Source organism: Dipteris shenzhenensis, chromosome 30, assembly GCF_047967505.1.
Source record: "Dipteris shenzhenensis isolate YYH24624 ecotype China chromosome 30, Dip_SZ_1.0, whole genome shotgun sequence".
NCBI classification, from domain to species: Eukaryota; Viridiplantae; Streptophyta; class Polypodiopsida; order Gleicheniales; family Dipteridaceae; genus Dipteris; species Dipteris shenzhenensis.
Window position 1 is genome coordinate 11,036,209 of NC_141625.1, and position 144,179 is coordinate 11,180,387.

Consider the following 144,179-nt stretch of genomic DNA (forward strand, 5'->3'; position numbering starts at 1 on the left):
CCTAGTGACTTCATAATACAGGTCCTCGGGCAGGAAAGGAGTGTTGAGATATCAAGCTCTATCCCCGACATATCTCCTGGATGACTATCATTTATGTCACCGCCTATGTTAGTTGTACTCGTGGTGTAGTTAGACTACCACGTATGTTTTTGGTTTGGGTTCACATATGAACCACGTATTCTAGGTTTTGACATATAGGGTATTTCCCTCTTCTATTGTATTGTTGTTGTGTGCAAAAGTGAAGAAAGGCTTCACCCTCCAACCTTGTGTCCTCTCTCTTTTGTGTGTTGTGAAGAAAGCTGAACTTGAGTCTCCTATCTCTCTCCCTTGTTCTTTACATGGTATCAGAGCCTTGTTCGTGGTAAGGAGCTCAAGAAAGCTAGCCAAGTTTGTGGTGTCCTGGTAAGAGGACCAGTGTAGCTTTCCTATTTCGAGTTTGGGAGCAAATCTCTGCAGGTAGCACAGCCAGAAGTGCAGGAGTGCACTGCTTCAGATTGAGAGGCCCTTCGCGGTGCGGCGAGAGCGCAGTATATGAGGCCGTTTCGGGGCCCGTTTTGAAGGCGGAAGTTCTTCGCAGGCACTCAGAAAAAGGCCCTGTTTTTGCTGTGCGACCACCGCGCGGCTAGTCGGTGGAAAGGTGCCACAGAAATTGCATCGTATGCCTATGTGCAGAGATATTGGGAGTTGCAGATTCATGCCTGTTGCCTGTTGATGCAAAATCGTCACGAGGAAGTGACTATGTGGTGAAATACCACTTTCGTCAGTGTTGCAGATCTGCCCCTGTGAGGCTCTTTGCAGAAGTTTTGCTATTTGCCCTTCTGAGGCATTTGCTGTGTTTACAGGTTGCTGTTGCAATTCGTGATTTGTAAAATGTCTGAGAATCTGTCTACCATTGTCAGTGAGAAGCTTGACAAGAACAACTTCCAAGCATGGAAGTTCAGGATGACAAACTTCTTTATGGGAAAGGGAGTTTGGGATTACATCAGTGGTGAAACTGCAGAACCAGTTTTGGGTGCTGCTCCCACTCCTGCTGAATTGAAGGCCTTTAAAGAATGGCATGAAAAAGCCAGAAAATGCCTGTATTGGCTGTCCGTTAGCATTTCAGATTCTATGATTGTGCATATACAGGATCTAGAGACGCCTAAGGAGGCATGGGATACATTGGTGAAGCTGTATAGCACAAATACCAAAGCACGAAAGATGCAGCTAAAGCAGGAGTTGCACAATGTGCAAAGGAAAAATATGAATATAAATGAGTATTCCTTGAAGGTGAAAGGCCTTGCAGATTCTCTTGCCTCCATTGGAGCACCTGTTGATGATGAGGACTTAGTGTCCGTGACCTTGAATGGTCTTGGGAAAGATTATGCACAATTTTGGACATCCATTGGAGTCCGTGAAACATTTCCTGATTTTCAGGAACTTATTGCTCTCTTGCTGAGTGAAGAGCAAAGGAATGGTGGTTCAGCCACCTCAACTTCTCAAGAGACTGCTTTCTACTCGAATACAGGTAGAGGCAGGGGTAGAGGAAGAGGCCGTTCTGGTGGCCGTGCAGGAAATCAGAACCAACAGCAACAACAGGAAAATCAGTCCTATGGAGGAGGACGTGGTAGTTCTAGAGGCAGGGGGAGCCAAAGAGGCCGTGGTTCATGGCAAAGGAACCAGCAAGTAAATAGCAGCACAGAATGCTATTATTGTGGAAAGCCTGGACACAAGGAGAATACATGCTATAAAAAGCAGAATGACATCAAAAGTGGGAAGTTGCAGCAAAGCAACTATGCATCATCAAGTGGGCATGGTGAGGACAGAAATGAGCACCTTTTTGTGATGCAGCATATGGTTAACTCCATGTCAGGAGATGCTGCAGCTTGCAATGATGTTTGGTATGTTGACTCAGGTGCCTCTAACCACATGACCAGTCATGGTGAGTGGTTTCATGATGTCAGAAATTTGGATAAGCCAGGTTATGTTGAAACAGGTGATGATATTGCGCACCCAGTTACGCAGGTTGGTAAAGTGCCATTGGCTATGTAGGATGGCAAAACGAAGTACTTGGCAGATGTACTTCATGTTCCAAAAATCACTAAGAACCTGGTTTCAGTTGGCCAGATGGTTGAGCAAGGTCTGCAGGTTAGATTCAATCCTGATGGATGCTTTGTTGAGGACTTGAAAAATAAATGCCGCTTGGTTGCGAAAGGCAACAAAAATGGAAGAATGTTCACCTTGGATGTTGATATGCCTGAGGTGAAAGCTGCTATGTTTGCGCATGGGAGAGGTGTCATTGCAGATATTGAGATATGGCACAAGCGCATTGGGCACGTGAATATACAAAGGCTGAAATCTATGCAAACGAAAAACATTGTTGCAGGTTTGCCTAAATTCAGAGTTGAGGGAATGCAAAAGGTATGTGAAGCATGCCAAATGGGTAAGCAGGCCAGACATGCATTTCCCAAAAATGCTAAGGTGAGCAGAAGACCTTTGGAAGTGATCCATTCAGATGTTTGGACAACCAAAGCTGCTTCTATTGGTGGATGCCATTATTATGTGACGTTTATTGATGACTACACTAGGAAGGTGTGGATTTATTTTATGAAGCACAAAAGTGAAGTGTTCAGCCATTTCAAGGCTTTTAAGGCCATGGTTGAAAAAGAGAAAGGTGTGCATATTAAAGTGCTAAGATCTGATGGAGGGGGAGAGTACTTTTCAGAAGAATTTTGTGAATATCTGAAAGAACAGGGAATTCAAAGGAAGTACTCATGCAGGTCTACCCCTCAGCAGAATGGGGTTGCAGAAAGGAAGAACAGGCATATTGCAGAAGTAGGACGGGCGATCCTAAATGAGAAAAACATGCCTGATTATTTTTGGGCTGAAGCAGTAGCAACTGCTGTTTATATTATGAACAGAACCCCCACTGCAGCTGTCCATGGCATGACACCTGAAGAAATGTATACAGGCCAAAAACCAGATATTTCTCACTTGAAGGTATTTGGTTGCATAGCTTATGTTCATGTTCCTGATGAGAAGAGAACAAAGCTGGATCCAAAGGCAGAAAAATGCATCTTTATTGGATATGCTCAGCACCAGAAAGGGTATCGCTGTTATAACCCTTCCACCCGCAAAATGCAAATGAGCAGAGATGTTGTTTTTGATGAAATGAGCAGCTGGTATGCACCAACTGTTATGGTAGGAGATGCAGATGCAGGAAATGGGAATGCTGCAATAAATGCAGAGCAGCAATCTCAAGCCTTGAGTGGACCCAGAGAGTCCTCTACTAGTGGATCTAATGCATGGACAGGGAGATTGAGATCTAGTGAATCGTCACATGGCAGTCCTGATAGTGTTGTGCATGTATCACATAAGGGAAAAGAAAAAGTGGACCATGCTCCAGTATTTGATGTGTCTGCTGGTAGCTCTCATGTTGATGGAGAGTCAAGCGGCTCTGAAATGAGCCTTGATGAGGAACTTGGGATTCCTTCTGTTGTTACACCTGGTGCAAGGAAAAGCAGGCATGATTTAAAGACGCCTGCAACTGATCCAGTTGTACGGAGGTCCACTCGTATTAAGTATCCAGTTGACAGGCTGAGATATGATGGGTATACAGCACATCACTATGCTTATATGGTCAAGGTTCTAGAGGAGCCAGAGCCCACATGTTTTGAGGATGCAGCAGGGCATAAAAATTGGGAAGCAGCTATGGATGAAGAGATGGCTGCCTTGGATGCAAACCACACTTGGGATTTGATGCCTTTGCCTCATGATAAGAAGGCTATTGGCTGCAAGTGGGTTTACAAAGTAAAGCACAATGCTGATGGGTCTGTTAGCAGGTACAAGGCAAGATTGGTTGCCAAAGGTTTTGCACAGACATATGGAATTGACTATGAGGAAACTTTCAGCCCAGTTGCAAGGATGGCAACCGTGAGAGCAGTAATTGCTATGGCTGCTGCAAAGGGATGGTCTTTGCATCAGATGGATGTGAAAAATGCCTTCTTGCATGGTGACTTGCAGGAAGAGGTTTATATGATGCAGCCAGAAGGTTATGAGGATAAAGCACACCCCGATTTTGTATGCAGGTTGCGCAAAGCCTTGTATGGCTTAAAACAGGCGCCGAGGGCATGGTCAGACAAGATAGGGCAATATCTTGTCACTATTGGATTTCAGATTTCCAATTCAGATTTTTCACTTTATGCGAAAAGGACAAACAGAGGGATTGTGCTTATAGTCATCTATGTTGATGACTTGATTATTACAGGTGATAGTGATGCAGACATTAATGAAGTGAAGCTGCTGTTGAAGCAGAAATTTGAGATGAAGGATTTGGGAGAGCTGCGTTACTTCTTGGGCATTGAGGTTATTAGATCCCCGAGTGGGATATGGCTGTTGCAAAGGCAATACGGTTTGGACATGCTGTCCAAATATGGGATGACAGGCTGTAAGCCTATTTCTGTTCCATTGGAGCAGAATGTGAAGCTCAATGCAGAGACAGGTGAGCTTCTTGAAGATATTACTATGTACAGGCGCATAGTAGGTAGCTTGATTTACATGACTATAACCAGACCAGATTTGAGCTATGCTGTGGGGCTGGTGAGTCAGTTTATGCAAACACCAAGGAAGCCACATTTGGATGCGGCTAGGCGCATACTGCGGTATGTGAAGTCCACATTGCATTATGGACTGTTTTATGAAGCTGGGTGTGCATTACAGGTACATGGATACACAGATGCTGACTGGGCTGGTAGTGTCTCAGACAGGAGATCTACTAGTGGTTTTATGTTTTCCCTTGGGAGTGGTGCCATCAGTTGGAGCAGCAAGAAGCAGCCAACAGTTGCCTTGTCGAGCACAGAGGCTGAGTACAGGGGTGCAGCAATGGCTGCATGTGAGGTAGCTTGGTTACGGAAGCTACTTGCAGATATGGGACAGTCAGTTCATGCAGCAGTTGTCATTCATTGTGACAACATTAGCAGCATCATGCTTGCTAATAACCCAGTTTATCATGCTAGAACGAAGCACATTGAGGTGCATTATCACTTTGTGAGAGAGAAGGTTCTAGCTGGTGAGATTGATCTTGTCTATGTCAGCACTGAGGAGCAGGTGGCTGATATCTTTACGAAGGCATTGGGTACCGAGAAGCTTCGCAGATTTAGGAGCTTGCTTGGTGTACGTGAGATGGATTTGAGCTTGAGGGGGAGTGTTGAGATATCAAGCTCTATCCCCGACATATCTCCTGGATGACTATCATTTATGTCACCGCCTATGTTAGTTGTACTCGTGGTGTAGTTAGACTACCACGTATGTTTTTGGTTTGGGTTCACATATGAACCACGTATTCTAGGTTTTGACATATAGGGTATTTCCCTCTTCTATTGTATTGTTGTTGTGTGCAAAAGTGAAGAAAGGCTTCACCCTCCAACCTTGTGTCCTCTCTCTTTTGTGTGTTGTGAAGAAAGCTGAACTTGAGTCTCCTATCTCTCTCCCTTGTTCTTTACAAGGAGGAGTCATGGGAGTGGAAGTAGCAGAGCTAGAGCAAGGGGTGGTACTGCGAGCGCTTACGGAGCAAGGAGTAGCAGAAGGAGTGGGAGTGGGAGAGGGCAAGGGACTTGACTGGTACTGGGTCTCATGACCAAGTGGAGACCTGTAGGGATGTGAGCGTGCTAACTCGTCTACATCCCCCCAGTCACCACAGCAACCTCGACCCTTCCTACTCTTCCTTCCCTTATGATGGGTATGCCTAGGTGATGACCCCTCGATCAAAGGGACTAGAGGGGATGCCCTGATCTACCCCCGAGGGGTATAGGAGAGGGAATAGCTGAGTCCTCTGCGATAGCAAAGAGAAGAATCTCGTTGCCTCCACATCGCTCATCTGTGCGACAACTCATCGGGACTCTCAACGAAGCCATGGGCTGCTAGCAAAGGATTTCCCTATGATATGTTTGCAGAACAACATCTCCACCAATGAACACCTTCACAAGGTGGGCAATGCAATTCTTAAGACACAACATTTATGTGCACAACAAGCAACGTATTTGTGTTGTCATTTCCACTTACAAGGAGCACTCGTGAATTCATGTATATTAACACCAGTTTGGCAAAGCATGAACATTGCTATTGAAACAATGTGCACAACTCAAGAAAATGGATCCACTAAGCAATTATGTTTTCTTCCTCGACATCATTGGAAAATACATAAGGAGAACACCAAACCTTCTTCATGTTTGCTTGGCTTCCTATGCTAGGTCTTACAGTATCTCAAAACAAGTGTCTAAGGAATGCAAATGGTTAAGGATAATATGTTTCAATAATTATAGCAAGTCAACACACCCTGGAAATCACTACAGAGAGCTTTGCTTATTGTTCTTAGCTTTCAGAGGCTAGGAACATCACTTGCCCAACATGGCATGACTTCTACACTCACGAGAAAGAAAAAATGAAAATGGACAAAGCCCACATCAGCACATTCACTCTATCAAGTGCACATGCCTTCAACAAGAGCACTAGCTCACTTTCATCTTCCACACAAGCACAAGAGACTCCTGAGGACCATGAGTTTGACCTTAAAAAAGAATTGGGTCCACCTAACAAGGAGTCTATTTTCCATTGGCCAAAATATTTTACCTATAGAATCATGCCAAACAATGGCTACCACTCGTCCCTCCATATGTAGAACATGAAACAATGACTACTCATTGAGGGCATGCTACTTAAAGAATGCCTCGACCCACAAACACCTTTGTGTTTGTTCTTATCACGCTATGCTGGCATTAGAAAACCCTTTGCATTCTTGCTTTTGTTTCAAGAACTTTTATACCATCACTCGCACAAGAACACTTCAAATGTCGAGTTACGAAAAGTGTATTTGCTCGCATATATAGGCAAGGAAGCTTACAACATTAGTGGCACTACAATACACTATATGCTCTCCATTTGCCTAATGTGTCATCAGCCTATAAGAGTTTAACAGCTGAAAAGCTTGAAACACTTTCACTATTGTACAAAGATCTTCAAATGGTCATGTTCAAGGAGGTCTTATTAATAGGGCAAAACACATTCAGTGTAGTAGACATGCACATGTGAGAAATAAAGCACAACCATTTCGAGCCATTTGGTGGCATTGACATTGTTTTGTGTGGCCACACTCGTAAGCAAACAAAGGGCTAGGCCTAGCCGTGTACTACAAAGAATACAACACCATCTAGTAATGTACATGCTTCACCAGAGAAGCCGTGGAGTGCTTGCTTGCAACCTTCAAGTCTTCCTTTTTAGCAGACTTCGTAGTAATGAATGTTACAAATCACCTAAGGTGCACACCAACATGCTTCTTCATGCACTTGAGCTCTTGATTGAACAAATTGCACCACGATTTTCAATTTACTTCAACATTTGCAAAAACAAATCCACTCCAAGCTTAGCAAAAGTCTAGCAATTCATGAACGATCACAACATGGACCAACTAATTAAAATACCAACAACAATTCATAAGTCCACACTTGACCACATTTGGGTACAAAAAAATCCATAACACAAGGGGTACATGGAACAAACTATGTCAACTAGTTAGATCACTCGCTCGTGTACACACTATACTTAGATGAACAAAGACCCTAAGGACACATGGTCATCACAAATTCATGTTATTTGGGCATGCCAAATGAATATAATTCATCTTGTTGGTACAAGTGCCTGCCCGAATCTATTTTATAAGAACCTTACCAAGATCTAGTCGACTTAAGACCCATGGAGTAGAACCTTAGCAAGACATTTTACTGAACGGCAGCTGCCCACTGAGTAGCCTTAGCATCAATTTGTTTTATGCAAAGCAAAAATTCCCAATTTTTGGCATGCCCTCTGGGTAGCTTTAGCAACGTTCAAATTTGGCAGAGCAGAAATTAGGCATTTTTAGAATTTTTGGAAGTGCATTTTTCCTATTGGACAATATGTTGACTCTTCTTCATTGGACTTGAATGCACACTTTAAAGTGGTTGACTAAGGACTCTCTCTCCCTCCTTCCTTCTTTATCTCCTCAAGTCTTCTTGCACACCATCTCCACCTTTTCTCCCTCCCCCCCTCCCAACCCCCCCCCCTTTCTCTCTCCCTCTCTCTCTCCCCTTTATCTCTTGAGTCTTCCTACACACCATTTCCTTTTTGTTTGCTTTTTTGATCCTGGGCAAGCCTTATGAATGATTAAATATCATTCACCTTGTTTAAATACAAAAAATTTGCTTTTTTTATTATTGGTGAAGTACTACTATTGTCAACCCTTTTAGCAGCTCTGACTACCTCCCACAGGGCACCGCCGTCAAAGCTCCACCTACCACCATCACTTCATCACCTTCCTTCAATCTCTTACTCTGCGTCCCATCACCTCCCCTCTGTGTTTCTCAAATTTTCTCTACGTCCCATCACCTCCCCTCTTCGTGCCTTTTTCTGCCCGTCGCCTTCTTAGCTCTGTACCCATTTCTTTGGGCAGGCCCTTTGGATATCATTCACCCTGTTTCCTAGCTCTCATGTGGTTGGTGAAGAAGGCTGAGTCTTGTCACTTTTGTGTTCAAGCTCGTGGGAAGAGGCTGTAGAGATCCCTTTAATGCGAAATCTACAGAAGTGAGCGTGAACATATCCAAGATTTTTTTTATTTTTTTTATTTTGAAATAACATATCCAAGATTTTGCAGTTGGATCAGCTCCAAATTTTATAGTCTAGATGCTCGTTGACGAACTCATTCACGCGTTCCGCTAGAATCAGAGTCCGCTTGAACCAGTCTTCGAGTCGCGGAATGGCAATCAATGTGGCCGCGCCAGACTATTGGAGGGATCTGGGAGCCTGTCTGGACTCTCTGCAGTCTAGACCGCCAAAAGGCCACAATGGACACATCTCAGATTCCACTTTGCGTTTACCGTAGCCCATGTCAGCCCATTGTCTAATAATACTTGATGAGATCAAGGGCCTGGGACGGGAGTCACGGGATCGAGACAGATTTTTGCAGCGGAAATCGCGGACCTCCTTCACGCCCGTTTATTACACTAAAAAAAAGTCGAAAATATTAACGTCTTGAACCGCCGTCCAATTGGCACATCAAAATGGATGGTGGCATTGTTGGGTCTGGACGCTGGAAATGTGGATCACATTCTACAGTCGTCGTCACAGTTGAGAGTTGGACTCGAGAATCGAGACTCGAGAACGCGACCCTCGGGTTCGGATAAATAATAAGACTATACGAGAATTGGAGGAGTTACGAGTAGGATTCTGGAAGATTTGAGAAATTGAAGCGCTGCTGCCGGCCAGGAAACAAGACAATGTCTCGCACGGCGCCATGGAGTTCACGAGCGTCATCACAGTCTCGAACGAGGCAACGAGTGGTGCTCGCTGAGTCGCTGCTCATGGTTGTTTGAACTTTGCATATAGTCTGAATGCAGGGATTCGCTCCTCTTAAGCGCAGCCTGCAGGCTTTAATGCCTTGATGCCATAAACTAGGGTGCGGTAGGCCACCTAAGCCTTAAGGTGAAAGAGAGCAGAGAGCAATCAACTATAATCCTCTTTCGCCATTAATTTAAATGTAGGTGTCGTGCATCTATTGTAAAAAAGCAAGTATGGAATTATTTTATGTGTTCTATAAATAATCTAACATTAATCAAGAACAAACTTGAAGTAGAGAGTTTGTTCTTTATGAAATGTGCATAACTATTAAATATTTCCTTTGTTGTAAAGTATGCTTTTTTTTGGGGAAATTTAGAATATGCAAAAGCACCCAAAAAAAAACATCAAATGAAAAAAAATATTATATATATATATATATATATATAATTTATATAATTTATATAACCACACTTAGCGTGGGTGGGGAGGCGGTGCGCTTCCTTTCCCAAAAAGTTATAATCCAAGGGAACGGGCCCTTCCCTGTGCATTGAGATTAGAATTGTCGAGAATGTTAGCGTCGAGATTGAGTATCGTGACTATGTAAGGAGACTAATATATTACCCAAATCTCAATGGGCGTATCTATATTCCAAGTTAAGTGTCATCCAAGCTCTTGTACGGACCAAGCATATGTGTCTACAATACATTCGAAATAGAAACAATGTCAAAATACGGTATCATTGAATAATAAATTATTAGTGTAGCTTGTAACGATATGAAAATTGTAACGAGATTTCATAGATGAATCGCTACCCGTAGTCTTAGAATGTAAAACGGCATTTTAGAGAAAACATCTATATATTGGTACATGATGAGCAAAACCTTACGGAAATACTCCAAGGCACAAAGTTGACAGCAAGTGTTAAAACATTATCTTTGAAATCATGCATCTATACTCTTTTCTTTTTGGGTTTCAAGTAAATAGTTAATATTTCTTAAAAGCAGCAATGCTTTACATTATTTACCATGCCACGATATGTAACAAGCAGAAAAGTTTACACACTCTCTCTCTCTCTATATATATATTATTTATTTATTTATACTTATATTTATATTTATATATATCTTTCTCTCTCTTGAAATTATCAGAGACATTCATATTCTACCAAAGTCCGTAAGCTATGAGATACATTACCAATCAAGGAAAGGAAGCAAAGGCAGGGTTTTTTTTTTTTAAATAAAGGAAAGGAAGTAAAGACTCTCTAACTAAACCTGTTTCTTGGATTTTGACATTTTTAAGTGCCCAGTGTTGGCACTACATAAATATGCAAAGCTAGGAGAATGCACGACGTAGCCTGATGCAACCTTCAATTTGACATTATCAAGAGGACCATTTGTAGCTTGAAGCGAAGCATGTGTCAACGATCATCAGGTGGAGCGAGGAATCTCTTTCGTTTGGAGAGATATCTCTTGTGTTTTCGGTAGAAATCTTTCCTTTACAAACACTAGATTGGCATAGAGGAGGTGGAAAGGCATGGAAGAATAATAAATTTCTTTACTTTCAGTCGCAATCTATTGTGTTTTCCCCCATTGTTTTGGTGTTAGGAATCCTCGACAAGCACCAGAGGGGCGCGGAGGCAAGAGATTTCTAGCAAAAAACGAAAGAGGTTTCTGTTGCATTGCGTGAAATTAGTGTCATTTCGGTGGGATGCCCATTCAAATTCATGTATGAGAGAGTGTGCAAAAACGAGAAACTAGTGATGTGAAGTGATTGAAGCTGGTTTTTTTAGGAGAGGTTCACATGGGCAAACGTGCAGTAGGGATCAACAGCTCTTGTCTTCTTCAATAGTCGCTCTACTGCAACCAGTGCTACACAGATGAAGCATATCGAGTATGCCAATTGTTGAACTATGATGCCTGCTCCTAAGCCTCGCAATGTAGTTTGGGGGAACTTGTCTATGTCGGGAATCGAATTCTCGTCCACATCATTTTGAGATAGTCTACAGTCATGAATCCTTTTTCGCCAGAAAAATCAACTCCGCCTATTTTCAATTTATAACGTGACTGTGGATGTATATCTAGGCACCGTTTGAAAGCACAGTTCATCCAAGCACCGCGTTCAGTATCAACTCATTTTTCGATTAACTCTAACCACTTCAATGTGCTTTGAAAGCAATATAGTATGAGATGCACATGTGATAGTATTCGGAGTCTCTGATATAAGCCATGGATTTGATGGAGGTCATGAGTATTGCTCACCAATTCTCGCATCAAATAGCATCATTACAGTGAATTGACACAAATTCACACAATCGAGAGAGTCGTTATCTTTTCTCGAAATCCTTCTTATGATCTCTAATGTTTTTGCAAATACCGTGTATTAGAGCCAAATTTTTCAGCTTCAACACGAGAAGATCCCTTTCCTTTTGACTTCGAAGAACCTCTTAGTTTGATTGGTGATGTTTTGGTATCTTCTTCATAACCCTCCTCTGTATGCTCGTCATAATCACTATTGGAAGTTGATACCTCCATCTCCTTGATTATTTCATCAACCTCCACAATTTGATTTGTCAAGTGATAAATAAGATCCTGGACACACAAAACAAAATTGAATCTCTCATAATATTCAAAAGAAATTACATAAACATAGAAAATTAGAAATTATTTATGGATAGTAACTAACCTTCCCTTCCTCTTTGATTTGTTTTAATTGTTTCGCTATAGCGGGCGGAGTAACAGCTTTCAAAGAGAACTCCTTTTCCATAACAATACAAACAATAGGTTTCTTATTGTTATCAATCCCAAGCATTTCAAAACATTCCTCGTTGGACTCACTCCTTGTGATATCTTTAATCTTTATTATTGGCTTAAAAACAGTGGGAAGTGTCTTTGGAAGCAACAAGGTCATCTCTTCCATATCAGTGTCAACTTTGATGGTCCATTTTGAATCAATGTTATTCTGTACTTCTTCTATGTCCCATAATTTTCAAATTTGCAATGAACCTTCATCAAATGGAGCAGGAACATCATAAATCTATTGAAGCTGTTGCACCTCAAGACTTGGATCCTTGGCACTTTTCTTTGGTTCCTTGGTGCCTTTCTTTTTAACCCTTATCTTTTGGATCCTAGTGGAAGCATCCTCTGAAGTGGGCTTTCCAAAGACACAGATTTCTCCAAAAGTTTGTTTGTTCGACATGATACCTACAAAAGACATAAACAATGTCAAAATATTATGATATCATGGAGAGAATATCTCAAGTTGAAAAAAACAAAAGCTAGTACAACAAGCTTGATGGTTTCTAAAAAGACATTGAGCTTCTAACATCTACATTCTTCAGGGAAAAAGACGTAGACATGCTTATTACTGGAACATGATTTTGGACTAGAGAATAAAAAACAAAAAAGCATGAAAAGTAACAACATTACAATGCAAAAACGACAAAATCATGGCCAATACGCCTCTCTCTCTCTCTCTCTCTCTCTCTCTCTCTCTCTCAAATTTAATTTAAAAACACAAAACAACTCCATAATTCGAAGAGAAAATTCTACTTTTCAATACAAATCGACCAAAAAATAAACAAAATTTACAAAAAAACCCTCTTCCTCTTTCCAACTATCCCTCTCTCCCTATCCCTAATTCTCTCTCTCTCTCTCTCTCTCTCTCTCTCTCTCTCTCTCTCTCTCTCTCTCTCTCTCTCCCTCCCTCCCTCTCCATCTCTCTCTCACTCCTTCAAACCCTCTCTCTCTCTCTCTCCCCTCTTGCTATCTCTCTCTCTCTCTCTCTCTCCCTCTCTTTCTCTTTCTCCCTATTTCTCTCTATCTCTCTCTCTCTCCGACAGGCTACAAGCCCGTCGATGATATCATCGATCGAGCGAACAGCCCATCGATGATATCATCGATCGAGTTGTGGGCATGCGCTCAAGGTGAGGTGAATCAAAGGGCTGCATGCATGCACTCAAGGCGAGGCTCAAGGAGTGGGGAGCACGGAAAAAAAGAGGTCGGGGAGGAGAATCGAAGGGCGAATCAGCGAGGAAGCTAGGGGAAGAAGAAGATGGCAGGGAAGCAGAAGAAGAAGATGGCGGGGAAACACTTAACCATAAGAAAATTGCACATACCTGGTGATTTTTTGAACTCTTGGGCATATTTGGAAATAATGAGAAACAAATGTGGGAATCTCATGTCTATAGAGAAAATTTTTTATATTTAGAAATTTCTCTATGCTCAAAACCCTAAACCTAACCTTGACTTTCATGGTCAAGCATATAATTTCCACCTTTCTTTGTTGCATGGCACTTTTGGGGCATCCCCTTTGAAGCTTTCCAAAGTTCTACATGGGAGGTTTGTTCGACACTACGTCTATCTCAATTTCTTCTTCTCATAGTTCCAAGGGTGCTTCCTTTGCTACATTGGATGTATCTTGTACTAGTGGTGGAACCTCTTTTGCTACCTTGGATGTGTCTCCTACTCTTTCACCTAAGCATGATGGTGGACATAGAAGCCCAGGTACTCAAATCCATGGACCTGATATTCCCATTGAAGAGAATGAAGTAATAGATGTCGAAGCAAGCATAAGATGTCAACAAGTGTTATCAGGTATGTGGTCCATGTCTAAGTTCATTCAATGGCTCTCTTTGTTTCGTTTTTGGAGCTAGAAATTATTTCTTACAGGGACATCTAATCTGGATGGATATCAATGACTATCTCAGCTATCACAAAAGGGGAAGTGGAATTTAATCTCATCTATTGAGGAGAGACTGAAGGGAAGACCAATGAATGTGGACCTCAAAAAGTCTAGCTATACAAGAGGGAGAGCTTGTATAATGCTAGACACCGCACATCTAAAAGAGACCTGCAATACTCTTTGTTGTAGCAGAATGTGCCTAGTCACTTTTGGGGTTGCAAAATTAAGGGTGCTATGGTAAAATTATGTTGAAATGAATAAAGATGATCAAAATTTTTATTTAGCATGGTTTGTAAGACCTGAGTATTCATTCAGTTCAAGGATTGTTTGTCGCAAAGCATATAGACTTGCACATTGTCTTGGCAACAAAAGGCTAAAAAGATTACAGGCCCACCTCTATAAAGACCCTTGCGTTTGTACAATAGGACAAATGAGAGTGCTTGGACTACATGGCAATATGGTATGCTCGTGGTTGCAAGACTTTGTGCAAAAACATGCCGAGGCTCTTCCAAATAGTGACTAATTGCACTTATCAGATAATTTCTCCAAGCATGAGATCCATTCCATGTACAAGGATGCCATGGTTACTGCAGGTGATGAGTACATGACATACCAGCATTTTTGTAGGATTTGGAAGAATGAATTCAACAACGTGAAGATACCAAAGCTTTGTCGCTTTGGTGTGTGTGCCACATGCATAGACCTGAAGGCCTTGCATAATAGAAGTCAAGGACAAGAGAGAGGTGTGTGTAATGATGCCGTGAAATTTTGCTCCGTTTTGACAAAAATTGTTTGCTTGCAACATCTAATCATTTTCTATATTTGCAGAAGAAGCAATCGCAGAGTTGCAAATGCATCGAGAAATGCAAGCTCTAGAAAGGAAGAAGTTAGCAAAGCATCGCAAGAAGAGCTACCAATAGCCTGATAAGTACATAACCATCATCATTGATGGGATGGATCAAAAGAAGACCAATCTTCCACACTTCAAACAAGTGCCCAAGGATTTGAAAGAGGAGAACTTCATCACATATCATGTGGTTGGATGCATGATCTACCATGGTGAATTAATCCCCAAGGTTTATGTAAAGATACCAAATGTAAGAAATGATCCTAATCTCACAGTTTCCGTTCTTAATGATGCATTGAGGAATCTTACACAACCTCTTCCAAAAGTGTCGTATGTCCAACTTGATAACACATCGAGAGAGAACAAGAATCAAGTTGTGTTGGCATATCTTTGCATGCTTGTGGAGAAAGGCATATTTTTTAAAGTGAAATTAGGATTCCTTATGGTGGGTCACACACACGACCATATTGATCAAATGTTTAGCCGTGGTTCTCAGTAAAGCTGAGAAGGAAAGAAGCATGGGATGGGGGTGCAATGATCCGCATTTTACAAGATGCAGATGTGCCAAAACCGATAATTGCAAACATGTAAAAAACAACAAATTTTAGACACTTTGTGTTTGGTGACAACGAGCGAATTGATCGATGTATTGAGAAGCTTAATGAGTTAAGCTTTCAACACCAATTTCAAATGAAGAAAGATCAAGAAGGCACGACATTGTTGTGGGGGAAGTTCTATTCCACATCATTGACTTGGGTTAGGATTGAAGTTCTTGAAGTGTATTCCAGAGTGTGAGTTGTATGTGGCACCCTTACAACCTTTACGATCAATGAGGGAGTTGCAATGAGCCATGAAGGAGGGGAGAGATGTAAACCCTATAAGTTCAATCAATGAGATTAGAGAAACAATCCAACATGCTGCAACGTATTTTGAAGATGTGTGGACATGGTGGAATCCATTCTTTGCATCCCAAAAACTTATCGATCACCTACTAGATGACCCCCAAGATGTGTCAGATTTAAGTTGGCCACAATGCATTGAACAAGATTTTGTAAATGTGCATATGAATGCTTCTTCAAGTGTGCATTTACATGCACCTTGAAAGAAGAACTATCATCGAGGACTTAGCAGTGGGTATGATGATTGTTGTGTTAGCAACAGATGATCCTAGTGGATTTCCTTTTTGGATTGCTAAAGTTGTGAAAGTTGAAAAGGAAGGTTTAAATACTAAGTCAATAGAGGTGCATTGGTTTTTCACCAAGTCCATGGATGCCTTCACGGGTCGATATAACCCAAAGGTGGTGGTAACAAGCAAGCGTGGCCAAAAAGAGAAGAGGGTGACAAAGAATTGTCCAAGAATTCATACTCTACAATTGGATGAGGTAGATATTTTGGTATATGCATTTCAATTAACACAAGCCAGGCATTTGCCAAAGGAGACACAATACATAATGTCCCGAAAAATTCCAAAGACATTAATCGGATGCAGTGAACAAATGGAAGCCAAGACACACCATGCAAAAAAGAGGGTGGCAGCTAAACTTGCCTAGGTTGACTCGGAGAATGTTCTAGTGGACAGCCTAGAGGAGGAAGGATCTTCAACTTCTACCGCACAAAGCTTAGGCTCTAGTGCATTTGAAGGTGTAGGATTAGAGGATGAGTACTGTTCTTTGTAAGATCAGTAGCATGTATGTTTGCGCAACAATGTGATTTGTACCTTTTTAGGATTTTGAAATGTGTTATGCCATGGTCCTTTTATGTGCATTGGATGCATAGGCCCTTATTGTATTGGTTTAAAAAAATTAATGTATTTTTTGCAATTTTGGTATTCCAAGTGTAGGTGTTTGTGCCCGTTTTCCAAAAAAACTTTGTTAGCAAAATTTCATAAAAGCATGGTTTTTATGTATTTTTTCAAAAACCGTCGCGCAAAAAGGCCATCTTTTTCAAATAAATGTAAAATTCACATGAAAAAGAGAGAATCTTTCAAAGATTCCCCTAGAGTTCTCTTTTGGAAGTTACAGTTCTCAAATTAGATGTTACATTGTTTCTCGCCTTTGGTATAGTAATGCACAGATTCGGACTACTCTCCTTCCAAGACCTCATCGAAACATAGAAGTCTGATGTGGTGCAAGCTCCTACTCATAAGTGAGCCTTGTTCTCCCAATCCTCTTCCCCATGAGTAGGACCATAGTGACTTGGAACATGACCAGGCACATCAGTAGCCTCAGTAGCACCTCAATAGCTAATACTCGCCTAGGAGTTGCAGATGGTGATGCTAGGATGGGCAATGGAGTTTCTTTTGATGCAAGAGTATATGTTTTTAGCAGTAGAAGTTAGTCATCATCACCAGGTCATGTTAGAAAGAGATCTGAATGTGTGTTCCCCCACAGTAGGCTTCTAAGCAAAGGGGTAGCAGATGTTTCACAAGTAGTGGTAGTGGATGTTCATGATCAGGGAGAGAGAGCTGCTGATCATGGAATGGCACTCTAGATGGGCATTCGTTCAGGTGGCTCCAAGATATGCATCTTACATGTCTGCGCTCCAGTTTGTAGGCAACAGTGGCTTGCTTTTTGGAGGTAGCTGACAGAGAGCCTACTAAATATAGATGTTGGGGCAACTTCAACAACTTAGAGTTTTGTGTGGACAACTAGGGCAGAGCATTCTTCTTGCAGATGCCCAAATCAGAGAGAAGCACATGGAGAGCACATGGGAAAAGTTTATTTTCATGATCTATAGCAAAGAGCCCTAGCAAAGGTAGATTTTTCCAAACTTCTAGGTAGCCTTCATTTTTCTTTTGGTCAACACCGGAATGATGGACTCCTAGAGAGGTTAGATAGATTTTTTTTTGGGGTAGGGGTGATGCACAAGGGAGGAGCTTAGTGGCATTCCAGCAAGCACCACGATGTTCAACCAATTCACATTTATTTTGGACCTAGAGCAACCCCTTTAACGGCTTCCCCATATGGAGATATGCATTCCTAATTCCAAATTATAGGATCTTAGGAGGTAAAAGAGGCAGTGGCAGATATCTAGAATTAGCCAGTTGATGGCCCATCAGATGGAGGTGGTACCTTGTGGGAAATACAAATCAAGAATCCTATCTTACTTCAACATTCTTGATATACTCTCTCATTGCTAATAAACTACTTGGTGCATGCGATCTAGTGGAGTAGTGAGGAGCTATCCCAAGCTTTGCATCACCATGACCTGCTCCTAGTACATGAGAGAACTTTGAGACACGGACCTAGCCTCCATCGAGCATCTCAGAGAGCATGACCTAGGGTTGCAAGGCTTGCAAATAGACATGAGTGCACATGGCTTGACCTCGAGGACTCAAAGACCCATCGTGTAGCGTTCTCCTACTATCTTCCCGAGCATGTTGGGTGTAGTAGGGTGATAAGATGATGAGGTAGTTCCTTCAAGACACAATACGCATGTGAGCGAGGATCAACTACAAAGACTGAGAGATATGGATGATCATGTTCACTTAGACTCCCAAGAGATTCTTGAGATGACCATGGAGTTCTATAAGAGTTTGTTTTAGGGTTGCGGAGGATTCCCCCCCAATTCTTATAACTAGGAAGGTTTTTTGGCCCACGTCCCACTCAGAGCATGAGCAGATAGCTAGAGATGCCTTTTACAAATGACAAGCACTTAAAGGCCCTCCCATCATGGGAGTGCCCCTAAGAGGAGAGTTTAACACCGGTGCTTTTGGGAGCACATTTTCACCCTCTTTGACTAGATTTTCTAGAGATTTTGGCACAAGCTGTCTACCACAGCCTTTGAGTTGAGGATGGATATGTTTGGTCCTAAACTTATGACAGCGAAGACTGGTCAATCTATTGGACACTGCATATAAGATCTTGGCCAAGGTCTTGATTCTACAAGTGGGGCCATCTAGTTCACATCATCCATTACATGTAGACAGGGTTTGTTTAGGAACGTAGTATATTGGACAACATCTTCACCTTTTGGGAGGCTCTAGGTTGGGCACAGGAGGAGACATAGCCTCTTGCTATCCTTCTCATGGACTTTGAGAAGGCACATACAAAAGTGTAGAGTGGTCTTTCCTAGAGGGCACCATGTAGCATTTAGGCTTTATAGACAATGGACCAGACGGCGGGTCTCGGACTTGTATGCTAGGAGATCAGATCAAATTCTTATTTGTTGGCCATATGGGCGAGGCTTTATCTCTGTCCCTCACTTAGTTCAATAGGAGTGATTGCTTGCTCCCTTTCTCTTTCTTTGCAGGGCTATTTCTTATGCTCTTAGGTCAAGGGCTTACAGGTTGAGGCTCTTGATCCAATAGGAGGAGGAGTCGGTGGACTCAAAGTTTGGAGGGGATGCAACATTTTACGTGGAGGGTTTTGTATTGAGCCTTGAGGAAATCAGGGAGGCTCTGGCCACCTACTATGGGCATCTGGGGCCATGATTAATTGGTCCAAATCAGTTGGTTTTCTTACATCAATTGAGGAGGTCTAGGAGGTTCGAGATTGGGAGAGAGATTTGGGTTTCAAATGGTTGAAGATAAGCTCTCTTGGGTTGTGGTATGTGGTCTCTGAGCCCTAGAATCTCTTGCAAGGGCTTATCAAGAACACCCTCCACACAGGTAGACAATAGGTACAAGCCCATACATGGATTTTCTTGGAGTTTTCAAAGTTTGGAAGTGCCTATCTACTGCTGCTGCAAAACTTATTTGGGCCAGGCCCAAATGCTGCGAGGAGTTTAATTGGTAATCAATCATATAGCATCCCAGGTCTAGTATCCAAAGGGATGTATGCTCCAACAACAGACACATATTGGCTAGGCACGATGGGATAGTATCCCCATGAGGCCTTTTAGGACTTGGCGATCTCTTTGGAAGAGGAGGACTAGGAGTAGTCACTGTCACACCTAAGGGGGGCAGCACACGAGTCAACAAAGATAGATGAAACAATTTTGGACTCTTGGTGGGAGGGACTGAGCAATACCACCCCACATATTTAATCTAGTCAATTCTCAAGGAGGACTGAAGTGCCTCTCAGGGTGCAGTTCCTCTAGTAGTCAAGGGGCTTCTGCTGGATACTACATTTGGGGATGGGAGGCCTCTTGATGGCCAAGGAAAGAGAGCCCGTTGGAATGAGGAGGTTTTGGATGGGCTGGTTTGGCAGTAGATCAGGATAATGGGCCACTTGGGCAAAGCTTGGACTTTTTTCCAGGACTTGGTCCTTTCATACTAGGAGGAAGCATGATGGAGACACTGGTTATGGAAGGCTCAACCTCTCTAGGACATTCATTGGGATCTAAGGAAGTGGTTTTGGCCCACACAAGTAGGGCACTCAAACAGATTGCAGGAGTTGCCCTTTTTATCCTATACGACACATATTGGCCTACACTTGTACGTATGCCTTGACCCCCTCAAGGGAGCACCACTAGGTTGAGCATGAGGTCCCCTGTGTGGTTATCTCTTTCTAGTTGCATCTCTAAACTAGCCTAAGACCATGGAAGGTCTCATACTTCTTCTAGATGGTAGCTCATGGAGGCCTACCCATCATCCAATAGATAGAGCAGATGCAGGATGCCATTACTATATGGACAGAGTGATAGAGATTATACCTCATTACCTCTGCAGATGCCCAGTAGCATAGAGTAGTTGGTCAATAGCTTTGAGGATAGTAGCTAGCACCCAACAGATGTAGTGAGATTTTAATTGGGAGATGGTTGCATGGCTCATAGAGGGGGGGCACGCTTTCTCAACACATCTTGCCACTCCAGCCTCCTAGATTAGGGGCCAACATGTGGCTAAGATCAAGGCATATGAGGTGACCAGCATAGTGTTTGGGATATAGTATGCAGAATCAGTGCCTGCAGGAACATCTAGGTCACCGATTATTGCAACTTGGTGATGGGAAGCTAGAAGATCCCTCTGACATCCTCTCTTGTCACCATTTGGTAGGAAAATCATTTACACCATGTGCACCATTTGGAAGAACATGACTTTGTATTTTAAAAAGACCGTCAAAAGTAAGGCCAATGTTTGCTTAGGTGTAGCCATTTTTGGGGAGGCTCAATAGAATTCGACAAACTTTGTCTTCGAGTTGTTGTACGCATTCTAATATTGAACATGAGACCAAAAAATTATAAAATAAAGATTTGAAATGAGACCATTAAAGCATTACAAGTCCTATGTTGCATGTGAAGCATGCATCTTGAAAAGTATAGGATATAACAACTTATTCAAAGACATAAAAAATTTGTTCTATACATACATGCAACTAAGTAATCATTCAAAAGTACACTACGTGAGCTTCTCCTCCATCAAAGGACACACATAATTGAGAACATTAGATGTGGTTTAAGGGGGCTCAATGTTGTGCTAAAATTATGCACACCCATTCAAGGGCACACTCCATAACTTTTTGTTGTTTTGTTGAAAACCAAAACCAATTGAAAAAATAGAAGCCAAACTAGTGTGACTATTGCATGGTGGTCTTAAAGCATTGATAGTTGGTGATAGTGGTAGGGTATTTATATCAAGGTTCACCCTAGGATGGAAGAATTTGAAAATGTGCAATTTGTGCATGTGCAAAGATCTTTTAATAAATCCAAAACTATTTACAATTTTATATTGGTCCTCTTTCCATGCAATTCCTTACTATATGGCTCATAAGCATGTCAAAGGTCATTGCATTTCATAATATATATGGCATTAAACCCAATAGTGTGCCCTTTGGCCTATTTGTATTTTGAAGCAATTTGGGCCACATTACATTTGCTTGAGGGCAACCGGTATATTTTATTTTTCAGATACTTTGGGAATTCTCAAATGAGAAAAATCCCGTTAACTTTGGGAATTTTGTTAATATGGAACTAGCCATGAGATAGTATGTTTTCTAGAATTACAAATGCTATTACCAAGGGGGAGCCACTATGTACAAACCCCATATAGCACATGCAATCAAAGGGTATTAAAAAAAACCCCTACCTACAGATTTTTATACTATATACACCCCTTCTATAAATTTTGAGATGATTAAAGACTCCCTTAGGTATGAATATTTTCACTTTTTGAATTGAAAACCCCCTTACATATGTATATTTTCTGTAACTCCATAAAAATATACATTTTTTGTAACTCCATAAAAATGTAAAACCCCTTCCATCGATTGCATGTGAGCTACCTTACATATTTCTTAGTCACCCCCCAAGTGCTATTAATCCTAGCAATATGCATCCACATGGTACAGGATTGAAAATACTCATATTGGTGGTGTTTATAGAACGTCATTTATAAATAATCAAAATGGTGGTGTTCTTAAACACCACTTATAAGGCTTGAATATCCTTGTTACATCACAAATATGCCTCTCCAAAGGACAACCATAGATTTTGTTGGGCCTTTACTGCATTTTTAATGGTTTCTTTATTTTTTTTGGAAGTTTAGTACTCGTATGCACCCATGCAAATACAACACTATCTATAGTCTCCCAACATTGAGGATATTTTGTGTTGTACATCCAATATTTTTCCAAAATCCCTGAATACAGTTCTTCATTTGTAGCATTTTGGTGAATGCAAAAGGGTGCCCAACATTGTGTACAAGTATATTTTTGTAATTCTCTTACGCCATGTTTACATCTACATCACTTTGTGCAACACCTAGCTATATTGGGTAGATTGCATCTAGTGGTCAAATTAAGCACAAAATCACCATTCTTGACATCCATAATGCATCTTTGGGTGTTCTTCATGAAGGCCACAATAGTGGTCATTGAGTTCTTCCAGAGTTTCTTCCAACTCTTCAAAGTCATCCTTGTCATCCATTGCAACAAATGTTCCTACACTATGTGTCCTTGGCAAAAAATCTTTGAACACTTCCTCTTCTTGCATCTAGAGCATCCACTATATTTTTCCAATACTCAATCACAGGTTCTTTGTACTTCGTTGAACTGAGCATCTGGACCTTGTGATGTTGACCATTTTGTTGTAATTCCCCAAGGAGAGATTTAGAAATCCTCACAAATATTTGACCTATTGGCCAAATCTGTGCAAGTTTGTGGCCAAAACTTTATTTTGATAGAAATAAATTCCTAATGAGTAATTTCCCTTGAAATTTTTAGCCACAGGGTTAGAACTCTATCACATCCTTGATTCCAAAGGATGGGAGTACAAAGTTCCTGCCTTGTGGAAAAAAATTTGTTGTAATTACTAAAGGATGGGTTGTAGAAATTCTCACAAAGTTTTCACCTTGTGGCCAAATCTGTGTGAGTTTTTGGCAAAACCTTATTTTGATAGAAATAGAATCCTAATGAGTATATTTCCCTCAAACGTTTTGGCCATAAGGTCAAATCTTTGTCATATCCTGTTTCCAAATGATGGGGATACAAGGTTTCCACATTTTGGGGCAAAAACTTTATTTGATGTGCATAAACAAGGACCTGAAGAAGGTTTGAACATATGGCCAAACTTTGGCCTTTCCAATTCATGAGGTAATTCCTCAAGGATGGGTTTAGAAACCCTTACAAAGAGCCCAGCAAATGCAGCATATGTAAGCAATGCGATATGACTCGATCCTTAAAGAAGGAAGAGGTGCAATCCCACAATCTAGATATATACATCTACTGGATTATATCGGGATTCCATTCTATCACAGCTACAAAGCTGCATATCAAGGGGACATCTGCACATTTTCGTAAAACAATGCACTTGTATGCATTTAGAAATTCAAAAGTTCTTGTTGATTACCCTGAGAATGACATTAAGAAAGTATGTGTGATTATGACTACGGATGCTTTACTAAGCAATGTGATTATGGATCAAGCAATTTCTTCATGTTCATATCTACCAAGATATCCATGAATCCTCCGTGATCTTCCATGATTGCTCATTCCATATACATGTCTCATGCTTCCTAAAATCCAAGGAAGAAGCACACCAATGGAAAAGCTACCATATCTAGATGCTCATCTAGAACTTGAGGTAGTTTCAACGTGCAAGAGCATGATAGTTGCATGAAAATGTAAGGAAAATTCTTTAATATTTATAAAAGACTTTATCATAGTTTTCCTACCTCTAAAAAGAAAGGAAAAGTTCTCAATGTTAAGAAATTGCAAGGGAAATCATTCCTTCAACAAGGTCCTTATCACAACACTCAATATAGAGTAAAGAATAAAGGAAACTACACAACAATCCCTTTTATCCTAGTGAAGATGCCATCCAAGAGTTGTGTTCATGTTTTTGTTGTGCTTGAGGCATGGAAACGGTGGAGCAAGAGGCTATGAAGGGGATAAAATTTAAGGATTGAGCTTTCCTCCACTTCTTGGCACTTTCCAAGCTCGCAAAGGCCTTCAATACGAAGTCTCATGCTGAAAGAATAGGCCGCCCATAAAAAAGAGATTGTGGGGGACCTATGTGTTTGTGGAAACCCAAAAGAATGTGATAAAAAGAGGTGCTTATAAGCATAACAAAAGGGCTAATTCACATGTTCTTTTTTGGAAGCATGTGGGTTCAATGGCATGGGTGGTGTGCCTTCCAAGTCAATGTATTTGCCATCTCTTATACGTGAAATTTTATTTGAAACTATTTAGTTCCTTGGTTTGTCCACAAGTTGGTGGCACATGTTCTCTGAGCCCACGGTTTAGGAATGCACATTTGTAAAGCCATGGTTTTGGGGTATCCAAACTAACTTGGTTACATCCTAACTTGCAGTTAACCTTATTCATCTCCATCCCAACTAGTAGTTAGACTTATATGATGGGATGACTTATTGACCAGCACAACAATTTGCCTAACTAGCTACTTTATCTTAACTAGTTAGTGCACAAGTTGATAGCCCACAATTTGGTAGTCAAATCACTATCTCCCATGGTTTTATTGGAAAAGGTCATGGTTTTGGGCTCATGGTTTGCTAAGCCATGGTTTTGGCTCTTAGTTTGGTGAGCCATGGTTTAGGTATATTAGATTAGCAATCCTCATCCTAGTGGATTAAATATGTGTGATCCAATTTGCACTATAGTAACCCTGTCCATGGTCAAGGTTTACATATGAATTCCACGTGAAAGGGTAACTTTTTGCAAGCCCTTGATGCTCACAAAAGGTCCACAATAAATTCCACATGAAAGGGTAGCTTTAGCACTTACTAAGGGGTAAAGGTATGGTTATGGAACCACACAGGTAACCCGGCTACATTAGAACAACCTTATAGGTCGAAATTTAGCCTCCCAATCTTTTTGCAGGCCCTTGATGCTCACAAAAGGTCCACAATAAAAAATCTCCCCCCCATAAAAAAGAATCCTTCACTAATATCTAATAGCATGGCAGCCCTAAGTCCAAAATCCATTCACATCCTTAGATCCAAGGACTCTTCAATGACATAAAATGTTCCCACTTTGGCCATCATTTAAAGGACCACAACTTCACCATTACGAGATTAAATTGGACCTTAATTGAACCGAAGTTTCAAGCACATCATTGACATAATATTAGCATAATTCTCAAGTTTATTTGCACATTTTACAACATAGTTACAAAGCCTAGTAATTGTACCAATTGTTAGCATTAGTTTTTTATTCATTTACAAATCATACTAGATAGTATAGACCTATTTTTGGTACTATCTTCACTAGTATCATTTTAAAAGGCTCAAAGTTCATTATTCAATGCTTATTCAACCATCATGGCAAATAATCATGATGAGTTCTGAAGTAATTATCTTGGAATAAACTTGAGCTAATTGCAATTGAAAATTTAAGATTGTAAACATATTTTAACTAAAATAACATGAACGGGTTGGCCTATATCTAGCTTTAATCAAGTTTAATATAAAAAACATCATGACTGCAAGTATCATGAACATCACAAACAAGCCAATAGTTGTTCAACATCATTTGAAAATAATGTTGGACATGCTTATGCTAGAGAAAATGAGGGTACCAATTTAGATTCCAAGAGTGATGAACATGCATTTTCCACTTTAGGAAGAAGCTACCAAAGAGGCAAAGATAGAAACTAGTATGACAAAGACAAAAGTAGCTTTTAAGCCAAAGTTACTTATTCATAAGGTCTTTGTAGAGATTCGAGCACATATCAATATTCATCTTCATCAGATTATCTTTCACAACAATCCAATCACTGCGGGACATGGAATCTTAAAGGTTAAGGCATTTTAAATAGAAGAAGTAAAGAGATATTACAAACAATTAATACAATAATCAAAATCAAAATCACACCTTGTGTGGATGAAGAGAATGAAAATAATTCTTAAGAGAACAAAATTCAGCATAAAATGCTCATTTTACTCAATAAAAACAAGATGCAAGCCAAGAGCATAATTATGATAGTTTGTTTAGTTGAAATCATATACTATTAAGAAAAAAACATGATGAACAAGAAAATTAAACCCTTCTCAACATTTTAACAAAATTGGTTTTTAATGCAAAGGAAAGCCGAGCCATAAGGTCATGACAAGATATAATAGAATTACCAACCACTAAGCTTTCAGAGATAATGCTACATATAAGAAAATTATATGAAAATTTGACAATTAAACTACCAGTTGCCAATAGGACTTGACACTGATGGTAGTCTACACCCACCCTCTCTTGAGCCTCGCATGTCCAATGGGTTAGGCCTCGCATGTCCAAGGGGTTAGCCTTTTGCAAAGACACACACGTTCTCCATGTTCAAGGAAGTAATGTAGAGACTAGCTCAATCTCTAGATTCTCTATCCTCAATTGTGTATAAGATTCCCCCAATCCATTTTCATGGACATATATTGTGGCTTGTTGACAAGCCACTTGATGTAATCCTTTGCACTTCTCCACTAGGATCCCAAGTAATTGAGCAAGTTAATTACAATCATTCTATGTCTCAGTCAGCAAATGGGTTGTCACTTGTGTTCAACCATTCATGCAGAATGTCTTGTACCTCATTATGCTTTCCACTTTGAAAATTATACTCACCTATGCATTGTGTCCACAACCTACTATTTCTTATCAAGAGGGCTAGCTTGGAGTGCAAGGATTTGTAGTTGAGATTTCCACAAGTGCCATCCATGATGGTTTGGTCTGATACATTCGAACTGTCAACTCATAAGAAAGAGTGTTCTACGCACCAAAGAGCTTTTAGGCTCCCTTGACTTGTTAGTTCTTGACTGAACTTGTAAGGCGAGTATATTCTCCATATTGCATGTTGCCAAAGTATTTTGGGAAGCTTCATTTAAATAAAAAGAGAGGTAGGCCCATCCTCCATCCCATTGGATGCCAACAATGCAAGCACAAACTAAAGGCAAGTTTTTAAGGTTCTTTAAAATTAAGTGTACAAATTTCAATACTGTCCACAATTCCACAAAAATTGAAATAAATATGACAACTATAATCCATCCATTTGCCCACAATTACAAGTTCAATTTATCCATTATTGTGAAATGCAAATACAAGTATGATTCCCATCGACCCATATTGCGTAGCATATTGAGCTCTTTGTCCAAAATAGGATGTAAAGAGAGCAATTAATTAATGGGTTCTAGGAATTTGGGAACTTACAATAAGCTAAGGCATGTTAACACATAAATGGTCACGTTACTATTGGTTGCTATTTATGGCCTTCTACATCTAAGCCATATGGTTGCATGCTTATCCATTTATGCTGCATTATTTGCACCCAGCTTTGAACGAAAGTGTAGTTTAAGTCTTATAAAGTAAAATCTCCTTTTTGGTATTTTAACAATGCAACATCATAACATTGGATTGTCTTTACAAGGCATTTTACATATCTAGCCTTTTTGAAGTGTCCACAATACTAATTGTTTCTAGGAGCACTCATAGTACCTAATAAATTTTGAAGCATATATATTTGCACTTATCAAAATAGTGCTTTTCCTACTAAAGCATCAAGGGGGGAAATGGTTTGCTTGTAAAAGAAATGCTAGTGCATAGAGAACATGTCTTTATTACAACACATGAAATTCGTGCTTCATGATGAATCTCAAACGGGCGCACCTTTTTGTATTATAATGCAGACACATCAACACTTCAAATGATTACAATTCCTTTGTATTCAATGAATGTTCATGACGAGTCAAGTAAATCTTATAGGCTGTGAAAAAAAATTCTTATAGTTTTTTTAAAAAGGAGTAAAGCAATGGAGACAAGAGCATTCCTTTGTGTGTGACGAATCCCCCACTTGAACGTGGAATACGAGTAGCATTTATATTCAAGTGTGATGTTGAAGATGAAATGAGTGCTTTTAGGGTGTACGCCATCATCAAATGAGATTTTGTTTTGACCTTTGTGTTTTGAGTTTTATTGGAAGAGCTCACATTTCAAGACTAGAAAGAATCAACCCTTATCTATAAACTTGATTGTTCGTACTATAACCATTCGATTTTTTTTGTATGCAATATGGTTATTCATTCCAATGGAATGTGTTCAAATTAGAAGTTTTAGGTGTATTGATTACGTCTAGAAATGTGGTTCAAACATGTGATAGTAAGAGGTTTGATATCGAAAATTGCCTTGCATTTGCAAGGAAGTTTTATGGGCTCTATATAAGGGAAAGATTGTTTAAAGGCATACTTCGAATGTCTTGAATGGACGTATTAGTAGCAAATTGATTTTCATAAACCTCTTAATAGAGGCTGGAAAAGATAAGGAAGAAAGCTTGGCCTATTTTTTAAATCTCCAAAACATAATAGAGGTGATTGAATTTTGGAATGGTCTCACATGTCTAACCAAATCTCTGTGGCAAAACATTTTTAAACCCTTTTACATTACTTAGCAATTATATTTTAAGTCCCTCTTAAAAAACACATTTACTTACCTCATGGCGCGTAGCAATTTTAAACACAATCCCTTGATTTTACTTCTTTCATGTTGTGCACATCCAACATATGCATGAATACATAGTCTAGCAAATCCAATAATGCACATGCACGAGTATTTGTATACATACATAAACATAAATAGACAAGTACATGCATAGAAAGAGATCATACACATGTGCATGCTTTCACACACATGCATATACGCATGCGTGTGTGTCTGTGTGTGTGCATGAATAGATGGCATGCAAGTGTGCGTACGAGAGAGAGAGAGAGAGAGAGAGAGAGAGAGATGTGACAATCTAGCTTTCTTATTCTTTTACGTCCTTCCTCCCACTTTTTTTTGAACACGTGATGACATTAGGAATAAAAAAATTCAAATGTAATAACTTGGTATTTGATACACTTGCTTTAATATTAAGGTTAAATATGCATGAGAGTCCATGCCATCATAGCTCCTCCATACATCGAAAACCAAAAGCTAATAATGTCCTTCACTCCTTTCTTCCAAAGTATCATAATTTCTATATATGTTTATTCATACAAATTGTCTTAGTGCTCAACATGTTATTTGGCTTAGAGAGGCTATGCTCTTATCATGGTTCAATATTTTGGCAAAACTAGTGTTTACAAGTGATCTACAAACCTCTAGAAACTCTATGGCACACACAACAATTCAAAAGGCTATCTAAAAGGAATTGTCTCACTTAAAATGCAATTGGCACGAGGCACTAATAGCCTAATAGATTATTTTGATGTGCTCAAATAGTGGCGATGAGGAATTCTTGGATTGAGTACTTACAAGTTTGGGACAGCTTTGCTATTAGTAGTAGTGGACAACGCAATGTGTTTGTTGTCTATTCTCTAAAGACAATTTGTACAAGGCATAGATGTGATATCTTGGTGGACTTAAAGATGGAAATCTCAAGCCAACATATGAACTTGGAAAACGTCCTTGCTAGTTTGTCTTGGCACAATGATACGTATGATAAGAGACAACAAGTGGAGAAAGTGGTGGTGAGGATGGGTCCAAGGAAATTGATGGAAAGGTCAGAATTGAAGGAGGAGAAACCACAAGTGAAGGGAGGTGGTTAAGGGGTGCATTGCAAACTCTCAACAATCTAAGGTCCATTGCACCCCTAGGAGGTAGGATGTCTCGACACTCCAGGTGGGCACCATGTTTACAACTAATGAGATAGTGTTAAAGCCAAAGGGGGAGGCTTGTTTAAGTTAAGGTTTTGCACTTTAGATATGAAGCTTTACTTACTAAGGAAGTGGTGATTAGCAATATAAATGCTACACTGTGGACAAGATTCAATAGGTAATGCCATAAAGGATATCTAGTGGACCCTATAGGTAATGGTGGTGAGGTTGACATTGCCATGGATGCGCTTAATCTTGCATGTAGTGAAAGCATGTGGCTTGTTAAATTTTGTCATCTTTGGGGTAAGTAATGATGGAGATGTTGTTGTCGCTAACCCTTGCATTGAACTCAAGATGGTGACCTTAGTGATGTGTACCACTCCATTCATGAGAGCTTGTTGTGTTCTACGCAAAGTTGGGTTGTGGATCTAGGGAACCAGAGTTAGGTCAAGTGGGGTCAACATATGCATTTTGACTGGAAGATTCATGGGTGACGAACACGGGAAGGGGGGGGAAGGACTTTCGAGGTGCCAATCTGTTGTTTCTCCATGTCTCTAGGCTCTTTTGCCCCAAAAAGGCCTCATGTGTATTTGCATAGGGGACAACTTTATGTAATTTCCCAAAGGAAGAGAGAGAGAGAGAGAGAGAGAGAGAGAGAGAGAGAGAGAGAGAGAGAGAGAGAGTTACATTGCATCACTAAAGCACTCACCTAGTAGAGGATCATGTGAAGGATTGAACACACGCACACATGATGCGGAGCCTCAATCACCAAGACTCATTCGGGTTTTAGTGGGGAAGGATGGGGGCGTGTTTGTGTTTGTGTACGTGTGAGAGAGAGAGAGAGAGAGAGAGAGAGAGAGAGAGAGCTAGAGTATTGAGTATTACTCTCCGGGGAGAGAGAAAATTCCTGTGTGAGAGAGAGAGAGAGAGAGAGAGAGAGAGAGAGAGAGAGAGAGAATTCCTAAGAGGGTGTGTGTGTGAGAGAGAGAGAGGAGGTCACGTCTTATGGGGGGGTGTGTGAGAGAGAGAGAGAGAGAGAGACACTGAAAAGTTCGTCTCGTGGGAGAGAAGAGAACATCATCATCCCCTATGAATAAAATTTGCAAGGGGACAGGCCCCGTGTCTGTAGACCCTGAAAACTTTATAAAAAGCAACCCCTCCAAACATATCGCTCTTCTCTCACTCACTCTCCCTCTCTCTCTCTTTCTCTGTGTGTGTGTGTGTGTCTCTCTGTGTCTCAAAATGTTTTTCTGTGTGCGCTCATCCTCTCATAGCTCCCCTTGTTTTCACTGCAGGTTGGGGGTGGCTCGAAGACCCTGCTGCTACTTCTCTGAAGTCTCCTTCTATGTCTTCTATGTATGTGTGTGTGAGTGAATCTCTCTTTCTCTCACTCTCATCCTCAACCCCATCCCTATCACATCCCCATCTCGCTCTTGGCTCTCTTTCTCTTTCTGAGTGAGAGAGAAAAGACTGCCTTGACTTTGAGCAGCACGAGCCCCAGGAAACCCTTCTGCTCTGCTCTGCTCTCTGTGTGTGTGTGTGTGTGTGTGTTTTTGTGTGCGTTTGTGAGTCTGTTTACCTTCTGACCTCTTTGCCTTATCGTCTTCATCTCTGCTGACTGACTGACTTTGCTTCCCCCTTCCATCTTCCCACCTTTTTGCCCTCCTCTCCCTCTGCATTCTTCCTTCTTTTTGGGGTTTTTCCGCATCTCCATGCCCCTGTTTGCCCCTCTTTCCCGCTTGCCTTCCCTCGTGGTTTCTGCCCCCTCTTTGGGCTTTTGAGTCCCCGCTTGCCTCCTGCTTCTGCTCCTCTTTTGCACCATCGTTTCTGCTTCTCATTCGCCCCTCCCATTCCCTCCCTTCTCTACAGAACTCAGCCAACCCTGCCCTGTTTCTTGCCCATCTCATTTTTGCGGCAAGAAGACCCTGTTTCTTGCTCCCCTGCTCGTTGGCGCCGTTGCCGTTGCCGTTGCCGTTGCCGTTGCCGTTGCCCTTGCTCCAAAGCTGCGGATTGGGTCTTCTTCCCTTTTCCATTTGACCTCCTATGCTCCATTTCGCTCTCACTCGGCCTTGTCCCCCCGATATGCTCAGCGTATTGCTCTTGCTTTCCCCTCGTTGATCGGACTATAACTGGCGTAATTGAAGGAGGCATGTCCATAAGGGAATCCAAGAGAGAGAGGTTCGATGATCGAGCGGATGTCGTTGGTCTCCCTCAAGTACTTGGGGAGAGTGGATCTTCGGACGAGCTGCGAGGAATGGCGGAGCCCTCTTCGTCAAAGACGTTAACTTGGGAGTCGGGGTCCTCACCAGTATCGCAGAGTCTGCCGCAAGAGCATTTTATCGGCCAAGCTGACCCAGTACTCAATGAGTGTATAGATGCAAGCGGCGGGCTGAGTAAGATCTCTCACAGACCAGGCTCACGCTTCGTTCCAGGACAACGGGCAGGCGACCAAGCAGTGGGCGAACTCGCGATGTCTCGAATTGATCTGGTGAGCGGTAGCCTTGTTGAAGGGGGAATCGAGAGTACTCAATTTGAGGATCAACGCCTTGACGGAAGTTCAAATCTAGGCTCGCAGGCTGGTTTAAATGATATAGATTGCTCGTCTAAAAGGGCGGGCCTTGATACGCAAGGCGCCACGAGATTTGAGAAAGGCTCACTGCCTGTTGAAGACCCCCGAGAATTAATCGAACCCTCCCCAGACAGCAGTAGGTTCAACTTGGAAACGGACATGCATGCGCCTGAATTCCTTCTGCAGCATTTGGAAGGATCTAACGTGACAAATTACAAGCGGCCGAAAGTCTTGAACTTCTCCACGTAAGTGTGGCAACTCAAGCAACAAATGATCGAAACACTTTGCACCAATTTAGTTGACGTATTTGAGTCGCAATCGTTCCTGGCGTTGTAAAATAGGCTGCCTGTAGACTTAAGTATGATATCTCTCTTTCATCTTGGCGATATGTGTGCTCCAGAAATATTCTGCATTGAGTGGGGTCTTGCACGAATCCTTTCAAGGATCCAGGGATCAGGTGATCCATGCCATGAAGAAAGGGGTTGGGGTAGAAGCACAGAGAGAGAGAGAGGATGCACATGAGAGAGAGAGAGGATGCACATCTCTTGGGTCAATCAGAAGCATCCTGTAGTAGCACCGCCTGTTTTGCTTGTTTTTGAGGTGGATCTTGGAGCAGGGGTGGGAGCAGATCATGGTCTTTTAATGACCTTTGACTTTTGATAACGAGAGCATCATTGCAAAGACTCCAATATTTTTTTACTCGCATGTAACACGCATTAGGATTCTGTGTCACTGGTTTGCCGGTAGATCAAAGGCCCAGCTTTAGTAAGTTGTGCTTTCATGTTATGAAGGGATTTGGGAGAGATGAGGTTACATAGGACCACAAAAGATGGTTCATCCCATGAGGGAGAAAGCTACCATTATTGCATGCGTGTTATAGAATTCCATGCCGTCCAAGTAACTTTTTTTCCATCTGGGAAATGAGAAGTTAACCCTACAGCAAAGAGGTATGCTGGTTGATACTTTTTAACAGAAGCCTTCCTTATCTTTGTGTAGCTTGGGAGTTATATAAAACCCTAAGCAACCTAAATTTATTGTAACTGCATACGCAACTTGTCTGATAGAAGTTTTATAAAAACCCTAAGCAACCTAAATTTATTGTAACTGCATACACAACTTGTCTGATAGATGGTGAACGTGGTTGAGTTATTGATTAAAGGTCATGTTTGTCCATGAGTGAGCGAGTCTACTTCAGTTGATTCTGAATGGTCTGGTGGGAGTTATACCAGTCCTAAAGTGTAGAAGAGAAGTGTACTCCGGTCTTGCTTGAAACTTTTAACTTTACTACACTCCATACTAAGATGACTTTGCAATTAATAAATCAAACGTTTTTACATAGAGTCTTCTGTTCCCCTGTGGTCCGAAAGGGGAGAAAAAGATACAAAAAACATTTGGATGCCCACTATGTTAACTAGGCTGCCATGCCCCAAGTGAAGTCCCGCTGCATCCTTTGAATCTGAGCCATGATTCAGAGGTCCCCCTAAGCTCTCACCACCCAGCCAGAGATCGAGTACGGAGGATCTTCCTCTGAGCATGAGGTTAGCCAGTATCCTTCCATGTCCATGACTACAATATATCATGAGAGTCTACCAATCTATGTGTTTGTTGTAGGTGTTCAAGGTGTTGTCCCTAGGGATCCCTCTCTCTCTACATACATACATACATACGTACATACATATATATATATAGAGAGAGAGAGAGAGAGATCCCTAGGGACGGATCTCTTTGTCTCTTTATATATATATATATATAGAGAGAGAGAGAGAGAGAGCTCTCACCACCCAGCCAGAGATCGAGTACGGAGGATCTTCCTCTGAGCATGAGGTTAGCCAGTATCCTTCCATGTCCATGACTACAATATATCATGAGAGTCTACCAATCTATGTGTTTGTTGTAGGTGTTCAAGGTGTTGTCCCTAGGGATCCCTCTCTCTCTACATACATACATACATACGTACATACATATATATATATAGAGAGAGAGAGAGAGAGATCCCTAGGGACGGATCTCTTTGTCTCTTTATATATATATATATATAGAGAGAGAGAGAGAGAGAGCACGTACATCAAGAAGTTATATATTGTGTGTGGAGAGAGAGAGAGAGAGAGAGAGAGAGAGAGAGAGAGAGAGAGAGAGAGAGTTACCCAATGGTGTCCTTCTCTTAAGGGGCACACATACACCAATAAGTTTTGGGCTAGGAAGTTTGGACACTCTCCCAAGATTTGTCATCGCTAGAAGTGTCCTTCCATTTGATAAGAAATTCGGGGATCATCCTATTTTTGAGAGGTCTTTTTATATAATTCAAAATTGCCTTTGGTTCATGAGGAATGTAAATCAACAAATCTTGTAATTAGACTAGCTCGTTTGCTGAAACTAAGTTATCAGCCTTGCCTAAGTTCTTCTTTAGGAGACTTACATGGAAAATCGAACGTGCCTCCACATCAGGCAATAATCTAGATACCTCTGAAAGGTTCACAATAGCGAGCTAACAACTTATAAACTTCATGTGTTCGTTAAGCTCTAGAATCTTTGGGGATTTTTAGATGAACAAATCAGCCCTTTACAAAAACTTGAGGTGAGCGCTTTTGATTGGATAGAGTTGAGCTCTATCTTGAGATGTGCAAAGGTTTTCCTTTACAAATTGCAAATATGTCTTTTTGCAATTGTAGAAGAATAGCAGCCGTGCCTACATTTATGTTTTGTAGGCAGGCATCCGCGGAGCTTTAGGTTGGAATCGATACATAAAGACAAATGCACTTATCTTAGTGACCATATGCTTGGCTTGTTACATGCAACCTCAATAGATAGTGGGAAGATACTTTCCCCAATCAGATTGCGTCCGAGAGACAAACCCACAAAGCATATCCTAAAGCATATGTTTAACTCGCTTTACCTGCTCGTCTAACTCTATAGATGAATTCATGCTTAGCTTAGTGTCCAACTTCTTGAATGCTTCTCACAATCACATACAATCTCAATCGGAAGCCCACAGAGACTAAACAAGTTTCTCCACAAACACTGATGCTAGTTTTGGAGAAGTCATTCTCTTGGTTGGAATGAACCTTGTTATCTTGATCAGTCTATCCATCAACCACCCATATGGTGTCATGTCCATGTTTAGTTAGTGAAACAACGATAAAATCCATGGAAACATTTTTCCATTCTGCTTTATTGACTTGGCATGTTGACAGTCTTGAACATATTACTCGCTATAATTCCGAACGTTGGTCAATAAAATGTATGCTTGACCAAAGCCAACACTCGTTGGATACCATGATCTCTTGCACAAGGAGTGTCATGACACTAGAAGATGTTTGTCTTCCTTGTGTCTTGGACTTTTTGGCATGTAGACGTTATCCTTTCGGAAGAAAAGACCATTTTGAATGGAATATCGATCTTGAAGTTCTCTCCCTCTTAAACTTGAACCATTTGGTTTGTCTGGGCATTCCCTTAACCTGGGCCTGTTGTCAAATACGGCTGAAATAACGATCATGCTCATACATCCCTTTAAGGGATAGAAACACATTAGTCCAGATCTCACGGAAACTCATAAATTTCAGCACTACAGAAGTACTCAAGTGATCAAACTTTGAGATGCTAGTTTTGGAGGAGAAGTCATTCGCTTGGTTGGAATGAACCTTGTTATCTTGATTAGTCTATCCATCAACCACCCATATGGCGTCATGTCCATGTTTAGTTAGTGAAACAATGATAAAATCCATGGAAACATTTTTCCATTTTGCTTTATTGACTTGGCATGTTGACAGTCTCGAACATATTACTCGATATCATTCTGCATGTTGGTCAATAAAGTGTATGCTTGACCAAAGCCAATGCTCCTTGGATGCCATGATCTCTTGCACAAGGAGTGTCATGACACTTGAAGATGTTTTTCTTCCTTGTATCTTGGACTTTTTGGCATGTAGATGTTATCCTTTTGGAACAAAAGACCATTTGGAATGGAATACCAATCTTGAATTTCTCTCCCTCTTAAACTTGAACCATTTGGTTCGTCTTGGCATTCCCTTGACTTGGACCTGTTGTCAAATACGGCTGAAATAATGATCACGCTCATACATCCCTTATAGAAACACATTAGTCCAGATCTCAGTGAAACTCATAAAGTTCAACACTATAGAAGTACTTAAGTGATCAAACTTTGAGCCATATAAATAATGCTTCCAATTCTTCAATGCATGAACTATATATAACAAATAGCTCGGTTTCATGCGTAGGATATTTGACCTATGTTGGAGTGAACTTTTGACTATAAAAAACCATAGGTTGAACATCTTGGAACAACACTTTGCCAATAGCATAGTCGTAAGATCCACTGTATGTGATGGGGGTATAGTAGTCATTGCATGCTAAAATTGCTCAAAGAAAGCATGCATTCAGAGCATCCATCCAAACAAGAGGTCTGTGCATAATATGCACATACTCTTAAATGATGGTTTACAAGAAAAGGATCTCACTTTTGTAAGAGAGTATGTAAAAGCTAGCAACTCGTTGACTACCTAAAACTTTTCATTGTAAATATCGATACCATCATTAGAAACAATGTGGCCAAAGGTATAATAGATCTCTTTCAAAGGATCATCATTGTAAATACGGCTACCATCATTAGGAACAATGTGGCCGAGTTATAATAGATCTCTTTCAAAGAACACACTTGGTCATCTTCGCATGTAGAACTTCTCTTCGAAGGATAGTTAGAACGATCTTCAGATGTTCTATATGGCTGGATAAACTACGGCTGTACACAAGTATGCCATCAAGAAAATACGACGACAAACTTTTCTAGATATGGATGAAATATATTGATCATCATCTGTTGGAAAGCAATAGTTGCATTTGTGAGTGTAATTGGTAAAAGCAAGGACTCATAATGCGTGTTGTGTCCAAAACCCCATCTTACTGACGTCCTCCTCCGTAATCGGCATTTGATGGTATCCCATACATAGCTCCAGCTTGGTGAAATATGCAGCACCATGTAAGCGAATTAATGAGGTCATCCATCTTGGGTAAAGGATCCTTCTCCGTAATAGGCATTTGATGGTACCCCGTACATAGATCCAGCTTGGTGAAATATGCAGTACCATGTAAGTGATTTATGAGGTCCTCCATCTTGGGTAAAGGATATTTATTTTTCACGTCACCTTATTTGAGACCTTTATAGTCCCACGCACATGTGCATGGTAGACTGGAATGGGTGTCAGCTAGGACTGTACATATTCATCCTTTTTCTCCTTCTCCTCCTTAGCACAAGGATCATGAGAAAATGGGGAATGCCCGTGTCACAGCAGTTGTGGGTGCTGTTGCTGCAAGCAGGTAAGTAGCTATCTGGCTAATATAGTTCGGCTGAGACATGGATGGCTCATGTAGAGGTGGCTGAGGAGGGGGTGACTCATCATGCTGCACACCTTCCATAGGCACCTGGAAGACGAAGCCAGAGGGCTAGCACAAGAGAATTGTTGGCTGGAATAACTGTGAGAAGTGCAGCGGAAGTGAATGGAAGAGAGAGAGAGAGAGAGAGAGCATGCCTCACACACACACACACACACACACACACACTGAGAAGGAGAGAGAGGAGAGAGAAAGGCACAAGAGCACTGCAAATGATCTCTGGAGAAAACCCTGCTACAACTGGGGGAAAACCTCAGAACCAACAGGCTGCTTGAGAGCTCAGACAAACAGCTCAACAACCACGAGAAAATGAGGCACCGAGAGTGGAAGAACTCCTCACCTCTGCCCTAGAACTGCTCCTGAGGTGTCCCCCCAGCCTCCTAGTTAGCTAGCATAGGGCAGGTCCGACCGGCCTGCTGATGTGGGCCGGCCCATAGCCCTAGGGGCCGACCCCTACAGCCCTACAAAAGGGGCTGTCCAGGCCCTAAAGAAAGGGCTGTAGCCTCTGCCCTCCAGCCGACCAGGATGGGGCCTATGGCTGACCCCTCCTGCCCTATAAACAGGGCTGAACCTCCAGCCTATGGTAGGGGCACACACAAGCCAAGGTGGTGGACCTGCAGGTCAGCCCACCCTCTGCTCTCCAGCCCTCTGCTAGGGCGCCTATAAGGGCAGCACCACAGGGCATACCTGCCCACACACCTCCGTACCCCGCCAGGGAACCTCCATGGCCTACGTGGCATCACATGGACCAGCACGAGGCACTGGAAAGCCACACTAACCTACTCTCACGGGGGCGGGCACACCCACAAGCAAGGCCCTCTCTCTCTAGGTGACATCAGGAGATGTCCTCCTCCAACACCCCCTCTCAGCTCCTGGATGGAACAGAGACGCCAGGGAGCTGGGTGTGCCGCTAGAACAACTGGAGGAATTTGTCGTGTGATACTCCACTGTTGAAGACCGCCACAGGTACTGTCAAAGAAGCCCCTCGTGGCACGAATTGCCTCAGCACGATCATTGAAAACTTGGAACTGTTGCTTCCAGGCCACTGGTGCTAGGTACACTCCTTTGGTCTCGTAATGGTACACTAGGTCATTTGGTACAACAATCCAATTGGTGGTATGGGTACATGACTCCAACAGAGGATCCTGGAACAATAATCCAACTGATACTGCATGCGGTGCAAGGTTTGCTTCCCTGCATGGGCACCTGAATCGTAGCCCTCTGAAGCCCCCTCTCAAGTCCTAACTGGTGCGCTGTCACCAGATTGATGAACTTCAGTGCTCCAGTGGGAACGGGCATATAATAGCTCACAAGGATCAATCAACTATGTCTGGGTTCTTGCACTAGCAATCTACTGACCCATCTGGATCTCCAGCAGCATTAGACAATAGCTGCAATAGAACACTAGGAGACCCCCTTTGGATCTGCTAGGTTATAACGTCCAAACAAAATAGAAACTGTTAACATACTGCCACCTGATTCAGTGGGAACAACTCCTCGTGGCTCGAGGTCTTCCTGAAAGCCTTTCCTCGATAAATGACTCCCTGCTTGGTACACCTAATCGGCAGGTCTAGCTGCCACAAACAAGCAAGCAATCCTCCATCTAGAGCCGGAAAGCTAGTTGGCAGCTCTTGCCAAGTGCTACTAACAGGCTGGAGTAATCGTGGTCGCAGCAGTGAGTCACACTATTGGCTACCTGGTTACTGGACCCCTCTGCGTTCCTTTGGGACACTAACGCCAATAATGACCTTTTTGACCACATTGGTTACACTTACAGGATGCCTTGAGAGCTTCTCGTTCCTCAGCTGTCAACTGCTTTCTTCCTCTTTGATCAGCTGTCAAAGCCTCAGGCTGACTGTCATAGGTACGATCGACGAAGTGCTCCTCCTGGTCAAGCACCATGGGGACCAATTTCTCCTAGGTCAACTCATTCATCCTACCAGTGGAGATCAAGGGTGAATAGAAGGCCCCATACTGAGAGGATAACCGGGACAGAAGAGTTATGGCCATGTCCTGATGAACTCTGCTTCCCTGCTTGGAGGGATCACCTGCTGAAGTTCCTGTAACTTGTTGATGTGTTCCCGCATCGATGAAGATTTCTTGGGATCCAACAACCTCATATGGACCTCCAATGAAACCCTCTTGATGAGAGAGGTTCGGTTATACATGAATGCCAAATGCTCCCATATACTTTTGGCCACAGTCATGTGCTTTACATGATTAATCACCTGAGGAGTACAGTTAAGAAAGATAAATGATCTTACCTTGGCATTAACACGGTCCCACAGCTGGGACAAAGTCTCGGCCTCCTTCTAAGCCAGAATGCCAAGGTCCTCTGCTAGGGGATCTAGTCGGGCAACACATGTCAAGTTGAAATCTGCCATGTCGTATGATTGGAACACAGATTCCATCATCACCCGCCAAACGTCGTAATTGAGCCCATCCAACTACCGATCAACTGGGAATGTGGGCAACATTGGAATTCTAGTCTTGTTGTCTGCCATCTCGGACAAAGTCGCCTGTAGGAGTGAAGAGGATGATGAACTGAAAGAGAAGATGGATGGGATAGAAAGGAATTGAGGGTTGAAGAAAGGAGACGGCGGAAGAAGAGGATGAAGGGGCTGACAGCCCAATGTACCTTCATACGTCGTTTTCCTTCCCTTGGAAACACCTCCTCTCTGATCTGAAAACACCCTTCAAAGTCACCCCTTTGCTGGTCACACGAACAGTCCACTCCTCCAATACGCTCCTCCTCAAAGACACCTCCGAACAGCACCCTAATCCTCCTCTGTGTGTGTTGGGCTCAACACTCCCTCCACTCCTCGGGTCTCAAGCCAACCGCGGCTCTGATACCATGTGATAAGTGCAGCGGAAATGAACGGAAGAGAGAGAGAGATAGCACGCCTCTCAGACACACAAAAGGAGAGAGAAAGACACAAGAGAAGTGCAAGTGATCTCTGGAAAAAACCTTGCTACAACTGGGGGAAAACCTCGGAACCCCTGCAAGCGACTTTGTTCTAGAATTGAAGATGATTATGTTCTCATTATTCCTGAACGTATTCTGGACCATCGATAGTGAGAGACTCGACATCAACTCATCACGGAATTCCTTGTACTTTGGCGTGATCTAGATGACTCCGACGCTACTTGGCATTCTGACGAAGATGTACAGAAGTATCTTGACATACTATAGTAATATTTTCAGAATTACCATGATATTTTGTACACCGTTCATTTTCTCCACCATGGTCTCATTTGAGTGTGAGGGGACGCCACGATGTGTGACGTATTTCTTTTTTTCCACCAGGGTTTCATTTTGAGTGGGAGGGGATGTCACGATCTGTGATGTATTTCCTTTCCTTATACATTAGATCTATGGATGGTGGGATGAATGGACACTTGTATAAGGGTATCTCCTTTTGACATGACACTTCCCTTGAGGCACAACCCTTCACAAGAGAGAGATTCATGTGAAGAGGACTTCTCATCAAGGGTCACACCCTTCACAATGGGTACACACCTCTTCATGCACATACCTTTTACCTTTTCATGTGTGGCTGTTCACTCTCCATATAAGAGAGGCCCAATTGTATGGATGACACACTTCTGACACTCAAGCAATACAACAATTCCTTGTTCTTTGCTATTTTTAGTGTGCCTTTTTGCTCCTTAGCACATTTCTAATAATAGTAAATCTATGATTTCTTACATAAAGCTTTACTAAAAGTAAAATCCAAATTTAGTACTTTTAGTAGACTAACTTGGACATGCACTATGTGGTGTTTTTAGAGGATGAGTTTGGGAATGTTCCTGGATTCATCTAGGTATATGCTTCTGCCGTATTAGCGGACATGCAAATTTCACCTTGTGAAGTTTTCGTCCAAGTTGCGGCTTGCTGGTATTGCGATAATTCTTTTTAACTTAAATGGTGCATTGCCCTATCAACTAGATTAAGATTTTGATGCTCATTTGGGAGAGACTAAAATGAAATCGTTTAGACTTCACAAGCAGTTGTAGCTTGAATGAAGAGATTTGGACTACTTTTTGATTAGCCTTCTCCTTTAGTGCTAGCCTTCGTCATGGCTGAGTTGCCCTTCAACTCCGGAGTGCCGATAGAAACTCAGTACGAAGACTTTGTATAAATGGATGCTCAAGTATGTGTGGGTGTGTGGATTTGTATGTGTGAGAGCATACTTTTATACTATGGTCTACACCCACTGATGACGTCAGTGGGGACGTCATAGTAGCTAGTCCCTGCTATGCGTGATGTAGTTTATGGTTTTCAATCTTATGAGTGACTCTCGTGAGATTGAAACTGCACTATGTTGTGTTTTTAGAGGATGAGTTTGGGAATGTTCATGGATTCATCTAGGTATATAACTTGGACATGCACCCCACATGTGCTCATGCATACTTTAGGAAATGTTGCACACAGATTGAAGAGTCACATGCACACCCACCTTTTCATATGCATAGGTCATGCATGAGCATGCAAGATGAATATGCAGGCGTAAGCATGAGTCCATGATACTATATGTACACACACATGGAGAGCGTTTCAAGTGCTGATGCCCTTGCATGCATTGTCAGGAAAACATGCACGCTTGTTTGCCTAGATAGCTCATCCGTCCAATTGATGGCTTGCTTAAGTTGACGAAACAACCCCAATCAACATCTATGCACACGAATTAAAAGAAATTCAGTTCGGTTTGCTTCACAAACATGCTCATAACGAGAATTCTGTTTCTAGAGGCAAGGGAATCTTTGACTTTAGAATAAGAGGAAGATTAGTGCACGCATTCATCAAATCCACTCATCCACCAACTTAGGATTCCCATGATCTTGCTACATCTGCAAGAAGAATTCTCAATAAGGTGAGCACCTAAACATAGAGAGTCAAGTCTTGCAAACAAGGACAAATGCTTAAATTTTGGCAATAGAGTGGCCTTGATACAACTGAAACAGGCATTCCATGACGAGGGTTAGCTAGGCCCAAGCCTAGGTGTAATTCAAGTTCTATTCTTATGCCAAGACTTGTAAAACAACCATAAATTAGGGAGATCAGATAGGGGAGCTGGCAAGCTCACCACCCAGCCATATATCCAATATAAGGGATCACCCTTTGAACTTGAGGTTAGTAAAGCAACCATGGGAGTCCATCAATCTAGGTATTTGGCTAGACTAGGCATATGCTTGCTCAAAGTCTCGATATCCCAAGTAGTCCATCTCAGGAGATCCTTGTAACAGACCCCAGAGCGCACATATATATTTTTTTACCCAAGGGTATCCTTATCTTAATGGTACCTGTACACGAGGTATACTTATTGACCCCTTTTAAAGGGTCCAACCTTGGAGCTACCCATCCTTAATGCTATGACCTTCGAGTCATAAGTTAAGGCATTATGGCCATGCCTCTTAGTGTGAGGGAGTGTTCTAGTACATAGCTTTTGCAAAACGATGCTTCATGTAGGCAGCCTAGATGCTAGCCTACTTGCAGCCCTATGGCTGCACCAATAGAACACTAAAAGTGTGGACGAGCTCCTATGATTGCTTGCCTTCCCTCACCGCGGCATAAAAATAAACATTAAAATAACTAAATGAAATGAAAATAAATAAATAAATTAAAAACTTAAATAAAAATCACATATACGCGCACACGCGTCTAACATGGCATCGTATTAATTGTTGATACATGCTCAGATATTCTAACAAAACCTTTAGCAAAACAAGAGCAAAGCCGATTGCCTTGAACCTCAATTAGTGAGAAGAAAATAAAAAATTTGCCTTCTAAAACAATAAAAAGGATCATAAATATGTTCATATCGATGCATCTTTTCAAACTAGCACGCATCACATTTATCACAATTATAAGGAATGATGTCTTTCTCTATGCCTTTGTGTTGATCTGTATAATTATCGTGGCAGTTGCACAGATTGATTAAGATGACCCTTCTGTTAATGTTGCCAACATCTCTGCCATGACATCCTCGTTTCTTGGTTGATTTAAATCACAAACATTGTTGAACTGAAAAAAATGACTAAAAGAATCAAGGAAGCTAGATGAGTTATTGTTAGATTTAAAATTTAAAACTCACCAATGATGTTTAAACCTTTGAACTATCCTTTTTTTCACATTTGTAGATTGTTTGCTTTATGGATATTGTAATTGCATATTTATACATTAAATATCTATCTATACGATATATTTTTGTATTGAAAAATTATGTTTCTAAGTTAGTCTTTTTAGACTCGAATCTAAAGCATGTCTAATGTGTCATGTTTTATGTGCCTGAACTGCCATAGTTGCAATTGCGAGTGTACACTTTATAGCTTTTGTAAGAAGTATAGAATCTGACTTAAGCTAAGGTATCTAGTTCCCCTATAAATTGGTGCAATAATGTTTTGAACCGTCTAGATGGCACTATGCTATATAAGACTTGATCTTAGTGTTGGGTTTCTTGTGATACTCATTGTTCCTTCTTTTAAAAGTGTGTGCATTCTATTTCAGATCTCTTAAGCTGTCTTCCATGATGTGTGTCCTCTGTGCTGTAACAAAATGTTTGCATGATATCTCTGTCAAAAAAGGGGGAAAATAGCATTCTTTCTCTTTCATACTATGTTCTAGTAGTAAGAAATCAATGTGATGATTTTCTTGGTGTTTCCACGTATACTATTTATTTGTAATCCTTTTTTTTACAGATCGAATTAAGATATATAGAGTCATTAATTTTGTGCTCTTCATGATGAGAATGTGCGATGGGTTTGGATTGCTTTAGAGAGGCTCACACATGTTGGAATCAACTTTTATTCCACCATTGCCAATGTGTTTGGCAAGATAAATGTGGCTATATATAGACAGCTTGGTTAGGCATGAAAAGCCATGGAAAAAGGCATGTTGCAAAGGTCTTATTGTGGTAGTCTTGATATTTCAGGCATAGCTATTTATCATGTCAAGGCAATTCGCACGGGACTTCGTCATCAGCTCCTTCCAATGTGGGACAGTCTAACTCCCCTCATGAAGAAGATGAGCAGGCTGAATTATTAGAACTCTCTTGGTCGCAACCTTGTGGTCATGATCCCATGGATATTGGTACTGATGAGGATGAGGAAGGTAATGGTAGCAATGGGAATGGTGAAGATGCTGGGTCAGGAGATGGGATGGAACATGATATGGCCTCAATGGACCTCACTGATGACCTTCTTCATACAGTAAGTGTCTTATGCTGGTGATCTATGAGACATACATGCCGATGAAGACAACATGGATCTAACATTTGGCATTTTTGAAATAAATATTGCAGGTATTTTCTTTCCTCGACCAGAGAAGTTTATGTTGTGCAGCCATGGTCTGCCGTCAGTGGCGTACTGCTAGTGGACATGAAGATTTCTGGAAGTCGTTGAATTTTGAAGGGGCAAATGTCACCCAAGAGAAAGGCATGCTTTATCCACATGTGCACTTACCTTAATCGTGGACTTATGTTTTCAGTCTGTATGAGGAACTTGACAAGTGCTCTTTTGTATACAACATATATGTTCTGATGCATTCTTTTTTTTGGGGGGTTTTGGCCAGTTGGCTGGTTATGTCGCAGATACCCTAGAGCAGTGGAGTTAAGTTTGAGGGGTGTCCCTTCTGTTGATGAAGTAGCAAGGGAAGCAATGTTTTCTCTGCGGTGAGCATCGTAGTAGCAACTTATGCTACTTTTTGAATTATTGCTGGGCTCATTCAACCAGCCACCTTCTCTTAAGTCTTTTTATCAGGATCATAGTGCTAACACTTTTTCTTTATTGGCATTATGGAGAAGGGAATTTAACTGCGTCTGATGACCTTAGTATTTTGTGGTGGCGCTTAATCATGGGAGAGTCTGTAGAAACCTGAATGTTGATGATGTGTCACTGTATCAATACAAGGCAGACTTCTGTATGATGGAAGAGCTATTGATAGAAAACCTGAATGTTGTTGACGTGTACAATATAAAAGCAGACATACCTCTGTAGGCATGCTGCATTTACTGTTTGAACATATGCTCATGTAAGTAGTTTTGGATATAGTCTTCTCCTTTAGTGCTAGCCATTGTCATGGCCGAGTCTGACCTTCACCTTTCAGTAGTGGCAGAGCTCAATATGAAGACCATTGTATAAATGGATGCTCAAGTGTGTGTGGGTGCGTGGATTTGTATGTATGAGAGCATATGTTTATATTGTGGTCTACACCAACTGTTAGGCACAGATGTTGCGGGTGACTGTCTGCTCTGTTTTTAGAAAATAGGTTATTCCTGGATGAGTTTGGGAATGTTCCTGGATTCATCTAGGTATATTGGATACATTCCTGAATTGTTCTGCACATGTTTTTACTTTTTTGATTTGTTATATCTGATAGAAACCAGTGATCTCTGGACAACCTTATGAAAAGAAAATGGTTATACTTCTGTGAGCTCGCTGCATCTACTTTCGGGCATATGCTCATGTACATAGTCTCTGAAATAGCTATATGGATGGTTCTGCATGTACTTTTTGGGATCTGATAACGTCTAGTGCATCCGTATTTGAAGCTTTTTGAATTGGTGTTTGTGAAGTCTTTCTTTGGTGAGTGAATTTGACCAGGGAAAGGTGCATGTCTGGCATCTTTGTTGATAACTGGTAACATAGCTACGTTGAAGCTTTAAAGGATATCTTCTACTAGTTCCCCTTTTCTATCCCTTACATTTTCCTAATGTACTCACTCCTGTAGGGTTCATTCTGTCGTACACGTTGGTTGACTCCTTTTCCATGGTATCAGTTTTATCTGCTCGCTATTTTTGGGAATAAATTACAGGGATGATGAGTAGGCTGGTATTGTGATAATTCGTTCTATCTTAAGTGGTGCGTTCTCTATCAGCTAGATTTAGATGCTCGTCTGGGAGAGACTAAAATGATTTTTTAAAGTCTTCTAAGAAGTTGTAGCTTGAATGAAGAGATTTTGGACTACTTTTTGATAGCCTTCTCCTTTAGTGCTAGCCTTCGTTATGGCTGAGTCTGCCCTTCACCTCCGGACTGCCGACAGAAACTCAGTATGAAGACTTTGTATAAATGGATGCTCAAGTATGTGTGGGTTTATATGTGTGAGAGCATATGTTTATCCTTATGGTCTACACCCACTCTTGGGCGCCGATGACGTCAGTGGGGATGTCATAGTAGCTAGGAGTTTATGGTTTTTAGATATATATGATGAGCAGCCTGGCTGCTTTGAGATTGGGCAGTGTTACCACTTTCAAGTTGGCCTGGGGCTTCTAAAAAACTACAAGTCATATTTTTGCAGCTTAGAGTCTTTCAAACAAAGCGTCTTCTCATTTCCCCGTTGTTTTCATACTATTTTATGTCAGAGAAATCGAGTTTGCTTGCCTTAACCAAATGCTTGCAGTGGAATGTACCCACGGATCACACTACCCTTAGATCATACGTAAGCTTGTGCAGGCAAGTAGATGTAGAAATACACACCAGTGTGGATAATACACAGGAAGTGACATCCAAAATCACGTATTTATTGCTCCAAGAGTGGACTGATCTGAATACAAAAGTGACCGTCAATGTGCTCCGGTCTAATGCCCAAAAGGGGACTATTTGCTACTACACGTTGCACTCCTCTTGTCGTGTCCCTCAAAGAAAGGGCTTCTGTGACTGCACTAGAATGGTCCGAGGGGATGTAGATATAGGTGGAGGTGGATCCTCTTCCTCTCTCTTGATCTGACATGCTGGCCTACAAGGCAAGCTGATGAGCCCTAGAATAGGGCGTCCTGTCAGCCATGGCCGACCGCAGATATGGGCGGGACCCCTGCTGAGAATGACTGCAACCTGTCCTATTTCAGTCAACCAGCTGAGACCCTGGCCTGTCCAGTTACTAAACCCCCTCCCATCTCAAGCTGTGAAAACTGCTCTATCTTGTCCATGAAACAACCGCGCCATTCTGGATCACAAGCGGATGAAATTACTTTTCAACCAGTTGAAGAAGCAAGGCCTGTTTGAAGTCTCCGATGGAGCCACTGGATGGCCCTTGACTCCAACAAGAAACCTTCTCCCTGTATTTGACCGCTCCCGGTGAGCTTCTCTCAGGAGGATTATACATCGAGTCTACCAAGATAACCGCTGTTCTCTCTACTTCTTATGGCTTTCGCCAAGAGGGCCTTGTCATCTTCTTTGTTGAACTGCTTCTCCCGAGCCTCTCCTGCAGCAATAAGGGTCCAAGCTCTTTGAACGTAAGAGGCTTGGTCCTCTATCTTGCCGTAATAGTGGTTGCAAAACCCTTGAAGCTCTGTGGGAGCATCCCAGGTGTGAGCAATGCTAGCTGGCTTGAGTCACTTGTGACCAACCATGGCAAGTTGATCTCGCACCACCTTGACTTTCGTCAAATGGTCATGTACGTATCTCCCGCATCCATGCTCATGTTGAAGAGCTTATGATTGAGGGCGATAATACATGATGTGTTATTTGTTTCGTACAGATCCTTCAGAGTAGTCCATGCCTCTACAAACGTCTTTGCCATCTGAATGCTCGAGTATGTGTGGGTGTGTGGATTTGTATGTATGAGAGCATACTTTTATACTATGGTCTACACCCACTGTTGGGCGCTGATGACGTCAGTGGGGATGTCATAGTAGCTAGTCCCTGCTATGCGTGATGGAGTTTATGGTTTTCAATCTGATGAGTGACTCTCGTGAAATTGAAACTGCACTATGTTGTGTTTTTAGAGGATGAGTTTGGGAATGTTCCTGGATTCATCTAGGTATAAGTCTGCTATTGTCTCGATGATCATTGCAAGGGCCTGGGCATCTTTGTCCTCCCACGCTTCAAGCTCATCTGCATCCACAGGAATAGTGATCTTCCTTATCTTATCCTTGACATCCAACCCCCTCGGCTCCGGATCTTCACTTTCCAGATGGGATAATTAGTCCCATCCAATGTACCGGACTCGGAAGTTAGGGATGAAAGGAGGCGTAGTAGAAAGGAGGAGGAAGGGAGAGCAGTGGTTGTAGAGGATGCCATCTCCTCTACACACTGCAATATACTCTGCAAATTTGCAAGTAATCACTTGCTGTAGATATTAGAAAACTCTGCTCAAACCTGAGTTGAATCAGGGTCACCTTGTTTGGAGGGACTTCTTCCTTTGATGTAGAAAACCTAGAGCTGGAAACCTTGCTCTGTACCATGTTGGAAATGGAGGAAAGAATCACTCAATCCTCACTCGTGCTGTGTATAATCTTCAGCTCCAAGTAACCACTCTCACTCGATCACAACGATGCTAACCTCTCTTAGAAAACACAGCACATAGGATGGCAAAGGGAAAGGAGAGAACTCAGAATATTTTCATTCACCAATCAGTGGGTAAGACAGGCTCAGTGGTGAGCACTACAAACCATCCAGCAAGGGCTGGGATAAACCTTGACTGAGTCCTCTCTGCGAACTGCAACTCTCCTCCCCTGTTCGCACTGCCTGAGGTGAAGGCTACAGTAAAACTGGATGAAACAAGTGGGGGAGTAGGGGGCTGGCTGCCCCCTGAAGTAGACCAACCAGCAGATCGGTTTTCTGTGTCTGGGCCGACCAGCTGGTTGGCTGGACCGACCCCCTTGGGCAGGCCTATAACTAGGGCATCTCATAGGGCTGGTCCTTTGTTGCTGCTGCGCATCTGGCAGTCCACACATCACCGCCCCCCCTGCCCCCCCTTTCTTGCAAAAGCACCCTCCCCCTCACAGTCTAATTCCCCCTTGTCCTCCTCATATGGGGGCCCACAGGTGGGGACATTGACCTCCAACAATGCCCTCCATCACAGTTACCCCTCTTAGCAATAAAGTGGCACCGATCCATAACCATCTTGGACTCTTCACCTTCACACCAGTGGCCACCTTCCAAATGTTACTCATCATCAAATGGCTCATGGCTTTCATCTTCCATAACATGTAATGGATCCTGTTCAACTTGCCTTCCTTCCAGAAGTTGGAATATGCGTGACAGCGTGGAGCTGAAGAAATTGAAAGCGACAAAAAGAAAGAAACATACATACCTGCTTTTAAACTTGAAAAATGACATAGTTTTCTGAATTGGAGTTGCTTGCCCTAGCCTTGTCCTCAGTAAATCCTTCTGGTTTTGATGCCATGTCAGAAAAGTAGGACTTGATTGCTGAAGCACTCCCACAACGGAGTGTTGTGCTGACAGATCACATTACCCTTAGATCACACTCAAACGGTGCACACAAAAGTAGATCTAGTCACACACAAGTCTGGAGAATACACAGCCAAGTGGACAGATGAAATCATGTATATATTATACTTCCAAAATGGACTGATCTCAATACAAAAAGGACCTTCAATGTACTCCACACCCTCAGCTCAGATCTATTGCCAAAAAGGGGGCCTATCCTCTTGGGCATTTCTCCTCTCGCCCCATGTCCTAAGGAAGGGGCTTCAGTGGGTATCAGGACAGCACTACAACTATCCCAAGGGGCCCTATATATAGGTGGAGGTGGTCTTGGCGCCCCCCTCCACCCACCTCCCCTTTTCAAAAAACGGGGGGGGGGGGAGGGAAGTCTGATGGAAAAGGGTCAGTCAATTGTCTAATGAGGCCGACCTGGCTAGTTACCCTTTTGCCCTCCAAATGACCTCCTTGAATGCTCTACTGCACAGCCGTCCAGTTTATGTGGCTGGTTCTTCCACACTGCTGCCCGTGTGGCAGCCATGTCTGTTCGGATCTACTGCCCAATAGCAGCAAGGTTGCTGCTTTTGTGGCAGCCCGTGGCAGTTGCTTCTTGGCCTTAGATGACCACCTTTCTGGTGTACCATTCCTTTATATTTTGCAGGTGTTACTCCCCCTCGTCCTCCTCATATGGGTATTCACATGTGGGGAGTTGACCCTTATTTTCTGACATTTTAGAAATGGTTTCATTTGATTTGTCATTAAGCATTGGTTTGCACGTTGTCAATGTCACAAATGTTATCCGTACTGATTAATTGTGGACCGCTTGATTACATGTAGAAAATCTGTAGTGGACGCGGGTGTACGTTGTCAATGTCACAAATGTTATCGTACTGATTAACTGTGGACCGCTTGATTACATGTAGAAAATCTGTAGTGGACGTGGGTGCAGTTCATACACTATAGATTAGTTGGATTTTGTATTTGAGTCGTCCTTGTCAAGTTAACTTTTCTTATGTCTGGGTTCTTGTGCAATTCAATGAACAGGAGTTTGGAGAGATTGAATTTGTATAAGGGGAATTTGACTGAATCCTTTTTCAATGAATTAGCGACTGGCTGTCTGGCCCTACAACAACTGATCATTACAGATGCAGTATTGGGCAGTGGGGGTTCTCAAGAAATTCCAGTACGTCATGAAACCCTTCGCCAACTGGAGGTTACAAAATGTCGTGTGATGCGCATAGCAATCAGGTTTGTTTTCTGACCATCATGCTGTGAGTTATGCACAGAAGCAACCATTGGAAGTCCCTGAATTGAGTGTTGCATTAGAAGTGTGTGACATGCTCGCATGATATGCACGTTGGTGTGAGTCTAAATGTATGTTTGTATGTTTATATGTGTAAGTGTGCATAGATATATATATTTGTGCAAGTTGTGTCTCTGTTTTTTGCGCCTTTTTGGTTGTGTGTGGTGTTCTCCTCTTGATCTTTGATATTTCCTTTACAGGTGTCCAGTTTTGGATAAGCTTTCTTTGAGGAGGACAAGTATGGCCTCTGCAACATTGAACTGTCCTAGGCTTCTTAGCCTTGATGTGTCTTCATGCCATAAACTTTCAGATGCTGGTGTTCGTGCAGCAGCAACCGCCTGCCCTTCGCTTGTAGAGCTAGATATTTCACAGTGTTCTTATGTTAGTGATGAAACACTGCGGGAAATTTCTGTTGTATGCTCCAATCTTAATGTACTTGATGCATCCTACTGTCCTAACATTTCTTTGGAGGTAAGTCAAAATTGAGTCCATTATGGTAACCAGGGCCTCATGAATTTTATCTTGCACATTTAGTTCTGTTTGCTGATGACAAGGATTGGCATCGTGAAGGGTGTTTCCTTGCCAATGTTGAGGGAGTTAAGGTTGCACAATTGTGAAGGCATCAATTCGTCATCAATGGCAGCTCTTTCACAGTGTTACATGCTTGAGGTAGGCAAGGATCTATGATAATGGTTCCGTGTTCTTTTGAAAGCAAGTAAATTTTCTGGGCCAAGAAGCTAGGACGAATAGAAAGCTGGCTTTTTGATGAAGATGCAGTCTCTGTTCTGATTGCAGACAATTGAGCTGGATCTCTGTGCGTTGTTGACTGCTGTAGTATTGGACTTGCAACGACTACAGAACATAAGTCTGATCAACTGCTGCAAGTATGCAGAAACCATCTTATTGTTCAGAAACCAGTTGATTTTTTGAGAATCTTAACTTTATTAACACACTTATAGTTAGTGTAGGACTAGTCATTACAGGTATCAACTTGTGCATGCATTGACAACCTAACTCAAGTGGGGCTTGTGCAGATTTGTGGATTTGACTTTACGCTGTCCTGCTTTGGTTAACATCAATGTAGCGAAATGCCCTGTCTTGAATCGAGTGGAGATTTCATCAATTGCTCTGAGGGTGTGTAGACTGACCGATTTCATTCTGCGGTTGTTGGTTCTATCTCCAATTGTTTTCTGCTGTTGTGGTTTCTATGTCCAATGGGGAGATGGGTGGATTTGACGAGGATGGTAGATACATCATGAGATCGCAGTAGGTATGGCTGATGGATTGATGGGCTAACTTTTGCAGAGACTTGTTCTTCAGAAACAGCAGAGTCTTACAACAATGTCCCTGCAGTGTCCTCATCTATGTATGGTCGATCTTACGGAGTGCGACTCATTAACTAACTCAATATGTGAAGTTTTTAGTGAGGGAGGTGGCTGCCCGAGACTCAATTCCCTCACTCTAGACAGTTGTGAGGTAAGAATTTTTTAGCCTTCTGCTTTACAGCAGAGCTAAGGACCTACAAGGTTTGAAGTTTTGCAATTTGTGTAGTACTCAAGTTGATGTCTCTATCAAAAGAAACATAATCAACGAAGTCAAAATGGAGTGCCTTAGTTTTCTAGGAAACTTTTCTCCCAACATACTGATGAGCAATTGATAGAACCATGATATTTGAGTTATGGAGTTGAAGAAAAGTGCCTTTAACGTTGATCAAAGAGACAGCTTCACAACAGCAGCACACATCGCATCACCTTCAATGTGGGCATAGTTAGTTGGATTAAGAATCTTTTCAGGAGGGAGGAGCTGGCTATCCACTTTATTTATTTTTTGGAAGTGGACGAGGCAGCCAAATTGTTTATCATGCCCAAGCATGCAGGCGATTTGAATGACCTGTGGACTAGCCAGCAAGCCACATTGCCAGAAAGTAATTGGATGGGCTAAGTATTTAAAGTGATATTGGAGGGGAAGTGGGCAGGCACAGTCCTTTGCCCAAGTAGGAGATCGTAGGGGGTGGCTCCACTCAGCTTCTCCCCTTCTCCTCATTGATATCCCTCCTTTGATGGTACCTTCTCGTAATCTCTTCTAACCCTTTGCCTAGGTAGGAGAACATAGGGGGTGTCTCCACTCAGCTTCTCCTCTTCTCCTCATTGATATCCCTCCTTTGACCGCACCTTCTAGTAATCTCTTCTAACCCTTTGCCCAGGTAGGAGATCATAGGGGGTGGCTCCACGCAGCCTCTCTGCTTCTCCTCATTGATATCCCTCCTTTGACCGCACCTTCTAGTAATCTCTTCTAACCCCCCTCCCCTATACTCTTCCCTCTTCCTTGGCATCCCTCATGTCAATTGCTCATCTAATGTTCTAATTAGATTTGCATATTTTTTGATTGGGGGGATGTACCATATTAGGTTTTAAAAATTGATACCTAAAGGTAGATCAAGCAAAAATATTCTATGTGGTTGGTCCTATGTACTGCCTTAACATTCATAATGTCTGGGCAAATGATCCCAAGATTGACACCCAAGATTACGAATAACCATGGAAGGGGAAAGCAATTTGATAATGCGAGGAGATTTCAGTTGAGCAGTAGGGGTTGGATTCCCTCTAGAGTCCCCCATTGGGACAACAGCTTCATCACCGCAAATTTGCGTAGGAACTTTTGGAGGAGGCTTTGGAAATCCCTCATAAATAGAAAGATCACTCTTTTCTTTGGCTTTCTATTCATGGAGGGATTGTAGTGAACCTGTGGAGATCACGATTTGGGATGTGCAACCATGACATTAGATATTCTGGTATTTTGAGCCATGTCTAGGATACTTCAGCCCATACCATGGAGGGGGGTTATAGGCCATTCTATGGGCTATCCATAGGTGCCACTCATTCCTTGGTATGTGCCTTGTAGGCCTAGCTACAGTGAGTCAGCTCAGTTGGTATAGTTAGTACATGTACTACTTAGGACAGTTAGGACACTTAGTCGAGTTAGGGCATTTAGCCCTAGGGTTTTGTTATGTTGGCTCTCTCTTGAGTCTCCACTCTCGGTTTTGCAGCAATTCATTACAACATCTCGTTTTTTGTCTTCTCACTTCTATTTTTGAGCTTCCATTGCTTGCCATGGCCTACATGATGGATGGAGATCGCAGACAACGATCTATCATGGGCTTCTTGCCTACATTACCTAGTCCATTATTAGGTGTATCTTGATGTTTGATCAGACTGCATCTTCTATGGGGATGATGATGCCAGGGATGTTTTATGACTAGGGTGACATGTATGATTGTATCATACAGTTTTCTCTAGCATGGGTTAGGATGCTCACTAAGTAGCTCCACCCTTTTTGCTCATTGTATCAGGTTTTCTATCAATCTCATAGACCCATTGGTCTTTAGCATACTTTAATAAACTTTCTTTCTTTCTTTCTCTCCTTCTGAGAAAGTTGCAGGGAACAATGCAAGAAAGAGAAATCTAAGAGAGAGGAGTGAGAAAGAAAAAATGAGTGGGAATCTGCCAGAACCAGCCTTCAAGACAAAATACAGGCATTGGAGATCGAATTACAACCTCCAGTGAGGCCCACTATTACAATATGTAGAGGTGTGCTACATGCCTTCCCCCCCCACGTGGGGGTTAGGTGCACGATGCATTTCAAATCTTGGTGTCATGGGACTTTTTGGCCTCTCACAGTTGTTAATCTCTCTCTCTCTCTCTCTCTCTCTCTCTCTCTCTCCCTTTGTCCCTTTGTCTCCCTGTCTCTCTCTATGGGAAAGTTGCATGGAAGAATGGAAGAAAGAGAAATCTAAGAGAGATGAGTGGGAGAAAGAAAAAATGGAGTGGGAATCTGCCAGAGCCAGCCTTCAAGACAAAATACAAGCATTGGAGATCGAATTACAGCACGTCAAAGAAATGAATCGGACTCAGGATGGGACAGGAAAAATGGTGGAAGAGCTCAAAACTGAGAATGCCAATCTCAGGAAAGATATTGCAGCCATGGACACCACAACGCGGGGGAAGCATGCTGAACCTAAACAGCAAATCAGCAAGGGGGAAGCCAAAATAATGGAGTGGAAGGATGTGGTTAAGAAAGGTATATTAGTTTCTTAAAAAGAGATCATATCGGATGCCCTTGAAGATGATAAGAGACGAGACAACAAATCCTTGAATGTGGCCTACTGGTAAGGGATACCCTAGTGGCGGACGCCAAAATCTTGTTCACCAAGATGGGGGTCAACCTAACTTGTGAGGCAGCCTGGCGAGTGGATAGAGTGGACGCACGAGCAAGGCCATTAATGGTGAGATTCCGGACCAAAGAAGACAAATCTATTCTAATGAGCATGAGGCATGAGGGCAATACTGAAGGACACTAGGACCTTCTCAGATGATGATGTCACCCTCCTACAACAGCAACTCTCACAGGGAGGGAATGGTGAAAGTTATGGCAGCAAGACAGGGGAAAATGGGCTGCATATAGAGACAGAAAGTGATCATTCGCGAGAGAGCAGATACGATAGAAAGAGAAGAGGAGGAAGGTGAAATAGTCAGCATTTGACAGTGTCGGGGTCTAGAGACGAAAATCCAAAGGAGAATACAAATGGTTGTAGAATTGCACTTGAACCCTTCGGTTTGATCCAAGGGGTTTCTTAGAGACATACACGAAGAGAGATGTGATCTTTGACATAGAGACTCGTTAGAGTCTAGAGAGGGGATTGCCTATAGTAATAGAATATATATGGAAAACGGTGTACATGAAGGAGATAAGGAGAGACAACGCATATGAGGACCATGAGGAGACTGGAGTAGCAGTCCTTTTTAGGTCATATATGAGACCCTACATATCTGTGATGAGGAAGGAGGAGGATGCACGCCACATGTGGATATACAAATTTAGTCCCTTGGCACACACGTCCGGTTTAGTTGCGGTATGCTACTTTTTCCTGAATACATCATTATACGCATATGAGGTCACCGCAGAGGGTCATAACCCGTACAAGACGATATTTGATGATATCTCAGAATTCTCCGGACAGGAAGAGATCCTACTTTTGGTGACTGCAATGCGCATATGGGGAACAGACAAGTGGGCTTACTTGATTTCGAGATCGATCCCCTTAGAGTACTGGAGATAGATCCGACAGAGCTTAGGATAGCAAGATGCTCAGAGGATTCACCATACATCACTGGATATGGGAGCAATTTATAATTTAATCGTATACAATTCCTTGATGGCTATTGTTGGGAGGGCTCACTTGCTTCCCACATGGAGGGGGATCGAGTACAATAGATTACCTTTTGGTATCTCTGGCTTTTGTATGACATGTACACGATCTAATCGTCCCTCCCTCCCCCTCCTCCTTGGCGTTGACCACTTCTATGCGACATTCAATGTCTCAGTCTCCTTGCCGGCCAGAGGATAGGGTCCACGTGTCTCCACTCGGGTCCAGGTGGACTTTGATCAAGCCCTTGATACAGTATACATGATCACCTATCGCGTGAGCTACTATACAGATCTGGCCCATGCTTCAGACACTTTAGTATCAGCTTCCAGGCACATTGTTAGGATCCCTGGACGGAGGGGTGGCTCTTTGATACATGGAAAGCCATGGAGGGATGTGACCTACTGACTGCCGAGTGGCAGAGATTCGAGAGGCTACAAGTTATCATGGGTTCTAGGATGATTAGGAGTAAGCCTCATCAATTCATACAGGCTGAGTTCACTATGACACCGCTGCAAATTGATGCCATTTTTCAGACACTGACTATCTCCACAAGCTATGAGCCTTACCTAGATGGAGACTACCTAGGTTGGCACTTGAGTTGTCTCGACAAGTAGCTGAGCGTGGGGATAGCAAAGCTTGGTATGCGCGCATCTCCAAATGGTTTTTGTCTCAGGGTGTTAAGATGGATCGCCTCCCTCCCCTTTAGTATAGTTGGACTCCCCATCTCTTTAGATCCCACGCAATGAGCTCATCCATATCATACGGTTGGACTTGCTCTAGTTATGTACATCATGGACTTGCGGAGGGGACCAAGAGTTTCCTATCACGATCCAATTTTGCAGGGGGCACTTCTTTAGAGTATTAGAAGATGACCTGATCATTAGGCCCCAGTATTTGGAGGACATACATGTTACCCATGCGCTGAGGATTGCTATAGGACAAATGCAAGTTTTGTCTCACCAGTTGAGGATCGAGGCAGGGAGTGCTCTAGGTACACGTAGAGCGCAGCGGACTTGTAGACTATGTACACTGGCAGCAGTGGAGATAGAGGAGCACTTACTTTGTGTTTGCCTTGCTTATTATGAGATCCGAGGACGCTATCACTGCTTCTTTCAGGAGGACACGAATTCGGTCCTCTCGCATCTAAATCCACTTCTATGACCAGGTGTGTGTTGACCATCTTTTTGATGGAGATGTGGCGACACAGGGAGACTCTGTTACATCTGATCATGTTGTAGGAGGGGATTGTTAGAAAATACCCAACAGAGGGTACACACAGCGGAAGACTTATAATAATGCCCAGGAGCTCACACACAGTGTGGTGTGGGGTGTGGAATCACAAACTTCTTAACTTATGTGCATAAAATAGGTGTGCAGACTCATCAATAGACAATGAACCAGCCAGATAGAGAAACCGCCAAAATAATATATTTCCGTCCAAAACTATGGACACAATACAAAAGAGATAGATCCAGAGTCCCACCAATGGTGTGGTCCTCTGATCTAACCACAAGGTCCTTCTCCTATCTGCTGGCTATCTCTAGACTCGAGCCTGCGTGCTCCACCTCGAGTGTCTGTAGACTTTCCGTCCAGTGTGTTCTTCTCCACCTCACTGCCTATGAATCAGCCTAGGTGGGCAGCCCCTGCCAAGCTTTGTCTGCAGCACACAGGTCCCCTTGGTCCTCCTGAATGTAGGCTCCAAGATAACTGTTCCACTGCTCCAACCTGCTTGTGAATGGCTGCTCCAGAAGATGATGATCTCAGCACCTTGCTGTCCTAGAAGACAGCCAAGGTCCAGCCTCTTCCTGGCTAAGTCTGCAGCACTTGTTGCACTCTCTCACCTCTTGTAGATAGGCCCAGAGAGTAGGCTCCCTAGGCCCCAAGGGCCCCTTGAAGTAACCGACCAGCCAGCCCTAAATGGGCCGACTGGCTGGTCTGTTTGGGCCGACCAGTCTGCCCCAAAACCAGCCCTTTAAGGGCTCCAAAACTAGGGCCCTTTGGCCCACACTTCTAGGGCTATGGGCCCTCCAATCTAGGCAAGGGCCCAGCCTATTTAAGGCATGCCTCTGATTGTTATGCCTTTGAGTCAGCCTTGGGGCACATCGGAGTAAAGGATGAGGAGATAGCTGACATGAGGGCAGCATGGATCAGCAGCCAGAGTAGGCACCACAGAGGATGGATAGAGCACATATGATATAGGTCTAGCCCATCACTGCTCTATTCATAGGAGACCGACCGACCCGAGGTGTCACACTTGATGTCGCTCACTGCATACAAAGATCGTGGAGACCACGCCCCCTGCCATGGTGAGACAGCTCGGCCTACACATACGCGACATCTTTGCGGCCTATCGGAGGGATACCACGACTCCCGGATATGTCCTTGGAGCTTTTGCACTGCCTAGCTTAGCTTAGCACTCAGCAAGTATTCTGCTGATTGTACTTTGTCTCATAGGTCCATCTGCTGTACTGTCAAATGTTGTGGGTGGTGACCTTGCACACACTGTTGGCACATCATTTCTGGTCATATTTATTTAGTAAATGTCTTTGCTTCTGTAAGTAAATCTGTCTACTCCTGCTCTCACCTCAAAGTCCATCTTTTATTCCAAAAGATGACTGTCCCTTGCAATATCGAATTGCTTAAGAAACAGCAGCAGATAACTAAAGCATGAAAGATATTGTTTTTGTTTTCGGGGGCAGGGGTGGGTGAAGGGTATTTGAAGGAATTTTTTCTTCATGGGATGAGACTGAGCTTCATACCGCTGAAAGATGGCGTCTTATTTTTGGAGATGCCACTTCAAATTGCATCATAGCCAGGACAATGCTGCAAGTTGTAGCACTGTCTAATAGACCAGGCTGCCCTGTTGACAGAGACTATAAGTCAGTTAAAAAAATAAAGTTTTGGAAGCCAAATTTTGCTGATAGAGCAATGACTCTGCTGATAACTTCTTGCTGCATATTGGAGTTCACTTCAAGGCGCATTCTGGATGAATTTTGTGACAACATTCTCTTGAATATTTAATGCCAATGTTCAGCTTATGGCTTTCATGAGCTGTGCTCCTCTGCAAACATGGAATAGTTTTGTAGGTGGGAGGACTTAATCGAGTGGTTTGGAAATCCTTCTTATGTGTTCTCTGGCTTGAACAACTTTAAAGATGCTGTTTTGCCATGGAATTTGTACTTGCCAAGTATGGAGCTGTGTGTTTTCCAGGTTGTAGTTTGAGCACTCTGGGAGAAGTCATTTTAGTACATTTCTTGAACTGACCATACTGAATATTTTAATTGTTTTGTAGAGCTTGACCAGAATAAATCTTTCCAGTACATCTTTGAAGTTTTTATCGCTTGCCGGATGCCGTAAGGTGTGTTCTATCGAACTTGCGTGTGCAAATCTGCAGAAGCTGTATTTGGATGGATGTGACCATTTAACTACTGCAGTTTTTGCTCCTGTAAGTGATCTGTCTTTTCCTGCTTCTTCATGGAAATGTTTTCTGAGGCGTTCATCTAACAGACCTGTTAGGTCTCTGTTTATGGAGTCTTCACTATTGTTTTTGACTGTCTTGTTTCCTTAGCTTCACAAGATTGTGGTTTTAGCTATGCACTACTGATGTCTGTGGGTATCATATGGCCACGATATATGGTGTGATGGTGTCTCAAATTACTTTTGATAAAATGAGAATTTTGAAAGTTTCACAAAAAATGAATGAGGCCTTCATTTTAAAGAGTGCATACTCTGTTTAGGCTTTCAGCAATTGCTGAACTCCTGTTGGGCTGCATACAGTTATGTGTAAATGTTTGGTAATGGTGATGAGGACTCACAGCTATGTTCCCTGGGCTGTGGCATGATACATGTGGGCAATTAGTCACATATAATTCAGGGAAACGGATGCATGGCATGCAGATACATATGTGCATGCACGGATTTTAAAGCTTGTTTATTGGCATGGCAGGTTGGGCTTGTGTCCTTAAACCTTGGGATTTGTCCTCGTGTGACAAAGCTGAGGATTGAAGCTTCCTACATGACTCTCCTAGATTTGAAGGGGTGCGGAGCCTTATGTGAAGCCAGTATCTATTGCCCTCAACTCTTATCATTGGATGCTTTCTACTGCAGGTGGTTAGCATGCTTGTAAAAACAGAGCTTTTTTAAAGGGACTGAATGATGCAAGAGGAAGAGGATTTCGATTTAGAGATTAAACAAAAATTAAAGTATGTGTATTGTGGACTAAATGGCTTGAAATAATAGATATGATTTTTATAAGCATTTTCTTTTCTTGCAGCCGATTGGAGGATCAATGCCTTGAAGCTACAACAACAGCTTGTCCTTTGATACAGTCTTTGATTTTGGCTTCGTGTCCATCTGTAGGACCAGCTGGTTTATCAGCTTTGAAAAAGCTTGCCAATTTGACCACACTCGATCTATCTTACACTTTTCTCACAGATTTGACTCCCATCTTTGAGACTTGTCCTCGGTTGAAGGTAGAACTCATACTCTTTTTCAAGAACGTGGTATGATGAGAATTTTTAGGAATGAGGCATGGTTATTGGCACTTTCGTGCGAGAGGAGATTAATAGTAGAGCTTGCAACCAGGCTGCTTTCTGTTGAGACCTTATAATGCAAGTGAGCAAACAAGTTAAAAGTGTTCAACTTTCAATAATGAAAGAATCATTTCTAAAATCTCAACTAACAAGTTTGGATTTTATACTTGACATTATGGGCAGGTTCTGAGATTGCTAGCATGTAAATATCTGGTGGATACCGCACTTGATTCATTGCATGGGAAGAAGACCCTTCCAGAACTTCGTGAATTGGACTTATCGTATGGAAGCCTTGGTCAAGCTGCACTTGAAGGGCTTTTAAGTCGATGTCCTCATTTAACACATGTGAGTCTTAATGGCTGTGTCAATCTTTATGATCTTGTCTGGGAAAGCAGACCAGGCACCTCCAGATTTTGTGTGGAAGAAGAGCAGCCCCTAAGGATCACAGGCACTGAAGACCCTAATTCACTGCAAGGAATAGTTTCTTGTAAACAAGATTTTGAGTCACAAGATGACAGCCTTGCCAGCGTTACACTACCAGACAGTGGTTCAGCAACAAGCTCCAAGCTTCGGTGTGACATTCGAGGCAACCTGAAGAATTCACAGAACTTTTTCAGCTCAATAAATGATTATGCAGATTCTTTTTTCACATTGGAAGAGGAAGGAATTGTAAAGCTGGTTAATGGAGTACAGGAAGAAGTTATCTCAGCACACGCTTTAAAAAATTTGAACTGTGTGGGTTGTCCCAACATCAAAAAAGTAGTTATATCCTACGACGCTGGTTTTCATGATCTGTCTTCCTTAAATCTTTCCCTCTCTAGTAATATCAAGGAGGTTCGGCTAGAATGCTCATACCTCATGTCTCTAAATCTGAGGTCAGTTCTTACTAAACTTGTGAGAAAGTTCTCTGCATGCTTGAATCTTTTTTGTTTCTTTTTTCGTGTCTTTTATACATCTAACAACGTATTGGTAATGCTTTTGCTGCAGCAATTGCACTGCTTTGGAGGCGCTGGATATGAAGTGCCCTCGACTTGTTAGCCTTTCACTTCAGGTGTGCTCAGGCCCTAGAAACTTGCAGAGGAATTGAGAATGTGTCTCTTTTACCATGCAAAGACTTTTAGCTTCATGCTTTTGTTGAACCAAACAAAATAAACTGGCCCCCCCCCCCCCCCTGCTTTCCCTTTTTCTCCAACACACACCAACCCCCACCCCTGCGGTATTCCCCCAAATTTCATATGATCCCTAAAACATCTCCTTTACACTTGTCGCATATGCTCCCTCGGTTGGTAGCTCCAATTTTGCTATTTCTATAGCTTTGGTCAGTGGGGATGTCACAGTAGCTAGTCCCTGCAATGCGTGATGGAGTTTATGGTTTTCAATCTTATGAGTGACTATCGTGAGATTGAAACTGCACTATGTTGTGTTTTTAGAGGATGAGTTTGGGAATGTTCCTGGATTCATCTAACCGTATTGGCGGACATGCAAATTTCACATTGTGAAGTTTTTGTCCAAGTTGCGGCCTGTTGGTATTGCGATAATCTTTCTATCTTAAATGGTGCGTTGCCCTATCAGCTAGATTTAGATGCTCGTTTGGGAGAGGCTAAAATGAAATCGTTTAGACTTCACAAGCAGTTGTAGCTTGAATGAAGAGATTTTGGACTACTTTTTGATTGGCCTTCTCCTTTAGTGCTAGCCTTCATCATGGCTTAGTGCTAGCCTTCGTCACTGGCTGAGTCTGCTCTTCACCTCCGGAGTGCTGATAGAAACTTAGTACGAAGACTTTGCAGAAATGGATGCTCAAGTATGTGTGGGTGTGTGAATTTGTATGTGAGCATATTTTTATACTATGGTCTCCACCCAATGTTGGGCGCTGATGGCATCGGTGGGGATGTCATAGTAGCTAGTCCTTGCTATGCGTTATGGAGTTTATGGTTTTCAATCTTATGAGTGACTATCATGAGATTGAAACTGCACTATGTTGTGTTTTTAGAGGATGAGTTTGGGAATGTTCCTGGATTCATCTAAGTATATGGTCCTTATGTGTACACTGAGAGTTTGGACCGCATCATTAGTGTTTACATGCATAATTGGGCTCGGAGAGGTGTGTGTGTACAACACACACGCACACACGCACACACACATGTATATGTATGCATATATGTATTTACAGCTTCATATGGTGGTGTGAAAGATGTTGAAGGTAACTAGTAGTATAGAGAAGCAGCCACATGATTTAGAAATTGGTAACCCACAAATCCAAAGCCCTCTTATATAGGGGCTGGAAAGTCCTGTTTTGGCCGACCCAACCAGCCCGAACTGGCCGACCAGCCGGTCGCTGGTTGGCTGGGCTGGTCGGCCTGTTTGCTCAGCCCTAGGGGTTGACCTAGAGGGGGTTGAGGCTGCCTATAAAAGGTGCCTCTCCCAACCCACTTACTGTGCGTTTTGCTTCCCTTTTGAGGCCCCAAATTGTGTCAAATATGCTGCGTAGGCATCTGCAATTGGCGGACAAGGCAGCCAGTTGTCACTGCAACTTGGGCTCAACTTTGGTGCATGTGATAGTACAAGATGAGGAACTCACATGAGTGCTTATACAATGAGGATTGAGGAAGTTGACTTGATGCATGAAGGGGAAAAGCTAGATGGTACCAACTAATTGTGGAGGAAGGTTAAAAATAAGGAGCCATATGGTGGTTTGGATTTTTTTTGGGAAATTACCATTCGTATAGAGAAGAAGCCACTTGATGTAGTAATTGGTAGAGAAGGGACACTTGGAATCCCAAAGTTGTGGAAAAGTGGAAGGACAAGGATGGAAAGGCCTTTTCAGTTATCATTAGGTTAATGCCAAAGTTCCAATCTGAGGAATACCAGTGAGTTGCAGAAAGCATGCTTCCAAGCACATGCCGGCAATGGCTTAAGACATCGCAACCAACATAGCAATTGGCAAGCTTTGGGATTTACTAAAAGAAGTGTAGTCTCAAATACATTTTCCATTTTCTAGGATAAGTGGAAGATTGTTTCCTTGCAATGAGACTACACACGCATTCCACTTGTAGTTGTCGGTAAATTCCAGCCCTAGATATTTATATGAGTTGACTAATTCCAAAGGCTCCCCTTGGAGAGAGAGAGAGAGAGAGAGAGAGAGAGAGAGAGAGAGATATGATATGATATTATATGATTGCATTAAAGTCCTTTTGAGACCCTCAAGATCTATGGGACTGGTGACCACTATTAAATTAAATAGTGGTCCATTACAACTATTGAAATAAAAGTCTCCCAAATCTTTCTACATTGTGAGTATTTGTTGGACTATTATCTGTGCTAGTCCGAGAATTTTGCTGCGATGTTCCAAGATTTCTTTTAAGTAGCTTCCAAACTTTGGGGCTGGCTGTTCCAATAGATTCTTCAGGTTACAACTATTGTTGCCATGGTTCTCCCTTATGTGCGCGTATGCTCGACATTTTAGGAGAGTGTGCTACTCGTCTTCTACCTCCCGTGTAGGGCAGATTTTGCATATCCTCTCTTCCCTTGGGATCTTGGGTCGTATCACCCTTCTCCACTTCTAGATCATGTGAGCTGGTCCTTATTTTGCATATTAAGTTCCTTTTGATTATTGATATGTCCTCCCCAAGATATTTCTGCATTGCATAGGTGTCCATCAGGTTGATTACCCGTTGGTAGAACTGCATTTTTGTACTTAGAACGTGCCATATTTTCTGTAGTCCTTCATTTCACACGATTCTTCAAGTATATCAGCCGCCTTCATCCCTCATCGTTCCATCCACTCCTCCCCATCTTTGTACCAGCCTGTGGTCTTAGTGGCTTCCATTGCTTTATGTGGTATCCAGTGTGCATCCATCTTCTTAACCTAGTTGAGGTATCCTAGACAATGGCATAGTGCTTCACCTTCCAGTGGTATCATACCCGTTTCAGCTAACAGTATGGGATACGATGTCTGCGTTTTGACTCCCAAATCGTCTACAACGAAGCGTTTATGCACTGTTTCTATCCTTTTCCAATGAGAGAGAGAGAGAGAGAGAGAGAGAGAGAGAGAGAGAGAGTCTATTAATGTCCACGGGAGACCAATAGATCTATGGGACGGCAGAAAAGCAACTAGTACATCACCTTTTAGGGAGGGTACATGATAGCAACCGCATTATTTAGAGTACCTACATATAATTGAAAAAACATAATCGATCATACATCAGGTTAAGATTGAGAGTTTTTTGGTTTGGATTTAAAATCCTTGATGATTGCTACACCTGCATGGTATATTGCCCATTTTCCATCCTTTCTATCAGCCTTAGCCTTCGCTAATTCTGTCGCCTTATGCTTCAACTGATCTCGAGTGAGTTCCTCAACTATCCATATCTTGATTCCTTTCAGCTTGTAAGATTGTCGGAGAAGCTTGACCCGTAAATCTCGTGGATTGAGCGTAATGATAGCATGTCCACTAGAGTGTCAGATTTTAGTTTCTCCATCATCATCACCATCCTCATCATCAACTGTCCATTCAATGCTAGGCAAGGCTGCTTTGACATGTGCTAAAGTCTCACTGAAAGAGTCCTCCTCTTTGTACCAGCCTTCAGGGAGCCCCCCTCCTCTAATCTCCAATGCATTTTCACGTCTAGCCTCGCGTTCTTTGACCTCTTTCTAGATATCAACTTTACGTGCCTTTGTATCAACCTCCACAATCACTTGTTTCTTAAATGTTTGCACTTTAGTATGAACCAAATCTTTGGCTGTAGAGACTAGTTGGGGAGAAGCCTTACAAGACCTCACCACTTCATCCCGCTTGCTTGCCAGGCCCCTCAAGAACTTGAAGTCTAGCTGTTACTTTTGCCAATTGCACTTTAAACTCTCTCTCCTGTTGCTGTAAATAAAAAATCTATTCATGGTACCCAATGATGGGTCGATTCAGACCTCCTTGTAGTTATGTGTGTGTTAGAATTATAGATATAATTCAGCAGTGACCAATGTAATTTAACAAGCTAGTTAGGGGCACTTTCCCCTCTTTAAGAGGTTTTTCCCCTTAACCGCAGTTAGTCCACTAACTATGGTTAGTGACTACTAAGGTTTTGTCACTAGGACAAAACCTTATCTCACTCCTTCAGTTGTATCACTCTCACTCTCATCTATTTGCAACTAAGCTTTCAGCTCTCTCTCTCCCATTCTCACATTTGGTATCAGAGCCTCGTTGAGCTCTTGCCTCCAGCCCAATCTCGAAGCAGCCCATACAGCTTGCCGTATCGTCCATGCAGATCTGTACGGACTGATTCCGTACAGTCCGTACAGTACCTGCGACGCCTTGCCATTTGTCATCGTCATTGTACAGCTCCTGCACTGATTCCGAACAGCAAGGCCTGCTTCATCGTACGGCCGTACAGGTTGTCGCCTTACAACCTGCAACCCGTACTGTACTTGCGTTGCCTTCCGTACAGCTCCATCGCTATCTTCGCCGTACAGATCGTATGGCTCTTGCACCAGATTCGGTACATCGTCGCCAACCTTCTTCAGTACTACTCGCACGTGTGGCGCCTCGTAGTTCGTGCAATCTGTCAGGTCGTACAACTACAGCTAGTACGTACGTTCGTCGTACATCTGTGCTAGCTTGCCGTACATATCCGTACAGCCGTACGGATTCTGACAGTACAGGTTGAGTTGCACAGCTCCGTACAAACTGCCGTACTGTTTGCAGGTGGGCTTGGAAATTTACAGTTTTGCATTTGAGCAGGGTTCTACTTGCAAGGTTCTTTGGTAGGCGCATTCTTTGCATATAGCCATTGTTTGGCTCAGTTTTGTGGGAGCACAGTTGGATTTTTTGGGCAAACATTGCAGTAAATCTGCAAGTGTTGAAGAAATTTGGGGCTTTTGCAGATCTAATCTGAAATTTGGGGCTTTTGTTCAGAAATTGCAGATTTGGGGCTTTTAGTAAATTTGCCCCTTTCTGGTTGCAATTTCAAGCCACAAATTGGGGCGTTTGTGTTGGGAGAGCAATTTTGGAGATTTCAGTTCATACTGCCTTTCTGTGAGTGCTTTGAAGCGCTTTTGGCAGGTTTTGGGAGAGATTGGATGCTCTGGCAGATTTTTGACAGAGACATTACAGAGATTTGAGTTGCATTTTTAGCCAGTGTTTGGCTGTGTTTTTGGGGATTTGTGTACTCCATTCCCAGCAAGGGAATTCGGATTTGCATTTGCTGTATTTTCTTTCTCAGACATGGCCGAGCAAAATCAGAATGATTTCCAGTTCGGTGGTCTTTCACAGGAAGACAAGTTGGATGGTACCAACTACTCCCTCTGGAGTTTTTATGGTACGCAATATTCTGATTTCTCGTAATTTGTGGGATTATGTGAATGGGGATGAGATCCGACTAGCAGGTATGGCACCTAATACCCCTCCCCAGCAAGGAGGTGGAAGAGGTCGTGCACAGGGTGCAGTTGCAGGACAGGTTGGTGCAGCTGTAGCCACCACTCCAGAACAAAAGAGATGGGATTCATGGGATGCCTTAGCTTTGTCATGCATCTCTCTTTCAGTGAAAAGATTTATCATTCCGCATATCCGGTCGTGTAAGACCTCGAAGGTAGCGTGGGATATCGTAGAAAGCATGTATGCAGCCCGGAATGATGCAAGGGTATCTTTGAAAAGAGAGTTAAGTAATACACATATGGAAGAGGGTGACTCCATATCAGTCCACCTCACAAAGCTACAGGATCTCAGAGAGAAATTATTGAACATTGATGAGATTATTCCTGATTCAGAGATGATTACCACCACTCTGAATTCTCTTCCTGAGACTTATCTTAGCTTTCATACCTCGCTGAACTTATCATTGAGGGGGGGTGCAAATCCTCTCACTTTTCATGAGTTGATAGGACTTCTGCTTCAGGAAGAGCAGACGAGGAAAAACTTGGCTTCACGTGTTGATATGGCCACATGCATTACAACAGCTTGACGACACTTCAGAAGCACTCTATGGTTGATGCATTGCCACCTCTTGAGATACCTCCTCCACATGCCTGTGAAGAGTGCATTTTAGGCAAGATGCAGAGATTCCCCTTCAAAAAGGATGGTTCAGTTAAAGCTGTCCGAAAATTACAGCTTATACACAGTGATGTCTGTGGTCCCATGAGGACTCCATCATTGGGTGGTCATCTCTACTTTGTTGCTTTTATTGATGATTACTCCAATTTCACTTGGGTCTTTGGGCTGAAGCGCAAATCAGAAGTGTTCATGGTGTTTAAACACTTTTCAGCCATGGTTGAAAATGAATCTGGACTCAAGATACAGACATTGCGCACAGATAGAGGTGGGGAATACTTGTCTGCAGATTTTGATGCTTTTCTGAAAGGCAAGGGTATTGTGTATCAGCTCATAGTGAGGCTGACCCCTCAGCAAAATGGCAAAGCTGAGAGGAAAAATAGAACTCTTATGGAGATGGACAGATGTATGCTGAAAAGCAAACACATGCCTCACAAATTCTGGCTTGAAGGTCTAATGCGTGCCAACTACATCTTAAATCGGTCTCCCACTGGGGCTTTGAAAACAAAAACTCCCTATGAAGTCTGGAATGGGAGAAAGCCTTCAGTGGATCATTTCCGCGTCTTTGGATGCCTTGCATATGCTCATGTGCCAGTTGAATTTCGGCATAAGTTGTTAGATAAGGGAATTAAGTGCATATTTGTTGGGTACAGTGCAGAAAGCAAGGGGTACCGTCTCTACAATCTTGCTACACGCAAGATCATTGTCAGTAGAGATGTGATATTTGCAGAAAATTCAGCTCACACTCAGGCTGAATTTCATATGCCTTCTTCTTCAGAGGATGTTTTTGAGGGGTTACTAGCCATAGGATGTCTTGCCACCTCCACAGGCAGTAGAACAGGTGGCTCAGCAAGAAATTGCAGACATACACGCAGCAAAAACAGTCTCAAACTGGCTGTTACAGACTCTCAAGGAGAGTAAGATTGATGCTCCATTACTTGGCAGGACTCGCAGTGCAGTAAGGCACATGGAAGATGCTAATTTAGTGGAATCAGCATATGCAGGTACTCTTCTTGATGAGGAGGAGCCTGCAACATTCGAAGAAGCAAAGGACAATGTGCATTGGATGAATGCCATGCACGATGAATTGCAGTCCATTCAGAAAAATCAGACTTGGGATGTCGTAGACTTGCCACCAGGTAAGCATGCCATTGGTACACGATGGGTTTTCAAGGTGAAACGGAAGCCAGATGGCTCCATTGATAGATTCAAGGCAAGGCTGGTTGCCAAAGGCTATGCTAAAAAAAAGGGCATAGATTATGAGGAGACTTTTGCTCCTACATCTCGGATGACCACCATCCAATCTGTTATTGCAATGGCTGCACATTTTGAGTGGAATGTTCATCAGTTGGACATTAAAACAGCCTTTCTAAATGGAGACTTGTTGAAAGAGGTTTATGTCAAACAACCTCCAGGCTTTGAAATTTCAAGAAATGCACTTTAGGTATGCAAGCTAAATAAAGCTTTGTATGGGCTGAAACAGGTCCCTCGTGCATGGTATGCCAAGATTCATGCCTTTTTGACCAGCAAGGGGCTGCACAGTAGTCCTACTGAGAGCACCCTCTACATCAAGAAGGATGGGGGGAAAATTTTAGTCATCATTCTTTATGTCGATGACTTACTGCTCACAGGGTCCAATGAAGATAATATTGCAGATTTCAAAGCTGATTTGCAGACCAACTTTGACATGTCAGATTTGGGGCTGCTTCACTTTTAATTGGGGATCCAGTCTCTCAAGAGAGACGTGGCACTGTTATGTCTCAGTCCAAGTATGTGCAGAAACTCTTGGACAGATTTAACATGCATGATTGTAAGCCCATAGCCACTCCCATGGAGCCGGGGCTGAAACTCACAATGCATGATGCAGGAGAATCAGTTGATGCCACATTTTACAGTCAGGCTGTTGGATGCCTCATTTATCTCTGCAACACTAGACCTGATATTCAGTTTGCAGTATCTCAGGTGAGCAGGTATATGCACAGTCCAAAAACTATGCATTGGCAGGCAGTTAAGCGCATATTCCGTTATTTGCAGGGTAGAAGTCTTTTGGCTTGTTATTTCCCAGGGGGGGTGACTTGCAGATGCATGCCTACAGTGATTCAGATTGGGCTGGTGATTATGACACTAGGCAGTCCACTAGTGGCAATTGTTTCTTTTTGGGTAAAGCTTGCATTTCCTGGTTGAGCAAGAAACAATCTACAGTGGCTACCTCATCATGTGAAGCTGAGTACAGGGCAGCTTTCATAGCAACAGTTGAATGTGTCTGGCTGCGTCGTCTATTTGCTGATCTTCATCTGTCATTGGAGGGTTCTTCTCCAATTCTCACTGATAGTCAGAGTGCCATTGCAGTGGCAAAGAATCCAGTGTTTCATGCTCGCACGAAGCACATTGAGGTTCACTATCACTATGTCAGAGAGAAGTTGCATGCAGGAGAGATCAGTATGATCTTTGTGTCCACACATGACAATGTTGCAGATATTTTCACCAAAGCACTTCCATGTGAAAAGTTTGAGGCATTTCGCAGTGCCCTGAACTTATATCCATTTGGTGATTAATCATCCTTGTACATGACATTGGCACTGCAGGGGGGTGTTAGAATTAAAGATATAATTCAGCAGTGACCAATGTAATTTAATAACCTAGTTAGGGGCACTTTTTCCTCTTTAAGAGTTTTTTCCCCCTAAACGTAGTTAGTCCGCTAACTATGGTTAGTGACTACTAAGGTTTTGTCACTAGGACAAAACCTTATCTCACTCCTTCAGTTGTATCACTCTCACTCTCATCTATTTGCAACTAAGCTTTCAACTCTGTCTCTCTCTCTCCCATTCTCACAGTGTGCATATGGAGAGGGTGTCCTAGTTTTAACTATAGCATATTTGGTGGTGGTGGTTGAAGGTGCTGGGGTCGAGGGAGATTTTGAAGAAATGGTTCGGCCATTCCATGCTGGCCATATCTGTAGGTACCCCGTGGTTGAACCTAACACCCTGGGCTTGGCTGGGGGTGCAACCTACCTCAAGGTTAGGGGCTGAAAAGATGACCTGGGCTGTGTGACTTGAGGGCGAAGGTGGTGGCAAGGCTGAGCAAAGGTGTTAGCGAGGCTTTGTAGAGGGCTGATCGGAGTGCTTGCAAGGCTGACCGGAGATGTTGGCGAAGCGGAGCGAAGGGCTAATGGAGGGTCTCGTGAGGCTAAGTGGAGAAATAATAGAGGGTCTGGCGAGGCTAAATAGAGAGCTAATGGAGTTGCTGTGGAGGTTTAGTGGAAGGTCTAGTGAGGTTGAGTGGAGGGATAACGGGGGGTCTGGCAAGGCTGAGCAGAGCGTAATGGAGGTGTTGGCGAGGTTGAGTGGAAGGTGTGGCGAGGTTGAGTTAGAGCGACAGAGGGTCTGGCGAGACTGAGCGGAGGGATAACGCGGGGGGGAAGAGAGAGAGAGAGAGAGAGAGAGTTTTTCCTACAGGGTATATTTTGTTGAAATTTACTAAGACTCTAGTAAACTCTTTGCAGGCATCTGGCATTGAAGGACTTGCATTGGAGGATGCGTTGCAAGGATGTAGTGCATTAGAGACTTTGGATATTCGAAATTGTACAAAGGTATTCATCTCTTCCCATACAAGAGTAGTAGCTGTAAATTTTGTATCGTCTTATTGAAGATAGTGTTACAAGGACTTGAATGAAGGAAAAATTGAATGAGAGAGAGATGATGGTGACAATGATTTTTTAATGTTAATATTCGAGGAAGACCAAACACTCACATGGGAACAAAGATAACATTCTTCAGCAGGTATTCCTTCCGTAAATAATTTTAGGTAGGAGATTCAAGCATCTAGTTACAATCTATTTCTGTTCCGGTTATACAGTAGAAGATGAAACTAGCTCAAATGTGTTGAAATTTGAAATTTCCATGTTAACTTGTGGGGTGGAGACAATTCCTTCTTCTTGTGTTTGAACTTTGAAAAATTTGCATGAATGGAGTTGATTCCTCGGCCCCCTTTAGCAGGGGAATAACGTGATTTTGGGTATGTGGGAGTATGCCGAACATTCCACAAATTCATGCCATTTTGGCTACCACTTTTTCATCACATTAGGTGAGTACGTTGGTTCCTAGAGATATTCCATCTTATCTCTTGTCCCACTCTGAGGTGCCGAGATTGGGCCTGACTCCTTAATGTGTCAGGAAATCTTTCGTAGATGTAAATTGTGCCCTCATATCTTTCTCAGCAAGGAGTTTTTGCTTGTAGTTTGGGTTGCTTTGCTTTCAGTGGTGGTTCATCTTTGCCCATGATTGTGTATCCTTATTCTCTGTACGCTCCTTCTTCAAATATGTATTCATTACAACTGCATCTTGCCTGGAAGCTGTTTTACCCTCATGCTGCATGTGGCTCATCCTTATCTTTGAGATTGTACTCTTGATTGTTTTCTTTAGTTGAGAGCTGGCTCAATTTTGGACATAGTTAACAAAAATGTATTTCTTTTAAACTGAAACGGTTTGTGTCAAAGAAACACAGCCAAAAGTTCCAGGGCTGCTAAACAGGTCGTTGCTAGTCACTCCTAGTTGGTTTCATACCTAGTCATTATTGGGAGCCTTGCTTCCATCGTGTCTAGAAATAAGTGAGTTTTTATATATTTTAAGGTTTAGACTTCATCCTATAAGCTTGATATTCAAAAATGGAAAGTCAAACTTGTTTACACTTCATTGATTGAAGTGTGAGCTGAGAAACTAGAGCAGTTACTAGGGAGCAGCGTCCCCCATCTAAAATGGGGGACCATGAATTTTGGGAAGTCCAGGTCTCCCAAAACCTTAAGGATGTTCCCGTTCACCTTGTCCCAGCTCCAGGGAATGCTGTTCCTGGCGCTCTTGGGTAATCCAGACCACTATTCTTTTGATCAGCTTGTTACTTTGCTTTTGCAAGAAGAGCAAAGTAGAGCTAATAAACAAGCCATTATTCCTGATCATGCATTTGCTTCACGGCAGACAGGAAGAGGCAAGGCTTCCAAGCCTATGGGCAAGCCAAAATCTGCACATAGCAGCTGCAATTCCTCTCATGCATCTAAAAATACAGCAGATAAGTCAAAGAAGAAAAGATGCAACTATTGTCGCAAGCGTGGACATGACATTTCAGAATGCACGAAGCGCATTGCTTCGGAGAAAAAGAAAGCAGGATTGACAGTTAATGCCTCACATGCTATTTAATCCCATGAGTCAATAGATGCTTCTCATGCACATGCTCTTCAGGATGATTGGGCATGGGCTGTCCATTGCTCGTTTGACCCCTCCAAAGCTAAAGCACCCTTTACTGCTAATGATGCTCAGTCCTGGTACTTTGATAGTGGTGCTTCCAAGCATGTCACATCTTGCACACAGTTGTTTCACTCTTTAGCTGATGCACCTCGAGGGGGGGCTGTCACATGTGCTATAATGCTTCATATGCTGTAAAAGGAATAAGAGATGTGCAGCTCACATCTATTTCAAGTCATCCTGTCACTTTGACAAATGTTCTCTTTGTGCCTGGAATTGAAGTCAACCTGATCTCAATTTCAACAATTGCTACTTCAGGTTTCAGAGCGATTTTTGATGGGTACAGATGCCTAGTTTATGATCTTCATGACGACAATGCCATAGTTCTCACTGGACTCTGCAAAAGGGGCTTTATCACCTTGATCATCCCTCAGCTGCACTTTCTATTGAAGCATTTGCAATTTCAGATTCACAGCTTGCTAGAACTCATCTTTGGCATGAGAGAATGGGTCATCTCAATAATAGAGCTCTTGCAAAGCTACATTCACAGCAGATGGCAAATGATGTACCTCAAACTCACACAGTTTCCAAACATGTGTGTGAGGGTTGTCTTTTGGGTAAGATGCATCGGTTTCCTTTTCAAAAGAATTGTCCAAAACTCTCACAAAGGAAATTGCAGCTAGTACACAGGGATGTCTGTGGCCCAATGAGGACAAATGCCATTGGGGGGTATAAATATTTCATGACTCTCATTGATGATTTCACAAGATATATCCTTTAAAAGCCAAATCTGAAGTTTTCTTATGCTTTCAGAGGTGGCTGAATATGGTTGAGAATGAATCAGGATGCAAGCCTGTCACCCTCAACATAGATAGGGGAGGAGAGTATATGTCAAAGGAGTTTGATGCATTTCTGTCTTCACGGGACATTATTCACTCATGCACTCCTTACACTCCTCAGCAGAATCCTGTTTCTAAAAGGAAAAATAGGTCCACAATGGAGATGGCCAGATGCATGCTTAAGGCCAAGTCTTTGCCCAATAAATTTTGGCTTGATGCAATGATGTGTGCCAACTATGTGCTGAATAGATCACCTACATGGGCATTGAAGACTGTTACACCTTATGAAGCATGGAAAGGCAGGAAGCCTTCACTTTCACACATAAGAGTTTTTGGGTCTCTTGCATATGTTCATGTACCATCTCAGCTGAGACATAAGCTTGATGATAAGGCAATCAAATGCATATTTATTGGTTATAGCCACGAGAGCAGAGGGTATCGGTTATATCAACCAAGTACTGGGAAGATTATTGTCAGTAGAGATGTAATCGTTGCTAAACATTCAGCTTCTCCTCTCGTGGACTGCAAAGCTAAGCCAGATGTTGACATGTTTGATGCCTTTGAATCTTGGCTACCTCTGCCATCCTCAGAAGAGGACTTTGACTAGCAACATGAGCCTCCTGCAGGCCCTCCACCAAGCAATAATCAGCCACTACCCCATGCTTATTTGCAGGTTAGCACAAAATGATCCCACTATTCATGATGCAGTCATTGAAGAAAGAGCTGTCAATAGACAGCAAAGGCAAGTTCCAGATGGCTTCTTGATACATTGAGGGACAACAAACAAGATCAGCCTTTTGTTGCCCGGACAAGATCAGGGAATAGACAGCATGGTCACTTTCTTGACTTTGCACTCCTTGCTACAGCTTGCAATGAAGAGCCTCTGTGCCATAAAGATTCTTTTGACAGCAAAGAGTGGATGGATGCAATGAGGGCTGAGTTGAATTCCATTGCTAGAAATGACACATTGGAATTAGTAGATCTCCCTCCCGGCAAGCATGCCATTGGAACCCGGTGGGTCTACAAATTAAAAAGAAAATCTGATGGCAGCATAGATTGATACAAAGCCCGTCTTGTTGCAAAAGGGTATGCCCAACAACACGGCATTGACTTTGAGGAGACATTTGCTCCCACATCCAAGATTACTACCATTAGATGTATCATTGCCATTGTAGCCCATCATCATCGGCAAATGCACCAACTTGACATCAAGACTGCTTTTCTTCATGGGGATCTGCAGGAAGAAGTCTATGTCACACAACCTCCTGGCTTTGAGGTTGTTAATTCTGAAAATAAGGTATGCCAGCTTAGAAAAGCCCTTTATGGTTTGAAGCAGGCACCCAAGGCATGGTATGCCAAAATTCATGCACACTTACTATCCCTTGGTTTTCAGAATAGTCCCACACATCAAGACTGCTTTTCTTCATGGGGATCTGCAGGAAGAAGTTTATGTCACACAACCTCCTGGCTTTGAGGTTGTTAATTCTGAAAATAAGGTATGCCAGCTTAGAAAAGCCCTTTATGGTTTGAAGCAAGCACCCAAGGCATGGTATGCCAAAATTCATGCACACTTACTATCCCTTGGTTTTCACAATAGTCCCATAGAACCCACTCTTTTTGTCCGTGGGAGTGGATCTGATTTTTTAGTGCTGATTTTATGCGTGGATGATATGCTCATCACGGGCCCAGATACTCAGCAAATTGCAGCTTTCAAGGCTGATTTGCAGCAGATTTTTGACATGTCAGAGATGGGACAGCTCCATTATTATTTGGGCATTCAGTTTGCTCATGTTGAGGGGAGTATCATGATGTCTCAGTCCAAGTATATTGGACAGCTCCTTGATCGTTTTCAGTTTGAGGATTGCAAGCCAATCTCTACTCCAGTAGACCCTGGCTTTAAATTCTCAGCTCATGATGGGAGCCCACCATGTGATATCACTCTTTATTAGCAGGCTGTTGGATGCCTTATTTATTTATGTCACACTAGACCTGACTTGCAGTATGCAGTATCTCAGCTCAACAGATTCATGCACATGCCCAGTTCACAGCATTGGCAGGCAATGAAGAGAGTCTTCTAATATCTCAAAGGCACTCAGGATTTAGCCCTCTTCTATGGTGATCACGGTTCACTTGCTATGCATGCTAACACGGATAGTGATTGGGCAGGATGTTCCGACACTAGAATGTCACATACTGGCAATTGTTTTTTGCTTGGCAATTCATGTATCTCTTGGCTCAGCAAGAAGCAACCAACAGTTGCCACAACTAGCTGTGAGGCTGAGTACAAGGCAGCTTTCACTGCTACAGTAGAGTGTGTTTGGCTTCGACAGTTACTTACAGATCTTGGTATTCGCTAGACATCCTCCACTATTGTCTACACTGACAACCAGAGTGCTTTGTGTTGGAACACTGAAAGGAAAGAGTAGAGTGGACACAAAATCAGAATACTTGCTTATAGAATGAAGAAGAGTGAGGTCCTTAAGTAGGCACCTCATACAAGCTCACTGACATCACTGATGACCTCAGAGCTCCACAATCATCTCCTCAATCTGCTCCTAGATTCTCTCAATCATCCTATGTGGCTCTTCCACCACCTAACTGTGCTTGTGGGCACCTAACTGTGCCTCTAGCACTCACACATAGAAACATAAGGTGTGCCTGAGGCATACACCTTGAGATATCCCAACAAACCCCCCCTCAAGGAAATGCCTCAGGCTATGTCAAGGATACATCTAGTCTCATAGTTTCTCATGCCATCTCATGGTGGTCAAGGATAAATCTATGGCTAGGTTCTCATGCTAGCAAGGGTTCCCTTGGGTGTAAGGTAAACAAAAAGGGATACAAACAGACCTTCCAATGGTTATCTCCCCTGCATGTACATGCACACAATGTCTGCAGGAGGTACCATGGAACAAAACATACACATGGCCTACATCATAAGGTGACCAGAGGTGTTTACAAAACACACAAAACACAATAGTTTATTTTCATTCATTTTGGAGGACTATCCAGGTTGAGTACCTTGACATAAAAAGAGAGATCTGGAGCATACATAGAGATGTGTTTAAAATGCATAATCTTCAAAGGATGCCTCATCTTGTGGAGGCTCATTAATTGTAAGTAGATTTGCATTTTCTGTCTTTGCTTTGGCTCTGCAAAACTTCTCATTATGGTTGTTCTTGCCACAGTGCTTGCATGGATTAACTTTGAAGCAGTCCTTTGAAAGGTGATTTGTCTTTCCACAGTGATTGCAAGGAGTATACTTGCCCTTCTTGAATTTCATAACATAAGCAGTGTCATTGCCTTTTCTTAGCTCCATATGCCTTTCTTCTTCTTGGAGAGCAGAGATAATGCCTTCAAGGTTAGGATTGGGAAGATTCTTCAAAGTGCTAACAATGTGATCAAAACTTTCAGGCATACTCTTAAGTAACACTGCCATAGCATCATCAGGAGTGATAGGAGAGTTGATAGAAGCTAATTGAGTCATAAGACTCCGCACATAGTTGACATGAGCTGCTAAAGTAGTATCACTTGCCATCTTTAATTCAAAGAAAGAGATTTTAAGTGATAGTTTAGAGATGTGAGAGCTTGCACCAAAAATCATGTCTAGCTTCTGCCAAGCTTCCGAAGGAGACTCCAAGTCAGAGATATGGTGTATATAATCATCACCCAAAGCAAGAGCGATGATACCATATGCCTTTTCTTCTCTTGCTGGATCCCTTGCCGGTCGTGTCGGTGTTGAAGATTCTCCAGCATTGGAGGCTGTAGAAGAAGCGGTAGGAGTAGGTTTGACAAGTCCCCATAAGTTCTCCCGCATCAATGCAAATTTCACCTTCATTTGCCATGTATGGAAGCCCTTTCCATTGAACTTCTCAAGATTAAATATGGTAGCCATGAGAGGGTCTAACCCAGATATTGGGCAGTGTCTATCTCTCTTACAAGGCAAAAATAACTGAAAGAATTCCAAAATATGAGCACTTGATGTAGCAAATAGTAGTGACTAGATTTCAAACAATGATGCTTCTTTTTACATGCTTCATAGAAGTGGGTGAAATAAACACTTTCCAATCAAAACCAGGTCTAGCAAGTCAAAGCAAAACTGAAGCAACACTTGTACTGAAGTTATTGAAAACTTCAAAAGACCAGAAATGCTAGAGTAGCATTTTATGTAGCATCATTTTCAAAAGCTTGTCAAAACTGTCAAAACTAGAGAGCTGAACTTGGAGGGCTTATAGCACACTCTTCAAAGCAAAAGAAAGGGGGCTTTCTGAGGCAAAAGAAAGCTGGTATACCACAGTAGAACCTCTGGGAAGAAGTGGCGAAAAAACGCGTCAGGTCGCCTTCTCCTTCTTCAACAAAGTCGACTGGTTTTTCTCTGTTTTCTCCTTCAATATGCAGCCATTGCTGCTCAGATTTCAGCACAAGGTAGCTCTAGCTATGGAGAAGCTTGCCCTGAAAGGAATTAGAGAAAGAAGGAGCAGGCGCAGAGAAAACGCAGCAAGAAGAATCGACGAAATTCGTACAATGGCGACCAGCAGAGCTTGAAATTCTTCAATTCCTTGCAGCCCGAAATTCGCCCCAACAAGAGGGATCTCCAGCTGGAAGGGCGTGGGAAATGGGTGAGAATCGGAGAAGAACAAGCTCAAGCAAATTTTTGGAAGAAGAGGGAGAGATGGTGAAGAAGAAGAAGAGGAAGAAGATGATGATGTGGCAGAATTGGGCTCAAGGGGGATCAAATGGCTCTGATACCATGTTGGAACACTGAAAGGAAAGAGTAGAGTGGACACAAAATCAGAATACTTGCTTATAGAATGAAGAAGAGTGAGGTCCTTAAGTAGGCACCTCATACAAGCTCACTGACATCACTGATGACCTCAGAGCTCCACAATCATCTCCTCAATCTGCTCCTAGATTCTCTCAATCATCCTATGTGGCTCTTCCACCACCTAACTGTGCTTGTGGGCACCTAACTGTGCCTTGACCTCAGAGCTCCACAATCATCTCCTCAATCTGCTCCTAGATTCTCTCAATCATCCTATGTGGCTCTTCCACCACCTAACTGTGCTTGTGGGCACCTAACTGTGCCTCTAGCACTCACACATAGAAACATAAGGTGTGCCTGAGGCATACACCTTGAGATATCCCAACACTTTGGCCATTGCGCGTAACCCAGTGTTTCATGCGCGTACCAAGCATATTGAAGTTCATTATCATTATGTTCGGAAGCGAATGTCAGCGGGAGACATAGAGTTGTCCTATCTTCCCACAGAGGACAACATAGCAGATATGTTTACAAAGGCACTTCCTCGTCCCAAGTTCAAAGTCTTTCGACAGGCTTTACACTTGGTTCCCTTTGTTACATGATCTGACATCCCTTGTACATTCATAGGTAGCTCTATCCTTTTGGATAAACATGTGCCACCATGACCAGAAACTACCACGTATTCTGAGACGTTTCCAGAGTACTTCAGCACATCCCATGGAAGGCCATCTGCTGGTGGTTCTAGTGATGCCCTATAGGCCATGGTATGTGCCTTGTAGGCATAAATATAGGCACTTGTAGTGTTAGTGCCTTTTAGGCCACATAGGACACTTAGTCCTATGTGACACCTAGGACACTTAGTCCTAGGTCTACGTACTTGTACCTTGTACTCCTTTGTTTTTTATTATCCATGTTTGACGTGACAACTAAGACTTGCGCGAGATTCAAGGCAATAACAAAATAAACGAGGCATTTACTCCTACAAGGACAAACGACAACGACAAGTGTGAGGAGTAATATGTCGACGAGCCAAGATCTGTACGAATGGAAGAACCCACAAGCAAAACTCTCGAGACAAAAAATTGGTGCCAAAGGGAAGTGTAATATGTCGACGAGCCAAGATCTGTCCGAATGGAAGAACCCACAAGCAGAACTCTCGAGACAAAAAATTGGTGCCAAAGGGAAGTTTGCAAGCCCAGATTTTCTGCAACCTTTTTTTGCCAAAAGTACCTGTCATAGACTAAATGCGATTTGCAGGAAGAGAAACCTGAGAAGGAGGTAGTAAAACCTTATACAACAATGCACCAGTGACATCAGCTAACAGTACCAAACGACAAGAAGGATGTTTGAGACGGTCTAGAATCTCAAGACGAGGCATTGGCTGAAAGTCCTAGAGCATCTATGACAACAAGTACCATAGCGGCCTATAATGCTGTCCCAAAACAACTTGTTTGACTGCTGCAAGGAAAAGAAAGCACCATGCCAGCATCATCAAGCAAACTCCCACAAGGCAAATTCCTTTGAACCAGATAAAATAAGAGCAGCAGGGATCCTGTAATGCCAACAAAAGATTTAACACCTTTGACCAATGAAGACTCTCAGCACACAAAGAGTTTCCAGCAAGAGTACCCCTACTATTCCATGTAAAATGAGAGAGAGTGTGCTTCCAATCACAAAGCGAGTGACAAAAGGACATCCCTTGACCCTACCGTCAATGTGACCCAAGAGAAAATCCTACATGGTAGGTTGCCAACGACCAAAGGCTGCAGAATGTTCAAACCCTCATGCATTTTTGGTGATTAAAGGTGATCCACCGAAAGCAGTCTGAGGGCTTTACGTCCGATGACATGACTGCCAGCAAAGCTCCACGGATATTAGACAAGATATCATGTCTCCCAAACATCATGAGGGGTAAATAAAACTGGATGAGGGCAGCCAGAATTGATTGTAATAGCCATGTGGCCAACTTTCAGTATTCCAATTTCTTCCTTGGCTACCTAGTTCATTTGCTAGCGATGAGTAACTATCCACTCCGAAAGGTAACCAAGATGGTACACAAGCTGCCTGGGATAAAATCTTTCACATGCAAAGGAAAATTGACTTGTGAATCCAGCTACCAAAACCTATAAAGATAATACACTCATAAGGCATGAAAGATCCCTTTTAGTGTTATGGGGCATGAAGAAGGAAATATCAGCATACGCTTGCACAATCAGCTGCCTTCTTCCAAGTATCTCCAGTCCATGCAAAGCACATAAAGCTATTAAATGATCCATGTATCGTAGCATAAGTTGAGTACCTCTTGCATAAAACGAGGCACTAAGAGGGCATCCTTGACGTACTGAACAAGAAGGAGGCCATTCATTCGTAATGTCACCTATCAGAATGCCTAAATCCCAAAGATCTCATAGTCTACGAGATGAAAGTCCATTGTGTAGTATCATAAGCTTTAGCAATATCCACTCGCAATAAGAGAACATTCTAATTGGTGTACTTTGCATATTCAATCCCCACATAACCACTGGCAATATTATTTGTAATATGTCTGCAAGGAATGAACCCATACTCGGCAAGGTGTAAACCCTCATGCAAAAAGCCTTTGATATGATTCATTATCATCTTAGCAACCAATTTATAGATGACATGCATGAGTGTAATGGACCGCTAATCTGCAAAAGACTCACACATGTTTCTTGGGAAATAATCTAATCAACCCTTTCTTCCCGCTAGGTGGCATTTCCCAACCATTTTTTTTTTTTTGGGCCGAAAAAACAGTGCTAATTATATTACTTCGAGAACAAGATACAAGAGGTCAGCTTATAGCTGACGGCTGCGTTCACAAATCGGACGCAGCCCTAACAGGTAGCAAAATAAACCATCCTCTCACGGAGGGATAAGACGAGTATGAATGAACAGCCATCGGGGTGGTGAGTAATGCCACCGAAGGCCCTGCGTAGTCTGTGCGAAGAAGAGGCCCTGTGTGTCCCAAGCCCGGAGGAAGCGTCTCCGCTTCTTCTGACCGGCCCGGGAGTCTCCCTGAATCTGGTCCCACTGGCCTCTGAGAGTATGAATAATCTCACTCCAAATCTCCGCCATGATCTGGGCAGTAGATAAGGAGGTGCCACCTAGGATCTGCGCGCAGCGCGAGGTCCAGATGTGCCACCCTGTGATGCTGCTAATAATCTCCCAGACTGGCTGCCTCTCCCGGACTCCTGTATCAGCCTCTGCTAGGTGCTGTGGGATGCCCTCGAGCGGTCCCCACGTCCCCTGTGTAATAAGGAAAGTGGGGTCCCGTTGGCATGCCTCGAATAGGTGATGAAGACCAGGTGCGGTGCTGCACCAACAGAACGCGCCCCAAGTGATCAATCCTAGCTCTGGTGCTGCGCGAGTAAGAATCCCAAAAGTCCACCTCCACACTTCTTGGGCGCGCGTGCAGCTCCACAGGCAGTGTTTTGGTGTCTCCTCATCCGCATGGCAAATCTGGCAGCAACCATCCTAGCCTATCTGCCTCAACCAGCTCCCCACTGGAAGACCTTTGTGGGCCAGAAGCCACAGGAAGTATGAGATCTTCCGCGGCCGCCAGCTCTCCCACAAGGCCTTCCAGAATGCCTGCAAAAAGAACCTGGAAATACCCTGTGCATACCAGCTGGGTCGTTGAGTGGGGGGGCGGCACTGCATCCTCCCGAGAACTCGCCTGCCCAGAGTCGTATTGTAGGCGAAGAAGGAGGTTGGTCCCTGTCCTGTCACAATCTCTGGCCACCACCACTCTCCTGGGTCCCACTCAAGCTCTGCCAAGGCCCGCCCCTCCCAAAGCCAAAGGCGCCAAAGCTGCACCTGGTCCTGCTCGATGCTAGGGTCGGTATGCCAGACCTTCCCCAAGAGGCCTACGACCCGAACCCTCTGCCACGGGAGTAGGGGGTCGATGAGCGCACCCTCTCTCCTGAGTCTGCCATCCCCAGAGGCCGCGAAGAAGGAGATAGAAGAGTCATCCAAGCGTCCTGCGATCACCAGTGGAATGCCGCGGGGGGTGAACTGTCCCAGCCAACGGGTATCACCAGGCATGAGAATCTGATGCTCCGGTGGAACCAACCAAGAAGCTGGGATCGCACCGTCGATCTCCGTACGTCTCGCCTGGGCTCCTCGTACACCTCCAGCTGCGTCTGCAAGATCTGTCATCTCCAGATGTCTGTACGTATCCCTCCAAACACGAAGGGATCGGGCTGGCCCCCTCATCCAGCCGTCCCACCTGATATGTGATCTCTCCTCCAACTGAAGACCCTCGGCATCTCTGACCTGACCGTTCCAGATAAGCGACTGTCGATCGATCTCCTCCTGACAGCTGGGAGGGGACTGAATGAGACTGAGACGGAGCCGCCTCCAAACCATGAGGAGGCTACGAACGAGTGGGGAGCGGGGCTGAGTGAGCGGGGCGGAAGTGAAGATCCACCTGAGGGACGGTAGCCACTCTCCACCTCGGCGCGGGACACAAGAGCCGACTCCCTGCTGAAGTAACATCTTCCACGTCTGTCCCCCTGGGGTCAAACCGCGAATGATAAGCTTGCCTAACAAGGCCTGACTCTGAAGCTCTGGATCAATGACCCCCAGACCACCCTCAGCCTGTGGAAGAATGACTGTCTGCCAAGCAACCCTGGCTCTGGTATCTCTATGCCCATCCTCCCCAGACCAAAGGAAGTTCCGAACCAACCTCCTGAGCTGTGCCACGCTGGATCTCGAGAAGCACCAGCAGGAAGCCACATACCAAGCCGTGGCTAGAAGGACCTGGTTAACTACCAAGGCACGACCTGCAAGGGAAAGCTTAGCAGTGCTCCAGAAAGCCAGCTTCCGTCGGATGGAATCTAGCACCGGGAGAAACTGTTGAGCTGGCGTGATGTCTAGGCCAACCTGGAAGCCAAGGTATCTAGCTGTCTGTCCACGTGGAATCCATCTGAAGCCCAGAAATCGCCCCCACTGAGAACACGCCCCCGGGTCTGTGAGAAAACCAACTGATTTGTTCCAGTTGATTTTCGCACCAGCGGCCGAGCAGAAAACCTCCAGGGCCATCCGCACCCTCTCTAGCATCCTCTCATCGTCCTGGACATAAAGGGCTGTATCATCTGCGTACTCCGAGTCCAGAAGCTCCGTGTCCTCCCGGAGTGGAAGGCGAACACCCCTGAGCCCTGTGGACCTCGCCCGAAGGTAGTAAGTCATGGCCTCGGCGAAGAAGAGAAACAGGTAAGGAGCCAGGGGACAGCCCTGACGTACTGATCTCTCCAAGCTAAAGCGCTCACCCATCCTGCCTCCAATGATGACTCTGCTAGACGCTGTCCTGTACAAAGCTGAGATACCCTGAATCCAACCTGCCGGGAAACCTAGCCGCTCCAGAGTCCCCTCCAAAAAGGACCAGTCCACGCGATCGTAGGCCTTCTCGAAGTCGAGAAGTAAAATGGCAAGGTGTGATCCGCTGTATTGAGCCCACTCCGTCGCCTCTGAAAAGGTGAAGACATTATCCAGGATACTGCGATCCTGGACAAAGCCTGTCTGAGTGTCATGGACGAGGTCTGGAAGTAGAGGCCGAACTCTGGCACTGATCATCTTGGCGAGGATTTTGTAGGCAGTGGTAAGGAGAGTGATCGGACGCCACTGGTGGATCTCCTGTCTATCTCCTCCCTTCGGAATGAGGCAAATCAGTCCTGAGGAAAGGCACTTTGGCATCTGACCGCTGCTGAAAATCCCCTGCAGAGCTGCAAGGAGGGGCTGATGGATCTGGTCCCAGAAGGAGGTGAAAAATGCTCGGGATAGCCCATCCTCACCTGGGCATTTTTGTCCGTCAATAGCCATCAAGGCCTCCAACATCTCATCCGAGGTGAACGGCGCCAACAACGTCGCCTGCATGCTAGGTTGGACCAGGGATGGAATGTGCCTCCACACCTCCTCACGGGCACGACTAGCACGAGGGGCAAGCGGCTCCTGCTGGAAGAGGGTCTTGTAGAAGTCAGTGGCCAACCCCAGGACCTCCCCCGGATCCGTAACGATGTGACCATCCGCTGTCCTGAGACTCCGAAGCTGATCACCTGCAGCTCTCTGGCCGTGCGTCCTGAAGAACTCCCTGCACATCCGGTCACCCTTTCGGGCCCAGAAGGAGAGAGAGGCGTGATAGGAGAACTCGGAGCGACGCTGGAGGGTCTCCTCCAAGAGGGCTCTGGCTCGAAGGGCCTGGATCCGAAGCTCCTCCGAGCCCGGGGAAGACTGCTGAAGTCGCTGAATGGAGGCGAGGTCCCTCCAAAGAGCTCTCTCTCTGTCCCACCAATCCTGTCGAACCTGTAGGGCTGCGAGCTGGCAGATCTGACTGGACTCCTGCAGAGCCTGCGCGACCGAGTCTACCAGATCCACTCCCTCCCCCCAGTCTCTGTCCCAAAGACTGCAAATGCTGCTGCGCACGTCCACCCTCGAGAAGATGGAGTCGGGAATCCTGCATGATCGGGGGGGGAGAGTCTGGGCTGCCGAATCTAATGATAGGAGCACAGGCGCATGGTCGGAGAGTGTCGTCCCTGGAACTATACCCGCCTGGCCGCCTCTGCTGATGGCCCAATCACTGACATAAAACCTATCAAGCCTCTCCAGGAGTCTGCCTCCTTCCCTGCGGAAGCCCCAAGAGAAGTCCAGGCTCCCGTGCCAACGCCGGAAGGACGGGTCTCTCCAACTGTCCCTCCCTCCTGTCGCGAAGATAAAAGAGTCCCAAGCTGACTGCTCTGCCTGAGCCATACCTGTGAACTCCGGATCTCTACCCTGCTGGTCCTCCAAGGTCTCCAGGTTGTTGAAGTCTCCTCCAACAATCCAGGAATCCATGTCTGGAAGAATCCCTGTAAGTGTCCTCCAGAAGGTGGCTCTGCATCGGAGGTCTGTGGGAGCATAAATGTTGAGGATTCCTATTTTGGATCCCTCCAAATTCAGGCCTACCCAAAGGGCTCGGCTTGGGATCAACGTGCCGTGACCGAAAACTACCTGGGCTAACTGCTCGCACACGGAGGTACAGACACCCCCGCTCCTCCCCTGTGCGCCGATCGAAGGCTCCCAATAAGTGTAGGAGCGTCCAGGGAGAACCTTCCCGCAGCTACGGGAATGAGCCGCAGAAAGCTTGTGCTCCTGGAGCAGCAGTACATCCAATCGACCAATCACTGCAGGCTGAAGTTCCTGTCGCAAAATGAGCTTCCTGGGACCACGGGTGCCCGAAGAGTGAAACCCGTTCACATTCCAGGATACGAGGTGTAGGCTCATGGAGAGGGATGGGGGGCTGCGAACAGCTGTCTGCTCGCGGTCGAAGTCGAAGAAGAATCAGACATATCGGAATGGAGGCGCTGCCGCTTATGAGAAGGTTTGGAGGGGGAGACGGGGTCGTCCTGCCCGTTCTTCAACACCTTCAGCAATGGCGAGAGGCCTCTGGTGCCATGAGCAAATGCTTTCTCGAGCCAGCTCGAGATCTCTGAAGTGGTCATCCCGTAGAAGGTTCGGAGTTTCTGTTGGGACCAAGCTCTGACATCCTGGGGAAGAGGCCATGACAGGGGGGGTCTGAGGATCACAATCAGTCGGAAGCGTTTGGCAGCGCAACGCCACCGCAAGCGCACATCGCCCTCGGACCACTGAGTCTCGAGGAGCTGCCCACCGGACGGGCCTATCCAGGAGCAAATCTGGGCGTGTGTCTGCTCTCTGAGAGCCTCCCATACCGAGTCGTTTGTCCAGGTCTCGGTGCCATCGCTGAGGAACGTGAAGGCGAAGCTAGGGCCATCCCTGGGAGCCAAGGCAGCAATCTTCCCGTCGGCCCCTTTGCGGAGCAGGAAGATACTAATGTCGAGACAAGCCGGGAAGGTCCCAAGGTCGGCCACATCCAGGTAGTCCCAGGGGCCAGATCTGTAAAAGTCTCGAGGAAGCTCTCTCTCCTGGAGCTGAGACCCAGCTGAGTCTGCCACTGAGGGGCTAGCGGGAAGGGAAGCCTGCTCCACTGGTGGTATAGACTCCGGGTGTCCTGCCATCGGGGGGGGAGGGGGAGGAGGCTGCGGGATAGGCGACTCGGGCTCCACGGAGGCGACTGGCGGAGAAGGTGGAGGAGGTGGAGCGGGGGCTGCACTCGGCTGGAAAGCCGACGGTGCAACTAACTCTGTAGGAGAGGCGAGGGGGACAGGGGGGAGGGGGATGGGGATGCATCTGGAACTGGGGCTGAGGGGGAGGGGGAGGGGGAGGAGACTGGGGAAGAGGAGGCGGGGGCTGAAACTGCGGGTCGGGCGAAGGGGGGGAAACTGGGGAGCAGGCGGGGGGGTGGGAGAGAGGAGGATCTGAGGCTGAGGGGGGCGGGCTGCCGTCGAAGAAGAAGCTCTCCCAGGTCCCTGGGGCATCTGCCTGCCAGGTCTCTGGAGTGCTGCTGCAGGAAGGGTAACCTCTGCCTCCTTGCCTTTATCCGAAATCTTCTTGTTCTTTCCTCTTTTCCTTCGAACCTCGGTCCAACCGCCCACTACCTCTGGCCCAGGCTCCGACTGCCTCGGCTCCTCCTGACGTGGCTGTCCGGGGGGGGTGGGGGCGGAGGGGGCGGGGGCGGGGAGGGTCGAGACGAGCTGGCGAAGCGTGGACAAGTAGCCGCCAAGTGCCCAAAGCCGTGGCACCGCAGGCACTGACCTGGCTGTCCGGTGACTATCATGCTCTGGGTGATACTGTCGGCACCTGTCACAATCTCGATCACTGCAGGGAGAGTCGCAGGATCCGCCACAGCCACACGGACTCGGGGAGCTCCTGCCGTGGTCACCGCGTCGGCAAAGGTGTCGTGCATGACCCAGCCAAAATGGGAGCCCAAGTCCCTGACAATCGGCCGCAGCTCAGTAGCAAGCCCTGGAAAAACTAGTGTCACTGGGTGGCGAGGTATACGGAACCGAACATCGAAGTCCGCTGCGCTGAAACCACGGTACCACGGGACTATCATGATGATCTTCCCCTCCACCGATGTGGGGGAACCGGCAATCAGGTTGCTCGCAGCTTTCTCACTGGAGAGTTTGAGCCAGAAGATGCCCCTTCCCATAAGGGCCACCTCCTCTATATGGCCATCCTCTAGCAGGAGAGTGGACTGGAGCCAGTCCCTGATGGTAGACCTGGAGGGGGAGTGTCCAATGACTCTACCGTAAACAGAGGTACGAGCAAAGTCAATGGCTACCTCCTGAACACGGGATGATTGTTGCTCTGTCAGGATAACGCGGTAGGCATCTGAAGAGGGAGGGTCCGACTGGGCCTCCGGATCCGGGCAGGGGGCCGCCATACCGCCAAGACTAACTGCAAGCTTCCGATGAGGAAAAACAGGCTGCCACCCAAGAAGGGGATGAAGCGGGAGGTGGAGCCTGGGGGTGAGGCGGGCGAGGCGAAGTGAGGGGACGGGGGGTCGAAGCGGAGGGCGGGGTGAAGGCTGCGGGGTGCGGGGAGTACAGAAGGGCGCGGGAGGGCCGGGGGGGGGCGAGGTTGGAATGGCGGGGTGAAGCGGGGGGCGGGGAGAGCGGAATGAGGCGGGGGCCGGTGAAGCGAGGGGGTGAAAGAGCAGCGAGGGGGCGGGTTGGAGCGGGGTGGATGGCGAGGGAGCAGCGAGGGGCGGGCTGGAGCGGAGGCGAGGCGAGGGCGAGGCGGGCTGGAGCGAAGGGGGCGGGTTGGAGCGGAGGCGAGGGGGTGGGTTGGAGCGGAGGCGAGGCGAGGGCGAGGCGGGTTGGAGCGGAGGTGGCGGGTTGGAGCGGCGGCGAGGGCGGGTTGGAGCGGGGGCGAGGGGCGGGCTGGAGTGGCGGCGAGTGGGCGGGTAGGAGCGAGGGGGCGGGTAGGAGCGAGGGGGCGGGGTGGAGCGGAGGCAAGGGGGCGGGTTGGAGCGAGGGGCGGGTTGGAGCGGAGGTGAGGCGAGGGGAGCGAGGTGGCCGGCGGGGGGGGGGGGAGGGGGAAGGGGGTCGAGGGCGGAGGGGAGGGGTGGAGGTGGTCGCGGCGAGGGGGAGGTAGGGGCTAACGGCGAGGGGGGAGGGGAAGCTCGCAGGAGCACAACAGACGGCATTTCCCAACCATAGACAATAGTGCAAGTGAAATGGCATCCCAATACTACAGAAAGAAAGAATACTATAAGACCATCCCAACCCATGGACTTTCATTTGTCACATGATCTGACGGCATCGTTGTTTCTCTATAATCAAGAAACAAGCTACTACTGTCCAAGATAAAGGAAAAACAAAAGTCTCTTCTACTCCCAATGGTAACATTTAAATGCCATCTGTAGCTCCAATAAAAGCCAAGGGAAAAACTCTAAATGAAGGTTGGCAAACCTAGAGGAAATAGTCATAGCTAGGAGACCTCTTCAACCTCATACATGGACAAGTGCATCATCTAATGGGCATACCCCTACTGTGAATTCAAGCACGGGCATTAGTTGGGCTGCGGTGATTGCGAGTTGTACTCTGTTCTTAGAAGATGAAGTTGCATTGATATTGCATGGACCTCAGGATCATGCTTTGGATCCTCAGGTGGACATGCAGTCTTGATTTGCTTTGGTGAGATAGTGAATGTACAAATCTGTAAATCTGTAAATATGCTGGCACAAATAAAATGTCTCGACTTACAATGTACATGGCTTATGTGATCTGCGAACATCGAAGGTTGTATGGGCATATGTTAAGAGATCAAAGTCTGATATAGTGGCCTTACATGAGCACAATCCCCATGGTTATGCAAGACTAGACAAGACATTTTATTGGATATAACATTTCCTATGCTAGTGATAGCTCTTTTTCCGAAGTGATGTTCCTTGGCAAACATGCCCTTCAGCGTGTAGTTTTTAATGACCAAGAAGGTCAATGGATTGTGATGCATGTCTTTTGCAAGGCTCCACAATCTTCACAAAGTAGTGCTTTAATCTGGCAAGCTATGTGCAATATCCATGGAAGCAAAATGCCTTTCTCTGTGGGGATCTCAATAATGCGCTCTAGCCAAGAGATACTACCTATGCTTTGCACCTGAGAAAATAAAATGGACTCAACTACTACTCTAGTTTGGGCTTGTTGACCTTTGGAAAGAGACACGGCCCTTATACATTTCCGCATAATGCGCACACGTCTATCGAGCCCATTTGGATCGCTAGTATATGCTTAAAATGTGCATCATTATGGTGTGCACATTCACTTGTAATGTGTGGGCTGATTATGCAGTCCAGCATTCAGATCACGCTCCTCTCTGGTTACAAATGTCTTTTTATGACATGCAAAAAGATAAATTACCGGATAAAAGACTGCTCCTCATAAATAATAGTTATTTGCAACATGAGGCATAAAAAGATATGGTGTGTGATGCTATTGCTCCTCTTTGGGCAAACTGTCACATCGATGTTGACTATGCATGTTATGGGTATGCAACATGTAATTCGTGAGTATGGCAAGAACCACATGCATTCTCTCAAGGAGGATGTTGCTAAGGCTAAAAGCACTTGTCCGGACTTGCCATAAATCAGTCAATTTCGGGAATTATCTCATGCTGAGGCTACTTGTCTATGTCGGGCTAGACATTCCTATAATATAATGACCATAGCAAGGTTGAGAGGTGGAAAACCAAGGCCAGGCGAATGGGCTTTCACTTTTAAGGGCTGCTCTCCCAAGGATTTTTTTGGAGGCTTATACTATAGGAGGCAAATTTCAAATATTTGTAAGGTTCAAAATGAGGATGGTAATTGGACCAATTTGCAGGCACAACTTGCAAAGGCATGTGTTAATCAGTTTTGGAATGTTGTTTCTCCGTCACATGCTATGATGTCTGCTCAGCAGGTACTTCTCCAACATGTCAGTCCAATTTTGTATCCTCATCAAACTATGCAACTTTGAAGTTCCAAGTCGAAGGTCCCAGGGGCATCCTTGTTTTTAAGGAAGCAAGCACTGCTTCTGGAGGCATCTTAAGCAATGCCAAAGGACATTGCGAGGCCATGTGACCGCCAAATTTTATGCATTCAAAGCGTGCACCTACAAAGACACCCCATTTGAGCTTATAAAAAGCATTGCCCATGGCAACATTATCACAGTTACAAAATACGATTCTGATTTGGGGACATTTGTGTCCCACTATATGCAAAATCTTTTAGAATTCCCATTTTGCCAGGGTGGACAAACCACCTTGCCCAACAAGGCTGCAATTGTTTGCAAAAGTTTCTCCAAGTATTGAGGGAAATCCAAAACCTCTACCCAGACCGGGTAGCAATGCCTGATCAAAACCCTTAACATAATGAAATTAGGCTTTGTAATCTAAATCATCATCCTAAAAGATGGCATCCAAAACAATGATTTAAGTCCTTGCAAAGTTACATTTACGCCATTTATCCCACTTAGAAGAAACAAAGCTGCCTCAGCTTAAAAAGCTTGATTCGGCATGATGAAATTGTAAGAAAGTAAGAAATTATGTGTCAAAGAGTTTCTTTGAGAAAAGCTAGCAAAAAATTGCTGAAATATAGTGGTAGCGAGTTATTGCCCTTCTCAATGGTCCATGGAAGACTCTAGCCAATCCAACTTACCAATGTCTTTCAAGATATTATTTAACCCATGCTCCATGCAAGGAGTGAAAGTAATATAAGAGTACGTATCTTCAAGAATCTTTCTTGCTGTCCTGTTAGAGTTCTCACCATTAAAAACTGAATAACAGTATTTGCACTCACAAACTCAATGGCCTTCATCCAAATGCTAGGCCACCTCTCAACTGATATTCCCTCCTTTGAATCGTCAATAGCCTTAATTAAAAAGATGACCTCTCTAGCATATGCAATGATCCTTTGAATACATAAACTCCTAGAGTCAGTCCATCCATCTCCCATTAATGTGACACAACATTCAGCCACACCTCTTCAATGGTACTCATGAGGAAGGAGTGTAGGGCCACATGAGGGAGGAGTGTATGATGATCCAAAGGCTGCAATCTCCTTCACCATATCAATGAAATAAGGACTGCAGACTTTTACCGTGGGTACATCTGCTCTATAAAAGAAACGGCCCACTACTAATCTGCATGTGCTCTCTTTCCAAGATGCCATGAGGCCACAAGTCCAGCTGGTATGACTCTCAAGGCTGGCGAAGTGGTAGCCCCACATGTATGTGCAAATGAAAATATGCTCCCAAACGATGAGGCAGAAATGGATGCAAAAACAAAAGCAGGTCTGCTACCACAAATGAAAGAACCCGTTGCACCTAGGTTGGCGATGCTCAACCTCGAGAATCAAGAATCACATACGTGTTCCAATAATGTACACCCACTCTACAAGTGCATTAAATGTGCAGGGTTTGTTGTTGGCACTACACGGCACGGGAAATACCTTGCCTCCTCACTCCCATCAAATGAGCCACACTTTGTCTAAGCCTCTGATTTTTGTTGCTCTTTCGCCTCGTAATACTTGGCAAGGTAATCAAGCTACAACCACCAAGGAGACTTATAGTCCGTCTCAATGCCAAAGGAAGAGCCATTGAAAGAAAGGATGAATGAGAGGGAGAGGGAGGAATAGACAGCAGCAAAAAATGCAATAAAAGAGAATTTTGGGACTGAAGATTTGCTGCAGCCTGCAAAGCAAGGAGGAGAGAGATCAGCAGAGAAATGTGAAGGGGAGAGGCAGAGAGGAGGGACTGACCCTTGAGCGGAGATCTCAGCTCAGAGGAGGGGGCTGAGGCTTGATCCTAGAGGGCAGAGGCTAGAGGAGGGGTTGAGGGAGGGCTGAAAGGATGACAGGGCTAGAGGAGGCTCAGTGGAGAGGAGGCAGCAAGAAACAATGCCAAAATGGCAATGTTTCAGCATTTTCTTCTCCAAACGTGTCGCAACACCAGAAATCAGAACCCTGGCCACTAATCGAAGGGTTGTAGCAAACCCTTGATATGTATCTGGCAGTCCATTCAATGTGGTACTGACAAGCTGTGAATTTGGCACCACCTCATCAATGTTGGCAAGTTGTTCCATGAGGTCCTTGACCTTTGTTAGGTATGCATCCATAGAGTCACCTTCATTCATGCTGACTTCCTGTAATTGCCTTCTTAAATATGCAAGACGTGCCTCATTGCGAATCTGATAGAGAGAAGCCAATTTATCCCAAGCATCCTTTGCTGTCCTACAAGACCGGATGTGTGGAATAATGATTCTCTTGCATGATAAAGCAATACATGAATGTGCATTTGCATCTCTTGCATCCCATCTTGACTGTTCCTGAGTTGGAAGAGTAGTAGCAGGAGTGCTAGAGGATGAGGCATCAGGAGTAGTACCCCCTGCAGAGGGACCTGCAGTAGAGGCAACCAGTGTGGCATTGGCTGGCCTAAGATCAACCCCAGAAACAATATTCCACAAATGCTTTGCAACAAGAATATGTTTCATGAGATAAGACCACATCGGATAGTTGGTGCCATCCAACTTATCATCTTCACGAAGAACACCAAATAAATCTTGATTGTTTCCAGCCATAGCAAATGTGATACCCTGAAAGAGACCTGAATACCTAAAAGTCTCAAGGCTATCACTGCAAAAAGCTGGCTGTCCAAAAATGACAGCAAATATCTGCAAATTTTCGACCCAAATCAAAGGGCAAATGCAGATCTGACCCAAATGTGACAGTGGTAGGCAATGTTCACTGCAAAAACAGCAAATCTGGCAAAAGCCCCAAATTTATTGAGGGCAAATAGGCCAAAAAGTGGGCAAATGCAGAAAAGCCTCAAATTTTGCTGAGATGTTTGCAAATGTGACCCAATGTATGATAATCTGACTAAATGTCCTGCAGAAAAGACTCAATATCTGATAATCAGACCCAATGTATAGCCTCAAGGCTTTAAACTGCAAAAGTATGATTTACTGTCCCAAACACTAGTTGAAATTGAGCTCCCAACACAAAAGCCCCAAATTTTGTTGATCTGAGTGATGACGTGGCACAATGTGACAGTCCTGAACCTGAAAATAACTGAAAACTTCAATTTTTGGAAGGATCTCAGTTGTCAACCTTGTCCAAAGTATTGTATTGAGAGGTTGAAGGTCCAGATGTCAAAAGTCCTAAAATTTCTGTTGGAAATTAGGGTTTGACAGTTAAAACTGTTAAAAACAGTAAAAGACTGCAAACATTGCTTGTGAATCAGCTTCTGGTCCTCTGAACTTAAAGCTGAGACTTAAAAGACCTCTGTAGGTAGATTATAACAGACCACGGAGCTGCTGCAGGTCGAAGTGCAAAAAACGGCTGGAGCGTAACTGGAACTGCCTTCAGGCACTTTGAAATAAATGTGTGGCTGCAGGTGTTTTCTGTGGAGGTCTCTGAGGAGGTCGCGATAGCAGGACGCCTCCTGCAGATGACTCTGAAGAGGTCACGTGAGCTGGACGCCTAGATCTGAGGCTAGTTGAGGTCGCGGGGGCTAGGGGCCTGGATCTGCAATACAAAAGTGGCGATAGATGGCCACGGGTACTGCAGAGGACCTCGAAAATGCTGCAGATGGAGCCTACAAGCAGTTGCCTCAGCTTGGAACCAGCAATGAGGTACGTTTTGGCGACGAAAAAGCACTGGAAGCTTGGGATAGCATCTGGAGGAAGCGTACGGAATCCGTATGTGCCTGTACGGACGTCCGAACTTGTGTACGGATAGTACGGGAAAATGACGCAGGAAGCAAATTTGGGCTCTGATACCATTGTAGGATCGATTGAGAGAGAGAGAGAGAGTGCAAGTAGAAAAGTGTCACACAAGTCTTAGCCGTCACGTCAAACTTGGACAATAAAAAACAAAGGAGTACAAGGTACAAGTACCTAGACTTAGGACTAAGTGTCCTAGGTGTCACATAGGACTAAGTGTCCTATGTGGCCTAAAAGGCACTAACACCACAAGTGCCTATATTTATGCCTACAAGGCACATACCATGGCCTATAGGGCATCACTAGAACCACCAGGAGATGGCCTACATTTATTTTGCTAGAGGAGCGACTCCAGGTCCATTTCCATAGATCTTGCCTTGGCAAGCTATTCTGGTTGTTTACTGTTCATCCTGTCAGGCTGGGATATGATCTTTTCTTTCATTGGGTTTGTTATTGGGCACTATCGACTGTATGGGAGGTTCGCAATCATAGGGTCTTTGGTGATCCACTCTTGGCTAGGTATCACTTCTTCGCGCATCTCTACGGCAATCCTTCTATGACTGTCTTCAAGCGCGGGATCTTGATCATCCTGTTTCCTTTTCATATAATGAGATTTTCTGATGTTGTAGCTGGCTGTCTCCTTCTTGGGGACTGTTTTTTAAATATAAAAACAAATGGATTTCACCCAAAAAAAATGTGTATGTGTGCGCGCGTGCACATGCATGTGCATGTGAATGTGGGATGCATGCACACAGAGAGAGAGAGAGAGAGAGAGAGAGAGAGAGAGAGAGAGAGGGGGGGGGGAGAGAGAGAGAGAGAGAGAGAGAGAGAGAGAGAGAGGGGGGGGGGGGGGGGAGGGGGAGATACTAGCTAGGGTGCTAGTTAAAGTGTGGCTCATCTCTGGATTGTTACAACTTTTGTAAATCTCTGGCAGGTGTCTCTGGAAGCTCTTGCACGCGTGCGTGCAGCCTGTCCCAGGCTCAAGCGGCTTGTAACTTCCATATCAGCATAATTTGAGATTCATGGATGCATATGCAGATGTTTTTAACAGGAGGGTTTTTCAGCTTATATCACCTAGAAAGGGCTGCTGAAAGTTGGTTATATGGTTGTTTGCCAGATTTTGGACCTCAATCATGGTCCGGTGACCTGATGGTAATGTGGAGATCACTTGAGTCTATGCTCTGAAATTGCAGCTCTCGTATATATTTGTTATATATATCTTTATTTATTCATTTATCCGTAAATGCTCTATGTAGCGTTTTTGAATGGGACGCTTGCTGTAGAAGTGGCTGAAAGGATTTTTGCAGAATCTGAGAATTTAATTGCTTGAGGATTCCTCCAGAGCATATGGAATATTGAACTCAAGCTAGAATATGTTTATAATCACATTGTGTCTTTGATAAGTTTGATTAAAGAAGACTGGCTTTGTTATTCTGCCCATTTCCAGAGTGATTTATGATGTCTGTACTGGATTAGAGCTTGGAAATCTTGGGAGAAGACAGCAGGTCCTCGAAATGAAGATTGTTTCTTTATGTTGTTTCTGTACAGCGTGCAATATATTTTCTGACAAGGGTTCCAATAGGACACTCTTTTTTAAATGTGCATGCTGTCTGGCATGGGGAGTTCTATTATCTCAAATTTCCTTTACAGAGCAGGAATTCTTGTAGATCTTGCGGTCGGGCAGGAATTGTGCTGAAGCAGTGAGTTTCAATGTTGTGCTATGGTTAATCATGTCGGGAAATTGCAATAAGGCTTGTGCTTCTTTGTAGTACCAACTAGAGACTAGGCATGTCCCATGAATTTTCTAACTTTTAAGCAGCCCACAGTTGGTGACTAAGTCCATGACCAGAGCAGTGCCGCTGCAGTCGAATAACCTCTAAAGTTGTACCTTTCTAGACAGCTACAGACAGCTAGAGATGGGTAACTGGTTTTAGTATACAATGGAAACATAGGTAATGACGATGAAATTGTGAGACTGTAGTTGTTAGCAGAACTTCAGTCCAGTGAGTTTCAAGGGCAGCTATTGTAATTCACATTGCTAGCTCTTGCTTCAATGGCATCTTAGCCTCGTCCTAAAGCGTTGGGCTGTTGGGAGTGTTTGGGAAGGCTTTGTGCTTTGCCAGTGTGATGGTTTTGGAAGTCGTAGTGTTTATGAGAACACAGGCTTGATAAGTTGTGTGAGTATTAAACCTTCCCGTCAGAGTTGCCAAAGATACAGAACAATTATAAGAGTGCATTTTTCACTCTTTAATAGCTGATCCTTGACATTTGGCAGCCCAAATGAGGGCAATACAAATGGATACTCAATGGTTCTAACATTCTCGTGTCTCCCTAGAGGAAACATCCACACACTAGTTAAGGAATTTGTCAAGACTAGTCTTGGAGGGGTGCCAACATGGCAAATAGAAAATGGCTATAGGATATGTACAGTGATTCAAGACCTTTTTCAGCCAGCATGGTTTGCTTGGAACCCTCTCCATCTATCCAGCTTATTGATAAATCTCTCAATGACCCATTCCCATTTATCCTTAAATGAAAAGTCAAAACCTAGCTGGTTACGTAAACTTGGGAATGAAAGTGCCATTGGGAAATCTTTGGCAGCCTAGCTGGTTACGTAGACTGTCTTTTACTAGAGAGGGTCTCTCGAGTGGTGGTCTTTTTTGAATCTTTGTTCTTGTTGAATTATTTAAACAGTCGTGAAGTTTTGGAAGGACTTACAGACTATGGGAGTTGGTTTATTAGTAGGAGAAGACCTTGCATGCTCTTATGGATTATGGGTGTTGGTTTTTTCACAGTAGAGGACCTTGCATGCTCTTGTGGTAGGTGCCAAGTGACCTGGAGCTAGAAAAGGACGTGAGCAATAAGTCAATGAATCTCATAGAGGATGTTTAGTTTGATTAGAAGCATCAAGGCAACACAATTGCAATTCACTTTTGGCACCTTGGGACAAATCACAATCAATGCACGACTCCTTTGGAGCAAATCGTGGTAACTGGTAGCATGGTTGGAGTTGGAAACGTGTTGAAGTTATGGGAATGAAATCGTCATCAAGATAGAGTGTTGGGAGAGAAGGGTAAGGAAGAAAACATAGCACTAGGGCCCATAATTAAGGGTTGGATCCCCTCAATGATCGTTATTGCAACAGAATAAGGCTTCATACAATGTATGTGTCTTCCGGAGCTATGAGGCTCTCCTTTTATAGACTTAGCCTCCAACCCAAAAGCAAGAAGAGCTTTCTAATAAGTTGGGGCTAGCTTTTAGCTTATTTATTGTTCTTTTTAAGCCTAAATTAGGCATACTTTTCTCAGAAAGCTGAGCTTTCCTTGAAATCAGCTTTAGTGGCTTTACTTGGAAATTGTGCTGGAATGTCTTGTTGATTTGGCCTTGTGGAGCTCCTCGTAAAGTAAGTATTCACATCTTGGTGCTTTTCGCCTTGTGAATTGTTTTTTGCACTTTTTCTTTATTCTAGGATCTATTTGCACTCCTCTTGGTCCTACACATTGCCACAAACAAATATTATCACTTCAACCCGTTTAAGTTTAGTCTAATGCATGTATTCTAGTAGTTGGATTTTTTCTAGTCCCTTGTGGGCGTCCCCACAGCTCTCTTTTAACTAATGCTAGGCAAAGGTAGAAATAATAAAACTCAATTCTTGGTTAATTAACTTCACCATTCTTTGACCGGAGTCAATTCTATCTTTATTTTGTGAGAAGTCCCAAATGGTGACATCCCCTCGGCTTCTCAAAAGTGGTCTTCAACTCAAAAGCTTCTTAGATCTAGAGGATATTCTGAGAAAAATTTCTCATCTACCAACTTGGCATCAAGTGTCAAATAATTCTTAAATTTGACATGGTATCTACGGTAGTTTGCCTCTTGCTCCTTTCTGCTTTGTATGATATACAATTTGTTCTGGTTGGAGGATCTCCTCCATCTTTTTCACCTCAGGTGGCTCTTCTTGAATTGGTTCTGTAGGTTTTGGTTGGATGCGTCAATTTTACGAGCAAAAACCTATGAGCAGGTTTATCTGAGCGTTTTTTCAAGAGATTTTTAAAAATGTTTTTCTTTAGGAAACATGGTTTTTACACTTTTATTTTCACTAGAACTAGATCCCTTTATCATAAAAATATACAGACTAGTCACTCATTCATTTTTACACAACATAATTTTCTTATTTAGAGACATCCCTTTGTACCCCTGTTATTACCTTAAAAAAGTGTTGATTCCTTTAAGAAACATTCCTCATAATCACTCTCAATGTAATAATACTATGCATATATAATTACTTATTAACACATTTATATCATATGGCAATATCTTTTTAGTGTTTTTATAGCATATTTATGGACATGTTTCTAAAGAAGTTTAAATTACTATAAATAAGTATTAACTTGGGCTTATATATCACTCTCATAAAATACATGTAATATTTAATACTATATATGAAAGATTTTCCAAAATATAACTCCATAGATGTGCTCAAATGGGGTGTTCCAATCAATTTGAGTGGTTGAATGACTATATTTGGACATTGGATATGAAAGTTATGTCACTTTTAAAAGTGCTGTCCAAGGTAGTTTCGCCAGCGAAACTACCTTGGGAGACTTGCTTCAAAGGGGTTTCGCTGGCGAAACTACCTGGATGGCTTGCTTCAATGAGTTTTCTTTGAAGAAACTCTTTCATGAAGATAGGTTGAGAGAGGGTTTTCAATGTCACCCCCTATTAAGTAAAAGTTGTAAGAAGGATCATAAGGGAATTTTCATAGAGAAGTCTACTCTACATGTGGGTTTCTTCAAAAGCCATCCCATTATGCTCTCACCATTCCTACAAATTCACCTAAAGATTTTTGTATAAAATAGGCATTGTTATAATACTTTGCATATTTCTAAGAGAAACTATGTTTTCTTCTGATCGATTTTTGCCATATTTATGCATAATTGGAAGCTTTTTTTTTCCTTCGCTCGGACGCTCGGAAGATTTCGCTCAGAAAATGCTCGTCTCCGTTTTGGTTTGTGGTACGAGAATCTATCTTATTATTTGGGTCAAAATTGAGTGTGGACTAATGTTTGTCAATTGTGAGGGGGAGTTAGAGGATGAGTGCTAGCATCTAGCTAAATATAGTACTCAATTCAGTCCAAATTCTTCTTAAAACGTCATTATTTTTGAGAAGCAATGGTAAATTTTGACTACTAAAAGACCCCCAAGGATACTTAATAATAGAGTAGGACTCAATTATATAAGGCCATGGAATGCAAGGTACAAGTGAGGAGACCTAGATGCCTAGTGAGTTCGCCATCAAGCATATGATGTCTATGCATAAAGCCCATTAGAGTAGTTCAAGACCTCATAAAGCCCATAATTGGAATCAAGGTCATGCATCAAAACCTATGACGCAATTATAGTGTGATATGGCCTAAGGGATAGATGAAGCATAGCATATGCATGGGACTGTATATGCGCACCCCATGAAATTTTATAGGTGCTTCTCAAAGGAATTGGTGAACATCTAAAACCTACAAATATCTCAAAAGGGAACATGAGTTTAATCCTTGAGCCAAGGGAAATAAAGCCACCTTAGTTGCCTAATATCAAATAATTTTACTGCTTTTACCCAATGTTCCTAGTGAGTCTAAATTACCATTAGCTTGCTCCTAATGTTTAAAACTTTACATGATCTTTCAGGAGCTGACTTCTAAAACACTTGAGCACAAGTTTGAAATCAGGAGTTGAAGATATTAGACCAAGGTAACCCACCAATCGAGGTGTGCTAGGGGACTATAGAGGAACCTTAATAGCCTAGAGACTAGTGCAATGAACCCCTTCAACTTGAAAAAAACCTTGACCCACATGTTGTACAATGTTTCCAAGGATATAGAAGCCTATCCAAAGGGGCATTCAAAGTCACTCTAGGGGTATAGGACTAAGAGAAAAACACTTAGTGAAGCAATTGTACTAAGAGTTAAGTTTTGATAAGTACTAGTCTACCAACAAAAAATAGCCTCTTTGGTCCCATTCATTTATGTGGTTAGGAAGCTAGAGCCATTTTATTTTAGATTCATTTCCTACACTCTTGATGCACTTCAAGAGTCCAATTTTTTTCCAAAAACTTACATTGTGGTTGATCTTAGAAGGTGATAAGAATGAAATCCACCAAGACAACATGGATGGCCAATAGTTATTCGATGCCATCACAATGATGGTCATAACAACAAAATCGAAGAAGGCATCTAGGAAAACTAGAACAAAGGTAGCATGGTTGCCAATCGGTCTAATAGTTGATGCCTTTGATTGGTACTTTCATGTATTGGTGGAAGAGAGGACCACATGGGAAGAATTATTTGCACAATTAAAACGGATGTTTCAGTCAGATTTCACTACAATTAGGCAAGATCAAATAAGGCCAAAAGGGAATATTTTAGATATTCTTGGGAAGAATGAAAAGGCTCATAGCCAGATGTTACCCTAAACTAGGTGACAAATATTTGATAGCATGATCCATCGTAGGAATAAAGAAACACATCCAAAAGGAACCCAAATGAAAATAAAGAATATTAGTACTTTGACCCAAAATGGGAAAGAATTTGATAAGGATTTAGAAGATCGTGAAACCAAGCATCCTACCATGTTTGTTCCCTTTTAGACTTACAAAGCCACATATCTAATAGACGTGATAGATTTTTAACCTATTCCCCACCTACGCATGAAATTGGGTTGCGTCAAGGGAAAGTTGGCCTACATTGATTGAAATGGAATAAAACTTGGTAAGGGTTTGCAATAATATTGCAACCCAAAATCCTACCAAGTATTTCTTATTTAATATTTTACTATATTATATGTGTTTCATGGATATGATACTTTTTAGGGGCCTTAGTGTCAGTAAGATCCATGTGCTTGCAAATTTTCATGTGGTTCAAATATCATTTGCGTGGTTGTGCATTCGTATTTCCATGTTTTTATCATGCATCATTTGTAAGTGTATATATGCATCAGTGTGCTTCTACCATATATCTATGCATCTAATGGGTTTGATACTTTTCAAAGGACTATGAGTAAGATCCACATTTACACAAAGTTTTATGTGGATTGGATATCATTTGCATGGTAAAACATGTGTATTTTTGTGCTTTTCTCATGTATCATGCATAAGTGTTTAAAAAAATGCATTGGTGTGCTTCTAACACAAGGGTATATTTTTGATGGGTATAATATCTTTTAGAGGCCTTTATGTTCCATGTTTTCTATTATGTATCATGCATAATGGCTAAAAAATATGCATCGGTGTATGGGTATATGCTTGCATGATACTTTGCAAAGTCCTTATCATTTGCATTGTTGGGCATGCATATTTTCATATTCAGGGTTTTTCATGTCGTGATGTATTACATAATCAGTAGCATTCATGTTTTAAAATCTTGTATCCATGTTAATATTCATGGTGGCCCAAAAACCAGTGACAAGATGCCCAATAGTAAAGGTGGTAACTTTAAGTTTTCCATATGCATTGGGGCTTGGGATGACTATTTACAAAAGGATCAATGATGGATTAATGGATGGTAGACATTTCATTGTAATGCAAAAATACAAGAAACTAGAGCATTGATCCCACAATTTGTGTAAACATCTTTATTTGTAAAAAATTCATTCTAGCTTTTCATTTTAAACTTCCAAATTTTCATTTGAATTGCCAGATGTTGCTTCATTTCTTCATATCCATGTCATTTCCCTTGGATATCCCATGCTAGGAAATATTTGCTTTGGGAAGCACCAACGTTACAATAAATTTGATGATGCTCAATATAGAGAGAAACAATTCTCATTTCTTTCTCTGTGTATAGCATCATCATTTGTTGTAACATTGGTTCTTTCCAAAGCAAAGATTTCTAGCTTGGTAAATCCAAAGGAAATGATGCGGGTAGATTTCTTGGATTTACAATAAAATATGTTTATTCTCTTGTTGTGGGATCAATGTCCCATCTTCCTGTATTTTGAAATTACAATGAGATGAAGGATGAATCGATAAAATATGTCCAAAACTAAACAACGTTAGCCAGTTTACATTGTAGATGCCAGTCAATGTCACGTAGACTTGGTCATTGCTATGCAATTTAATTTACCCTAATTTTGTAGGGGGGAAGACCATTGTCCTAACCATTCTAAATTCATTCTTGATAGTACATTGTAATTTTTCATCTTGTGTGAGAAAACCCATCAGCCATGATGAGTATCCAACCCCTTCTACTTTGAAGACCAACTAGATCCACATCACCATAGCCTCTCCATTGCGGCACGTTTTTTATCTCGCCTTATTTGAAGATTGGACAGAGTAGCAATGCCACAATGGAATTCTATACCTAAAACTTGCTCTTCTTTATAATAGAAAGGAAAATAGAGCCACAATGTATACATGTACCCCTTCTGCTTCAAAGACTAGAAAGAGCACAAGTACCACAACATTTTCATCACAATGTTTCTCTTGCCCCAACTAATCCAAGGATTTGGTCAGTGACACCACAATGGAATTCTTTGACTGAAAGTGTACAATCACTCAAATTCCTATTTTTATTTTTTAATCAAGCTATCAATCTATTCATGACAAATGGAATCCATGCAACTCCTATCTTATCATGAATCAAGATAATTCATGAGTTCTACCTAAACCCCAAGCTTTGAAATTTGTGCAACTCCTATATTATCATGAATCAAGACATTGGGCAATAGATAATCATGATATGGTTGCTCTAACCTCTAGGTTTTGATGATATTTAAGTTTGGGTGTATGAATTGTTCAAAATGTAAGCTTCATCTACCATAAAAATTCATTTGCATCCATTATCTTCATGACTTTACAAGAGTCACATCTTTTGGGAAAGGATTTGATTCATGAAAGATCATATGCAATGATTTGTTCATGAACAATTTGATCATATGCAAGTTTGATGTTTCTAGTTCTAAGTTCCACCTAAACCCAAAACCTAAAAACTATGTAACTCCTATTACATCATGAATTAAGATTTTGGTGCAACAGATTATTGATGATATGACTACTCTAACCTCTAGGTCTTGGTGTAATCCAACTTTGGGTATATGAATTCTCTCAAAATGCAGGGTTCACTTTCAAGAAATATTCATGCATCCACTATCTTTCATGATTTTACATGAAATCCATATTTGGTGCAGCGATTTAATTAATGAAAGATCTTATGCAACGAAAATTGATTCATGAATGATTTGATCATATGAAAGTTTATATGTTTATACTTCTAATTTCTACCTAAACCTTGAACCCTTAAAAAACATGAACACTAAAAGAGATACATCATTTATCATTTATTATATGCATGCAACCTTTGCAACATGCTTCCACTATTTAAATTCACATACAAATAAAAATAGAAGTGCAATCACCATGTTTTTTGTACCCCACCCGATTCTAAGATCAAACAAAGCAATGGTGTTATAATTACAATGCTAAGCACCCAAAACACATATACATCAATATTTAAGAGGCCTCAATAACAAAACTTTCCTACCCCATTCAATCCAAGGATTGGACAAAGAAGCCATGCCATGGAAGCCCCAAACTATGTTAAGGAACCCATCAAGTGCGCTCTCTATAGGTGAAAATACTGGTGTGATGTCATTGCATACATAGCAAATTGGGCCATGCCATGGAAGCCCCAAACTAGGTCAAGGAACCCACCAAGTGTGCTCTCTATAGGTAAAATACTGGCGTGATGTCATTGCATACATAGAAAATATCCCATTGACAAGCGACATATCAAGCTATACTTGCCGTATATTAGATTATACCACTGGTACACCATAGGGCCAATGCACGATTGAGTGTAGCCACTTGTGAAACCACTTTTGGGTTCTGTCGCAATGTGGGCTATGGGCGAGATTACAAAATTGATGGCCAAGATGACATGGAATAGCACGTACCCTCACTGGATTTTTTTCCAGACGTGAGAGGCAGGGCCCAAGTTCCAAAATTTTACTAGTCGCTATCACTATAGCATCCTTTATTGAACTAACGCCACTAGTGTCATCAGATCTATTATGACTATTAGACATGCCACTGCAGTTTGCGATTACCATGTTGGTGCCTCCACGTATATTATAGAGTAGCATGCCACTACAGTCTGCAAAATGGCACCTGCATGTGGCGTTGCTCGCACATCTTTAAAGCCTTGGACATGATTCTTGGGGAAACATTTTAACCACTGCACTTGGTAGACCATTGTTGTGGCCATGCCAACCTTACTACAACTGCCATGCTAGCTAGTAATGTCAAACACATGGTGCTACATGCGACGCCCATAATCTCGCCCAGGACATGATGACATGGAATAGCACGTATACTTGCTAGATTTTGTTTCTCTACATGAAAGGCAGGGCCCAGGTTCAAATTCTTTACCAGATGCTATCACTATAGCCTCCTTTATTGCACTAACATTGCTAGTGTCATTAGATCTATTGTGACTGTTAGACATGCGACTCTAGTTTGCAACCACCATGTTGGTGCCTCCATGTATATTATGCAGTAGCATGCCACTACAGTCTACAAAAACCACCGTGTTGGTGCCTACATGCAGCGTTGGTTGCACATCTTTAAAGCCTTAGACATGATTCTTGGTGAACCATGTCAACCACCGCACTTGGTAGACCATCGTTGCAGCCATGCCAACCTTACTACAACTGCCATGCTATAGCTAGTAATGTAGAACACGTGGTGCTACATGTGACGACCACAATGCCTAGTAGCCACCATCATCACGGTGGTGGCTCAATCATCACACTGTCTACAAAAACCACCATGTTGGTGCCTGCATGTGGCATTGCTCGCACATCTTTAAAGCCTTGGACATGATTCTTGGTGAACCATGTCAACCATCGCACTTGGTAGACCATCGTTGTGGCCATGCCAACCTTACTACAACTGCCATGCTGGCTGGTAATGTAGAACACGTGGTGCTACATGTGACGAACCATAATGGCTAGTAGGCCCTATTTGGCCCACGTCAAGCAGTGTGATGATTGAGCCACCACCATGATGATGGTGGCTACTAGGCCCTGTTTGGCCCTAGTCAAGTAGTGTGATGGTTGAGCCACCATCGTGATGATTGTAACCGACCAACGAAAAACTAGATCCATGCAAAATATTTTTGAAGCCCTTAATTTAAGGCCAATCTTAAAGCCATTAAGGGAAATCCTAAGCTTAACCATGATTGTATCTAGATAAATATAAGGAATTTTCCAATAATGATAGTATCATAAGACGTATATTCATAAGGTTAGTATTCATAAGACCAAAATTCATAACAAGTTTGTATATATTAACAAGCTTGTATTCATAAGACCTACTACAACTGCCATAACATAAGACCTACTACAATTGCCATGCTCGCTAGTGATGCAAAAAATGTGTAATTGTGCATGAACATCGTGATGGCTAAAATTATACTATAAGCATCGTGGTTCACGTCAACCATCATGATGGTCAACTGCACCATCGTGGTGGTTGTAACTAGCCAACTATCCATGCAAAAATTTTTTTGAAGCCCTTAAATTAAGGCCAATCCGAAAATAAATATCTAGCTTTTAACGAGTATTCATAAGACCAAAATTCATAAAATTTTTGTATATATATTAACAAGCTTGCATTCATAAGACCTGTTACAATCGCCATGCTAGCTGGGATGTGACCACTGTGATGGCCAAAATTAATCTCTGTAGGCACTGTGGTATGGTCGAGCCCACCAACCAAATCCATGAAAAACATTTTTAAAGGCCCTTAAATTAAGGCCAATCCTAAAGACAAGCTTAACTGGGATTCATAAAACCAAAATTCATAACGAGTTTGTATATATTAACTACCTTATATTACAAAAAGGTGGTGTTTTATTCATGCAAGAAAGCTCAACTCAACAAGAAATGCTCTACTCAATTGGTGAGCTACTCAGCTTTTTCAAGTACAACCTTCAAGTCAATCCACCATTGGCTAGTGTTGGCAAGACTCCTACAAGATAAATTCCGTGGTTTGATCGATTTGTGAATGTGGATCATATACAGTCCACAAAAAGACTTGATTCCTTTGGCAGTCAAATACAGATCTCACATAGATTGAATCATGCAAATTGCCTGACCAACTAAGTTCTTGCATCATATCAGCCACTCTACAATCATGGGAGAGATTTGCCACCACTTTGGATATAGATAGGAACAAGAATGGAATAAGCTAGAGGTGGGACACAACACTTGGTGGATCCAAAGGATGGAGATAGGGTTGAGCAAGAGGTGCAATAGAAGGGTTGAGTAGGAGGCTAGTGTGGGGCAGTGAGAAGTTCATGAGGGTTGTGGAGGCAAGGGTAGAGAAACGTGAAGTTGCCAAGGGTGGTGGAGACAATGAGGGGGGAGCATAATGACATGAATGAGGCTGCATGGCACTTAATAGCCAATGCCCACCCAGCCACCCCGACGAATAATTGGATATTTTGATTAAATTCCAATTGACAAGCAACTAGCTGCATAACTAAGGGGCACTACAAGATATTTTATCCACACGTCATTTCATTTTGAAGGGGGAAAAAGGAAAAACTCTGAAACTCCTTTGAAGTGCATTGCACGCTTTGTTGGCCATTAATGGTGGTATCAAATGGTCATCTCATCATGCAAGCTAGGTGCCTGTAGGAGTTCGGTGGCTATCTAATTGGTGGCAAGCCTGATGGCTAGCAAGTAGTGAAATTAAATCATCCCTCTTAATCCTAATCTAACTTTGAGGGCCGCCACAGAATCCTCACCACATCTAGACGATGTTCTTTGCTCCATCATTTTCCCAACTACCGTTAGGTCACATAACCAAATTTGTGACTGTGAAATTGAAGATAACATAAGTTACAAGGATTACAAGGGTCTTGACTAACACCAGTGCTCACTTTTTGGTTTTGCTAGTGGGAATAGCTAAAAGTCACGCATGTGATCACTAACTAGTAGTAACTGGTAGTGCTAGGATAGTGGTCGATTCCCACCATCATGATTATAAGTGTCCATGTCCCAATTAAGCTTATTAAATGATAGTGGCTGATTTTATCCAGTGTAAAACTTTGTTGAGCATATAAGATTCCTAGTTGAAATCTTTGCATTAGACCACATAGTAGTGCCAGTATGGTGGTCAATTTCCATCATCATTACCTACTCTAATTAATTTGACTTCTGTGGCCATCGTGTTAGCTCGATGTTTGTGCCTATTTTCTCCACTGTGGTGGGTAGAATTAGAGATGCGCCATCAAATTCCTTTGCGTCTCACAAGCCTTCTCCCTGTAATCCTTGCACGACGGCGGTGAATAGTATTAGAGCAAGTCTTGCATTCTCTCCTACTTACTCCTTGCACTCTCACTTCCTCCTTACAATCCTTACACCTTGCAAGCCTTCTCCCTACAACTTTTGGTCCTTGTACTAATCATTGAAGCCTCAGAAGCACACTTCAAGGTCCAGTACTCTCCAGCTAGCTTGTTTGCAATGTAGAGTGGTTCCACTACTCCACCTTGTCTTGCAATCACAACACCCAATGTGTCCATTTTCTCTCAATAAATAGATTTTTTGAGATGTTTGAGGGAAGTGAATGTGAAGGAGGGATACATTGTATGTGGAGGTGCTACAGTCCACATCAACACAAAGATGGTTGAGGACGTGGTCAAAGTCACTAGAGGCAATTTGCAAGCTGATAACTTAGAGTGTTTATGGAAGAAATAGGACCTTCTGAAGGAATTCCCCATTGTGTAGGCTAGTAACAATGGCAGAGTTAAGGTTTTGACCTTGCTAGAAGTAGCTAAAAAAGAACTAAAGAAAACGAGGCATTTCTTTCTAAATACTCAAGGAACTACAAAGTATAGGTAGGTTTAGGCAACAGTGAAGCAAGTGCATGCAGATCATGTCTCCTATTCAAAGGTGATCACTGGAACACTGTTAACTAACTTAAAGAATCATCAGGAGCATAAGTCTCTACTATCGCCATAGGCCAATGAGATTGCAATGCACCCGCTAGTAGGCAATTTTGTTTTGACTCACCTGTGCAAAGTTGATAAGGAGATGAGGAAGGTACAGATGAGATCCAATGAAGCATGCTCATTCGAGAGACATTTCAAGGAGGATGATAAAGCCAAGGCACAACTGGCACAATTCGAGGTAGCTACGACACACATAGGGAATTCAAGAATGACTACAAACCGAGGCAATGGCAAATGAAGCTTTAAAGATGGCTATGGAGGAGAGTGTAAGCGAGGATTGGTTTACCATGATAACCAATTGTATTGATACAACATTTCTCTAAACTACATCCACGAGCTGGGAAACAAAGCAAGCAAATCGGGCATTAAGCAGTACAAAATCAAAACACGGTGCTTGAACAAACGCATCGATACAATACTTAAAAGAATCACAGTAAGAACAAACAAAGAAAACAAGAATCACAACAAGAACAAACAAAGAAAACAAGAATCACAGCAAGAACAAACAAAGAAAACAAGGTTGGAAGCCAAAATGTAGAGCTTTGAAGAGTACATCACTGAAAGTACGCCTGTGGAGTGCTACGACTCAATCGATGAGTCCAGATTGAGTAGTATCACTTGTATTTCAGAAGTTTGGAATAACTAGGGGTGTCATAATAACTAGGGGTACCACTGCATTGTATGTTGGCTACCCTCTGGAATGTGCCTTAAAGGCATTGTCAGAGGCGGGTTGGGGTCAAGTGACTCCAACGATTGGACCTGCGGAGTGGTGTCGTAATAACTAGGGGTACCACTGCATTGTATGTTGGCTACCCTCTAGATTGTGCCTTAAAGGCATTGTTAGAGGCGAGTTGGGGTTGGGTGACTCCAACGATTAGACCTATCGGTGTTACCAAAATGCCTACTCGGTTGGGGTGGTTAGGGCGGTTAACACTTTGGTACCCTCAAGGGAATGGTTGAAAAACTAAGAATCCACAAGGTCTGATGAGAGGTTAGATGCCTGAAAGGGGAGCTAAACCTATATTACAATAAGACTGGTAGAAAAATAAATTACATCAATTTATGGCATAACTAGGGTTGAGAACACGAATAATGACTCAGAAGATGCTTATCTGAAGGAGAATCTGTGAAAAAGGCTTGTGAAGATGCACCCCTGCACCGTTCTCCTAATGACTTGAAAGATGCTCCTCCATCATGCCATTCCTCTTTGGGCTGCATATCATTGTATGCCCATGGGAGGGAGGTGGAGCTTCTGATTGCACATCATGGCATGTTCCTCCACATCGTTCCTGAGCTTGTTAAGCCGTTGAAGAATCAGGCAAGGCAATTGAAGAGGGCCTTAAGTAGTAGTTAGGCTGTATCCAAAGATGAAACAGGAACACTTGGATCTTTGAGGGGGCGAACATTATCAGCTCTCTACCCCTTGAGAAATGACAATTCCCCCACCGCATAAAAGACCAGGTGCTATTCGGTGATCTTCGACTCTACACTATTGATTCGTTGGGCTAGTGATGGGGTGGACTCCTAGCCGAGTTGTAGAGGCACTTACTGTTAAGGCACATCGGTTGGTGGATTCAATGATGCTAGCTAGGGAAGAGTGGCTAGATTGCACACGTGTATTTGGGAGAACTTGAAGAGCACCAGATCCCATGGGGGTTCTAGAATCTGTGACTATTGCACCAACTGAGCAAGGCATTGGATACCCATGCAGGCATCGTCAACAATCTGCCACTTGAATATCAATTAGTGCTAGGTAGTGCTGAGGTTCTATTAGAGTTGCTGCTTTTCGAGTAGGAGGTCATTGTTAAATGCGGACCGTCACTGCCATTTTGATGTGCACCTCTTGCACTTGTTGTAGGACCGTCTTGGAAGGAGCAAGTTGCTACACTCGCTTTTGCGGTATAGGGGGAGGAGCTTTCTTAACTGGTCAGATCAGGGGCCTTCCATAGAATTCGATTCCCTTGGCTCCACGTCTGCGATATTTTCTTTTGGAGGACATTCATGCTCTACTAGAGCATCTTGATCTGCTGCTTGAGTGTAGTCTTGCTTCACCTAGCTCTTGGACTCAAGCCCAAGGCAAAGATCTTTTTGAGAAGCACAAACAAGCTCTTGGTTTGATGCAAAGGAAAGAAATTCCCATTAGAGGGGTGTGATGGAACGTAATGCTTAGTCCTTCTTTGATTCCCCAGAATCATCATCTTGAGGGAAGGCCTACTTCATGATGTTGATCTTAAGGGAAGGTATTGAGAAACCATCTCAACATCATGTGTTCAATATTGTGCATAGCACTAACACATAGAGTGCTATAAAGGAAAGGGTTAGATGCCCTAACCCTAATCCTAAAATGGTTTGTATATATTCTACATTTTCAACTAAATTTAGTGTATAGTTAGTCATTTGTGGTGTGCTCTCTAGGTGTGCCCTCTCTCCTCATCTCCACTCTTCTCCTCTCCTCTCTCCATATTTGTTTAGAGGGTGTGCTTTTTCTATGGATCACCATAAATCCAAACAAGAGTTCTTAGATAACCTAATTGACAAAATGTGTGCCTCTATTTGACACAATATCAATGGGACATCCAAATCGGGTGGTCACATTCTCGTACAAGAACCTTGCTATGCTTCTAGCATATGCTTCTAGCATCTGCCATTCTGAATGATTTAGCTTTAGCCCATTTGGTAAAGTAATCAATGGCCACAATGATGTAGTCTGCTTGTGTTCCCTTTGCTGCCTACTAGATGGATGGGACCCACAAAATCAATCCCCAAATTTTCAAATGTTTTTTGTGCAGCGACTGTTGTTAGGGGATTGAAGTCATTATGTTATGGTTTAGTAGTCCGTTGGCATACATCATAGCTTTTGACATATTCATAGGCATTTGCCCAAAGTGTTGGCCACTAGTAGCCTACGAGGAGGACTTTTCTTGCTGTTTCTTCCCCTTGGAAGTGTCCTCCCAGTGCAATGCCTTCATGGACTTCACTGAGGATTGGAATGATCTCATGTGGCATTCACATCTCCTTAAAACCTGGTCCTTGCCCATATTGTATAGTTGCCTATCAATGAGTTGATAGGGTGCAACTTTTAGAATTAGTTTTCTAGCATCCATTGCTTTCATTTTGGTCTTCAAGTACCCAATGATGTCTGCACACCGGTCAGCAAGAATCAATTTGAAATAATGCGGCATCTGGTAGGTCATCTTCTATTCCTTTCGACTCTTCTCCTATCCTCAATCATGACATGTGATTGGCAATGAATTGTTGAGCTCCTTTCCTCACCATGATGTTGAAATTGAATTCTTGTAGTAGTAGAAGCCATCGAGTGATCCGGCCTATGGTACATGGATGATTCACAAGATATAATAAGGCTTGCAGAAGATAAAGTCAGTAGCCAATAGATAGTGTCAAAATTTCTTCATGCTGTAGATCATTGCCAAAGCTTCTCTTTATATTGTGATGAAATTCACTTCTGCATCATTTAGCTGCCTGCTTGCAAAGTATATTGGGTAGTCTTTGTTGTGTTTGCCAAGTTAACATAACATAATGATCTTTATTTTGTCCATGTCAGTTGCAATCCCATGTCGAGAGACTATGTGTCCCAAGACTACTCCATGTGTGACCAAGAATTGGCATTCAAGAGGATTCAAAGAGATTCCATACTCCATGCATTTTCTTAGTACTTCTTCAAGGCATTTCAAGTGATCCTTTTTTCCTGAGTGTATGCACGAGTCATCGAGGAAGACTTGTAGGAACTTGTTGAGAAATTCCTTGAAGGTGGTTTACATGATTCTTTGAAAAGTGGATGGGGCATTGCATAAGACAAATGGCATGACTCTGTATGCAAAAATGCACCATTTTGTGGCAAACGTTGTCTTTTGTGCAATTTGTAGTTGGTTATACTTGCCTCTGAACCCATCTAAGAAGCTATACACTTCAGACCTCACTTCCTATATACTGGCTTTTTTTCTTCTCCATCCAAGGCAAGATTTTGTTTTCTTGTCTTGGTTGGTCCTTCATACGTTGGGGTATCCCCAACACTAACTATTTCCATGAAATCTATTTCCTTGATTGGCCTGGGCATTGCTATTGTTGCTTCTCCCTTGGTGTAGTTTTTGAAGTAATTGCAAACTTCCCTCTAAGGCCTTCATGGCACTTTGAGGTGCTTGCTTGGCTACTAGCTCCACTAGATGTGGTGGAAGATGTTTGGGCCAATTAAACTATCTTCCCTTGCTCTTCATTTTTGTTAGTATTCACCATTTCACTCTTCATTCTCACATTGGTTTTGAACTTGCGAAGTTCTTTGGTTTGTGAGACTAGTGATGGATTTTCTTCTATTGGGAACCTCCTTCTAAACTCAGATAGCAGTGCCCATGTGGCTCTTTCTTCTATGAGAAGGTTGAAGTACCATTCCTAGGCCTCATTAATTAGGTCCATTAGAAACTAGGCAGCTTTGGTTTCATTTGATGGGTCGCCTCCAGCACAACATGCTACGTCAAAGAGTTGAAGGAATCTGACAGGATCCCCTCGTCCATTGTACTTTGGCATTTCCAATATGCCAAAGTGTCTTCTTCCATTGTTGTTGTTGTTGTGGTTGCATCATTGATCAAAGTAATATTTGGGATGCAAAACTTTGTTTTCTATTTCTTCTTCAATCCTTAGGTCCTCCATGTTGCTTGTCGATAGTGAGAGGTTGAATCCTTGGAGAGCATCAAGGGCAAATGAAAGTTCATGAAAGTATGTAGGTGCTAGTCTTTGTCCAGATTTGATGTGCATACACAATGCTTTATTGTATCTTTCAAGTGAGTGCATTTGAGTTTGAAATCCTAAATTGAATTCGACCTTCGTAGCTTGAAAATGGCAAAAAATATGCAATCGATGGGTTGAAATTAGTGCCTATGTAGTGGTGACTACTGAGACCCAAATGATGGTAAAATGATTTGAAAATTTTGTTTTGATATAGCTCTTTGCGTGCATGAAATTTGGGTTCAAATTGGGTGTGATTTGGCCTACAAATGGCCAAGATACGAGCCGTTGAAGAAGGGGAAAAATAAGTAATTTTAAGATAAAGGTCCCTCTTTTTTTTTTTTTTGGGAGGATTGGTAACCTAACCTAACGTTCCTAACTGCTTATGAGCTAGATCCTTCCTTTTTTTTTTTGGGGTGGGCTCCTAACCTAACCTAACCTAACTATAGTCTCTCTCTATCTCTCTCTTCTCTCTTTCCATCTATATTCTCTCACTTCCTTTGGGCAGGCTGCGGCATGGATTTTGAATGGCAATGGGATAATGACGTGTGAGCAGCAACGATTGATGTGGCAATGGTGCGGAGCCTGAAGAGGGCATGTGGCATTATTGGTGTCTCAGTATGGCAGAGTGGCTGCACGCCCAAGGCGGCATGACAACAAAATGATGTGGTGCATAGTGCCCAAATTGGTAGCTATGCAGAGAAATGGCACCAGCACAGTGCTCAAAATGGCACATGAGGTGGTGCGAGGCATGTAGTGCCCAAAACAATGACAACACCCAATGCACACAACACGCGAGGTGCTGGCGTGGTGTAAGTAGAGTTGGGGCACAAGGCACCTCTGCGCCCAATGTGCATAATGCACGAGATGCTAGCATGGTGCACAAGGTGCACGAGGCACGAGGCATGAGACACGAGGCGGGAGGTTGTGGCAGTGTAGGAGTGGAGGCAATGCATGGGCGGGAGGGTAGTACTCAAGGCGATGCACATGCAAGTAGCAGATCGACAACATGGTGAGATCGAAGCGATGCACAGGTGGGTGGGTAGGAGCTCGACAGCATGATGGCTGAGGTGGCATGTGGGCGGGGCACACAGCACTTGAGGCAAGGGGGCTACGAGGTGGGGGTGGAAAGGGCGAGGGGTTTCATGGGGGGAGAGGGGGGGTAAGACAACGTCCCCTTTCATTTCCTTGTCTCTACATCCTATCCCCTCCCTCCATTCAAGGAGGGATCCAAAGGGAAAGGGCTTGTCCTCCTAGTCAACAGCTCCCAAATTCTAGCTTGGGTGCCCTCTACCATAGGACATTTGGAGATTGGGGCCTTGGAACTACTTAGATATTCCAAACTCACCCCCTCTGCCTCTCGAGGTAATGCTTATGATCTTGCATTTTTGGAAAGGGGGTTTGATCAACATAGTGGTCTCCTAGGTGCACCCAGTTTGGAGATTCTAGTTTGCCTCCATAGGGTTGGAGAAGTGGTCCTTAGTGGTATTTGATACTATGTTGGGGGATCAGATTTCAAACATGATGGATGAATGGATGGGACCACAGGGATTGGACCTTTGGCACACCCATGATGCTAGAGAGAGCAATGGACTTCCTTGTGATACAAGAGCACATGTTCTTAGCATCATAGATCATACGACAAAACCACCTTCTTTCAAGGACAGGCCTAGAGGTGTGGTCTCATGCCATAGGATGGAGCGGAGGGGTCTGCATCTTGGTCTCATAGGTGAGGGACCCAGAGGTCTATTATCAGGGTGAGCTTATCCTAGGACGGGCAGTATGGATGGGAGTCAGGATGGGAGAGTTTAGGATTGGGATCCTGAATGCGTATGCCTCAGCGTGTAGACAACACCATCCTACATTTTGGAGGAGGCGGATAGAGTGTCTTCCAAATGACTCCTAGATCATTGGAGGATACTTCAACAACCTAGAGTGTGGGGAGGACAAGCAAGGTGGTGCCTCCTTCTCTGAGATTCTAGCAACAGAGTGAAGCACATGGGAACAGTTCATCTTCATGATTAGTGGCAAAGACCCGTGGAGAGAGCCAGCATTCAGTAGGATACCTGGTAGCCTCCTCTTCTCATTCGTCTAGAGGAGACATGATGGATTGCTTAAGAGGCTAGATCTCTTCAACGTCAAGGACTGGGCAATCCATAGAGGTGGCTCTATAGGGATTCTAGCAAGCACCACGATGTTAGACCACTCTTCGGAAGTACTCTACCTAGAGCAGCCTCACTGGAGTCTTTCCTAAAAGGAGGTCCACATTCCAGAGGACCTGCAGCAAGATGAGGACCTTTTGTAGGATGAGGAGATTCAACAGGTTATGGCAAAGATTTGGCAGCAACCAGAGTTAGCATGTTCTGAGGGCTGGGCTTTGTGGGTGGCACATGCGATTTAGAGGAGCAGTAAGGAGTTGCAGTCTCATGCCCTTAGATGGAGGAGGGCTCTTCCAAAGCACGAGCGTGCACTTTGATGAGACCTCACCTCCATAGAGAGCCTCAAGGAACATGACCCAGGATCCCAGTCGCTTAGTGACAAATATGAAAGTGCGGGCCTTGAGCTCTAGGACATGGAGGTTCAGAGAGTTGAGTTTTCCTACCACTCCACCTAGGCCCGTTGGGTACACTAGGGATAGGATGACGAAGTAGTGCTTTAAGACCCCTGGACCTGAATCGGTAAGTGCACAGCTATAATGATTATGAGATCCACAGGGCATTATGCACACAGATCCATAGGAGATTCTAGAGGTAACCACGGTTTTCTATAGCCAGCTCTTTTAGGTGAAGAGGGTGACTCCAGCTTGCCTTCTGGCTCATGAGCTAGTTTGGGACCACGTTCTGACGGTAGTCTTGCAGGAGTTGTGCAAGAGTCTAGAGGATCCTTTCATGGATGAGAAGCTTTGGGAAGCCCTTAAGGCCCACCCATCCCAGAAGTGTCTTGGCAAAGATGGCTTGACTCTGGTCTTCATCTGAAACTTCAAGGAGATCATTTCCACCCCTTTGCGCTTAGCTTGCCAAGAGATCTTCGACACGGGCTCCCTTGGTCCCTGAGTAGGGGGTGGATTTGTTTGATCTCCAAATGGGGAGATAGGCCAGACATTTGGTAGTGTAGACCGATCACCCCGCTTGACACTACATACAAGATCCTTGCTAAGGTCTTGAGTTTGCAATTGTGGCCTCATCTCACGGACATCATCCATGAAGATGGCACCTTTGGCTTTGGGAAGGTAGCCCCATAGGGAGGTTTAGTGGGATCTGAGAGAGTGGTTTTGGCCTTCCACGGTTAGCCTCATGGAGCCAGTGGATGAGATGCCCTTCTTTTCTTATACCACCCAGCTTGTAGGAGGCTCTAGATGGACCCCCTTGAGGTAGAGGCATAGAGTGGCGCACTGAGGATTTGATGGGAGCCCTTAGGGTTTTGACCTACATGCATAGCCTTCAAGGGACTACACCTGGGAGATGGTGGCTTGGTTGACTAAGGGACTACACTTGGGAGATGGTGGCCTGGTTGACTAAGGGAGGACACACATTCTAGAGTGATGAGGCCTCTCCAGCTTACCAGATAGAGGGTCAAAGCATTCAGAGAATAGGGCTCCACAAGGCGATTCCTCCTACTAGCCTAGATCCTCATTCCCCTTCAGTGGATAGCATGTGGGAGGTAATAGCTAGTGTCACAGCGTGGAACATTTGGGTTACTTGTTGTAGTCTGGTGATGGGTGAGCATCTGGCTCCACCCTCAGCTACTTGGTCACCATTTGACAAGATATCATTTATACCCTATGCTGCACCTAGGAGCGGACTCTAAGGTGACTATTGCAAGGTGCGCACATTTTTGCAAGGCTTGGCCTACAAGAGTTTTCTACACATTCACTCCACGAGGGATTCACTGGTTGTATAGTCCCCCCACTTGGCTGTTAGCCCCTATACCAGAGATCCCCTAGGCAATGAGCTGGGTTTGTTTGGAGCAGGCTAGTTTTTTTTCACCCTTTTTCAAAATTTCCCTTTCTCAGCAACTTTGGGGCTGTTGTTTTGTATCAAATTTTTTCAAGCATTAATAGAAGATTCATTTATTTGCCAAAAAAAAAGGTCTTAACTAAAACTTTCAAGGGCTTTTCATACAAAAAGATTTATTGAAAGTTTTTTCTTTGAAGTTGAGGTCACAATGGATTGTTCTTTTCATGCCCTTTGAAATGAGTACCCATATTGTATTAGTTCTGAGTTGATCTTAACCATGAAACTTTCTTAACAAGATTTATGCTTGAAGTGGCATTCCCATTGCTCACCCTTCAGTTAACCATTAGTTCTCTTCACAAAAGTCCTTAAAATACCTATTTTAGAGAGGTAGAATTTACAAGCATTTTTAACAAACAATTTGGAGATTTGACTTTATTAGACTCTATCAATGCTAATTGGAATGCACACTTATGTGAACACTCCCTTAAGATCCTTAACTAGTGCTCTCAATCTGGTAGTGGGAATAGCAATGAAACGTTTCTTTCGTGTGTGCAAGAATGAGCAAGAATGCATGTCATGCTAAGGGAGAACACCAGAATTGTCTTCAACCCAATCGCAACATGAGGTGCATACTTGAAAATCATGATAGCTCATCTGATCAAGTTTAATTTCTTTTCAGCCCGAGGCTCATGTGGGCTTGCTTACTAGTGAACTCAAACCTCTATGAATGTATGTGTTAGTTAATACTGTAGCTTTTGTGAGGGAGAGATTGTTTTGTTCCAAAAACTTAATTTTGTCTCTCTCTCATAGGCTAAATTGTTAGAGCACTTAAAGTTATTGAATGAGGTGTTGTATGTTGCCATCTTTCATTCGTCGAGTCAAGCTATGAACAAGATCAACAACTGCTCTAGTCGAGCTGTTGCATTGCTTTATTCTTGAATGATAGTGGGATTTTGCTTGTTGATTCCACTCCATTTGAAGGAAGCAGATTTGAGTCCTTTTGACTTCTACTTCTCTCATCGGTGTTTCACCAATTGGAAATTCTTTTTGTAGGAAACAAAATCAATGCCTTTGGGGGTTGATTATTTTGCATTCCATTCTCCTTGTAATTCTTGGTTGCGATGTTGCAATTGACCAAACAATCTCTCTGTCAAATTGTCCTACCCATCTCTCCATGAACGAACTCAATAATACATCCTACCTTCTCACTGTATTCTTGCTTGCCATCCCATAACCTAGGATCCAAGTACCACCATGTCCCTACCTCCTCTCGAGGCTTCTTTGAAACATTAACCACCAAATCAAAATCTCTGAATTTGAGGGTGTTATATATATGTATATGCATGTACACACCACACACACACACACACACACACACATGTATATGTATATTTATATGTATTAGACATGTGTGTATGTATGAATGTATATAATAGTAATCAAGGCAAAGTCGCAATAAAGAAACCATTTTCCAAGGCTGTTGGTAGATTCTCTTGGGTTTCTTTGCATTTCGAAGAAACACAGATCAATTATATATACCTCAACTTGAAAAATATCCTTCAACTCTGCTTTTACATGCTGAAAAAGAGATTAAGGTAATAAGTGCATTGCAAAATATTAAAAATATATTAACTTAATAAGTGTGCTACACGTAATCAAAAGACAATTACCTTAGAATGTTGTAAATTAATAAGTGTGAAACCCACTCTCTCCTTGACTTCAAGGAAAGGAGGCATTCTTTTGTAAGCATAAATTCTTTATCTACTGTGATGTCTTGGAGCTTTATAAGAAGGAGGTACCAGTAGAAGGTGGTCAAGGAGAAGGTATTGCAAGTAACTTGTCAACATCCTAGAAGTGGGGATATGTACTTCCCAAACAACCCCAACCTTGGGGGAGATGTCACATCACAAGTCACTTGACAAGACCTAAACTTGGGCAAGATGTGACATCTCAAGTCACCTAACAAGCCCCAAATAAGTGGGAGAAGTAACATCAACTAAAGGTAGTGCCTACTACCAATTAGGGAAAGGCAGCTCTTGAGAATAAGACTGGGATACACATGCTACCTTTGCATCACTCTTGAAGGGATTTGACACCACACAAAAGCAAAACAATCAACCAGTCTTCATAGTTGTTTTGATGGCCCCCAAAAGCTATCATTCTCTTGTATCTTGTTTGAAAAGGCAAGCAAGAACTTGGGCATTCATGGTAGCAGTGTTCTCGATGATATCCCAGATGAACCAAAGACTATTGGCCAACCTATGAGCAATGACAACTAGCATGCAACCCTATTTCAAGGTATGCTCACCTATGTCTGCCTGTAGTAGAGGTAAAAAACGGTGCCTTTAGAGACTCCTTTATCTTGGGCACTATGGGGAGCTAGAAGTGCTAGTATTTTTAGTAGTTCATGTGTCCCTATGGAAGTCTTGTTTTTAGATGGCACTTGCTCACTATTTACAATAAGGACCAAGATTAATTTTTTCAATAAACTAGCTCCTTAGATCCCCTTATACTGTAGTATACAAATTGCTTCTTCTCTTCTAGACTCTATAGGACTGTAAGAAGAGGATCACCAAAGCTAGGGGTAGGGCAGACTTTATTGAAGACACAAAGCTAAAACATAATACTCTATCATGGTACATTAACATTGATGAGAGAAAGAAGATAATTGAAGATCTATGTAGAGTTTTGGGACGTTTCTCAAGGCTAGAGGATGATATCATCTTTTCAGTAGAGAATGAATTGGATGCCATATGGGCAGTATTGATAGAGAATTCCATGACACTCAGATGATGATTGGGAGCATTTAGTTTTTTGCTTTTAGAGAAATTCCATCATGCTCTGATGATGATTAGGAGGTTTTAGTTTTTTTCTTTTGTTGTTTTTGGAAGGACTCTAGATATTTGCTATTATGTAAGAACTCCTGCTACTTGATATATCGGAATTTTGTACATCCCTCAGTTGAAGAATGAGTGTCATATGGGTATTATTAAATTTTCTATCTTGCATGTACTCTATACTTATTCATGCATGTCATATCTAATAAAGAACAAATATAAATATGCTCAGGCTTATGAGTAAAATGCTTTCACAATGGAATTGTGCTCAAGAATGTGATATGGCCCATTGGACCTCTTTCCAATAGGCCATATTGCATTCTTGAGCACAATTTGTGGACTAGTGTAGTCTTCATGAACAAGTAACTTAAAATCTCAAAATAGACAAAAAAATGCATTTAGCAAGCTGGGGGTGAAATTCAACATCAGACCTAGAAAATCAATGTCATAATCAAAGAATGCAATATGGCCCATTGGACCTCTTTCCAACAAGCCATATCCATTCTTAAGCATGGTTTTGTGCACAATGTAATTCTCATGAGATGATCCTTTATAATTTCAAAACACATAAGAGAAATGAATTGAGAAATGTTGGGGGCCAAATATGAGCATCTAATCCAACAAAATGTCTTGGAAGTCAAATTGTGCTTAAGAATGCAATATGGCCTGTTGGACCTCCTCCAACAGGAAATATTGCTTTCTTAAGAACAATTTGGGTTCCCATGAATTAAAAGAAGAACTAAGCATACACAATATGGCTGGCAAAGCAGGGAGGGAATAATCCAATTTGTTTTCTAGCAATGTGCACAAAAAAAGGATTGTGCTAAAGATTCCTAATCACAATTTGTGTGTGTAAAGTTCAAATTAAATCCTAGGATATCTATAAAAAATAAAAAACACTACAATTGAATTAGACACATGGGACTCACCTCACCAACTATATGGAAGCACAAAAGGGCTGAGAGTTGGGGTACCACCAACAAAAACCATAAATGGAAGCAAGGGAGGCTAGTGGCTTGGGTTAGGGGGGGGCGGGAGGGGCAAGGGGGCTTGGGTTGTTGGGGGGAGGGGGAAGCACGGGTGTATATGGGGAAGGGGTGGAAGGAGAGGTGGGGAATTTATGATTTTATGAAGCACACATATTTATGATAACTACTAGACTCTGGAACCTCCTTCTAAACTCTGGAATCTCTCTCTAAAACCTTGGAATCTCCTTCTAAACCTTGAACCTCTTTTGAACTCTTGAACCTCCTTCTAAACCTTGGAACCTCCCTCTAACCCTTAAACTCCTCCTAAACCCTGCAACCCCCAATGAAGGCGAAAGACTTCATTACCTCAACCATGATGATACACATTCCTTGTACACATGCATGCACTTTGTTTGCTCACCACACTTAAGCCTACATCTCTCACTGAAATACAACTCAAGGTCCTAAGCTACACGTATAATACAAACGACAACCCCGATATATCTGTAGGTGACAAAAAGCCTCGGGACCTTGCATATTGAGAAAACCCTACTCTTGCCTACTACAAAAGCCATGGGAAAGAGCCAACAACCATTTAGTCTTTGGCCAGTTCCATTGTCACCCATGAATAATACTGTTCACACTCCATATTCTAAGCAATGGTGTGCATTGTTATGTCGCCTACTCCCCTGCTTACTGCATGTCTCACACACCATCCCACATGTTACCATGTGTAATATTCTTTACCTCTTTATGAATCATTACCCTTGATGATATTGCTTTCAAAATTGGTCTTCCTTGTTCCAAGTTGCATCAATTAAGGGATGTCCTTCCACTTTACAAGGAACTCTCAAAGAGTGCGATTCCTCAAATGCTTTTCTCTTCATTCCAAGGTTTTGTTTGGGCAATGATCCTTTGCATTACATTTCATCAATGTGATCAAAATATCCACTAGGATATGCTTATTGTGAAGGTCTCAGTTTAATTTACTAACATGAAAAACGAGGTGGAAATGATCTTCTTCTTGTAAGTATACCTTATAAGCCACATCTTCAACTTGTTTCAAAATCATATATGGTCCACATTATTTGGGTGATTACTTGGAATCTTTTCCTACCTGAAGTGTAGTTCCTTTTCAAGGGCAGAGTAAAAACAATTTCTCCCAATGGGCTAGTTGCTTTGGATTAGCATACTTAATTGCTCGATCCATATCACAAGTAATACAATGACAAGCTTTGGCCAAATTATTTAGCATCTGAGATAGAAATTTGGTAGCTAGGGTCTCTTTTTAGGTAAACCAATCGAACTTGGCATCAATGTGGAATATTGCCATAATTCAACTTGAATGGCAAAAAGTTCATGGAGGAATGTTTGCGAGAATTATGTGCAAACCCCAGTATTGGTAAATATTTTTCTCAATTTGTTTGTCAGATATTCATGCATGCTCTTAACAACCTAATTGAACTTGGCATCAATGGAAGATTGCCATAATTCAACTCGAATGGTGAAAAGTTAATGGAGGAATGTTTGCGAGAATTATGAGCAAACCCCACTAATGGTAAATATTTTTCCATGTTTGTCAGTTGCTTGCATGTGCTCTTAACATGTCCTCCAAGACTCATACAAAGTTGCTTTTTAAGTATACTATAAGCATGCTTCTAGGAGTTTTCTATAAACCTTGGATCTCTATTCGATACAATGGACTTTGATAAGCCATGTGATCAAAAGATACTAGTGATGAAAAGTCTAGCAACATGAGGTGCTTCAATTGTGTGTCAGGAATAAATGTGTCATTTTAGTCAGTCGATCCACTATCATTAGGATAATATTAAACCCCCTCTTGGCTTGGGGTAAACCCATAATGAAATCCATGGAGATACTCTGCCATTTCCTTTTTGGATTAGGAAATCGATGTAACAATTCAGGTGATTATCCCCACCCAAATTTTGCTATTTCACATTGAAAGCAACATGTCACATAATGATTCACATGCTTGTTAATTTGTGGACACCAATTAAAATGGCTTTATCAATTTAATATTTTTCTTTACAGGCCCTAGGTGTCAATGAGCATAAAGATTGTCATGACATTGTTTTGTCAATTGTTCCCTTGGATTACCTAAGTACAAAACACATGTTCTGCCATTTCGCTTAACAGTTCCATCCTCAATAGTAAATTCCCATTGATTCAATAATTCAAACAAACCTGATCCATCATTATCTCAAGTAGCCTTATTCCATAATGATTCAATATATGGATCCAATTTTTGAGCTTCTCGAATATGATTCAATGTATCATTGTCAACTTGACTTAAGCTCATTTGATACATTATACGAGATAATGTATCCGCTACAACATCTCCTTTCCATCATTAGAGGATATTTGGGGTCTCAAAAGGGCCTTGAATTAGTGTTTCCTAATTTCAAGGGATTAGTGAGAAATTTGAGGTGTACCAATGAGAGTGCTCCTTTTTGTCGGGTAAGGCCATGTTGAGGTGGAGGGTGGGCAGACAAAAAGATTTAAGGATGGGAGACCTCTAACCCATAGTTTGGACCCATGGTCTTCAATCCTAGCCCTTGATGAAATCTCTATCCAAGGGATACATTCAAATTTAAGGCAGAGCACTCCCAACCAGTAGATCTAAGGGACATGATCAAAAGATATAGAGATCAATTTCCACCCTTGATTAAAAAAAAGATCTAATGGAGGAGATGAGAGGAGAAACGTTCTTCAATCAAGGCCATAGATAAAGATCTACATCCAAAAGAGGAGATGATGGTGATAGGCACTAGAATATGGCCCCTTGATCTAAGAGGGAGATCAAGGGAGGAGATAAGGCAAGGAGGCACTAAAATCCGGCCTCTTCATATAAGATGGAGATCTAGGGAGGAGAAAAGGCAAGGCGGTGCTTGAATCAGGGCCCTTCATCCAAGATGGAGATCTAGGGAGGAGAAAAGGCAAGGAGGCACTTGAATCTAGGCCCTAGATCTAAGATGGAGATCTAGGGATGTGGTACTCCACTAATGTGGGCGGCGAAAAGGAGCATTAATGATGGCATTCATGAGCTTTGACTTGATCTAGGCCCTTTATTAGGTGCCTCATTGTGAGCCCTCCATCATGATCCTAATCAAGGGCCCAACTTGAAAGGCCTCTCCATCCTAGCCCTCCATTATGCGCCTAGATCTTAGCCATCCATCTTGATTTGCTCATCAATGGCTCTAATTCAAACCCTCCTCCATACACTTAGCCTTTGATCTTAATTTAGATCAAGGGCACACATTGGCAGTCACCTAAGCCCTCTTAATGAGGCCTATCCCAAGCCAAAATTTAATCAATGCTAAGGGGCCCTTAGCGCATGGGTTACCATAGTGAGTTCATTTCTAATTAGCTTAATCCCACTCTTAATCATTGCCTTACGAGGCCCTTTTGAGACCCCATTTCTCCCCTAATGATCAATACGAGATCTCCATGTGAAACTCTTGCATCAACTTAGGCTATTGGACCTGACGGTTTCTTAGACTTGGCTGATTACAAAAATACTTTAATGTATCATGACTATTATAAATCTTAATCTTAACACCATATAAATAATGCCTCCACACCTTGAGTGCACACGTTAATCTTAACCCCATATAAATAACCACATACAACCCAAGCTCGTGTGTGGGCCACTTACACTGCAAGTTATTGAGTTTCTTACTCTAAATATATTGGTCGGCCTTGCTGGCTTAACACAACTCCTATCACAATATTACATGCACCAAATCCCCATAACAAAAGATAGAGAATGATCTACAATTTTCAACATTGGTTCCATAGCTCAATCACATGCTTTAGTTTATAAAAAATTTCCTTATGGAGTCGTGTCCATACATACACTACTAATAGATGTAGCAGATCTATGAAGGGCACTATTATCTTAAAGTATAAAATAATAAATTTATGATGGAAACCATATATTCCTAAGAAAGATCTGAGTGCACTAAAATGTTGAGGATTAGGCCAAGCTAGAATTGATACCACTTTCTTTGGATCCATTCATACCCCTTGCACCAAAATTATATGCCCTAGATATTCAATTTCATCTTGTTAGAGGAATATTTTATCTTTATTAGCTTAAAGACATTTTCCCTCAACACACCAAAGAAGATGGTAAACAAGTGTTTGCTTGAGTAAATTCTTACTATACACCAAAATATAATCAATAGAATCCACAAGAGATTTTCTCATAATGATAAAGACATCATTCATTAGCATCATAAATTTAGCGAGTGCATTAGTAAGTTTGAATGGCATTACAAGATATTTAGAATGCCCAAAATAGGTATGAGAGCTTGTCTTAGGAAAACTACTTTTGAGATCTATTTTATGGAAAATAGTTGCACCTTCTAGAGCATATGTAAGATAATAATTATCCATTCTTAAACATAATCTTATTCAAAGCTTGATAATCTATACACATATACAAGCTATCTTTCATTTTGGCTAACAAAGTTGGAGAATTAAACAAGGAAAATGAGACGGTACACCTCAATCACCATTGACGGTTTGTTCTCCTTGACTAAGCTCATGCAATACAGTGCTTGATTCACCAGAAGCTACCCTAGGTTTAAGTTTCATTTGATGCTTCACATTTGTGATCATGATAAAAATTTTTGCATAGTTGCTATCAATGGATTCTTGGGAAGATCTGGATCACCTTGAATGAGATCTATCCCTCCCTCATGTAAAAATAGGAACTCATACATCTTCGAGTAAATCAAAGGCTTCCTTCATGCATGCAACACCTTCCCTAGCACCACATCAAATCATGCAAGTTGTGTATTATAAAATTAAGTTTCTCAAAGTAGGATTGAATGGCAAGACCTAGGCCTACAATAAGATAACCCATACCTCAGCTCCTTTTCCATCAGCCAGCTTGATTATGTATTGATATAGGGATGGTTGAGCCTTTAGTGGCTTGTGATGTCATGACTATGAGGTGTTTTTTTGGAAATTGAGACGCCATTGGAGACAAAACCATATTAGGCACCGTGGGCACTTTCTTCTTAATAGTAAATTGAAAGTACTCAAGTGAAATGCTAGGGTGTCTGCTGAGAAATCTCATCCTCCACAAGATCCTCCTTGAGACCTATCCTGTGATCATAATCCATTGGCTCCATAGTCATATAGTCCTACATGAAATTGAAAGGCTACAGTTTGAAATGAGCTTGGACTTTTGAACAAATGGTCCTCACAATGAAAACAAGCAACCAAGACACATTACAAAGCTTGAAGACAAGGTCATTTCAATACCATAAACAAGACATTAGGAACACCCCAACGATCATGCACGCCTCCATACTTTTCCCCCAAGAAACACATAACGACTCAACAATTGACATTCAATTAACAGGCTTTGACAATATCAACACAACACAAGGGCGAGGTTTGACAACATACTTCAAAAAACAGTACAATACCATCAACACCAAACACATTAGCATGCAAGCATGTGAATGCCTAGTCACAACTTTACAAGAAGACTCGAGAAAACAAGTCACAATCATAAACATTTACAAGCCACTGCATGCAAAACAAAACACACTAATAAAAATCTTGCAAGAGCAATACAACAACATTCCAACTCACATAGAAACATACACTGTTGGCGACTTCAATATTGATTACAATAGCGACAATAAAAAGAATTCAAACTTACTACAATTCATGCAACAAAACAATATGATACAACTCATCACAGAACCCACAACAATCTATGGCTCCACTATTGACCACATATGGACAATGACAAACAATACACATAGAACAACTATTGCGTATTGGTCAGACCACTCAATCGTTTATGCTTTATTGCACTAAAAAAAAATGGGAGTGGAAATAAAAACAAAACCTAACAAAAGGCAGGCCACATGAACCTTGTTCATCTTGTTTTAATTTTGAAGGCCTATTTTTACGTGTATTCTTCTTATTGGTGTTCGAATTCCCATGTATTGCACCCCTCATGCACTTAATCGCTTGCATTCATTGTTCTTTGTCTTTTTGCATTGGAAATTCTCCTCTAGCAATGCTAGGAATGGAAGGAGAGCATGGGATTCCGTTCATCCTCATGCACAAGGAGATTAGCGTCTCCTGAGGTCCATTAATTGAAGCATGCATTTGTCAACAAAATACACTATTGGCAAGCTAGGGGTCTCTGAAACGTATATTTCAAAGATTTCACTTCAATTGCTCGATGCTTTGAACATGCAATTGGTTCTACTATAATATCATAAGTGGAGAGGTTTGAGAGCAACTTTGATTCTGATTTATGCACGAGAACAGGCAGCCATGGATGCTTCCAATGACTTCATGGACATAGGCAGTGGGGCTTTCGTGAAGGATGTAGACTTGTTTTTGACTTTGTCTTGGCTTCCTTCGATTTCGTCCTTCCTTATTTGATTTCGTTTCTTCTACAACATCATTCATTTTCTTTGCATGATCTTTTCTTTCTCACTTTATTTGTCTTGTATATGCAGGACTTTCTAAAGTTTGCCCACAGATATTGCAGTCCCCTGTCACCCCAAGTTCAGAGAAGGAAGCTGGTTTTGAGCATGCTGACAATGACTTGAAGAAAAACAGCAATGGCGGTGATGGTAAATTGATCATTGTTGTATTTTGTACCTTAGTGTTGGTTGTGTGTGCACATTTGCTTGCATGCAATGATTTGACACCCGAATACAATTTTCCTCTTTTCTTTATCCCTTTGTTTTTAGTCCCTTTTTTGGAAGCTTTCAGATCTCTGTCGCCCTTATCATGGCTTCTCTCACCTCTACATCCTCATAAGACAATGGTACTACCACTCGGACAACTACTTCTAGATTCTAGAAGATTGTCTGCACAGAGAGCGAACTGTCATTATACACTCCTCTAAAGCCCGTTTTTGATCGAGACTCAAGCAAGCCTGATTATGGCTACCTAGTAGGTTGCTTTGTCTTCTCTGTACAATGTTTTTATGAGAGAATAGAAGTATCTCTCTATTCTTCCTTCTTTCGCTTCTGGTTCATGCTAGCATTGTTTTCTCATAGCTGCTATAATGGGTAAACACAATCGAGTTTGTGGGATTTTATTTCTATGTATATGGCATGTTGTCTAAAAGTTTCCCCCTTCTTTGTAAGCGACAGCAGGAGACAGTCGTTTGCGGGAGTTTGCCAAGTTTTTAATTGTTTAGAACACTACATAGGCTATAAAACATGACACTTCTTCCAATTTTAGCGTTTCGATTCATTGGTTGTGACGATTATGAAGAATATGTCTCATTATTGGATACTCAACTTCTTTTGAAGGGTCAGTAGTAGAGTGGTAGTATGAGATTAGAAGCGGGGTAGAAGCAATTTGACTAAAGTTTGGGGATGGCTAGTCCCATGGCATGCAATTAAGGAATAAACAAATGCCAGAATTGACTATAGTTGTAGAACTATGCATGTAGGTTTATATTAATTCGACACTATAGTCTCACAAACTTTTTTTTTGTCCAATGATCTATAGTATATGTTTGTTGTATATTATGCCATCAAAGACTTTGTAAGAAGCTAATATGCAACTCTCCAATGTTGTGTATAGGCTGTGCGATAGTTTCAGCATGCTCTTATATGGACAAGAGCGCTAACCCGCCCATGCCTAAGTCAACACCCTCCATTTACACACAAATGACCAAATCATTATTATTGATGGGCCATGAGATGAAGATAGAGCTGCAGTAAGTTAGGTTGATCACAGCTTCTTCTTGCAAGCTTTTACAATTTTGCTTTTCTTCAAACTATCATTGCCCCTTCATAGCACCATGAGAGAGTTATTCTATGTAAACACGAGTCCACCATTAGAACACACTTTACTATTGAAACATCGAGCAAAACTATATAAAAGGGACCCCTTAAGCAATGATGTTTTTTGTGATGACATCATTGCAAAGTACACTAAACACAAACCTAATCGCAATCTGCTTGGCATCGTTCAGTTAGTAGTTCAAGGACTTTAGTGGAAATCCAAAGCATGGAAAGTGACCCAAGGTATTACGCTACAACAACTACAGCAAGCTGAAAGACCTCAAGCAACATTACAAGAAACTTTGTTGGTTGTACCTCCCATTCATTGGTGGAGTGTCGGGAACACCGACTTGGTGTGACATGTATGATCACAACAAGGACCAAATAGAGGCCAATATGCAATAATTGAGCAAACTCAACATGATGAAAGTACCTTCAAGATGTTTGTCTCCTTTCACATCCTCAAAAACAATGAGTTTGACCTAAACAGAGAAATGCAAACTAGGCATACCAAAGGCTAAATCAACACACTGGTGCACATAACATGTATAATGGCCCCCAACACACAATATTACGAGAGCCTACGTAAACTTAATGCCAAGAAATGGATTCTCCATGAGGAAAATTTTCTTAAGAAGTGCATTGAGCCATCAAGCTAGCTACTACTATTCCTATCTGTGGTAACACTGGGACTGGGAAATAGTTCACGTTGCTGCTTTTGCTACAAGTGCTCCTGTGCCACCATTTACACCACGAAGCCTCCGCATCAAACCTCCCTCAAGTGCTAGTGCTCACTTAAACGCAAGGCAGCTTGAATTAGTGGTGGAATGAGGATTCAGTATGCCCTATGCTTGCTGCTCATGGCATCCTCATAAAAATCATTGTCATAAGAAAACTTTGAATCATTGACGGTGCTATAGAAGAATGTTGATGTGTTGATTACCAATGTGATCTTACTAGTCAGGCAAAAGACATTCGTCTCACTACATACATGCACATGAGACATATCAAACACGACCACCTTGTACATTTTGATGACATGGATGTTATTTTCTACAAAGACCTGTACCAAGCAAGCCCAACAAAAAGCGCATGGATCTTCTCTGATACTAAAACTAGGGATTTTGGTTGTAATATGTTCCTGCAACTTGGACATTGTAGACAATCTAGTAAAAGGTGATGATGGCATTTTTAGATCCTCAGACTTGGACACACATATGCCCACTACATGGGTTGAATTCCATGATCCCACTATTGGAAGGCAGGCTCATGCTAGAAATGTCACCCTCTATCCTACAAACATCAACCCCACATGGACATCGATCTTCCAATTCACTCATGAGTTTCAAATTGGGAAAATCAAATGAACACCAAAGTCCTGCATGCAATTTCCTTTGGAACCTACATCTGCAAGGACAATATATCGCTCCCAAGATCTCACCATGGACAGGGTGGCCTTCGATCCTTTGGCCATCAAATCACATGGTCTTGTCTACATAGCACTCTCATGTGTCCGTAACCCTTCAAGCCTATACATTACCTTGAAATGAAACATGTAGAAGTAGGTCCATCTGTCATGCAAGAGATAGGCCGACTATTATCGACTCTGCAATGGCAAACTAGAGTCAAGTAGACTTGATAGCAAAATCTTGCCCACGAACTCCCTACAATCACTAAACACAAGGTCCTTCAGAGCACACAAAGTAGACATCACATCAACCCCCAGCATGCTCACTACAATAGTTCTATGCCTACAAGAAACACAACACCCAACACCACAACTTACTTACATTGGAAACTACCACCACATCCTCAAAAACAAGGGACAAGGTGTACTAGTACACCGATGTACAGACACAAACAACTTGCCCTCCAAACCCCCTTCAAAGTCACAAAAAAGCAAAATTTCTGAAACAGGCACCCTTTCATAGGAGAGCCTTGTTTTCTACTTTCGTATCCTCATGAGCTAGACCATAGTGAGTTGGAAAGTGCACGGGCTCCACGACCGTGCTCGTAGTCAGCTGCAGTACCTGATCCTTTAGCAAGAGTTGTTGAGGGCTATGGTAGAAAGAGTAGTGGACTTCCTTTTGATACAGGAGCACATGTTCTCAGCATCAAACATCATATGGCAAAATCACCTTCTTTTGAGGAGACGCTTGGAGGTCTGGTCTCGTGCCATAGGACGGAGCGGAGTGGTCTGCATCTTGGTCTCATAGGTGGTGGATCTAAAGGTCTATGATCAAGGTGAGCTTATCCTAGGATGGGCAATCTGGATGGGAGTCAGGATGGGAGAGTCTAGGATTGGGATCCTGAATGCATATGCCCTGGCATGCAGACAACACCATATCACCTTTTGGAGGAGACTAATAGAGTGTCTTCCAAATGACTCCTGGATCATTGGAGGATACTTCAACAACCTGGAGTTTGCGGAGTACAAGCAAAGTGGTGCCTACTTCTCTGAGATTCCAGCAGAAGAGTGGAGCACATGGGAACAGTTCATCTTCATGATTAGTGGCAAAGACCCATGGAGAGGGCCAGTGTTCAGTAGGATACCTGGTAGCCTCCTCTTCTCATTCGGCTAGAGGAGACATAATGGATTGCTTAAGAGGGTAGATCTCTTCAACATCGGGGACTGGGCAATCCATAGAGGTGGCTCTATAGAGATTCTAGCAAGCACCATGATGTTAGACTAGTCTCAAGAAGTACTCTACCTAGAGCATCCCTGTTGGAGTCTTTCCCAAAAGGAGGTCCACATTCCAGAGGACCTCTAGCAAGATGAGGACCTTCTGTAGGATGAGGACCTTCTACAAGATGAGGAGATTCAGCATGTTATGGCAAAGATTTGGCAGCAACCAGAGTTAGCACCTTGTGAGGACTGGCCTTTGTGGGTGGCACATGCGATTCAGAGGAGCAATAAGGAGTTGTAGTCTCATGCCCTTCGACGGAGAAGGGCTCTTCAGGAGTGCAAGCATGCACTTTGACGAGACCTCACCTCCATAGAGAGCCTCAAGGAACATGACCCAGGATCCTAGTGGCTTAGTGACAAATATAAAAGCATGGGCCTTGAGCTCTAGGACATAGAGGTTTGGAGAGCTGAGTTTTCCTACCACTCCACCCAAGCCCATCCACCCAAGCCTGCTGGATACAGCTGGGGATAGGATGACGAAGTAGTGCTTTAAGACCCCTGGACCTCAATTGGCAAGCGCACAGTTACAATGATTACGAGATCCGCAGGGCATTATGCACACTGATCCCCAGGACATTCTAGAGATGACCACGGTTTTCTATAGCTCTTTCAGGTGAAGAGGGTGACTCCAGCTTGCCTTCTGGCCCATGAGCTAGTTTGGGACCATGTTCTGACGGTAGTCTCGTGGGAGTTGTGCAGGAGTCTAGAGGATCCTTTCATGGATGAGAAGCTCTAGGAAGCCCTTAAGGCCCTCCCCACCCAGAAGTGTTAGATGTCTTGACTCCAGCCTTCTTTTGAAACTTCAAGGAGATCATTTCCACCCCTTTGTGCTTAGCTTTTGCCAGGAGATCTTTGACACGGGCTCCCTTCCTTGGTCCTTGATTAGGAAGTGGATTTGTTTGATCTCAAAAGGGGTAGGTCAAACATTCAGCAATGTAGACCGATCACCCCACTTAACACTGCATACAAGATCCTTGCTAAGGTCTTGACTTTGCAATTGCGGCCTCATCTCACTGACATCATCCATGAAGATGGCACCTTTGTCTTTGGTAAGGTAGGCCCCATAGGGAGGTCTAGTGGGATTCGAGAGAGTGGTTTTGGCCTTCCACAATTGGCCTCATGGAGCTGGTGGATGAGGTGCCCTTCTTTTCTTATACCACCCAGCTTGCAGGAGACTCCAGATGGGACCCCCTCGAGGCAGAGGCATAGAGTGGCCTAGAGGGTCCTAGGTTCACCTTTGGTCCAGTTTACGGCCATGGAATATCTCCTTCTTTTGGCTAGCTACCCACAGAGGATTGCCCATAGGCCCTTGGTTGGAGAAAATGCAAGTGGAAGGGCAGTGTCATTGCTGCTATGCGAGAGTTCTGGAGGTGATCCCCCATTGCCTTTGGAGCTATCGTAACACAATGAGGATTTGGATGGGAGCCCTTAGGATTTTGATCCGCATGCATAGCCTTCAAAGGGACTACACCTAGGAGATGGTGGCTTGGTTGAATAAGGGAGGACAAACATTCTGGAGTGATGAGGCCTCTCTAGCTTACCAGATACAGGGTCAAAGCATTTAGAGAATAGGGCTCTACAAGGCGATTCCTCCTATTAGCCCGGATCCTCATTCCCCTCTGAAGGATAGCATGTGGGAGGTAATAGCTAGTGTCACGGTGTGGAACATTTGGGTTACTTGTTGTAGTCTGGTGATGGGTGAGCATCCAGTTCCACCCTCGACTACTGGTCACCATTTGACAAGATATCATTTATACCCTATGCTGCACCTGAGGTGACAATTGCAAGGCACATGCATTTTTGCAAGGCTTGGCCTACAAGAATTTTCTACACATTCACTCCACGAGGGATTCGTTTGTTGTACAGTCCCCCCACTTGGCTATTAGCCACTATACCAGAGATCCCCTAGGCAGTGATTTGGGTTTCTTTGGAACAGGCTAGTTTTTTCTTTCACATTTTTTTGGTTTTTTCCATACTCGACAACTTTGGGGTTGTTGTTTTGTATGAAATTTTTTCAAGCATTAATAGAAGGTTCATTTCTTTGCCAAAAAAAATGGTCTTAACTAAAACTTTCAAGGGCTTTTCATACAAAAATATTTATTGAACGTTTCTTTCGTGTGTGCAAGAATGAGAAAGAATGCATGTCATGCTAAGGGGGAACACTAGAATTTTCTTCAACCCAACCGCAACATGAGGTGCACACTTGAAAATCATGATAGCTCATCTGATCAAGTTTAATTTCTTTTCAGTCTAGGGCTCATGTGGGATTGCTTACTAGTGAACTCAAACCTCTATGAATGTATGTGTTAGTAGTTAATACTATAGCTTTTGTGAGGGAGACATTGTTTTGTTCCAAAAACTTAAATTTGTCTCTCTCTCACAGGCTAAATTGTTAGAGCACTTAACGTTATTGAATGAGGTGTTGTATGTTGCCATCTTTCATTCGTCGATTCAAGCTATGAACAAGATCGACAACCGGTCTAGTCGAGCTATTGAATTGCTTTATTCTTGAATGACATTGGGATTTTACTTGTTGATTCCACTCCATTTGAAGGAAGCAGATTTGAGTCCTTTTGACTTCTACTTCTCTCATCGGTGTTTCACCAATTGGCAATTCCTTTTATAGGAAAAAAAATCAGTGCCTTTGGGGGTTGATTAATTTGCATTCCATTCTCCTTGTAATTCTTGGTTGTGATGTTGCATTTAGCCAAACAATCTCTCTATCAAATTGTCCTACCCATCTCTCCATGAACGAGCTTGACAATACATCCTACCTTCTCATTGTATTCTTGCTTGCTGTCCCATAACTTAGGATCCAAGTACCACCATGTCCCTACCTCCTCTCAAGGCTCCTCTGAAACAACAACCATCAAATCAAAATCTCTGAGTTTGAGGGTGTTATATATATGTATATATATGTATGTATGTAACACAACATACATACACACACACACACACACACACACACACACATACATATGTATATGTATATTTATATGTATTAGACATGCACGTATGTATGAATGTATATAATAGTGATCAAGGTGAAGTCGTAAAAATGAAACCATTTTCTAAGGCTATTAGTAGATGCCCTTGGGTTTCTTAGCATTTCCAAGAAACACAGATGTGGTCATAGAGAAGATACTATAGCTAACTTGTCAACCTCCCAGAAGTGGGGATATGTACTTCCCAACAACCCCAACCTTGGGGGAGATGTCACATCACAAGTCACTTGACAAGATCCAAACATGGGGGAGACGTCACATCTCAAGTCACATAACAAGGCCCAAATAAGTGGGAGAAGTAATATCAACTGAAGGAAGTGCCTGCTACCAATGAGGGAAAGGTAGCTCTTGAGAATAAGACTGGGATACACATGCTACTTTTGCATCACTCTTGAAGGAATCAGATGCCACAGAGAAGCAAAACAATCAGCCGGCTTTCATAGTTGTCTTGATGGCCCCCAAAAGCTCTCATTCTCTTGTATCTTGTTTAAAAAGGCAAGCAACAAATTGGGCATTCATGGTAGCAGTGTTCCCAATGATATCCCAGATGAACCAAAAACTATTGGCCAACCTATGAGCAATGAGAACTAGCATGCAACCCTATTTCAAGGTATGCCCATCGTACATCTACCAGTAGTAGAGGTAGAAAATAGTGCCTTTAGAGACTCCTTTATCTTGGGCACTATGGAGAGCTAGATGTGCTAGTATTTTTAGCAGTTCATGTGTCCCTATGGAAGTCTTGTTTTTAGATGGCACTTGTTCACTATTTACAATAAGGACCAAGATTATTTTTTTCAATAAACCAGCTTCTTAGATCCCCTTATACTATAGTATACAAATTGCTTCTTCTCTTCTAGACTCTATAGGGCTGTAAGAAGAGGATTAGCAAAGCTAGAGGTAGGGTAGACTTCATTGAAGACACAAAGCTAAAACAGAATACTCTATTATGGTACATTAACATTGATGAGAGAAAGAAGATAATTGAAGATCTATGCAAAGTTTTGGGACGTTTCTCAGGTCTAGAGGCTGATATCATCTTTTCAGTATAGAATGAAATGGACGCCATTATGGGTAGTATTGATAGAGAATTCCATGATGCTCAGATGATGATAAGGAGCTTCTATTTTTTTACTTTTAGAGAAATTCCATCATGCTCTAATGATGATTAGGAGGTTTTAATTTTTTTCTTTTGTGTTTTTTGGAAGGACACTAGATATTTGCTATGATGTAAGAACTCCTACTACTTGATATATTGGATTTTTGTACATCCCTCAGTTGAGGAAGAATTATTTTCATATGGGTATTATTGTTTTTTCTATCTTGCATGTACTCTGTACTTATTCATGCATGTCATATCTAAGAAAGAACAAATATAAATATGCTCAGGCTTATGAGTGAAATGCATTCACAATGGAATTGTGCTGAAGAATGTGATATGGCTAGTTGGAGCTCTTTCCAATAGGCCATATTGCATTCTTAAGCACAATTTGTGGACTAGTGTAGTCCTCACGAACAAGTAATTTAAAATCTCAAAATAGACCAAAAAAGTGCATTTAGCAATCTGGGGGGGGAATTGAACATCAGATCTAGAAAATGAATGTCATAATCAAAGAATGCAATATGGCCCATTGGACCTCTTTCCAACAAGCCATATCCATTCTTAAGCATAGTTTTGTGCACAATGTAATTCTCATGAGATGATCCTTTATAATCTCAATCTCAAAATACATACGAGAAATGAATTGAGAAAGCAACTCTACCCCTATGGATAGGTTAGATGCAAGCCAATTTTCTACATCATGGGCATCTTGCCACTTATCTTGAGAGCATATATTAATTGATGTTGATAAAGAGATCTCTTAATAATAATGCCACATCCTTCATGTTCCCCCTTGCCATGCCTAAATTCTACAGCATGTTTAGAGGGATCTAAACCTTGCAACAAAGTGGAATCCATGAGGTGATTTAAATTGAGAGGATGCACCATCTGACACACCCAATGCTATCTTTGGTAAACCAATACCAATGCAATAGAAAAACATAATGGACAAATAATGTGCCATGTTTTCAATCATCTAAAATGTGGAAATGGTATGTGCGTTGCACTTTCTTGAACTCCATAGAGTCTATTGGACGATTGGTATTAGTCATAGAATCTGGGAGATGGATGTAGGTGAAATGTATTAAAATTGTTATCTATTTGTTATACCCGTGTACACTTTGTATCTCATCTTGTTCTTAAAAATGGTAATTTTTAGTAAAATCAATCACAAATATAATTGTGTCCTTGGGAAAATTGGCAAGGGATGCCTTGAATACAGATTGAAAATGTATGCACACTAAGGTTGGACAAATTACTTCTCCTTCACACCACATTGTGGGTATTTGTCATCAATGCACTCACTTTGATGCCACTTAACATATCCCTTTGGACAAACATTTGGCTCCCACACATAACGTAGTGTGTCAAACTTGTGTACCCTTGTAACACATGACAAGGATCCAAGTGGCCGACATATTGGGAGACATGGGCATCTATCTCCATGAAGCAATGCACCAGTACGACCACATCTCGGGTCATTCAAAGTTTTGTAGCAACTTGAGTCTCGTGACATACCAGGGTTTGCAATGCTCAAAGATCCTCTGTGCCCAATCTTTATGTGAAGGATCTTAGCCTTAAATTCAGATATATCTCTGTCTACTGACCAACAAATTATAAAAAGTATTCACAAAAACTATACACATTGAAAATGTATACACATTAAGGTTGCAACCAACATAGCATTTTTGACTAGCATAGTGGCTTCGACTAGCATGGTGTCTTCCACTAGCACATTGGCTTCCACTAGCATGATGGCTTTTATTATTTCAAAATAGTACTCTCTCTCTCTCTCTCTCTCTCTCTCTCTCCCTCCTCATGTCATAAGACAAGAGCTTTAAAAAGTGCTAATATGTGCTCAAGAATTGCTATTACATTGTTCTAAATGTGACATAAACAATTGAATGCTTGGAATGTGATAGAAACAAGTGGGTATGCTAAAAAGGAAAATTGTTGAACATTACTGAAAAGTTCTCAACCAGTAAAGCACAAATATCAACCACCCCCCATCCCCAAATTTCATAAAATGCAAATGAAAATTAACCAACATATAGCGGTAGACAATCAACATAGTGGTTGTAACCATTGCTATTCCTCCCCTCCTCAAAAAGTAGCTCCCTCTCTCTTGCTTGCAAGTCTCTCCAATAAGCTACAGCCTCATGGATTCAACAAACAATCTTCCTCTACAAAGTGACGCACCCATCATGGTGGCTAAACGTAGCAAATTAATATTAGCTCTCCATCATCACCTTGAACTTCACAAAAAACCACTACACCTGATTTTGCATTGGCCCCTAGTTATGAAAGCATACAATCTCAAGTGGCTGATAATTTTTATGCACAGTCAAGATTCGTCATAACTAGCAACACAAGCGATTGTGGCTAGTTTGGGTGTTTCTTTTGATGTGCTAGAATTCTCCTAGGATTGGGACTTTAGACCACACCACACGCATAGCACATTCAATGTATCACAATTACAATCCAATTACATAGATCCCCAACTAGAATCAACACAGTGGTTGTTATCTCAACCACTGAGTTAGGATTGGGACTTTAGACCATACTGCATGCATATCACATTCAATGTATCACACTTACATAGATCCCCAACTAGAACTAGCACGGTGGTTGCTATTTTGACTACCAGGCTTCGAAAAGAGTATTGCCTCTGTCTCTCTCTCACTCTCTCTCTCTCTCTCTCTCTCTCCCCCCCCCAAAGATTTCATAAGATGCAAATGAAAATGTACTAGCATGATGATTTGCCAAGAAAAAAGATAGCCAAAGATAGCATTGGAAGTCTGACCGAACCGCATTGTGTCAAGCATTTGTATCATGTGCTCCTCTTACTGCTTGCATCCAATCTACAACCTAGTTATGTTATTGTGACAAAACAATGCCGCTATAGCAATGACTTTCTCACTTAGCTAGTCTCTCCTTTTCTTATCATTAGTTGATGCCCAAAGGATTTGCACATGAGGTTGCATCGATTCCACTCATTGACCAATCTTTGTAACCATATTGGTCCTTCTAATGGACAACATGTTCGATGTTGTGCACCCAAGACATTTTATGTTTGTTTCATATGAAAATAGCATAGCTAATGTGACCCTCTTTGCAGCTAGCTAATCTAAGCTCTGCACCCCTTTCACATTGTTGAGGCCATCCCTCAAGTTAGAGAGTATGACCTCTTGGGCATGCAATTCTTGCGGTGTTGGAAGAGTGGACACTCGATGAATCCTCATGTGCAGGGTAAAGCTTTAATGTATTGTCGGTGTATAGCCTTATATCGATAGTTTAGTTCTAGTTACCAGGTCATCACCAAACACGTTATTATTTTCCACTCCTAACACGATTCTATATTCACATTAGTGAATAACATAAAATTTTGCATAATTACATGATTTTTAAATCTATGTTCATGATTTTGTTTTAACCATCATGCATGTTTTAAGAGATACGCATCGGTGTGCTTCTACCATTTGGGTATGCATCTCATGGATATGATCCATGTGCTCATAAATTTTTATGTGGCTTGGATATCATTTTCATGGTGGGTCTTAGCATGTGAAGGTGACATGAATTTTGTGCTTTTCATAACATGGGAAAAAGCACATCTGGAGCAATGGAATTTCAACAATTTTTAAATTAAAAATTTGGATAATCATGCTGCATGAAGTCTCACACAGTTTGCAAGCGAGTCGTTACAGTTAATGACACCATGTCGTGTTCGCATGTGTTGCTTCTTCCTATTTCGAGGTTCTCATTTGAATTTTCAGCTTTCTGGTTTGCTCCTATTCATCCGTGCTACTCAGACTCTTCAGACGTTACTGCTTCTCCTCTCTCACAGTCACTGGCATCTCCATTTGCAGTTTTCTTGCTTTCCGCTTTCTCTCCATTAGAACAGTATCCATTTGCAGTTTGTTGCCTCTTTTTCTCTGTTCCAAAAGGGCAGTATACAATCAAAGGAGCCTTGACAGACACTTGGAGAGAGGGTGGAAGGCGAGGACTATTCTCTATTTCTAAATGCACACCCCGTGGCATAGTAAGAGCGAAGCTATAGATCACTTCTCAATCATCAAACATGCCAAAGGCAACAAAGTCCAGAAAGGCACTCTCTCTTTTTGATTACAAGCCACCATTCTAGCCTACTTTTTGTAGGACAGCAAACGAGTTCAGCTGTCACAATGGATTGAGTTTTGAGGGCTTAGACCCTCAAATCATTCGATTAGGTACAAACTCTGATGTCAGTAAGCAGGTGTGGTGGCACGTTTTTGAATGCCTATGGCCAACACGTTCGAAGAAGGTGAAGTGCAGCGAAGTGAAGTCACAGTTTTAACAGGAATTCATGCAATTGCATTGGCATGTCTATCAAGATGCCCCAAAAAACAAGAAGGTCGGGCAGTCTTTTGCAAAGGCATTCGCATTGCATCAAAAAGAACATAGCCTTGTGTTAGTCAATTGGGCCCACTTTGTTGAGCAGGCTGTGCAACTTGCAAAGAAGCATAATGATTTGGGGGCGAAGATTGCTCGGTGGGAGGAAAAGGAAAGATGCCTGAGGAGGGGTCTAGCATGAGGACCACGAGACAAGGTCGACAACATCCAACCCTACACATTAATCATCTCACTGAATCAAATCTCCAGTGTGGCCACCACTGGAAGGCCTAGATTCCCACAAGCTGGTATTGGTAGGGAAGAGCTGGCTGACCTGATTGGCAATGTTGAAGTGGCTCGAGCAAAAATGGAAAGTAGGAGGGAATTGCTCCATGAGGCATATGCCTCTTTTGAGTTATCATCTTCGGAACTCCACAGGGCTGAAGGGATGTCCTCCAAGGCCTCCGACATATTAGAGATCCAGGTAGCCCTACTTAAACTAAAGCGCTTAGGAACAGTTGCCTACAACGAGTTGCTATTGAAAGTAGAAGCACTATACTCCCAACCAGATGTAGAAGGTATCCGGAAGTTAGTTGCAGATAAAAAGGTATTCCTCTTGTGCTTATTTTTCTCTTCAATGTGTTTTTCTGTGCTTTTGTTTGCTTGCATGTGCTTTCATGTATTGCTGTGTTGTGCTTTGATTGTGCTTTTGTTGTGCTTTGATTGTGACTCTAATAGGAGTAGCTTAGCAAATATGTACAGGCTAGACCTGAATATTTTAAAAAACTTCTTGTAAGTTCAACGTTGATATAAATGCTTAGGTTTATGATGATTAAAACTCTAAACTCAATGTTTTTCAGCTAGAGTGAATGTTTTGAAACATGAAAAGCTATTTATGAGGTGATATGAGCATTTTTTGTAAAACGCGATACAGAGTCTTTGATAGGATAGATTGCACCAAATCACATTTTTTGACGAATCTCCAAAACTTACCGTTATTGAGTCTTGTACGACCTCTAATGAAATATGTTTAGGTGGCCCTTGAGGGATCCCCTTTAGGGGCAAGGGCCACATGATATTGTTTGTCAATATGTCCCTTGCCCCTAAAGGGGACTCCTCAAAGGACATATTGACGAAGGCCACATTGGTTTTGTCTATAGATTCTTAACTCTAGCTTAAGCTATGCAAAGAAATGAAATGGTTGTGAAACATATGGTCTCTCATACCTTTTGTCTTTCTCTCCATTTTCTAAACTCGAAGGTCTTCAGTCTGTGGGAAATTTAAAGTGATTTTCCATGTGGTCTCTCATACCTTTTTATTTGTGCTTTAGATGCAATTTAAAGTGTTTTTTTCTGCTTTTATGTGCTTTCAGGTGTGCCTTTATGTGCTTGCATGTGTTTTTTTGTGCTTTGTATGTGCTTTATGAAGTTTGATGTGCTTTTTTATGCTTTTATGTGTACTTTTTTGTGCTTTTGCGTGCTTTTATGTGCTTTGAGGTGTGCTTTTATGTGCTTTTTGGTGCTTTTATGTGCTTTTAGGTGTGCTTTTATGTGCTTGCATGTGTTTTTTTTGTGCTTTTATGTGTGCTTTTTTGTGCTTTTATGTGCTTTGAGGTGTGCTTTTATGTGCTTTTTTGTGCTTTTATGTACTTTTAGGTTATGTGTGCTTTAGTGTGCTTTTATGTGCACTTTTTTGTGCTTTTATGTGCTTTGAGGTGTGCTTTTTGGTGCTTTTATGTGCTTTCAGGTGCTTGCATGTGTTTTTTTGTGGTTTTATGTGTGCTCTTTTGTGCTTTTATGTGCTTTTATGTGTGATTTTATGTGCTTTTTTGTGCTTTTATGTACTTTTAGGTGTGCTTTATGCGCTTGCATGTGCTTTTTTATGCTTTGTCTGTGCTTTATGCAGTTTCATGTGCTTTATTGTGCTTTTATGTGTGCTTTTTTTGTGCTTTTGTGTGCTTTTATGTGCTTTGAGGTTTGCTTTTATGTGCTTTGAGGTGATTTCAGATGTGCATTTATGTGCTTGCATGTGTTTTTTTGTGCTTTTATGTGTGCTTTTTTGTGCTTTTATGTGCTTTGAGGTGTGCTTTTATGTGCTTTTATGTACTTTTAGGTGTGCTTTTATGTGCTTGCATGTGTTTTTTTGTGCTTTGTATGTACTTTATTGTGCTTTTGTGTGCTTTTATATGATTTGAGGTGTGCTTTTATGTGCCTTTTTTGTGTGCTTTTTTTGTGCTTTCAAGTGTGTTTTATGTGCTTACTTATGCTTCCATGTGCTTTTATGTGCTTTTTTGTGTGCTTTTTTTGTGCTTTTATGTGCTTGTGCTTCCATGTGCTTGTGCTTTCATGTGCTTGTTCTTCCATGTGCTTGTGCTTCCATGTGCTTGCTTGTACTTTTGTTTCCATGTGCTTTTTTATGTGGTTTATGGTGCTTTCATGTGAATTTATGTGCAGAGTCTAGTCAATTCGTAGTAGGAGAGATATGAATAGGTGCTACAACAGTATAACTACTGTGTGCAGCTTAAGGAGTGGGCAATACACTACTTGCAGCTTACAGTTTTTCAACAGCCTGTCACACCAACTGTTGTAGTGTTTGACAGAGTATTCATTGGACCATACACAACATGTTGTGCATGCGGTTTCGATTTTGATTCTTCATGCTTGGAGGTGTTCTCAATGCCCTGCAAACATGTCTACCACTTTCTGTGCTTTGTGCACATATGTTTGGTGAAAGGGATGTGTGTAGAGAACAATTGTATGCAAACAGTTCCTTCAAGGGTGAAGAAGATGCTCGGGTTGCCTGCTCCTGAAAAAGGTAACACATATATTCCACTGTGGGCAATTATTTACATTTGCTTCTTATCATTTCTCCTTACCAATGCTTGGTTTAGTTGCTAATGCCCATTGTTTCTTCTAGAATAATTTTCTCGTGCCATCGTGCAACATATTGCAGATAACACCACTCAAGCTGAGCAATACCGAGATGATCTGCATGGAAACCTAGTTCTGGCAAAAATATAGGAGGGACATTGGAGGAGATGCATAATGGCCATGTTGAAGATTGTGGAGGGTTCGCATTTGGAAGTGAATGAGAGTTTATGCAATAGCTACACAATAAGAGGGGGAGTAGTGTTGAAGAATGCGAAGGGTTCACATTTGGAAGCGAATGCGAGTATATGCAACAACTGTGCAAGATGGGGAGCAATGTTGGTTCTAGGAAGGAAAGCCCTCTAAGCACACTGGAGACCATGCCATCTAAGCATGTTGGGGACTAGTGGAGACCACCAAAGGCCACAATATCAAAGTGGCATGCTGAAGTTGAGGGTGCACATGTGTCTCCAAAGAAGACACCATGGAGGTCTCCTAGGAAAAAAGCATAGATTGAGGAGGAAGCTCTCAAAGAGGATGGTGAAGATAAAGAGGCAGAGGATGAGGTATCTCTGTCTACTTTCTTGCATTCAAGAAAAAAAAAGGCCTCCAAAGATTTGCCTTGTTGTTTCCAAAGAGGAAAACAAAAGGCATGTAAGAGTGTCTGGATTGGCATTTGCCCATATTATAGCATGGACCTTCCATTTCGACTTGAAATTATGAATTTCCATCTCTTCTCCAACTCCTTGTTCAATTGACTGTATGAAAAAGCTATGTTTGGTGTATTCTTTTGCTATGTTGAGTAGAAATTTTGGATTCATGTTCAGTGAATGCTTTCAGTATGCGCTTAGTAGCACTTTTTATTAAATGCAGTAGCACGAGTGCCAAAGAGAAAATCCAATGATGATGCAAAGGCTAGCGGCAATGTGGAGATGCCTGCACTTACCGATATACAGCTTGCGTCAAGGACAGATGATGTTGCATTGGCATATGATGTTCCACGGACATATGATATTGCAAACCCTGATGTTACATAGCCTGATGATATTTCACATCCTGATGATATTGCATAGCCTGATGTTGCATGATATTCCATAGCCTGATGATATTGCACAGCTTGATGATGCAAAGCCTGATGTTGCACAGCCTGATGATATTCCATAGCTTAATGATATTGCACAGCTTGATGATGCACAACCAGATATTGCAACCCTGATGTTGCACAGCCTGATGATATACCATAACCTGATGTTTCACATGATGTTTCAAAACTTGATGTTGCACTACCTGATGATGTTGTGCACTGTGATACACAACCTGATCTAGCAGATCCCCAGGTAGATACAGAGGAGGAAGCTGATGTGCATATATATT

General features: G+C 42.7%; 1 protein-coding gene across 1 annotated transcript; it reads left to right on the top strand.

Annotated features, from left to right (window-relative positions):
* The first annotated feature begins 31,792 nt into the window (after positions 1-31,792).
* On the top strand, positions 31,793-95,906 carry LOC147881712 (F-box/LRR-repeat protein 15-like). The gene is made up of 18 exons (XM_087401255.1): positions 31,793-32,624; positions 44,718-44,994; positions 45,087-45,219; positions 45,356-45,455; positions 50,992-51,195; positions 51,451-51,721; positions 51,821-51,919; positions 52,046-52,134; positions 52,285-52,384; positions 52,556-52,726; positions 59,749-59,901; positions 60,403-60,563; positions 60,730-60,928; positions 61,172-61,863; positions 61,976-62,039; positions 71,527-71,613; positions 95,406-95,462; positions 95,589-95,906. Exons 1-18 carry the CDS (start codon positions 31,960-31,962, stop codon positions 95,619-95,621), a joined length of 3,555 nt encoding a protein of 1,184 aa, XP_087257381.1. The 5' UTR covers positions 31,793-31,959; the 3' UTR covers positions 95,622-95,906.
* Positions 95,907-144,179: the final 48,273 nt, after the last annotated feature.

Excerpts from the sequence above, each read along its gene's own strand:
- LOC147881712 (XM_087401255.1), top strand. The coding sequence starts at position 31,960 with ATGTCCATAAGGGAATCCAAGAGAGAGAGGTTCGATGATCGAGCGGAT. Across the intron at positions 62,040-71,526 it reads TTGTTAGCCTTTCACTTCAG|GCATCTGGCATTGAAGGACT; the intron begins GTGTGCTCAGGC and ends AACTCTTTGCAG. Across the intron at positions 71,614-95,405 it reads ATATTCGAAATTGTACAAAG|GTGTCTCTGGAAGCTCTTGC; the intron begins GTATTCATCTCT and ends AATCTCTGGCAG.